At 35.9% G+C, this 144,179-nt stretch overlaps 1 protein-coding gene and 1 long non-coding RNA gene across 4 annotated transcripts; one reads left to right on the top strand and one right to left on the bottom strand.

The window, feature by feature from the left end:
- Positions 1-15,189: 15,189 nt before the first annotated feature.
- LOC131401019 (uncharacterized) lies at positions 15,190-17,075 on the bottom strand. Its single transcript, XR_009217602.1, has 3 exons — positions 16,449-17,075; positions 15,969-16,098; positions 15,190-15,406 (listed from the first exon to the last, which is right to left on the bottom strand). It is a non-coding gene; the product is annotated as an uncharacterized LOC131401019 (long non-coding RNA).
- Positions 17,076-46,125: 29,050 nt separating this feature from the next.
- FAM174A (family with sequence similarity 174 member A) lies at positions 46,126-112,226 on the top strand. 3 transcript variants are annotated; one of them, XR_009217464.1, is made up of 6 exons: positions 46,128-46,747; positions 66,492-66,626; positions 81,098-82,458; positions 88,976-89,153; positions 110,209-110,436; positions 111,678-112,226. XR_009217464.1 is itself a non-coding variant. In XM_058535623.1 (2 exons), the coding sequence occupies exons 1-2, from the start codon at positions 46,308-46,310 to the stop codon at positions 66,628-66,630; spliced, it is 579 nt and encodes a 192-aa protein (XP_058391606.1). In that variant the 5' UTR covers positions 46,126-46,307. The 3 variants fall into 3 exon arrangements, 1 of the variants encoding a protein (XP_058391606.1); XR_009217458.1 differs by lacking the exon at positions 88,976-89,153; XM_058535623.1 differs by lacking the exons at positions 81,098-82,458; positions 88,976-89,153; positions 110,209-110,436; positions 111,678-112,226 and having other exon boundaries at positions 46,126-46,747; positions 66,492-66,630.
- The last annotated feature ends 31,953 nt before the right edge of the window (positions 112,227-144,179 follow it).

A 144,179-nucleotide genomic window follows, 5' to 3' on the forward strand; every position in this document is an offset into this window, starting at 1 on the left:
TTCCTATGCTTCCTATCAATTATGTTTCCAATGTATTTCCAATCAATTATGTTTCCTATAATTTGAGCATTTCCTGATTTCCCAAATGGTAGAGTGGCCTCCCTAATCTTTTTTTTCCCAGGCTTTCTAATGGTTTTTTTAATCCCCTTTATTAAACCACTTGTTGTTTGAAATATCTGGAGTTATTTCTGGTTTCCTGACTGAACCCCAGCTGATACAGAGCCTCCGGAAGAAAAGGGATCCAGAATTCATCTCCTTCTTTTTAAAGCCCTTTGGTGGTCCTGACTGAGGAAAGGAACCAAGGACCCCAAATAGTAACTCACCAAGAGGAAAAGGAGCGAATGGTCTGGTGATCTGTCATCAACGCCACAGTTGTCCATATGAGGAAAGTTTATTGGACAATGTATAACTAAGGATGAAATTCCATCTGTCCTAGGCAACCAGGCACAATGACCATCCTTCAGAATTAGTAGCTGGGCATGCAAATGACAACAAATTTGTAACTTTGAAAGCATGTAAAGCACCACCTCTGCTTATGCAGATATTAGGCTCAGCAAAAGCCATTGAAGCATTAAAGACAGATGCATCGTTTCTCATCTCCATGCCCCACAGTGACAGTCGTCATCAGCCAAGATCCTCCCAAACTTCCAACAGATCTACAAATAGAACTGCATCTGCAGTGTTTCCTTCTTTTTTTGTTTTAATAAAGGGACTCTGTATGAACCAGTTCAAGACTAGTACCTCCTTCTGCTTCCTCAGTGATATCCAGCTTTTAGTTATCTTGACTCTTCCTCTATCTTTAGCCTCTTTGCTCCAACGATGATGTTAAGAAGCATGCAAATGTGCTCCAGGAACTCACAACTACAAAAGGATTTCTTTTAACCAATGTTAACGTCTACTTTATGTAGTCTATTATTGGCCAAACTTTTCAAAAAAGATATTTATTTATACTGCCTCTGTTTTTTTACCTCCAAACACCTATCAACTCATTCCAGTTTAACTTCTTTAAATCTTCATTATTCCTCAAAAACCTGCTCTAGCTATAGTCATTCATTCATTCATGCATTTTTTTCATTTAACATATATTTATGTAGCACTATGTTAGGAGCTGGAAATATATATATGTATAAATATAAATAAGTAAAAGAGAAATTGGCGCTGCCTTGAGTAGTGATGTTTATAGAACAAATGCAATTGGCATCTTTTTTCTAATCAATTTATATTTTGTAAAACAAGAAAAACAGTAATACTATTACAAGTTAAAAATATGAGGATAGATACATAAAAGAAAATGTAATAATCTCTCCCCAACTAATTAGTTGATGTCAACAGTTTGGTGTAGATTCTTCCACACATTTCACTAAACTCACATAATTTAGGTTGTAACACATGTAATTGCTGATATTCTACTGTTTTTTACTTACAAAACAACAGTATCAAAAGATTCAACCTAATACATATGTACATGTATAGAAATTTTTATTTTTAAATAGTTTTTGAGGTATGTTCAAATAATATTTTAAAAATATGAATGGTTTAATGAATGAATGATACCTGTGTTCACCTTTGTTGGGGAAATATAATTAAAAACAAAATCTTCTGCCAATCGAGAAAAACCTCTCCACAAAAGTAGAAGAGAGAGAAAACAGTTTTATTATTGAATAAGCATTAAACCAGAACATGATAAGCATTATAGGCAATCCACTAAGAGATTGCACAGGCAGAGAGAAATCTCACCCATTTATATAGCCAAGCAGACACAACCTATTCCATATATGTTGTCAAAGTAAACAATAACCACAGATGAAGGAAGAAGACTTGACAGCACCATTTGTCACACATAGTTCATTCTAGATTCACTGATAACTGAGATGACCCATTGTGTTAGTTAATTGGATTTACTCATTGGTAAATTAAATTCTTACCTTTATGACAGGATGTAGTTTTGCAACTTGGCCAAGGTTGGGTTCCCACCTGCCCACAGAAACTGGGAGACAGGGGAGCTATCTTCCTTGATGATTACATTTCAAAGAGATGGTTCCCAAGTCCTAGATAAACAAGAGACTTATTTAGCCTTTAAAAAGATTTACATACATTTCAGAGACAGAGAAAGAATTTAAAATTACACATTTTCTAAAGTAAATATCTAAGAAAAGGGAGGGTAGGACATCTCCTTCCTTATTTTTCACTGGGGGGAATTAAGCCTCTTATCTTAAATTTGTATTTGCCTTACATCTTAAATACCGAGGATCAAAACATTTACCTAAAACTACTTTTCTCTTTGTCACAAAATGTTATCTCCCAATATTTGAATAGTTGGGTTCTCCAAGAAAGTAACTGCATAGAAGGCAAAAAAAAGACTATGGAAATGTTGGATAAACATATAAATTTATAGAATGAGAGGATTAGTCAGGAAAGCAAGTCCCATAATCAACAATCCATGTAGACATTATTTTTAGACAATTGAGCAAGTAAAATTATCTATACACAAGTAAATTTCTGCCAGTTTTTACTTGGGGTAGATAAACAATGATCAAACTGAATAAATTCTACACATTATTTTTCTTAATAGTTTAACTGTAAGGACATGATTATTGCAGTGAAAAATACATATTCTAGATCTTGATGATAATTAAAGTGTTCCCCCTTTCCTATTGCAGAAATTCAATTATACATTGGAAAACTACAACAGTAAACATGAAGGCAAAAATGAAATAAATCACACAGTTATGCAGACAAGGAAATAACACACACTTATCTCATCATTTCTTGTCTGAATAACTATACAATATGTTTCACTTTTGCATTCAGGTTATCGCAGGTACAGGCTCAATTAGTATGCTTATCTCACTAAACTATACTTAATTTTGTATTCCTGATGCTTGCATATTTCCTGGCACAATGACGAGACTCAATAACTGTTTTTGTTGTTGTTGTTGTTTTGTTTTTTGTGAGGAAGATCAGCCCTGAGCTAACATCCATGCTAATCCTCCTCTTTTTGCTGAGGAAGACCAGCTCTGAGCTAACATCTTGCCAATCCTCCTCCTTTTTTTTCCCCCCCAAAGCCCCAGTAGATAGTTGTATGTCATAGATGCACATCCTTCTAGTTGCTGTATGTGGGACACGGCCTCAGTATGGCCGGAGAAGCGGTGTGTCGGTGCGCGCCCGGGATCTGAACCTGGGCTGCCAGTAGCGGAGCACACGCACTTAACCACTAAGCCACGGGGCTGGCCCCTCAATAACTGTTTATTGGATTAAATTTTAGAATGACTTTAGTTTAAAATTATCCAAGGATGAATCTTGTCTACGTTTTTTCTTTAGAGGAACACTAAACTTTCAAATTAAACCCCCAAAATGGTTACTTTAATTTGCTGAATATTTTTTTACAGTATTGTTGATGCAAATAATCCATAATCAATCTATAAATCAAAATTGGGATGAGCTTATTTTATGAGCCAGTTTTGAGGACTATAGTCCGGGAGCGAACTTCCCAAGGAAGGAAGCGCTCCAAAGAAGCGGGGTGTACAGAATGGTTACATACCATCTTGGAACAAGGAACATACATCACATATGACAGTAATATCTCTTTTACTACAGTCACGAGATGCATTGCTAGCACAGCTGGTCAGTGGTCATAAGGTGAGCACAGCAAGTAGGGGTGGCCATCAGGTCAGTGGTCATGAAGTGAGTACAGTGGGTCAGTAACTAATCCTTAGTTTCTGGGAAGAAATGCTTATCCTTAAAGAAATGCTGATATGGGGAGAGGCAACATCCCTATCTTTAAGGGCATCATTCTTGGCTTTGGAACATTGTAAATGTTAAAAGCAGATGTACGATGCATGCTCAACAGGCCACGTCAGGCCCTTCTGGAAAAACAAGGTCAGACCGAGTTAGTTTTAAACCAAATGGCTTCCTCATGTACTCTAATACATTTTATTGCTTTTCATTTAATTATCAATATGAAAAGTAGCGCAGAATCTTATTTACACTTTCACTTGTCATTTACTCATGTTCAATGTCATCTCAGTCATAACTAATGGTTACCATTTTATGAGTGCTCACTATGCACCTAGCAAACATTTTATGAATGTTATCACTCTTAAGTTTCACAACTCTATAAGGTGTGTTTGCCAGTCTTACCCTTACAATTGGTGAAACTGAAGGAGATTAGAGAAAGCATAAGTAACTTGAGCAAGGTAAGACAGCTAGAAAACAGTAGATCTAAGTTTAAACCTTTGTCAGTCTGAGTATACAGTTCCTGCTCCAAGGTCTCTGCTTTTTTGCCAACACATAATTTCCTCTCTAACCAGGCCATGTGTGCCCAGGCTATATGACAAGCAGTCTACACAGTACCTACCAAAAGAAGTGGCAAATTCTGGCTTATTCAAACCATTATTAATATTCAAAGATGGCTTAATCCCTTGGGTTAGGAAATGAATCAGATGATCCTGGTGATTAATATTCTCAGTCAAACAGGCGATAATGCCATGGTTTTGGATGACCACTTATGGACAGAGTAAAAGAAATGGCTGTTACAGATATGACCCATAAGGGAAACTTGATGAGCAGTTGACATATTAGAAACAGATTTCAGAACTTGTGGAAGGCTTTCAGCAGGTATGCAAAGAGTTATTTCTCCCAAACAACTGTATTGTCTAGTGTCTAGAACTGCATAGCCATGTCTGAGAGTAGTCATAATGGAGAGCTATGGAAGGTAGGATATTCAGGTGGGATGGGTGATGGTGGTAGAGTGGGATGAGAAGGAGAGAACAGCCTTTCAGGCTTCATATCTTTGCGGGTTTTATGGTTTGGCTAAGGAGGCCTGGTTCTGTTTACCATATTCAAGCTGCAGAGAAAGGGAAGGCATGTCTGCAGGTCCTATGTCACAGGGGTTTTAAACAACTCTTCTCCTAATGATTTATGATGTTTGCTTTTCTTATTGCCCTAGACCTCCAGTTCCACAGGAAATTATTTGTGATACCACTGCACTGTCTTTTCATATCTTTTTTTATTATTGCTTTCCTCAGTTGCTTAAAGCTTCTATTGTCATTTAACTATTTATTTGTTCGTATCATTTCTTCCTCAAGTCAACGGTAAACCCCTCGAGGGCAGGAATGTGTCCTAGAGAGCAACTATCTTAGTATAAGGCACAGCACTTGCCAATTTGATCTGGCAGGGAATTTAGAGATATTGATCTTCTTTGTTCCAACAAGAGCCCACAAGAGACATACAGCTTTGTAGCCAAGAGGGTCTTCCTTATTCAAGGAATATTTTCACAGCAAGGGAAAGAAATCCACCTTAATTGAGGAGAATTATTTTGTTTCATGGACATGAATCACAAGAAAAACTAGGATGAAACTTGCCTTGCACATTTCAAAGAAATAAATATTATCACAACTCTTCCTGTGTGAAAGCAGAGCTGCAGAAACCTTTAATTGTCACATTTCTAAAACTGTGCAACCAGAGGGAAAAGATTGCCTATCTCTCATTGATATTTTAGAAATCCCAGGGAAATATTCGCAAGCCCACTAAGGACTGTGAATAAAGAGGCAAGCTCCCAACAGTTCTTATCAGACCACATGGTTAGAATGCAAGGAGAAGGTACAGCTCCTCAAAAGAATGGGAAGGCCAATGGGTGACTATTTGTGAGCTGGAAAGCCATTCTATTTTGTATCTAATGTAGAATGTGATAAAAGGAGAGGAAAAGTGTATTTCAATAGATGTTGACCTCCTACTATATGTCCTATAAACTTTATATACACTATAAACTCATCCAAATATCCATAAAGAATAATAAATATGATGATAAATGAGATGATACTGGGCAGTATCTTTGCCCTGTAAATTCTAAACAGAGTGAAACACTTATTATTAAGATAAAGAAATAATGATATACTTTTAAACCATTAACACTAAGGTTTAATTTCTGTATTGATTTTATGATGACTTCTTTGCCCCAAAAAACTAGATAATTTAAAAATTCAGTCTGCAAGAGAGCTAGTATTTACAGAGTACCACATGCAAGCATTTTACATGCACTATATCACTTAATCCTCATAAAAATACCAGAACGTAGGTATTTATATTTGTTAGGATTTAGGCTGGGCTACTTTAGCAAAGAGGCCCATATATACATTTACTTAAAAAAAAAAAAAATACACGTTTCTTTCTTTCTTAAAGAACACTTAGATATATAGGGTGATCCAGAGTGGATTATCCCAAGAGGGCTCTGCTAGACTCAAGGTAGAGCTTCCATCTCTGAGTCCAAGACGGTACCATTTCCCAAGTCCAGCTATTACTATTTCCCAGCCCGTGGAAAAAGAAAAAAGGAAGTGGAGGATAAGCAGGGATTTTTAAGGATATAATCTGAAAGCTGCATATATCATTTGTGTTCTCCTGTTAGCCAGAACTGGGTCAGATGGTGACACTTAATAATAAGGCAGGCTGAGAAATGTAGTCTCTAGCTGGGAGAGCAGTAGCCCTACTAAAATACATGTGGATGTGGTGGAGTTTGTTGAGGTAGCTTTATTGGGATTTACTGTGAAGTTAAGGTGGTACAATCCCTCCCTCCACAGGCTCCTTCCAAGGCCCTGGGGGAGGGAGAGCTAGCAAATAATTCATTTATTTATTTCATATCCTTTTTTCTTAACAATTCCAAAAGATAGATCTGCTCCTGACAAGTAGGGCCTATCTATAAAAGAAATACAGGGAGAATGAATTTTGGAGGAAAATTCACTGTCTCTGCCCTAAAATAATTTCCTTTATTTTACCAATGAAGCCCAGAGAGGTAAGTATCTTGCAAAAAGTCACATAGAGTTGGGGCCAGCCCGGTGGTGTAGCCGTTGGGTTCGAGGGTTCCGCTTCAGGTGGCCTGGGGTTTGCTGGTTCGTATCCTGGGCACGGACATACTCACTGCTCATCGAGCCATGAGGCGGCGTCCCACACAGAAGAGCTACAACTCTACAACTATGATATACAACTATGTACTGGGGTTTTGGGGAGAAAAAAAGAAAAAGAGAAAGATTGGCAACAGATGTTAGTGCAGGGCCAACCTTCCTAAAAAAAAAAAATTTCTCACTTTATTAAAAAAAACATGTCACATGGAGTTGAAACTGAAATTAGAACCTTGGTCTCTATAGCTCAAAGACTTTTGACTATTATATTTCTAGTTCATCAAATACCCATATCTTTTAGAATTTTATTTCTTCCTGGCACTATCTCAGGGGAAAAGTTGGACAATCTAGAAATTACAAGGTAATTGGCCACATCTCTTTGTCCCTATCTGTTCAGATGATCTTGGGAGACAAAGTGAAAGCGAAAGAGAATATACAAAGCCCAACTACCAAGCTGATATGACAGCCAGTTAGTTGGGGCGATGCCACTCTCAGATCAACCCAAAGGTTAATAACACAGATGCAGTCAAAGATCTGATGGATAGAGGCTGTGAACTCGGTATCAATAACTTACAGCAAATGCCTGAAGGTGGCAGTTGAAGAGGCCCGCCATCAATTAAGCATGGCATCCCATGTTTATAAAATTGTCAGACTGGATTATTAAATTTCATATCTTAGTTTGCTTGGGGCAAAAATCAAATAACACTAAAGGTTGCATTTTAAAAACCTTTAGTGTAAACTCTTGCTTTTAGCCTCATGTCAAATTGCCAAAGAGGTGCTGTACATTTTGATCCACACTTTTCGTTTTTCCATTTCTGAACCAAGGTATTTCTTCATACTTATTATTAATCTCACAAGTTAAAAAAAAAACATTGGATTAATAATTTTTAGTTTAAGAATTTAATGCCTTGGGGAGATATTCACTTATCAAGAAAACAACCTCAAAGTCTGAATACTAGTGCAAGTGGAATACTTATTCAGCATATCAACTTGGAGTGCACAGTCTTCAAAGTAAAATACCATAACAGAACATTAGGTGCAAGCTTTGCTTTTTACAAATTTTCTTATTTATAGTAAATTTAGAAAAATGTGCTGCACTAAGTCATAGTAGACTTAAAGTGTTCTGTCTCTAGATATGCTTTTTTTATTTCAAGACTTGATTTAGAGGGTTCTATCTAATTTGAGTTGAATTTACTGTGGATCAGCTTGATTATCTAACCTTCCACAGCAAATCTTAAACTTCGTGTATTTGTAAAACCTCTGTGAAGGTAGCACACTGGAAAAATTTAAAAGACCCGTACGACACTTTTTAAAAGGCAATTATAATTATAATGCAATCACTACTGAAGTATAACAGGTTCTCATGGTATCTAGAAAACCATTCAGTTACTCCACCATGGACATTGTCAAACTTAGCATTGTGATGCTGTTTCAGTAATTGTTTACTATCTTAATATGACTGACCTAATACCCTCTTGAAGAAATTATTTTTCTTTAGCATTGGATTAATATTATCCTATGCTTCTTACTTTTTATTTGTAGCAAGTTGTACCCCATTCTGTACCCCACAGTCCACTGAACTTAATGATCTATTTGAGGGACACCACTAAAACAGCTTGTAAACTTGATTGTAACAATATGAAATGTTGCCCAATGGTCAACTTGAGGTGATACACTGAAAAGACTCACAATACACAATACAGAAAGCTGTGGGAAATTCTTGAGAATCACTATACTATATATTGATACAGATACAGAAAAAGATTATAGAATTCTAGAATTATAAGGCATAGGAGTGTTTATTTAGGTCAACACTCTAATCAAACAGGTCATGAACCAAAAAGTAGATTTGACAAAAATCTTAAAATGAATTGGCAGCTAAACTGAGATTTGGACCTAGTGTTGTGTACACCATAGCCTACTGTATTGCTTATCATACATTCCCCCAAATGACATGGATACAATGATAAGAGCAGTTCCTGAAAGTATTTATTTGAATCAAGCAAATTATGGATCAGTGTTTTACCTCAGCTCCAGCTGAGAAGTAAAACTTCTCAGCTATCAAGTGATTCTTTGTGTCCTCTCTCCCTCAATATATCAGCCTAGAAGGAGGATAGAATCGTGTGGTTGTGGTGCTGAGAAAGTCTGCACTATCTTTTAGTTTCCAAAATGCTCCACCTTGTAACAAGTAAATGCAAATTAATTGGTTGACTGACTGACTGCCTTATTGACTGACTTACAGACAAACTGGCTGATCAATTGACAGACTAGGGCACTCCAGGGAGGGTCAAGGTTACCATTCTCTACAGGCTCCTCAAGTAAACTTCCAATGTCAGACATTACCGACAAATCTTATATTTAGACTACCAAGTTATTGAATAGCTTTTAGTGAAACAAACTTCTAAATGTAACTGAAATCTCTTTAAATCTTCTTTAATCCCCCTACAATTTTGTTTCTGTTTTACATAAACATACTAATTAAAAAAAAATTAAATGATGTTCAATATCTAAGAATGAAATTATGTAGTGAGTAATTCAATGTTGACACCAGATATTACGTGATAGCTCTAATAGACATAATATTGTGATATTACAATACTCACAAAAATAATATAGCACTTATATTTCAAGATTTGGACATAATGTGATGCCTTTCAAAAGGCAATTTTTTAATATAAACTTTAAAATTAATATTATCAACTTTTTCCATCTAAAACTTACTGTAGTAAGTTAATGCGCTTGTTCTGGCATTCATGTTTGAGAAAAATGTTTTTTGCAAACTTCATAGGAAAACCTTTGGACAAATTAAAAAATGATTGCAGCAATACACATAGATCTCATATTTCTTTGATTTTCCCCTTCTTCTCTAATTTCTACATCTTTTAATTTATGAAGAGACATCACCAGAGAAAAGACAATCAATTACTACAAAAGACAGCATTGGTTCTTCGAGAGAAAGGATAGTGAGAATCATCTCTTTTATGTGACCAAAGAATCTTTTTTTCACTGTCCTTATTAATGTGAACTGAAGCTAAAACTGTGAACATGTAGGTTTATAGATTGCTTGATTCCATTTTCACCTGCATTAGGTAAACTGTGTCTTATAAGTTCCTTTCTTAAGGAATAATTCTTGTATGTTCATTTCTTTTGCTCAGTTTCCCACTAAACTTCCAATTATTTTAGAGTAAACATTATAGTAAGGCATTATGTAAACATGAAAATTTTAAGAAAAAATGCTTGGTCCTTCATATTATCTTTAGAATTTCAAGATTTATGTACAAGCATGAATGCTAAGACTGAAATGCCTAGGCTTTGTTCTGTTGTTATATGACAGAGTACTTATAGTATCAGATTCTAACTTAACCAAAACTGAACTAAAATGGAAAACATCATTATAATCAGCCATATGGCTGCTTTATTCTAAACTGGTTATTTTTAATGAGCCAGCCTCTAACATTCCTCCCTACAGGAAGAATAAAAATAGCATTACTGCTGTGCACATCAAAGCTTCATTGCTTAGCCAGTCATTTAGCTGGCACTGAATTCCTGAACTGCAGAGTACTACAACATACGTCATCTGGATGACTATGAATGGATAGTCTTCATGCGATCGGATTAATCTGGTAGACATGGCCTTTGTAGAGATAGCTACAAAACACAACATTAATTCTGAAGGAGCAGGGATGAGGAGAGTCATCTTTTTCATGTGACCAATGAATCTTCTTTTAATGTTACCACTGCTGCACACAGACCCTAAAAATATGAGAGATATTCCATTTCACTGTATTGAGAATCGTTCTCTTGGAAAACCACTTCTAGTCTAAAAGTACCCTCAGAAAGTGTTCTGCTTCTGGAAGATAACTGTGGTTCAATTACAGATGATATTTGGTAGCCTTTTTTTAATCTTTTGGAGAATTTTTTAGTGCTCTGTAGAGAGTTGAAGAGTGTGTGTGTGTGTGGGGGGTGAGAGTAAGCTGATAAAATGCTATTATTGAAGAACTTGAGGCAACCATGAAATTTAAGCTTTGTATTAAGTTCTACGACAAATGGCACCAGCTTCTCTTACAGGGTATGTGCATCATAGATTTGGTAGCAGTAAAAGACAGATGTGGGTCTCCATTTGGCCTCATGGGTTGCAGATTCTCCTCATAGGTTCCAATTTTTCTCTGTTCTACTATACATCTAGCTTTCTTTCCAGACTGCTGGCCTAGCTGAACTTTTGAGACTTGAGGCTTAGCACAAGATGCACAGGCAAAAGCCTTGCATAGATTTCTGCAACAGTTCCCACAACTGTGTGAGGCGAAAGGTCTCTAAAATAAATCTCTAATCTATATCACTCATAGTGATTCTACTTCTCAAGCCAAATCCTGATGGATAAAGTAGTAATAGAGAGACATGAAGAAATTAATTAAAGGGATTAATGCCCAAACACTCTCAAAGAGAGTTAGTAGAAGAACCTAAAAGCATGGCTTTACCTTCTTGAGTTGATTCCATATCCCTGAATGCATACATCTATAGTCCTTATTTTATTTTAGAGATTATTTTACACAATAATACTGAGTTTCTCCAAAAGAAGAAAGAACATAGCTCCTAGTAGCTACTCCTTCAAACATTCACTCTCAAGTCCACTAGTCTTCAGTCTGAAGTGTCTTAGTTCCACTTTTCCCTGCCTACTTCTGACTACTTGGAGAGTTTGTCCACCAGACTATGTTACCTGCCCTTAAAAAAACTACCATAGGTTTTTCTCTTTGTGTATTAAGAGTCAATTCTTTACAGTTTCGTAATTCACTGCAAACTTTTGAAGGAAGTGATGCTCACATTATCTTTTCCTTCTGTAAAGATCAGCAGAGCTCTGATACTTCCAGCAGAAGCTGAGTACAGCAATGACCACATCTTCTAGTCCACACTAAATTACCCATAATGTGAATGGGAGCAGTGCATACAGACAGCCATTTCCTTTTATTCCAGCAAGCTTGGTTTTTGGCAAGCTGGGCCCTTCATTTTTCTTCCTTGATAGCTGTATCTGAGTCATGGGTCCACCGTGCAGGGCCTTTCTTTTCCCTTACAGTGTTATCAATTATTCCACAGGTGTTTACTGAGTAGTTCCATGCACCAGGCACAGATCCAAGCCTAGGTCTAGGCTGAGATGAGATATGTGATGAAAGAAGCCTCTTCAGTTTGTCTGAGGACATAATATATTCTTGGGCGTACAGGCTACACAAAGAAGGCAGTTGTAGTAGCTTCTGTTGAGGTTAAAAATATATATATAAAGGTGCTTTTTAAATTTTACCTAACCTGCCACTGCTAGAGTTTTATGTAATGTGAATAGAATTCTCATTCTTTTCCCTAGGATAACCCTCAACGTTTCCATCACAACACAATTAATAGGTGGCTGGGAATAAACGGTTTACAGCAGATCTCTAGGATTTGCTTATTAAACATGCTATCCCCAAGGCATGGGCTTTTGACTTATCCACTAAACATACATTCAAATGATCATTCTATAGATGGCGTTGTAGATTGGGAGTCCTACTTAGGATATGAAAAGAAAAATCAATTCTCTTTTTTACTCTTTTTCCATTCTTCAGTACATCCTACACAACAATAAGATAGCAGTCAGCAACCCATTTGTACCAACAGCAAGAAAGAAGCAGTATCTATTGTTAACTTTTTACAAATGCAAGTTTAAAACTAAAAGAAATCAAAATAGGGAGTATATAAATGATTGCAATTTTACTAAAAGACAAAGCTTAGTTATACACTCAAACACATAACGCAAAATACACTGATGTGCACTAAAATACATCCCAAGGAAGAATCTCATAATTATGTTTATAAGTAGAAGACAGGGTAGTCACATTCTGAGTAGTATATTCAGTTTTGTTCAATTTTCTGAATAAATGACTGCAAAATAGTACATCTACCTAAAGCAGTGATGCCTAAAATATGTTTTTAAACCTAAGGGGGAAAAGGAGCTTCTCTGCTTCACTATTAAAATACTTTGGATTCATTTTTCAGTGTTGGCTCCTTTTCTCTTACTACTTTATTAAGGATACATTAGTAGCTTTTAAACTTTAGTAATGAATATTTACAACAACAACTATAAAAATATGTTATTAAAGAAACCATTTCTGAAAGCACTTTAAAACTGTGGACCATGTGGAAAAAATGTATAAAACACACAAACAAAAAGATTTAAAGGCTGCCTCAGTCACTATTATTATTTATGTATTCATTTATATTTGTACACTCAGTGCTTTTGGAAACGATTTAGGGCAACTTATAAAAATACATAGTGCAACAAAATGCATATCAACAAGAAGTAAAGAATTTGTGGGAAAGGTAAATGAGGGTGGAAACAATAGAATAAATTAAAAAGTTATACAAAATGCACGCCCTGGATTATAATAGCTAATACAGAGCCTCTAATTTGGCAGTGCACTGTCTATAACAGTAAACCCAGAGGAAACACAGTTACTTGAACCATAGCTTCCAATATATGACGATAGGCCAGTTTCTCAAAGAAGCACATTTACTGCTCATACAGACACCAGAGACAAATACCTTCACTAATCAAGGTGATATGTTTTGTTTCTATTTTCTTGTTTTCAACATATATATATATATATATATATATATATATATAAAATTTTAACATACTCCGGCACAATTAAATATATATGCAGTTCTGGAGTATCAAAATCCAGGTACACAGCACACAGCGTTCTGGTCTTTTGCGTTAATCCAACTATAGATTTGAAAATATCAGGTGAGACGATTCTTAATCATTTCTTAGTTACAGACCACTTTGAATACCTGATGAAAATAATAGATTGCCTGTTAAAATTCATATGCATAAAATTTATATGTCCTTTTAAGGTGCTCTTAGATCCTCCCTTAACCAAGGTAAGGTAAGAATCTCTGAGCAAGAAAAATAGATGGACTACTTAATGTTCAGGAAATCCTTTGTAAATATTATTTATTTCCACAAAGATTTCGAGACACTGAACAGCACTGATTTGAGGTAGTTCTCCCTGACGAGACCCTAGTGCACGTACTCTGTGCTGTTGCTTAGACGAAAGCCAGACAGGAGTTAATAGGTTAAGTGGTGGTCGGGGGGGGGGCGGTCAGGAATCAGCCCTTAATGAGAGACAGAGAATAAAAATGATACACAGGAAAAATGCCTAATGTAATAGAAGGTCTTTCTTCCTCTGTAGGACATAGAAGAATTCCTGAAAGGAGGCCCTAGAATCTCCACAGGGCTATCGGGAAATCATACCATCAAATGAATGCATAGATAGTGAAAGCTTTAAAGGTCTATAGAAAAATGATGGCAATAAGAATATTAGTCTAGAAAATACGCGCAGCCCATTTTAGTTGCGGGGGGAGGGCAAAATTCCACCCCCACCTGCCTCTCTTGGTTCTTATAGCTGGTCAAATAATTAAAATGGTATGACTTTTTAGTTCTTTTATAGCTTTACTTTCTCAATACTTTATGATTAAATTATTATAATGGTAAAGTGTTATTTACAATAAGAAAAATCTATTTTTTAAAGAAAGGATATATATTAAGTCAAAATCTGTATTGGAGGTGTATTCTGGACTCCTTGCTTATGTGGCAGAGTCTGCATTCAAACCTAGTTTGCTAATCTTTCTTCTCTATTACTCTCTTGGGTTAATCGACACTGTAGGCCTTTAATCAACCAATGTTTCCTTTCCTTCTAAAAGGCAGAAAGATGAGAGGGAAATAATATAGGAAGGGGCATGTATATAATAACTACAAAATTCCAGGCACTGTTTGAAGTATTTTACATATATTTACTCATTTTATCTCTCCAACAACCCAGCACTATTATTATCTTCAGCTTATACATCTAGACTAGTGCAAGAAGCCAGAATTACTTGGAGAAAGAAAGACAATAAATACACATAATTGTAGAATATAAACCTTTACAGTTTTTATAGAGATTGTCTGTAACCTTAGTGCCTGCCATGTCTCTTAGACACCATGAGCTAAATAAAATTACTAAAATCCTGAAAACCAGAATAGAAACTTTTCTCTTTTAAATTTCCTGGATGCAAAGGATCATGGTTACTAAAAGGGCATGGTTCCACTCTACCAGTGACAATCAGAAAGTGAAAGAATCTTTGACAGCACTTATCTTTAAAAAATCATTTCATAAATGAAAAAGTTGTGTACCAGTGTAGATGGAAATAGCCCGTATTATCTATTACCGCATAACAAATTACTGCAAAATTTAGTGACTTAAGACAAGAAACATTTTTTTACCTCACACAGTTTCTGAGGGTTAGGAATCCAGAATTAGCTTAGCCATGTGTTTCTGACTCAGGGTCTCTCATGAAGTTGCAGTCAAGCTGTTGGCTGGTCTGCATCTCTATGGCTTGAGTGAGGGTAGAAAATCTGTTTCCAAGCTCCTTCACAGGGCTATTAGTAAGAGGTTTCTGTTCCTCACTATTTGGGCCTCACCATGGGGCTTCCCCAAGATTGAGTGCTCAGAGAGAGAGAGAGAGAGAGAGAGAGAGAGAGAGTACAACCAAGTTGGAAGCTATAATCTCTTAACTTAAGCTCAGAAGATATATACTATCCCATATTTGATTCGTCAAATAGACCAACTCTAGTGCAATTCACAAGGGTGTAGACACCAGGAAGCATTAGGGACCATCTTTGAGGCTGGCTACCACAGAACCCTTGTTTTGTAATCCAAAGATTTGAGTTAATAAAGACCTTTGGGTAGTAGGGGAAGATGAAACTCCACTCTTTCCTTACTCTCCCCCAAAGTTTCATGATCAGAAAAGATGACCCTTGCCCTTTGATTTTAGAGGAACTGGATATCATCCTGATTTTTTCTCATCCTTGGGAGACATAAAGCAATAGTCCATTTGAGCAGCGAAGTGATGTACTGAATGCCCCCGCTAAAATCCTGAATTCCCCTGCTTTTGTGCATTTTCCAGGTAAAGCAATGGATTTACTAGAAAAGCCTATTGTTAATCAAAAGCTGAGGCAGTTTTCTTAACAGGAGGAGCTGAACAGAGTAGCAGAGCAATTGTACCTACACTTTTGAGGTGCCATATTCTTCATTCTTGTCAAAGTTCCCATTTATCCTCCTGGGATCCATGAAATAGTTTAGCTCTTCAAGGACTTATGAACTCTTCTTTGATGTTTTCCTGAGAAGTTTTCTGTATGCTTCAAGACAGAACATTGAATTAAGTTAGCCCCAAGGCCAACCTACATACTAGGCTGAGAATTCATATGCTGTTCTTTATTCAATCTTAATTAGGATAGTAGGAGTGATGCAGTCTAGAATGACAATCAGGTGCGAAGCTTACTATTGCATAGAGAGGGTTTTGTGTAGTGTAAACCTTGCTTTAAATTTGCCTCTTTAAACATGATTTTTAAAGAAGACACACATTGTTCAATGTATTATTAGGTACAATCAATATATACAGTTTTAGAATAGGCTTGCAATCAGGGAGAATTAGAGCAAGCAAGAAGGATTTTTGTGCTAAGCTTTATTGCTCAGAGTGACTACTTACATGGAACAAATGTAGTTCAAGTATCAGCCAGTCTCTTCTTCATTTATTTTAAGAGATATGCTGTTTTTTTTTCCTTATTGATTTTTCTCTGCTCATTACGGATCACTTCATCTCCCTTTGATTTGTTTCTCTTACGGCCTTGGTACTTCTTGTAGGTGCTTCACTTTTCACTAATGGCGATGGCTGGCTATTGACCAAATATGACATGACTACTGAATTGAAACTTTGTACATCATTATAGCTTAATATTGGTAAATACAGATTTATATACTCCAAATTAGCTCTGTCAATAGCATTAAGAAATGTAGGATCTAGCAGGGGACAAAATCATAATAAAAATATCCAGTTTAGGTCTCTCCTAATACTATATGGTAAAATAATTATCCTTATCTAAAATTAAGTGAAGGAAAAGATTCCACAAACATCCGTGTACTTAATGAATATCTATGTTCTTTCACTGGGATTTTTATTTACTTGGTAATAGAACTGAAAAATAAAATTAATCCTATATGGTAACTATTTGGCCATTGAATAAACAAACCAAAAAAAAAAACCCACTGATTTTGTTAATTTTTTTTCTTTTTGGGTGCTGCATTTGACAAGCCTAACTTTCTCAAGAACAGTAATTGCTATTTAGCCCACTTTGTCAGTATGGAGTTGCAGAAAACAGATGATAATTGTGCATTATATCCACTGTTTTCTAACCTGTTTCTGTGACCCACAGGAGTTACTGACTCTTCATTTTTTCCCAAAGGTTGCATTTGTAATATAACATATTCTACAGAATATGTGCCTATAGCAGAAAGTGGAAATATATTCCTTTGTGAAATGTGCATGTTTTGGTAACATGGATAATCAGATACAGGATGTATGAGGCACAAGAAATGATAAGAGAGAAGAAGCTAAAACAAAATCTAAAAATCAAAGAGAATCCTATGTTTTTTGTCATACGTGTAAGCGCCCCAGAAATGATGTATGCATCTTATAACAGGACACACTCGTAGGAACTGGAGGAACTATAAGATGCAGAGCTGGGTGTTGATATTTTATTCAAATTTTTATTTGGATGTGGACCTTTTTCTTTTTCAGCTTGAGCATATAACTACGTGATCATCTATACGAATGAGGTAAGTCAACACCTCGTACTGACTTCCTTTCCCGTTCTCCTCAGTGGTTTCACTGTACCTTCACTACTCTCCTGGAGTCCCTAGCCAGCCTCTTGAATGATACCCTCACCTTGGCGTTCAAACACGTTCACTCCTTTCCACTCAGAAAACAAACAAAATGATCAACGTATTTCAGCTTCCACTTCTTTCTCCTCTTCTGACACAGGCTCTCAAAAGTAATCTACACCCACTTTTTTCACTCTTATGCCTCCCAGTGAATCTTGAATCCACTGCACTGTATATTTCCCTCAACGATCCCACTGAAACTACCTGAAATTGACCTCTGGATTGTCAAATAGACTTTTCATTTTTCACCTTCCTTCATTTCTTTGTGATATCTGCCTTCGAGAACATTCCTTTCTCTTTCAGCTTAAATGGCAGTACTATGTTGATTTTCCTTCTTGTCATTCACTATTAGTTATCTGGCTGGTTTAGCGTTAGTTTTTCATCTGCTCTCTTGTCCACAGATGAACGACATCTTTGTTCCTATTATGGTCTTTATACAGTCCCTTCCATGATATCAACCATACAAAATTATTTTTGCATTATTGAACTTTCTCCTGAGTGCAAGGCTCATTTTAATTCACCTATGAAACTCTGAACATCTATATAGTTCTCTAATAGAAATCTCAAGTATATTATGTACAAAAATAGTAATAACAATATATGATAGAAATATTAATACATTTCATATACATTATCTGTTTTAATCTCCATAATAACCCCTTGAAAGGAGTTACTCTATGTGTTTTACCATGAACGAAACTAAGAATCAGAATGATTAACGTGCACGATGTCAAAAAACTAGTAAGGGCAAGTACAGTGATTTGAATTCAAGTCTATCTGATTGCTAAATTTTACTGCTTCCCCCCAAAATTTTATATGCAATAAAATCTTCTTTTTCACCTTGTCTAAAGCTCAGTTAATGACTCTAGCATGCACCAATCACTCATACTTGAAATATAAGAGACAACTCTGACCACTGCAAATCCAATAATACCCACATCCAATTGGTTTATTAGTTTTGATGTATGAGTATCAAAAATGTCTTTAAATAAATCTCCTGCTTCCCTTTTTTCTTCCAGTACCCTCGCTCACAGACTTTCTAATCCCAGCTCTCTCTAAATCATCTTCCACTCACTGTGTGAGTTATCATTCTTAAACTTAAGCCTTTTCATATCATTCCCCTGAACAAAATCTTTTAACTATTCTAATTGCATGCAGGATAAAGTTCATACTCCCAGTCCTCTCATGCACACATCCCTTATTATTTCTAGGTGTATCCCTTGCCCCTCAGTCCCAGCCCTTTGGCTTTAGATTCACTCCACCATTGTTTGGTGTGCGAACATGCCAGTCACTTTCACATCTTCCCTTATTCTTTTGCTCATGCTCTTCCTTCTGCCCTTATTTTCCTCCCTGACTAGAAATCCAGTTCATTTCTATTCATCACTGATATATCCGCATTCAGATAGGTCGGTTATGTGTCTATCTCCCAAAATAAACTGACAGGTTTTCAGGGCAAGAGTCAGGTATTCATTTGCACAACTCTCCTCTTTTTCTCCTAGAGACCGCTTCATCTAACACTTCTTGCATATAAAAGCTCAGACTGAAATCGCTCTTTCACAACGAAAGTGGGATAATAAGAGAAAGTTTCAACACTCATATATGAAGTTTTGAGATCCTTGGAAAATTATAAAAGTGAGAATAAGCCTAAAAACTAATTTTTTTAGAAATTACAATGTGACAATGGCATATGCAAAAATCTCACCATAGTATTACATAGTAACATTTCAGAATACTTGTAACATAGAATTGATCTTAAAAAAATTTTCAAAATAGAAAAACAAATTATACACAAAGGACGAGAGACCAGAAAAGCATCACACTTTTCAAAATCTATAGCTATAAATATATTTTCTAAATATTAAGGACACCACTAGGAAAATGCAAATTTGACACAAAAACATTCAAATCATGAAAGAGAAAAATGGAATGAATAAAAGTCTTATTTTAGCAAAATTCATAAAAGACAAGAAAAGAACCCATAAGAAAACCTAATAAACATGGAATGTAAATTCAACTAGGATAAATAAGACAAATAAAAGATTATTACAATAAGTGTAAATTAAGATTAAAAAACTTTAATGTATTTTTAAAAGAAAAAAGGGAAGTAAATCCAGGTATATGTAGCTTATACTAGAAAAACTAAAAATGAGCAAATAAGTAAATACATAGGCAAAAATATAATAGATAAAAGCAAACAAAAATATTGTAGGATGACAATTTTATATTAGATGACACAAAACTCAAGAAAAAAGTCTTATTTTGCATTAATGAGATAAATGTGAATCTTTCATAATGGAAAAAGCTATAATATTATGAATAGTTACAAACACATGTTTCTTTAAGGTAGCAGTAAAATACACAAAGTAAGAGTATTAGAAACAAAGATTGTCACCCTCCTTCCATCCCAAAAAAGTTCATGTTAGGAGACAGTAACTTATTTATCTCCGAATTCAATGGGCTGAGGCAACAAAGGATGGATACAAGAGATTTGAATATCATCCTCAATATTCCTAGAATTTTATGCCATAATCTGAATATACATTATTTTTAAATTTACAAATATTATTTATAAAATCAGTTATGACTTTTGCCACAAAGCATTTCAATAAAATTTCCAAATAGTAACTACCATGTCAACATTCTCTAAATTCAATGCAATAAAACATATTTAAAAGTTAATATAAAACATGAAATTTAAAAAAAATCAATCTTCTAAATATTTTTTTCCTAAAAAAAGAAACCAAATTTAAAAAAATATAGTCTGTTTTAAATTAATGCTAATGAAAACATTACAAGGAATACCTATAGGGTTCAGTCAAAGCTGTATGCAGTAAAAAATGTGCCTCTTAATTAGAAAGAGAAAGTATAGAAAATAAATGAATTATGCACTTAAGAAGGTAGATAAAAAGCAATAAAATATATCAAATGAATTTAGGTGGATGACATTAAAGTGGATTTTAAAATAAAACCCCTCAAGAAAGTTAGCATGTAGTCTTTCTTGTTCATTTTCATTTTTGTTGCCCATCCTTTTGATGTCATATCCATGAAATCTTTATCAAGACAAATGTCATGAAGGTTTTCCTCTATGTTTTCTTCTAGTAGTTCTAGTTTCAGGTTTTATGAGTAAGCATTTAATCTATTTTAAGTTAATTTTTGTGTATTGTGTAAAATAAGGGTCCAATTTCATTCTTTTACATGTGGATATCTAGTTTTCCCAATACCATTTGTTGAAGAGACTACCCTTCCCTCCTTGGGTATTTTTGGCACCCTTGTCAAAGATCAAGTGACCATATATGTGTGGATTTATTTCTAGATTCTCTATTCTGTTCCATTGTTCTATATGTCTGTCTTTATGCCAGTACCATACGGTTTCGATTACTGTAGCTTGATTATATGTGTGTGTGTGTGTGTGTGTGTGTGTGTGTATGTGTGGGTATATATATATATATATATATATTTTTTTTTTTTTTTTGGTGAGGAAAATTGGCCCTGAGCTAACATCTCTGCCAATCTTCCTCCATTTTGTATATGGAACACTGACACAGCAGGGCTTGATGAGTGGTGTGTAGGTCTGTGCCTGGGATCTGAACCCATGAACCCTGGGCTGCTGAAGGGGAGTGCATGAACTTAACTACTATGCCACCGGGCCGGCTCATGGTAATATATTTGGAAATCAGGCAATATGATGCCTCCAGCTTTGTTCTTTCTCAGGATCAATTGGGCTATTCGTGGTCTTTTGTGGTTCCATATGAATTGTAGAATTGTTTTTTTCTAAGTCTACAAAAAACGAGTTTGGGGCTTTGATTACATCAAACAAAAACTTCTGCACAGCAAAGGAAACAATCAACAGAGTGAAAAGGTACCTACTGATTGAGAAAAAATTTTTTCAAATCATATATCTGATAAGGATATAATTTCCAAAATATATAAGAAACTCCTACAACTCAATAACCAAAAACCTAATAACTCAATTAAAAAATGGGCTAAAGACTTGAACAGATATTTCTCCAAAGAATATATACAAATGGCTGAAAGGTATATGAAAAAATGCTCTTTGTCACTAATCATCAGGGAAATGCGGACCAATAAGAAATCACCTTACACCTGTCAGGATGGCTATCATTAAAAAAACGAAAGGCAAGTATTGGTGAGGGTGTGGATAACTGGAACCCTTATACACTGTTGGGAATGCAAAATGGTGCAGCCACTATGGAAAACAGTAGGTTTCTTAAAAATTTAAAAAGTATGATCTAGCAACCCCACTTCTGGGTATATATCCAAAAGAATTAAAATCAGGATCTCAAAGAGATATTAGCATTCCATGTTCATTGCAGCACTATTCATAATAGCTAAGATGTGGCAACAATTTAAATGTCCATGGATAGACGAATAGATTAAGAAAATGGGTATGTACACACAAGGGAATACTATTCAGCCTTTAAAAAAAGAAGAAAATTCTGCAATATGTGATGGTGTGGATGAATCTTAAGGATCTTATGCTAAGTGAAATAAGCCAGACACAGAAGGATAAATACTGCATGATTCTATTTATATGAAGTACCTAAAACAGTCCAATGCATGAAATCAAAGACTGAAATGGGGGTTACCAGGAGCTGGGGGGAGTAGGAAATGAAGAGTAATTAATCAATAGGTATCAAGTTTCAGTTAAGTAAGATAAATAAGCTCTGGAGACTTGCTGTCCAACACTGTACCTAGAGCCAACAATAATGTATTGTACACTTAAAATTTGTTAAGATGATAAATCTCATGTTAAGTATTCTTACCACATTTTTTTAAAGTTAGCGTGGTTAATAAGACTAAGAGCTGGAATTTTGAAATGACCAACAAAATAGACAAACTTCTACTGAGCCTGATAAAGAAAAAAAATCAAAGAGAGAAATAAAAAGTAAACATTATCAATTATAATAGGAATATAATCACAGATAAGAATAAGATTAAAAATTATAAAGGAATAAATTTATATCAAGTTAAATTTAGAAATATTTATATAGGAAATATATGGTAGCATAAACTACCAGAGCTAATTGAAAAATGTATGAAACTTAAATAAACAAAATTATATGAAATAAATGGAAAAGCTAGTCAATGATCTACCTTGTTTCTTATTCCATGTTATTTAAAATATTTAAGAGTATAGATTTAAAAAATGTTTTCCAATTTATTTTAGAAATCTAACTGAACCCTGACACCTAACGCTGACAAACATAGCACAAAAATAGAAAATCATAGACTCATTTCATTTATAAAGGTGCAGTGGATTTGCATATTACAAGAGGATTAGATCTGGAACTGAGTCTCCAAGTTGAAAATCTGTTTAATATTGGAAATTATCCCTGAAAATCCTTTAAAATGCTCATAACAACATAATATGTTGTTTTGTGCTTGTAAACCTGGTCAATATTATATTACTTTGTATGTACACCAGATTACAACAGATTATATATTTGCTTTGCATTTAGGGGCCCCATTGGTTAAAAAATACAAACATTTAAACAGCAGAATAAAAAGTTATCTTAGAGAAGTCTTCCACAATGAGAAGCAAACAGGAACTGACTTTATCTGAATAGAGAGATCCTTCTCTTCCTGCATCATGCTCTTTTCAGAGGATGTATGCATTGATTAGAATGGCAGAAAGAATTGTCCATACTAGTTAAGAGTAATTTTGCACTTGAAGGAAACTTACTTATCGTGATAAAGCCATACCCAGAAAACAAATGCAAACTCTGTGCACTTATAAGTAAAACAGTAGAAACAATACCATTTAAGTAAAAAAAAAACAAAAAAAAAAAAAGGAAGAGAAACAAGGATATCCACTAACACCACTAGAATTCCAAGATTTGGCGTTGTATTAGAGGTCATGATTGAAATAATATATCAATTGAAATAAATAAGAATTAAAATGTTTAAAATAACGAGGCAAATTTTCATTATTTCCAAGAACATAATACTTAATTGGAAAAATAAAATTGTACTAAGAAGAAAACACTATTAGATGTTCCAGGAGAGTGAGGAAATTGTCAGATACAATATCAATATTGTGAAATTAACAATCGAAATTAATGTCTTTTTCATATACTAAATCTTTTTGAAAATGATAAAATAATCCAAATTGACAATAGCAGGAATACTTATAAAACACATAGGAATAGGGGGACAGCCTGGTGGTGCAGCGGTTAAGTATGTGCGCTCAGCTTCAGTGGCCCGGGGTTCGCAGGTTCGGATCCCGAGTGCCACACCGCTTGTCAAGCCATGCTGTGGCGGCATCCCACATAAAGTAGAGGAAGATGGGCTAGATGGACATGGATGTTAGCCCAGGGCCAAGCTTCCTCAGCAAAAAAGGGGAGGATTGGCATCAGATGTTAGTTCAGGGCTGATCTTCCTCAAAAAAAAAAAAAAAAAAACATATAGGAATAAACCAAACAAGAAATGTGTAAGATGTATAAAATAAAGTGCAAATCTTTGCTGAAGTATATACAAGTTATGAGAAATATTTACTATATTTTTAGATAAGAAGATTCCATATCACAAAAACATAAAATGACACAATAGTAAATGCCAAGCTCAATCAAATTCTCAGAGCGGTTTGTTTTTTTGGGGGGTGAGGTGGTGGGGGGACAACAAATTTATTCCACAGCTTACCCGGATGAGTAAATGTTCAAGAATATCCAGAAAAGTTTTGAAAAGAAAGAAGATTAAAATAAAGCTGAAGTATTTTTAAAATGTATTATTGATGCAATGACGGCAAAATAGATCAAAAGAAGCAAGTGAAGACTCAAGAAAAAGATATATGTGTATAGGAATTAGTATATGGAAAAGGGAAAATTTCACTTCAACAGGGAATGAATAATATGGGGATCGTTCCAGCCTTATATCATAACGAAAAATAAACTATAAGTGATTTAACAATTTAAATTTTTATGTAAAACACATAGTATTAGAAAAGTACATTAAATTCCGGAGATAAGAGAAGACTTTTGTAATCATTATATGAACAAGATGCTATAGAAGAAAGGATTGATAGATTTGACAACTCTAAAATTTTAAAGGTCTGTATATTACCAGGCCTTATAAACAAAATTAAAAGAAGTGATACAAGAAGAAAAATATTTGCAACATATATAACATAAAACAGTTAATATCTATTATATTTAAAGAGCTCCTACAAGTCATAGTGAAACAGGCTGTTTTAGAAATTTAGAACCAATTCTCACGTGAAGTGCAAAGATGAAAGTACAAGAACGTTTACTGCTGCATTGATTCTAATGGCAGAATATTAGAAACAACTCAAATGTTCCTCAGTCAGAGCATTTTTGTATGTTTCATAGTGAGAGTGTTTCATAGGCTAAGCAATGTGAAAGATCCAGTGGTTTTATATCCTTTCCAATAGTTTGTAATGTCTGTCAGTCTCTTTAATTTTAGCCATTTTGGTGGCTGCATAGGGTTATCTAATTATTGTTTTAACTTACGTATCTTTTATGACTATTGGTTTGAGCTTCTTTTCATACACTTATTGGTCATTTTGGATACTCTCTTTTGTCAAGAGCGTGTTCAAGTTTATTGTTCATTTTTCCAGTTTGATTGTATTTTTCTTATAGATTTATAGGAGCTCTCTCTATATTTGGATATGAGTTCCTTGATGAAAATATGTATTGAAATATTTTCTCTCAGAGTGTAACTTGCCTTTTCACTCTCTCAGTAGTGTCTTTTCATAACAGAAATTCTTAGATTTAATGAACACCAACATCAACAGAACTAATATTAATATCAACAGAAATGAGTGCATATCCACAGAATGACAGGTACAAAAATGGTCATATTAGCTTTATTTGTAATAGTCAAATTTAGAAACCATCCAAATGTCCATCAGCAAGAAAATGGATTAAATAAATTAAATTCCATACAATAGAATGCCACGTCAATGAAAAAGAAATTACAGCTACATGCAACAACACAGATCAATCTCACAACCATGGTTAAAACAACACCTACTCTAACAGCACAAGTAGATCTACACTCAAGGACAGTGACGAGTTGAGTAGACAAAGACAGAACCAAATGCATACCATCTAATTCCATTTGTGTGAAATGCAACAACAGGCAAAATTAATCTATGGTGAGAGAAGCCAGAATAGCGGTTCTCAACTGGGGTGACTTTGTCCCCCAGGTACATTTGGCAACTTCTAGAGATATTTTTGGTTGTCATTACAGGGGGAAGGGGTACTACTGTCATCTAGGATTAAAGGGCAGGGATGCTGTCTATTTAGATACTGTCTTTTATTTTCTTATTTTTTTCTGCGTTACATTGGACGGATATATAAGAAGCAAGGGTGAAGAACTAATTAAATCCATTAAGGTCTACAAAGCAAGCATTAAAAATTGAGAATGGAATAAAAGGAAGGAAAGAAGGAAGGAGGGAGGGAGGAAGGAAGGAAGAAAGCAAGGATGGAAGGACGGAAGGAAGAAAATTTCTAAGACAAGGCAGAACTAAAACTCTGATTCATAATAACATTCCAGGAGAATATAGGCGGTGATAGGGAAGGAGAATAGAATGAGGTAAGAGTTCTTTGTTTTTTAAACTTAATATTTCTGCTTTATTCTTCTTTATAATGTCCTGTTCCTCCTTCATGCTACCAATATTCTCTGTTTCCTGAGGATATTTGTTATGCTTATTTTAAAATATTGAACTAACTTCTAAATTAATTCTGGTTTGTCTAGCCTGCAGTGTATCTTTCTTTTATAGCTATATTTTTCAGATTTCTGGTTATTTTTTTCCTGTAAATTGTGGGGGTTGGAGAAAAATCTAGGGATGCATTGACTTTCACCATTCTAGATGGTTTGAAGGCTGTGAAATGCCCAAGGCAGAGGGTACCTGTGACATCTCTGCTTTCAAGCACCTTCATTTGCTATCTCCTCAAAAGGTGGCCCTAATATTTAGGAAATGTCTTTATAGCCATCACAGGGCACTACTCTTCTAAGAGCTCATTCCATAAATTCAGTGATTCACAAATTTGGCTGTACATGATAATAACCTGGGGTTCTCCACAAAATTTGTCTGAGTCTCAGCCCCCAGAGAATCTCACTTACTTAATATGAGCTGTGGCCCTGGCATCAGAACTTTTTGGAGTTCTCCAGATGATTCTAATGTGTAGCCAAGATTGAAGCTGGTTTTACAATCAGAAGATTCAATTTACAGAGAACAACTTGTCTTATCAATCTGTTTTAATCTTTTCCTAGTAGCAATACTCTACTGTAGTGGTTCTTACACTATAGTGTGCTTCCAGATCACACAATGGGCTTGTAACATCATAGATTGCTGGGCCCAGCACAAAGTTTCTTTTTCAATAGCTTAGACCGGCACCTGAGAATTTTCATTTCTAACAAGTCCTCAGGTGATGCTGAGGCTATGGGCCCCACTTTCTAAGAGAACGACTGCCCTACTGTTGATATTTACAATATGCCTAATTTATAAAAAGTATATTAAGATGTTGCTGATAATTGTTTTATCACTTTTTAAACAAAATTATTTGACAGTAAGTACAGCATGTACATTTAGTAAAATTTATTTTAATTTAAATGAATTAAACTTGATTTTTTAAAGAAAATGTCTTGGAACTTTGGGGCACTAATTGAACTAACTAGAAAAAGACTAGAATGCTGAAAAACTCACATTGGAAATTACTGTTCTGACCTGAAATTTTGGAAATTATAAATAAAATTATTAACCTTTGTAGTGATCTTAAAGTTTTTCTATAAATATTATCTTAATTTTCTTAGTACTTGAAAAATACGAACATGAACACTTTATGTCCTAATAAATCCCAATGAAAGATAATGTTAAACATGCTGTAATAATCACAGAAGAGCTGAAGCTACTGTATTTTGATTTGATTGCATTAAATAAACCATACAAAGTAATTACGTCGGAGAATTTTTTATGGGGACTACACCTGGAACAACATATACTGAGAGTTTATTAAACCATCTTGGACATGTAGGATAATCATTTTTTATCCTATTAGATCATAACTCTAAAAATGCTAAGCCATAAATTGATTTGTGTAATTGATAAGTTCAGATCAGATAATATAGATTTGTGTGATGTACTTTAACATTGCATATTCTTTTTCATAGCTAAAAGCTAAAAAAACGCCAATGACAATTAAATATTTTAGATGTGACTACTGTCCCATCACCTAATGATTTAGTTTTCATGTTTTTTTAAGCTATGTGAGGCAGAAGTTTCAAAGCTACCAACCTATAAAACTTCCATTTTCCAAAGAGGAATTCTGCATGTAAGTCATCCTTACGTGGAAGCCTAGCTTGTAAGTACAGGACACTTCACTGCTGAGAATCCTGTCTTTCACAGGAGGCTGTCCAAAAATGGTAATGAAAACTTCTGAGCTACTGCAATTATTTTATTAAATTTAAACTTAGTGGGCTAGAAACGTGAAATAGTTCTATTTTTACCATCCTTTATCAAGTCTCTCTTTCTCCACCTTTCTCCTTAAGGACATCTTTAAGTTCATAGTAGGACAGAAGGGATAGTGTCCTCCAGACCAACCCCAGAGACTGTCTGGGCTTTTTTCCCAGCTCTCCATAGACTACAGGGTACTTAGGCCTCTTTGTCCCCAGTTTTGGTTCCTAGTTACCAGTTCTCAGGTACAGGAGAGATCTATTCACCATCTTGTTACAGTTACACTGGTTTTGGAAAAGCAACCATGTTAACTTCAAAGCACGAAATTCTAATGCAATTATACCTGATTTTTTACTGAAAATCTATCCTTTAGATTCAATCATATGAAATATTTTTCTGAAATACATCTATTTAAAGTTCAAAGGCAACTGCTCTTAAATATATGAATTGACTTTTTTGCACAGTTTAAAATATTATTTAGAAATATATTAGATTGGAGGTGTTACAGAACTATATAATCTGGGTATTTGAGTTTTCCCCACCTCCCCCATCACCACTACAAAGAATTATCAAGATTCTCTATCACAAAAAACAAAAAGAAAACAAATGGAAAGAAAAGGAAGGAAGAAAGGAAGGAGGAAGGAGGAAGGAGGGAGGGAGGGAGGGAGGGAGGGAGGGAGAGAGAGAGAGGGAGAGGGGGGAAAGAGAGAGAGAGACAGAAAGAGAGAGAGAAAGAAAGGAAGGAAGGAAGGGAAGCAAGGGAAGGAAGGAAGGAAGGAAGGAAGGAAGGAAGGAAGGAAGGAAGGAAGAAAATTTTATTTATACTAACTGGGTGTTTTCACCAAATCTATGCTTCTCTGTAGAGCCATCTCAATGCTAGAAACTTAAAGAGTACATTTGACTTTAAACATCACCTAATGAATTTCCAGAAGAGGTGTGGACATTACATAGGATGCAGATAGTGTATGCCCACATTTACAAATTTTGCAGAGTTAAATTGATAAAAGCTGAACAAGAGACATAAGTTGACTAAAGACTAATTAGGAAAGATATGCTAAAGGAAGAATGTTTTAAATTGGATTCTAAGGGAGGAAGAGGCCCAGGGAAAAAAATTAAAGATGGTATGCTTTCTTTGGAAAGTAGGGACAGGGAAAACTACGTCAAGATTGACACAACGAATACCGAGGAGAGAAGGGGGTCTAGACGTAAAACCTCTGATTCTCTCAAATCGATCACTAACAATTCAACTCCCTAGTGTCCCCTCCCAGCTTTCAGTGATGTTACTTCTAAAACTGAATTCTTTCTTTTCCTAAACATATTGGGGGATGGAGACGGGGAGAATGGGAGTTTGCCAAGTATGACAGACTCACAGATGTAAAGGGAAAATGGAGGTGGCTTAGGGCTCACTGGTTGTTCCCAAGCTTTTAAGCACCCAAGAGGACTAATGTCCCAATGTCTGCTCCAGATTTTCTCTTCACGTTAGTATGGAAAACGATTCTTTTAGCTCATCAGAGAAATAGGAAACCTGCACACACTACGTAGAGTTCCAAAATTAATATATCTGCTTGTCCTTTAATAACTCAGTTTTTAAAACAAACATTTAGAAATTGAAATCAGTTAATAATATATTTTTTCACCATTTCTTGTATCCTTTTCTGATGAACAAGTCTCTTCATAGGCATTTTGATTTCACCACAGAGCGATCTAAAATCTAATTCTAAAATTCTCCTAATATCCACTAGACATATACCTTTGCTTTTAACAAAAGACCACTCTCTAGTGACCTCAGATGAACGTCTAATACCTGCTTTAACTTGAATAGGCCAAGAATCTGCAGTTCGCAGACACGTAAGATCTGTTACTCCAAAATATAAATCTGCAAGATTCCTTTTCCAGAATGAGATTAAATTTCCCTGACCAAAATATTCCTCCTTCACTACCACTCTTCAATAATATAGTATTCCTGGGAATGACTTTTCATCACTGTTATACGAGGATCTTTCAACCCATTCTGTTTTACAAAAAAAAAATTTGGTATTTTTCTCAGATACACATATTTTGAAATCCTAGCTTAACTTGAAGTTGCATTTAATCTTATAGGCATTCTTGTATAACTTATTTTTCAGTTTAAAACACTTAAGAGCAGAGAATTTTAGAAACATTAAAATCTCACTCATGTAACACTCCCATTTTGCTAGAAGTACTCTGTGAGGGCAATAATTTTGTGTAAAATGATATAAGAATATCCTGATTTGTCAATACCTAATACAGAAGTGTTCTACACAATTAGGCATTCTTGTTTTACCTGTTTGGGGGAATTGTTTAACGAGAAATCTATACTAGACATATGGAATTGAGATTTAACCAAATAAAATTAAGGTCATGTATGCTGGCAGTAACTTATTTTATTATTTTTATTTTTATTATTGCATTGGTGATTTTCTACCCTTATCACATGTAAGCCCATTCATTGCTATTATTTACTGTGTTTCTTTACAAAGCCTGGCAGAGAAGTTAGATATGCCAGTTTGGGTCCCATAAAATCCAGTAAAGCAGTTGAAATTAGCTAGTGCAGATTACATTATGTGGAATAGTTTAACGTGTTATTTAGTCATATAGATGAAGAGATTAAAAATTGCATTTTATTATTGAAAGGTAATTATTTAACTTAGTATTTGTAAAATTTTAACCCAATGTTGCACAACAGCATAGCTCCCATCTATATTCTGCTCTTTTCTAGAAATTCATTATAATTTTAATTTTACTGAATCTGTTATTACTTTAGCTCCTTCCTCTGACTGTGAGTGCCTAAAAGTTGGGACTAAATCTCACTTAAAATATCAATGTCTAACACAGTAGCTCATCCCCAGAGCTAATATTAATTGGGATTGTTTTAGATGCAAGGACAGCAAATCAATGCAAGAAAACAACCAAAGGGAAAATGTATTATAAGTGCACAATATCAGAAAACATAATGGTATGAAAGTAGCCAGGCCCTGGAAAATTCCAGAATTGGAAACTAAAATGCTGTTTGTTGTTAAAAACAACAAAACAAAATGAACAGAAGCAAACAAACTTATAGTCACTATCCACTCCTCATCTTTGTCTGTTTCTATCATGTCACTTTTTTCAATATTCATATCAGCTTTGGCTACACCCTAGCCCACAGGGCAGAAAACTTGGCTGAGTTTTGACATTTTAATTATTCAATAAAACTTTCCAGGTATTCGTCAAATCTTACTGCCAATTCTAAATTCATTATAATGGATTCTGAATGGCCCACCTTGGGTCAGGTGCCCACCTAGCGTCTGCCAGATGTGGTCGAAATGTGGGGTCAGACTGCTCAACGACCGTGGGAGTGTGCATGAGAAGCAGCTCCCAAAGAGGGGGTACTGGAGATGTCCATGTAGTGCTCACATAGCTTTGATAAACTGAAAGAATGAATGAATGAACCACACTAAAGCATAAAATCCGTTTAACAGTTCTCATCAATAATCTTTGATTCACACATTCTTGGAATGGAAAGTATTTTTCCCCTGGTGAGAAGCAAAATAATAATTAAAGCAATATCTTGTGATTAACATCATTCTTTGATATTTGTTTTCCTTCCTTTTCCCTCTCCTGTATTTGTCTTGACTTCAGATTAGTCAAGAAGTTTTTAAAGTACAGAATTGGCTTTTCATCTTTTTTTCTTCTGTTCTGAAAAAATATGTAGTTTTCACATAACAGGATGTTCAGTGTATGTTTTTAAAACCGCTATTTTTATTAGTATCCTCCAGTGATTCATGTTGAACAAAGATGTTTGTTAATGAAACATAGGAACTGTACAGAATACTGGAGCTCCCAGTTTCTACTTCCCTTAACTCCCTTTACCTAATTTAGTGATGTTTTCTCACACAGACTCAATAAGATATATAAACAATTTAATTAATAGTTCTATAAACATTCTATAATTTTTCAAAGCCGTTTCTTGAGGTTGCGGTGCACTGGGCCAGGATGCAGCATAGGTTAAGTAGGTTAAGTGTCTTCAAAAGCAACATAAGCAAAACAAAACCAATAAGCATGCCAAGAAGTGAGTGAATAAGCAGGAAGTACAGGGCATAAGCAGGAGAGTGATGCTGGGTAAATATCAGAATTGCATCACGAACCTGCAGCTCGTGATTATTTATTTGATGTGCCAAGGCGAATGTACGGACTACCTGGTCCATTTCAAGTTTTAGGCTAATTTCCTCCCCGCTCCACCTTTAGGGCTTATCCAGCAGATTTATACACAATCCAGGGCACTCCTGAGGTTACAGGCAGGTTTCCATCATAGTTTTATTTTACTATACCCTTTCCACAAAATCAAAATTAGGAGCTTGCAACAGTGTTCATGGGAGGGAAATACATCTTTGATGATCTACTCAGATTCCTTCTCGGTAATTCAGTGCTGGTTGCTGGGGGTGATCACAAGCGTGGAAGCCTAAATCTTATCAGGATTGCAGGAAAACATTTATATAGCAAACACAAGTGATGTTGAATTTTTAAAGGAAAATTCTTAATTTTTTAAACAGTAAATTTACATATTTGCCCTGTCATCCTTTTCTTCCTTTGACATCCTTTGTCATCATTTGAGATCAACATTATAGATATGCTACATCATTTTCAACTTTAAAAATGGGTTTACTTCATAAAACAGGAAGAATCATTCACTGCTGTTAATTTACCATGCCAAAAGTGGTCTTCAAACCACAGTTAGAAATTTCCTTATGGATTAAATGATTTTTAATGGTATCATACTCATAAAATCAAACTTTGTTGAATATATTGAATAGTTGTATTAACTCCATTTAAAATAAGAAAAAACAGTTAATTTTTAAACGTTTTAAAACTAACACGAGCTTCAATTTTAAAAAAAAATCTAAACCCTTCATGGATGTCAGGGAGTGAACACTTACCATCCAATTGTTTTCTGAGGTGTAGTACTAGTTACAGATTAGAAAACACTGTGTAGTGCAAAAGGGACTAATTTTAAAAAATCAGGAGATTTGAGTTTATTCTTGCCTTTCAGTAACTTTTGTCCTCTAGAAAAATTATACAATCTCTCTAGACATTTCTTTTCTCTTCCACAAAATTTAGGTGATTACATTTATTTCTGTGGTCCATTATATGTAATTCCTAGATTCTACAAATATATCAAAATTTAGTGTTAATTTTTTTCTTTCAAATAATGGAATCTGATTAACCTGAAGAATTTGCGTTATACCTTTCCATCTTTTTTATTCCTCAGAGAGTTGTGATACTTGAATAAAAGAAACATTATGAACATTATTCAAAATTAAAAATCTTACTTTCTTATTGTCTGTAAATTAATGCATATTTATTGAACATCAACCACGTGCAAGCACTCCTGTTAAATACCAAGCCAGTTACAAATTCCTGCCCTCGAAGAACTTACACAGAAGTTTTATACTGCCTACTAATGAGCTCTACTGTTTACAGGTATATTTGATTTAGTCTTCAGTGCTGACTGCATGGTGTTTGTTATTTTTATATTTTTATTTATTTTATTTTCTAATTGTAAACTGATTTTACATAAATATATGCATTTCTGGTTTATTTAAAAAAATCAACTTATGCCTTTTATTTTTGTGTGATGAAAACTGACTGAAAGTAAGTAACAACTTCTACTTTTATCATTCGCTAATTGATTATATATGCATTTACCTAGCCCTCCTGGCTTCATTTAGTTTCAACCTTTGGTCTACAAACATAAAAGTAGTTGGGAAGATATCTCACTGAGAAGCCATACTGAGTTCAGTCTGCCATAGAGTTTCATGTTAATGCTAAGATAGCCAACATATATACCTAAGAGACGATTTGGCCAACCCTGGCACGCTCCACTTCAATGGCCCGGGTTAAATTCCCCAGTGCGGACCTACACCACTCATCTGTCAGTGGCCATGCTGTGGTGGTGGCTCACATATATAACGAGGAAGTTTGGAAAAGAGATAATTTTGACAGGAGATAAGCATAAAGAATAGGATAAAGAGAAAGACATAATACAGTTGATAAGCTTGTGAGAATCCAGGACACAAGACAATTTGATAATTTGGTTTATAAGACATTTCACATCGTGTGGATTAATTTTTATGGTAGGCTATTTATCTCTGTATTGAGCCCAAGGAAATTCTATGCAGGCACTTTTCAAATATTAACAATATTGGGGTAAATACAGGCCATTTCCTCCTCTTTGAATTCTACCAAAGTGTTTAAATAAACCTTCAGGACAAGCTTAAAGAATTGATAGGACAGAAGGAAGAAGTGTAACGAGAATAGTAAATATTTATCTGAGTGAAAGGAGGAGAAGAGAAAGAGAAGGGAATGGTGTATGGAGAGAGAGAAAGAAAATAAAAATCATGACAGAGAGATAGTAAGGACTACTTTACATGCCCAGCTAGCACTTGATAGCTATCTGGTTTACCACCAGCTAAAAAAATGCAGGAAAATAAAATAAAACAATAATTTTAGTTTAGAAGGTGGTACCATTCTAAATGAGTATGTAAATATTAATTATGTTTGGTTGCATCTTTTTGTTTAATTTATGGTTTAGAAACTCCATTTACTATTAAACAAAAATCAAGAAGTTTGGAAACAACCTAAATGTTTATCAATGGGGAGTTGATTAAAATAAACTAATGCCCTTATTATGGAAAACTTAGTAGTAATAAGACCAAAGCTGACTTCTCTCTTAATTAGTCACAATAGGCAAAGTGCCTAAGGTTCACAATATTTTTAGGGACCCATGAAAATATTTTAATTTTAATTTCTTTTAAAATTAGAAGAGATAAATATAATAATAATAAATAATAATAGATCCAGCCTGGATTATATTCATCTTTATACCAACATAGTCATAAAATATAACTTTAATTTCTTTTTTTATGCAGAAAGGGGCCAAAGAAGGCAAAAGTGCCTAGGGCCCACAAAAATCATAATTTGGCCCTGAATAAAACAATATGACAAATCTCTTGATGTACTGATATGGAATGATCTCCAAGGTATAACAAAAACAACAAAAAAACAAAGTATCATTTCATTTGTGTTAAAAAGAAAATGTTTACATAACTTGTATGTGTACGAATATCTGTGGAAGATGCACGAAAAGCTGAAAACATTCTTAGGCTTTGAGAGAGGAACTGTATATCTGGTGAATAGGGATGGAAGAGAGTTTTTCAGTAAATACCCTTTTATACATTTTGAATTTTGTACAATATAAATTTAATATCTGTCCAAATAAAAATATTTAAAAAATAAACTAAAGCAGGTTTTCATAATATTGAGGCAACTGATCATTAGGAAGCATTTGTCGCTCTTGTATGGCATCAAGTATATCCTTCCAAATTAATGATCCATTTTATTTATTTATTTATTTTTGCTAGGAAAGATTCGCCCTAAGCTAACATCTGTTGCCAACCTTCCTCTCTGTTTTTTTCTTTTTTTCCTTCCCAAAGGCCTAGTACATATTTGGATATTTTAGTTGTAGGTCCTTCTAATTCTTCTATGTGAGTCACCACCACTGCATGGCTACTGACTGATGAGTGGTGTGGTTCTGCGCCTAGGAACCTAACCCTGGCTGCCAAAGCAGAGCGCATTGAACTTTAACCATTAGGCCATCAGGGCTGGCTCCCATTTTAAAATATAGTGATTACTATGCAGATATCACATGCTCTTTCTGGAATTAAAAACACAAGTACGGTGTCTCCAACAAATTCCGAATTTGGCCTCAGTTCAATTAAAGAATGGCAAGATTTGTTCACAAAGACTTACATATTCAATTGGCTTCGTGAATTTGGTTTTCTTTTCTGAGGTGCCTGTCCTGTTTCTTGGTTTTAAAATACAAATTTCACTTCTAGCCCTGCCTCCTACTAATATCAACTACCAAACCCCACACTGTATTGAAGAGGCCCATAGAAGTCAGCTGCAGACATATCTGTTACAGATTATAAACCCTATGGCCTTTAATCCAATTGCTCTTCAGTTCCTCAGTAAATTCCCATTGCCCAATAAGCGCTGTTTTATACCCACTTTAAACACTCATGCTAAGGAAGATTGTGCAGTGCACACACAGAGCCAGTCATAACTGCCTTGTCTCACAAAATATTAACTTTTTCCATTTTCCCTTCAAACTTGATACTGACTTCTTTAATTCACTGCCAATACACTATCCCTTGTCTTAGGAACACTAAATTACTCCATAGGATGAAATGTTCATTTATATAATCCTCCTGTATGAGGCCTAACCTTCTCCTGAGTGATGATGGCAGGGAGTGAGAGGCAAAGGTGATATTCCTCTACTCCATATCTGGCTCTGCTCTCAAACACTGCCCTCCTGTGCTCCTGACTGTACTTCGACCACAGTCTGGGGGTTACTTCCCACAGCTATTATTTGCTAGGTTGGATGCTCAGCTACAGCCAATGAGAGCCATTCACCATTTAGTACTTGCCTCAGTAACATCCACTTCTGCTTTTCAACGGACACAACAAAGTTTCTTTTTAATCTTTAAGACAGAGAAACTCCATATGCATAATGCCCTAAAATGAGGTTATCAGCACACATTCCTTTAAGAAATAAATCATTGGCAGAGATTCAGGAAATATTTAAATAAAATGATACCATAGGAGTATTTTTATTACTAGTATTCCAGCTAAAGGGGAATTGTCCAATATAGTAAATATATACCATAAATTATTAAAATTCATGTTCACAAAGAGATTTTAGACAAATAAAATAAATTTATGATATAAAAATAGAATATAAATTATATACTCTATTGGTCTAAATATATAAGCAAAAATTATATATATACATAAACAGGCCCATATACAATATTGGAACATTGAGAGGAAATTCTTAGGGTGGAAGAATTATTGCCTCTTTACACTGAAAATTTCCAAACTTCGATAATATCAATATATCACTTTTATTATTAGAAAAATGCCATTTTCATGATCCACTAAGAAATACCTGACAAGGATATATTTTTATTCATAGTTATTTATATCATCTTTTCTTAGATATACCTCTTTTCTAATTGTTGGCTGGTTGCTGTAAGTCTAACAATATTCCTCATTATTTTTTTAATGATGTCTATTTAGCATCAATATTGTGCCACTTCAATTTTCACTCCTCATCTTTGGAGCTTCCTACTTCACCAATCCCACTTCACACCTGACATTTCCCACCTCACACTTCACAAATGTAGTAGCCTTACAATAGGTGATTCTATTTATAAACATCTCACTTCACACCTGACATTTCAAACTTCACATTTCATGTGTCATGTTTCACAAATGGGAAAGAGTATATTTCCATTTACTGCATCTCTCTGGTCCCTTACCTTTATGATCTGCTGCCATATTTTTATTTGTACATGCTTCATAAAGGTGGCCTTATAATATTATTTTGCAAAGCATTAAATTCTTTTTAAGAAAATTAGAAGAGGGTAAAACAATAGGTGTTTGTATTTACATATTGATTTTTCATTTCTGCTTGCTATTCTCTCCTTCCTGTAAATCAAAATTTCCATCTTGTATCATTTTAATTCAGCCTAAAAAACATCCTTTAGTATTTCTTGTAGTGAATCTGCTTGAAATGAGGTTCCTCAGCCTTCATTTGTCTGAAAATATCTTTATTTGGCCATGTTTTTTGGAAGATAATTTTACTAGGTATAGAATTCAAGACTGATAGCTATTTTTTACCTCTTTTAGCACCTTAAAGATGCTATTGCATTGTCTTCTGATCTCCATTGTTTCTGATGAGAAGTATGCCTTCATTTGTATTATTGTTCTCTGCAGTGCATCTTTTTCCTATGGCTCTTTTCAAGGTTTTCTATTTTTGACTCTGATATTTGTGACTCTGTGTGACTCTGATATGCTTAAACGTGGTTTGCTTTGTATTTGTCCTGCTTACTGCTCTCTGATCTTCTTAGAACTCTAAGTCAAAGTTTTTCAGCTATCATTTTTCCAAAATATTTTATTGACTCATTAAACTCTGATTTTTCTTTTGCAGCTCCATTGCATACATATTAAACTGTGTAATATTGTTCCATAAGTTCATGGGGTTCTGTTTATTTTTGTTGAATCTTTTTATATCTCTATTCTTTAGACTGTATAATTTCTGTTTATCTGTTTCCCACATCTCTCTAAATTGGAAAAAGTCAATCTCCAAATTCTATCTCCTCTAAGAATCTTGTTAGGGCTTGGTTTTAAGCTTCCTTACAGTGGTCTAGAGTGGGCCTTTCTCTGGGTGTGGTCTTTACCATAAAGCAGTGATTCATTTTGATTCTCACATTGTTAGGAGGTGTCACGGAGGTATGTCTGGGCCATAATTCCAAAGTCCCCAGCACTGCTTAATGTCTAATATCTCTGTCTGCACTCACCTCTGTAGCAGCCACTCTCTTGTAAGCCTTGAGTGGCCATGCCTGTGGTGGTACTGCCCAGCTATCAGTCAAGGACTTGTGGGGAAGCCCCACATGAACTTCATGACCTCCACAGACTCCTTCTCTTAATACCCTGCCCCACAGATCCCAATTACTTCAAAAACCCAGAACTCTGATCTCTGCCTCTTTAGATAAGAGAGATTTCCATATTCTGATTGACCTCCAGGTCACTGCACTGACGCTGGGAAATTTCCCCCAGGTAGAGATCCAGAGCAACTATGGGGCTTACCTTGTTTCTTCCCTCTTAGGAACCCTAGCCCACGTGTATGGTTATTTTCTTATAGATACGTAATCCTAACATTTATTCATGTTCCTACTTGGTTATATGGTGCTATCCCAACAGCACTGTTTCCTTCTTATTTTTGAACTGTTGCTCTTTAGTCATCTCTCTGACATTCCAATTCTGCCTTCACATTCTAGCTTTTAGTACATTCTCTTGGCCTCCTGGTTTTGTGATCAGTTCATATTCTCTTTTCTGGACTGTTGAACTCTGTTTCCTTTTGGACTTCAGGGAACACAGACAGCTCCCTGACGCGGAAGTTTCCTGCCACTGAAAGTATAAGAGATTCCTTCTGTCAGATATGACTGTGAATGACCATTACAGTTGAGCCAGCCTCCTACCTTCGCTCATCTTTAATGGATAAGCAAGCGAATTCTGACACCAGGGAACACTGATTGAGCCTTGTTCTTTGTTAGAATGAACTGAAAATGAAATGCCTATCAATACAAACTTTCCTTTTTTTCCTTGCTAAACATGATTTCACTAGAAACTAGAATATGTCTATCTAAATATTAAAATTCCCAGATTTCCGGAAGCTAGAAGTGGCCATGTAATATACCTTCTCTCCAATGAGATGCATGTCAAAGGCATCAGGTGGGACTTTGGGGTAACCAATTGTTTAAAAAAATGACATGGCCCCTCATTTTTCCTTATGCCTATTCTGCATCCCCCTACCACTTACCCACTCTGCCTCAGAAGTTCTGATCTTAGACTTGAGAAGAACATGGCACAGACAGCTGTCTGATCCCAGAAGAATGAGAGGTGCCTGGAGTAAAACTGAATTAAACCTGTGGCCTGGAATCAAGTCTACAGAAGATCAGCTTAAATCAGTCAATCCCAGCTTGACCAAAGACATGTGAGAAATAAATGCTTATTTGCTGTAAGCCACTGAGATCTTTTTGGTTATTATTTTATGCAGCATTATTGTAGCAATAGCTGATTGAGACAATAAGCTAGATTCAAATCATGGAAACCTTTAATTAGGAGAAAATAAAATGTAGCAGAGAATAGCTCACCTCTGCTGCTAGACTGCCTGGGTTCACTGCCCAGATCTATTGTTTTTACTCATGTGGAGTTTTTGCCAAATTGATTACCCTGTGTCTCAGTTTCCTTCATTGTAAAATAGGAAAGATAATGGGTTTTTTTTTTGGTTAGGATTAAACAAAGATAATTGTTTAATATTTGATATCTGGTACATAATAGATTCTCAATTAATATTCAAAACTATTATTCAATACCCGACAGAGGGGTTTAGATTTGACTCAGTAGGCCAGTGTTTTTTAATTATATATATAGATTTTTTTTTTTTTTTTTGGTGAGGAAGACTGGCCCTGAGCTAACATGTGTGCCTATCTTCCTCTATTTTGTATGTGGGATGGCGCCACAGCATGGCTTGACGGGCAGTGCATCAGTCCGTGCCAGGGGTTTGAACCTACGAACCCTGTGCCACTGAAGTGGAGTACACGAACTTAACTACTACACCACCGGGCTGGCCCTAATTATATTTCCATGGAAGACTGTTGTTCTGTCAGCTGAGGTGCTCCCTGATAAATTAGAATAATGGTGGTCTTTTCATAGTATGCAGATAAATTTAAGTAAATTGATATAGGGGACTAAGTCAAGATGGCAGCGTAGGCAGACTCTGAACTCACCTCCTCCCGCGGACACAGCCAATTTACAACTACTCGTGGAAAAATTACCCCTGAGACAGAACTGAAAACTGCATAAGAGGAACTTCTGCAACAAAGGACAACCCTAATTGAGGTGGAAGAGGCAGAAACTACCTTCTGGAGAGGAAAAATGCCGCCTTCACAAGCCACAACGCCTCACGGCCGCCCAGGAGCAGCCCACAGGTACGCAGCCCTCCCTGGAGGCAGGCGGCCCTGAGCCGGGGAGTGCCCCCGCTGTGGGCATTTTGTGGACCCAGCAAAACCAAGACAAGTGGCATAATATCTGACTTTGCCTGCTACTAAAACATTGGGGAATACCCCCAGAAAAGCTGGTTCACAAAGAAATAGAGAATTTGAATAGACCAATCACTAGTAAGGAGATCGAAACAGTAATCAAAAACCTCCCCAAAAATAAAAGTCCAGGACCAGACGGCTTCCCTGGGGAATTCTACCAAACATTCAAAGAAGACTTAATACCTATCCTTCTCAAACTCTTCCAAAAAATTGAGGAGGGGGGAAGCTCCCTAACTCATTCTACGAAGCTGACATTACCCTGATACCAAAAGCAGACAAGGACAACACAAAAAAAGAAAATTACAGGCCAATATCACTGATGAACATTGATGCAAAAATCCTCAACAAAATACTAGCAAATCGCATACAACAATCCGGTAAAAAGATTATACACCATGATCAAGTGGGATTTATTCCAGGTATGTAGGGATGGTTCAACATTCACAAATCAATCAACGTAATACACCACATTAATAAAATGAAGAATAAAAATCACATGATCATCTCAATAGATGCAGAGAAAGCATTTGACAAGATACAGCATCCCTTTATGATAAAAACTCTGAATAAAATAGGTATAGAAGGAAAGTACCTGAACATAAGAAAGGCCACATATGAGAAACCCACAGCTAATATCATCCTCAAAGGTGAAAAACTGAAACTTATCCCTCTAAGAACAAGAACCAGACAAGGATGCCCACTGTCACAACTCCTATTTAACATAGTACTGGAAGTCCTAGCCAGAGCAATCAGGCAAGAGAAAGAAATAAAAGGGATCCAAATTGGAAAGGAAGAAGTGAAACTGTCACTATTTGCAGATGACATGATCTTATACATAGAAAACCCTAAAGAATCCACCAGAAAACTTTTAGAAGTAATAAACGAATATGGTAAAGTTGCAGGATACAAAATCAACATACAAAAATCAGTTGCATTTCTATACACTAACAATGAAGTAGCAGAGGAGAAATTAAGAATACCATCCCATTTACAATTGCAACAAAAAGAATAAAATACCTAGGAATAAACTTAACCAAAGAGGTGAAAGAGCTGTACACGGAAAACTATAAAATATTGCTGAAAGAAATTCAAGAAGACATAAAGAAATGGAAAGATATTCCGTGCTCTTGGATTGGAAGAATTAACATAGTTAAGATGTCCATACTTCCTAAAGCAATCTATAGATTCAATGCAATCCCTATTAAAGTTCCAACAACATTTTTCAAAGAAATAGAACAAAGAATCCTAAAATTTATATGGAACAACAAAAGACCCCGAATAGCTAAAGGAATCATGAGAAAAAAGAACAAAGCTGGAGGTATCACATTCCCTGATTTCAAAATATACTACAAAGCTATAGTAACCAAAACAGCATGGTACTGGCACAAAAATAGACACACAGATCAATGGTATAGAATCAAAAGCCCAGAAATAAACCCACACATCTATGGACAGCTAATCTTTAACAAAGGAGCCAAGAACATACAATGGAGAAAAGAAAGTCTCTTCAACAAATGGTGTTGGGAAAACCGGATAGCCACATGCAAAAAAATGAAAGTAGACCCTTACCTTACACCATACACAAAAATTAACTCAAAATGGATTAAAGACTTGAACATAAGACCTGAAACTATGAAACTTCTAGAAGAAAACATAGGCAGTATGCTCTGCGACATCGGTCTTAGCAACATATTTTCAAGCACCATGTCTGAACAGGCAAGAGAAACAATAGAAAAAATAAACAAATGGGACTACATCAAACTAAAAAGCTTCTGCACAGTAAAGGAAACCATCAACAAAACGAAAAGACAACCTAACAATTGGGAGAAGATATTTGCAAACCATACATCTGATAAGGGCTTAATCTCCAAAATATGTAAAGAACTCATGCATCTCAACAACAAAAAAACTACCAACTCAATTAAAAAATGGGCAAAAGACCTGAACAGACATTTCTCTAAGAAGACATACAGATGGCCAACAGGCACATGAAAAGATGTTCAAAATCACTAACTATCAGGGAAAAGCAAATCAAAACTACAATGAGATATCACCTTACGCCCGTCAGAATGGCTATAATAAACAAGACAGGAAACAACATGTGTTGGAGAGGATGTGGAGAGAAAGGAACTCTCATACACTGTTGGTGGGAGTGCAAACTGGTGCAGCCACTACGGAAAACAGTATGGAGATTCCTCAAAAAATCAAGGATAGAACTACCATATGATCCAGCTATTCCACTGCTGGGTATTTATCCAAAGAACTTGAAAACACCAATGCGTAAAGATACATGCACCCCTGTGTGCATTGCAGCGTTATTCACAATAGCCAAGACTTGGAAGCAACCTAAGTGCCCATCAAGGGACAAATGGATAAAGAAGATGTGGTATATATACATAATGGAATACTACTCAGCCATAAGAAACGATGAAATCCAGCCATTTGTGACAACATGGATGGACATTGAGGGTATTATGCAAAGTGAAATAAGTCAGAGGGAGAATACCATATGATTTCCTTCGTTAAGTAGTAGATAATAACAACAATAAACAAACACATAGAGACAGAGATTGCATTGGTGGTTACCAGAGGGGAAGGCGGGAGGGAGGAGGGTGAAAGGGATAATTCGGCATATGTGTGTGGTGATGGGTTGTAATTAGTATTTGCGTGGTGAACATGATGTAATCTATGCAGAAATAGAAGTATAATGATGTACACCTGAAATTTATACAATGTTATAAACCAATGTTACTGCAATAAACAAAAAATAAAAAAATAAATAAAAATAAAAAAATAAGTAAATTGATATAAATTTCCTGTTCTAAGAATTTTTCTCCCCTCTTTTTAAATCTCTAGCACTTGGCACAACTTGTTTGCAAGCCAACTGAAAACAAGTAAAAGAACAAGTAGTAGTATTATTAATCAAAAAATTCACAAACATCAATTATACTTAGTTTGACAACTTGTCTTTTAAATAGACACATGTGCCCCAAATTATCATTTTATATTACACAAGCAAAATACAATATTTTCTTCCAGGAAACTTGCTTCTACTTCCTGTGATGGAGTTGAAAATATTGTTTTATGACACTTTATGAATAATATGGTATTCTGCAAAGAATACAATAATTTGCAGGTGCTTTGCCTGCTTCAGATCAGTGTTGTTGAGGACTGAAAATCTCTGGAAAAAAATCTATTTGTTTGTTGTTTGTTATTTTAAGAGAGATCTGAGCTTGAAAGTTTACCCTGGCAGTAACATATAGAGTTTAATTGAAGGTAGAAAGAGCTGGGGGCCATGCAGCCTAGTGTACAGCCCTAGCAACATAAAAATGATTCCTTGTCAGAAGCAAGGAACAGAAAAGAGTTGATTTATGAAAAAGACATTAGGGAAGTGGAGAAGATTTGACAACATATGGATACAGGTGGTGAGGGAAAGAGATTTTTAACCTTTAGTGTAAATGAAAATCACTCTGAGAGCTTAATAAAAATGCATACATAGTCCACATCACCACTCCCAAAAATTCCGGCTAAGAACCTAGAACCTGCATTTTTAAAAAATCCTATTTCTGATTCTAATTCAGGTGGCTGGGAGTGACATCTGGAGAAACATTAGAACATGATATGCTCCAATCTTTTGGAATGATAGTTTGACTCTGCTACTCAGAATTACTGAGCACTTGGCATGTCCCAGTTACTGGCAAGGACTTCTGCACACAGGAAGCCAAGTGTAAAGGATGCCTCCAAGATTTTATGCCTGAGCATGTGGAAGAATAATGAATTAATACCGATAATCAAGATGAGGAACACAAAGGGTAAAATGAGATATTGTAAAGAAAGACCATGCACTTTTTTGTTTTTCAACGTGTTGAATATTGGACTTTTTTGAGGGGTGATGGGGAGTGGCATTAAATACCCGGCCTCTTCCACGTATAGCTCTGAACAAGGTTGTGAATAAGGGAGATATGAAACCCAAAGAGCCAATTTATTACTGATAAATGCCAGGTTGGAAGCTAAAATTAGGGTGTGTCACCAATGGTCTTCCTCACACTGGAAGTCAGCATTCAGATGCCTAGTCCCTGCAATTCTACCAGGCAGGAGCAACTGCATTACTCTGTTACCCCCAAGCAGCTAAAAGGCACTATCCCATCCACCCTACCTACAATAGTCCTTTACATAATTTTTGCTGTAGATCCTGTACTTGTCATTTGTAACACACTTCAGAATTCAGAACGAGTACAATTGTTTATTTATCATCTCCATTTGAACCTAAGTGGTATGAGAACAAGGATCACATCTTATTTGTCTACTATTCAATACTCATAATTTAGCACTGGGCTAAGCAAGGAGTAGAAACTCTAGACAATTTGTTGAATAAGTTTTTTTAAAAGAACAAATATTAACTTCGGTTTCTGATCAGGTGGGTTTTTTGTCTGTTTGTTTGTTAGTATCTGCTCAAACCAAAGTTCCATGCTACTGATGTCAAAGTTAAACAGGCAAGGAACACTTTAATATTTAAGAATATCACAATAGAGGAGAGAGGCCAGAACCGTGTCGGAACTCAACTCCCCAGAAAGAAACAAAGAGCCGGAGAAATTTTAAGAGCTAGGGTAGGGAGCATCATAGGCCACCTATGTTTACTAACTGAACTTACCCAAAGGAAAACTTAACTTTTTCTCGTAGCTTCGTGACAAGAGGTAGTTTTACAGTTTGGAACACGGCGCCTGCCTAAGTTAGGCTCCTACACTTCCACAGAGAATGAGATAGGGGTGCTATCTTCTTTGTGGATTATATTTCAAAAGGATGGCTCCAGGTCCTTAAGAAAGACGGTCCTGGGTTGTAAAACTGGCAAGAGCTTTTAAAAAGATTTATATCTCAAAAGGGCAGAGAATGAACTTACAATTACAAGGTTTCTAAAGTAAATGCTCTGAGGAAAGGGAGGTCAGGGACCTACATAGAGGCAGGAAGAGACCTGTCTAAAATTTGTACCCTAGCTGAGGGAAATGCCAAGCCTGTCTTCATCAATGATTAGCTGTGTTTCTGCAGTTTTGTACCAAGGAACTGAAATTATGAGCTTCCAACCCCTCACGGTTCCCTCAGGCAAAGAGTTGCTGCACACTTTACACAATCCCTTATTTACATTCTTACTCGTGACCCATCCGCAAACCTCTCCGCACTCCTTCCGGCAGGGCGCGTGCGCAGACGGTCGTGCGCGCCTGACGTCACTGAACGCGCCTGCCTCTACATGTTAGCAACCCAGGGCGTCCGTAGTAGCAGTGGCTGCTGAGATGTACGAACTTCCGGTTCTCGCAGCAGCTTTCGCCGCTGCCGCCTCTGCCACCTGCCGCGGCCGAGCCTCACCGCACGATTTGGTCATCTCTTCCTCGTTCTCCACTGCGCCCATGATCCCTCCTGGAGCCAGGGCGGCGGGCCCGGCGGCTCCCGTGTGGTGAGAGGGCGGTCGGGGACGATGGAGGCCCCGCACTGCAGCTGCTGCCTCAGCCGCCTCCTGGCCTCCGCCCTCCTGCTGCTGCTACTACTGCCAGGGTTCAGAGGGCCCTTGGCGGTGCTGCTGCAGGCGGCCGAGGCAGCGCCGAACACCAGGCCTCCGGACCGTGGGTCGCGGACCCTGCAGCCTCTGCCGCCCGGCCCCACCGCCGCCCACTCGCCGGGCCGCGCTCCGGCCGAAGCCGCGGGGCCGAAAGGCGCTGAGGGCGGCAATGGCAGCAGCCCCGGGGCGGGGCTTGCGGCGAACGATCAAGGAGGGAAGGCGGGGGAAGAAGGCTCAGTGGGTGGCGGCCTCGCTGTGAGCCCCAACCCCGGCGATAAGCCCATGACCCAGCGGGCCCTGACCGTTTTGATGGTGGTGAGCGGCGCGGTGCTGGTGTACTTCGTCGTCAGGACGGTCAGGTGAGGCGAAGCCTCGATCAGCCTCCCCCGCAGGCCTGAGATGGGCTGCCTGGTGACTTAGCAAGGCAGATTTTTTGACCCGGCATAGTTGCCCCATCCCTGCCTCCAGTATCAGAGGTGTCTGCCTGAGTGAGACTGCAAAGATGACCGTCTTAAAAGTCTGTGGTACCTCTGGGAGAGATTTGGGAAAGTTTTTTCTTACTAGCAGTTTCTTAGTATTGGCCTTGATTCTGCCACCTAAGTAATTAGGTTGTGCCATAAGAAGTTTCCTACATTCCACCGTTTTTGACCTCGAAAAGTGACAGTTTTGTATAGTTCAATCTATGACAGACTCCCCGTTAATCAGAAACATTTAGCATTCATTTTGCATGGCACAAAGTGTTTCAATGCAAAGTGGTATCAGTTGCATGATAAAATGGAAAACTGATACCTATGCAGCAAAGGAAAAAAAGTCATAAATATGATCCAGTTTTAATATTGGAGCAAATGTTTAATAGCCTAACAAAACTATATCTAACTTTAAATTTACAAAAATTTGAAGTAATACATGGATAAATTTGATATTTCACATACAAAAAAACTTTCTAAAATGAGTTCATCTGTAAATAATAATTCTAACATTCAGAAGTTTAAATTTACAGAATAGGTTTTTGAGTCTGTTCTTACTACAGAATACTAGATCATGGAGTTATTTAAATTTCAGATTTGGAACAGTTATGATGACTTAAATGACACTTTTCACTTTACATCTAAGGAAATTGACTCAGAAAGGTAAAGTGATTTATCTGGTGTCCCATGGGGTCTAATGATAATGTATGATTGTACAATCCACTGTTTACTTTGAATTTTTTTTCCCGGTTAACAAGATATCTGTGTCCTGATCTCTGATCAACCTTTTGATGAAGTAAACTGGGTCATTATGTTGTAAGTACCAGGTTATGAATAAAGCAGATGGTTGCCACTTATTTTTCCATTCCCCTTAATGTCTTATCAAGTAGAAAAGGAATTACATAATCCACTTAGTGATATTTGTTGTGGTTATCAGTAATCTCCATTTGATACATTCCTTTGTTACTGAAGTAAACTTTTTTTATGACATCAATCATGATATTAAAATATTCCAACCATGTAATCAGATTGATTTGGAAAAATCTATAATAAAGCCTCTTTAAGCTAGTTAATTGGGGACCACTTCTCTGAAGAGCTGACATACAGAGCCAAGATGTCGCTTTTAGAAGGAGCTAGCCAAAAGAAGAGCTGAGGGACCGCTGTCTAGGTAGTTTCCTCCTCTGTAAAATAGAGTAGAGGGTAGATTTGCATGAATGCACTGGTTTGTTGTTTTCCAAACTATTTCACATTTTTTTCCCATAACTACCTACCCTCTATTGTTTCATATATTTCTTTAAATGTATTATTTAAGCTAAAAAATTCCTTTTAAACAAATCTGTTTATTATTTTGTGAATGGAAAATAACATCCCTTGCTTACATAGCTGATTGAAAAAGTACAGCGTAAGCCACTGGTTCTAGACATGTGGTCCAGGGAACCCTGGGAGTGTGGAAGGTTCTCTGAGACCTCTTCAAGAGATCTGCAAGATCAAAACTGTTTTCAGAATAATACATTCTCTTACAAGCTTATTGGGTACAAGAAGTTCATTGATAAAGTTTTGAATTCTATATTGCAACTAACTTTTAAGAGACTACCTCTTGTTGAGTTTTGGTGTCGTATCAAAAAGGAATAAACACTAGTATCTGAAAGGGCTATTAAAATGCTCCTTATTTTTCCAGGTTCATGTCTGTATGAACCTGGATTGTCTTCATATCCTTCAACCAAACAACACATTGCAAATGGTTGAATGCAGAACCAAATATGGAAATCTTGCTTCTGTTTCTTTCTATTTTCCATCTAGTTCTATCTGTTTAAGCCAGACATTAAAAGGATTTGAAAAAAATCTAACTCAATGCCATTTTTCACCTTTTTTTTTCCTTTTGACAATGTATTTTCCATACAAAAGTTCTGTTAACATATAATGGATTTATTAATATTTTAAATCAAGTGATAAATATTTTAAAATTTTCTTAGGTTTAATTAACACATTAAGTATTAATATATACAATCCACATAAATATAAACTTTTTGGGGTCCTGAATAATTTTTAAGAATGTAAAGGAATCCCAAGACCAAAATATTTGAGAACCACTGGTGTAAACAATATTATTTGAGCTAGATACTATTGGTTCACAAAAGCTAGCAAATCTAGGCCCACTTTCTGTTAAAGGGAAAGTTAGAAAATGTTTGTGAGCTGTTAAAGACATTACCATCAAACTGAGACTTGCTTCCTGATAGAAAGATTAGAAGAAAGTTGAAGCAGAAAGTATTTTTCTCACTATATGATTGGTATTTAATGCTGTCTGTGTATTCCTATAAAGATCTAGAGTACCCTGAGTATTATGTTTTTTTATACGTTTAAATTATAGGTCTGACGAAAACTTTTTTGGAAAGATCCTTTTTGATTTTGCTTCCACCTTATTTATAATGTTACATATAAATGTTTATGCCATTGATTTTATCTTCATTTCTATAAAGCTTGGAAGGGTACAGTCCTTTCAGTCTGTTTCTAGTGGATGACTCACTAATGTGTTGTGTGTTAACAGCCAAATTCTGAGCTACGGCTAACAAAAACTGCATCTTTAACCTGTGTCTGGTACATCCATTTAGTCGAAGTCCTAGGTTTAGTTGGCTACCTGAGGTCAAAGGTTGATTGATGCTAACAATGCTGGGCAATGTTCAGAACTCATACTTTTTGCTTCCAGATTGTGGGATGAAAACCATTCATTTTGGTGAATGCCCGTTTTGGCCCCCCACTTCCAAAGTATGTGTGACAGCACACCAACATTAGTTATTTGTGCCAAGGGGGAAGAATGGGCTAAAATCATCATTTTATTGACTGATATGAGGTAACACTGAGAATATTTTACCTGTAAAATACTTGACCTCCATGAAACTTCCAAATTGTTTTGTTTCGATCTAATTCAGCTATAATGAATATGTGACTAGAAATAACTTCCACTTTGAGCCTGGAAATATTCCAAAGAACAATTCGATTCTCTGTAGAAATTGAAAAATGTATACAAGGAACACAGTAGGAACAGAATAGGCTTCCTAAAAATACCTTATCTCTGTGAGAAGAGGCTCATTGTCTGTCTTATTCTCCCCTATATCCCCAGTGCTAAACTTTATGTACAGCGTATGGTAGGCACTGAATAAGTAGCTGCCTAATGAATGAGTGTTCTTAGTTAATTCTTTATATTGCTGTGTAGGTAGGTGGTGAAGATTTGGAAATTTAGGGCTAATTGCTACTTACTGATAGAACAAAGTGTGAAGATCTCAATTAAGACTTAGATTTCCTTCCTCTCTCTAGGGCATTCTTCTCACAGTAAAATCTATACAGCAAGAAAAAAAAATTACTCTATAAAATCATTGTTATTTTTTAGCATGTATGTTGATTATACAAAAGCAATTTCTGGTATAACTATGTGAATAATGGTCCTTGCCTTAAAAGTGGAGAATTATTTCTTTTTTCATACTGTAGCATTGCTGCTTTTTCATTTTGTATTCAGTATGATGTGTTGGAAGGAGACCAAGGTTTAGATTCCAACACTGACACTTTTTTCCTCTGTGATGTTTAGCAAGTCATTTAACCTTTCCAGTTTAAGACTCCTGTAAGGGGAGATAGAAAGCTATTTTATATGGTGGAGATGAGCATGGAATTTAGTATGCTAGCCTCTATTCAGGTAGTGAGTATTTATCCAGCTGCTCAGAACTGGGCACTGGGGAATAGTTGTGAAAGAAATAGATATTTCTGCTTCCATGGCACTTACAGACTGGAGGATCAGAGAGACATTAATCAAACAATCTCATAGATAATAAAGAATGTACAAAATGCTCTGAGAAGGTATTAAAAAGCAGATCCTACTAATACTTAGTGTGTAGTAAATACCTGATATTAATTTAATTTTAATGATTACCACGCCTATAAGCTAAGACACAAAATTAGGTTTCATTAAAAGAAGGAAACTTACTATGTAACTTAAACATTATTTTTGAGGTTTTACCATTATATCTATCATGTATTAATTGCTCATTTGTCAGATACAATGCCGCATACTTTACATGCATTTTCCAATTTAATTCTTGCAAAAACCTTCAGAGTAGGTGATGCTATTCTTGTACAGGTGAAGAAATTGAGGCTGAGTATAGTTAAATAACTTGTCCAAGGGCACACGTATATAGGACTTGGCAGAACTGCACTGAAACCCAGCCCTGTCTGAACTTTCTCAACATACCTAACCACGATGCTGCTTCCTGTGATTACTTAAAGTAACCAATTTAAAGTGATATTGCACTTAAGGATGGCTATGGAGAAAAATCAAATGGATATTATGTGCACAGAGCTTTTCTGTTTAAAACGTAATGGTTTTTGTGAATATTAAATGCCCCAAATTTCACTTTTAAAAAGTGAGTCAACCTTAGCATTTATTGATCATTAAGTCTGTGCCAAGCTGAAATAATTTAGTATTCTACCTCATCCTCCTACCTCCCTTTCCTCATCCAAAAATTTTCGTGATGTCTTAGATGTAGTCAGTGGTGATATTTTAAAGCAACTTCTGTTAATCTGATCATACGTATTTCTACCTCAGCTCCTCCTGGAGCAAGTCATTATTGGATTATGAATGTGCGAAGTTAATGATAGCTTTCCCATCTGGTTGCTTAAGAAGAAACTCAGTTAAGAAATTTATTTTCTTTTTCTCCCAGAAGACATTTTCAGCACTACTTGTAAAATCATAAGACATCAATAGAATCATTCAGTTTAGGCAAAAACAGGGAATACTTTGACTATGTAACATTTATGTATTTACTGCCATTTATTCAGTAAACACTATCAAGCACCTACTGTGTGCCAGTGATTGGCCCTGTGATGAGATTAGCAGTGCTCAAGATGGGAAAAGTCCTCCCTGCGGACAAGTTATCATATGAGCCAGCTTTAAATTCAGTCAAATCAATTCGTGATCAATTTTAGTAACACTTCTGTCATTCAGACTGTTCTGGGTATTGAGACTTCAAAGATAACTAAGATGTCATATTTTTCCTCAAGATGCTAGTGGAGGAATGCCATTGCTTTTTGTAGTAATAGATTGAACTTTGAGGAATATGGTGGCAAGAGATCAAGTTAGTCAGAGGAGGCTGCTTGGGAATCTCATTCCCATAGACAAGGCTATTTGGAAAGTCACTTAATGTGGCAAAAACTGTTATATTTGCATAGAAGACTGAAATCTTTATCTCTAATCAACATGAGTGATCTAAGAACTTTCCCTGTAACTGAATCCACTTTTCGTTTGGCCTTTTCTCTGTAGTTATTTTTTGGTCAGTCTTTTTTTTCACTGTTAATATATTTTTTATTGAGGTAAAATTGGTATATAACATACAGTTTTCAGCTGTACAGCATTATAATTTGACGTCTGTATACACTACAAAGTGATCAGTCTTAATCTTAGATGTGCAGTCAGGGAGAAATATTGGTTGGGAGAAAGAGGAATGTCCATTTAAGAACAGAATATCCAAGGATATTCAAATGTCAGTAGTAGGGAAAGAGCCAGTAGAAAAAGAAATACTGAATTAAAGGAAAGAAAGGTCCTTGAGAAGATGTGGAGAGAATCTAAATAAAGCCCATGTGGTAGGAATAGCATGGGCAGGAGAGGAGAGATATCCTCCACTGAAATGTCCCTATTACACATGTTTCATTCCCTCCTCTGCTTGTCAGTCTAGTTTCTACTTCCACCACTCTAAAATTGCCCTTGCAGGGGATAATTGATAACCACATCATCTCAATTTTATGGACATTTACCTCTCTTTCCTGTAGCAATCAATGCGTTATTTCTTACTTTGGATTCTGATTTTTTTCTTAACTCTTATGATTTTCTTCTTACCTCATCTTCTCCACGAACTTCTTTCTTTCTCCCTAGACTCTTCCTACTATTGGCATTCTTCTACAACTCTAACCCTAAAGACCCTGCCCAGTTCCTGAAAGATAGAAGGCATTTATTAAATGTTTGTGAAAGAGAATGACTTTCACCTCCTAAATTTCAATTTTCTATGGGCATTTTCCTTAACTTTTTGTGCTTTGACTGTACATGTTCTCTGAGTGAGGCATCCAAAGTACAAACTTCTTTAATTACCACCTCTAAGCTGTTAATTGCCTTCTGAGTTTCCATCTTGTATAGCCAGCGAACTTCTTACCGGATAGCTGATTCAAAGTCATAAAGTTTAAGCTTTAAACCATCATTTTTATCCCCAAACAAACTCTCCCTGCATTGCTCTCTAAAGGTAAATAGCATCACCATATGTACAGTTTCTCAAACTAGAAACCTGAGCTACCTCAAGTCTCTCCCTTTTGCTTACCGTCTACATCCAATCATCCATTTTCACTTTCTAAATATTTTTGGTTACATTACCACTTTGTGTGCTCCGATGATTTCACATTAGTTTAGGCTTACATCATTTGGCTACTGTTGGTCTCATTTTAACTTGTTTCTCTGCTCCAGATATGTCTTTCTTTCAATCTGCCTTCCATACTGAACAACTAGTGTTGCTTTAGAAATATCTATCTGGTCATGCTGTGTGTGTGCTTATAATCCTTTATGGTTGTCCAATATGGTGGCTACTACCTACATGTGGCTTTTTAAAAATTTAAGTAAATTTAAATTAAATAAAATTAAAATCCAGTTTGTTAGATGTACTAGTCACATTTCAAGAGCTCGATAATCACAGTCTGGTGGCTACTGTATTGGACAGCGCAATATAGAATATTTCTACCATTTCAGAAAGTTTTATTGGGCTGTGTTATTCTATGGCATCTGATGAGATAAGGTTTATACTCCTTAGCTTAGCATTTAAGGTCCTCCTCAATCCGACTCTTTTTCATCGTTTCTGTATATATCTTGTGTTCTAGCCTCAAGCATGCCATATTTTTATGGAGTGCATTTTTTCAAGCAGAGGGATTGCATGCATTCTTCTTTCTTTTATCTAACTCCTAGTTGTCTTTGAAGATAAAAATAAAACATCAACTGTACCAGAAAACCTCTGTGATCCCAGACCTCCTGTGAATACCTGTTGTCTTAGTCTGTTTAGGCTGCTATAACAAAAGTACCATAGACTGGGTGGCTTATAAACAATAGAAATTTATTTCTCACATTTCTGGAGGCTGGGAGTCCAAGATCATGGTACCGGCAGATGGCAAATTTGGTGTCTGGTGAGAGCTCTCTTTCTGGTTCATAGACAGTGCCTTCTAGCTGTACCCTCACATGGTGGGAGGACAAGGGAGCTTTCTCGAGCCTCTTTTATAAGGGCCCTAATCCTATTTATGAGAGCTCTGCCCTCTTGACCTACTCACCTCCCAGAGGCCCTACCTTCTGATACCATCACCTTGAGGGTTAGGTTTCAATGTGAATTTTGGAGGGACACAAACATTCAGACCATAGCACTTGTATTATGACATTATTTCTAGTGAACTGTAATAGTTTCCTTGTCTGTCTCCTTTTCTACATTATTTGTTCCTTAGGGCTTTTTGGAAAATAGTAGATATTCAAATGTTTCCTGAATAAATAACAGGAAGAAAAAGGAAGGATGTATGGAAACTAAAGCAAAGCATGGAAATGAAGATTAGAAATGTGAGGTAGCTGTGAGAGAGGTATTAACATTAATTCTATAGTAATCTAGTAACTTTAACTCATTTCAAATACTCTCCATACTTGAAAAGCTGTGGAACTCATGATCTGTGGCTGTGCAGAAAAGTCAACTGGAGTTATTTAAAATGCATAAATTATTTGCATGTATTTACCCAAGATAATATGCAAATTATTTGTTAGTGTATATCTAAGATAACTGCAATAATCAGGATAAATTGTAATAGAGGGCAACCAGGAGATGCATTCGCTGGTAATTTGAGGGAGGTTGGATTTGGAACAAAAAGGAGAAAGTGGGTTGAGATGCATCTGGTTAGTTATTATAGAGTTTTTCTGAAAATAAAATAGTCAACAAATGTGAATTAGGAAGATTCAGTACTAATATCAGGATGGTATATACCAGTACACTCCACCAGTATACCTGGACCGGTTGTTACAGCTAGTGTGTATTTTGATTAGTTGATCCTTATGTCTTGCAGTTGTTAAATAGCTAAATATCTTGAATATCACCTCTGCTCCTACTCTTCAAAGTTCTTGAGTTCTTTTGTCATGAGCTCCATTGCCCATATTGGTATTTCTCTTCTATATTACAACATTTGTCTTTAATTTTATTTTTGGTAAAGATACTGTTAAATCTATATTTTTAAAATTACTTATACTCTGTCTTTTCTCAAATATGAGAAATACAGTAAAAGGTTGAAATTGGGTTGAAAGATATATTGGTAAGTTGCATTGTTCAGTATAATATAGAACATAGCATGAAAAATACTTCAGTCATAAATTGGGAATCTTATAGTAATTAAAATCTTATGAAATCATTTAGGTTTTCCTCAGTTACTTTTGAGAGATATTTATTGCTGTTTTCTTTAATACTCTTTTTTTCTATTAAAAAAAAGCATAGATTTAATGATTCTTAGAATAACATGAAGATATTGAGTCTTCTTATGAGATTTTGATTGGCATGTAATATTATTTTTTCTATGTAGCCAAATTGTGTTTTCTAAAGTAAAAGTGTTCAAATGTACTGTGGTTTGACTTTAGTTTATATTGTAATTTTATTATTCACCAGTCTTCTCAATAATATGACAAAAGATTAAAAAAAGTTTACCTTTCTGTACTGTTAATTTACATATATATGTGTACATGTGTAATATTCTATATAAGCCCCTACTCTCCCAGTTAATATGATAGTTTTAGTTTTAACTTTCTTTTATTACTGAAGTCTGTAGAACATTAATTCAAGTTAGGAACATGTTATATTTTGAGTAATTATAACCTTATGTTATCATTTATACATTATTTTCCCTTTCATTAGGCATATTAGACACACCTTGAATTTACATAGACTTATACAGAGTTTTTATAAAGTTTTTTGATAAACATTATCTTACGTTTTCCTCACCTCTGAGGTAAATAGATGATTTTACAGATATCAGAACTGATATGAGAAGAAAAGTATTTTAACTAGAGCAATATAGATTATGCTGAGGTAGCAAACAATCTCAATCTCAATGGTTTAAAGCAATAAAAGTTTATTTCTCTCTTATGAAAATTCAGTGGCAGGCTTGGACTGTCCTCCAGGACAGCTGTCCTCCATGTGGCAACTCAGCAATTTGGCTGGCCTTAATCTTATGGTTTTGCCATTTCAACATAAGCCCTCCACAGTTGTGAGTACTTGGTAAGAGAGACTAAGGGGCTCAGGGTTTTTGACTGCCTCAGCCTAGAAACGAGCCTAGCTGTGTGAAGAGCTGGAAAGTGAGTCTCTGTGTGTGGATGTGTTCCAGATTTGGCGAACACTAGGAATGTCTGCCATGTGAAGTGATACACCAAAGGTCATACAGCTGGATAGTGTCCAAGCTCCTGCAGAACTCAGAGTCTGAATTCTGCTTTTGGCATTCCTTCTGTATTGCTCAGTGAGTTCTTGAAGTGATTGATTGTATTTTTACTCTTTCATTGGGATGAATTTGCGTTTTACAGAATAGTAGAACAAATTCTTATTGATACTGAAAATAATAAGCGAGTAAATAAAGTTCTTGCAGTTAGTTTGGTCTGCATGATTTCCTGATGCTTTCTTATATATTATACACATTATAATGGATGCACATCTATACCGATTGCAAAACTATCCCGGCTCTTGAAAAAGTAATGCTGCTATATAAATTAACAAAATGTATTTACTATTTAATTGCCTGTCCTTTTTTCTTCTTGATCTTAACTGGCTTACTTATTCACAATGTATATATTTTCCTACTTCAGAGCTTCTGGCTTCTCCTACGTTTTACTTTCTTGTAATTTAGGTCTGCTATGACCCATCATTTCCTTTGCTATGCCTTGGAGTATCTTCATGAATCCTTTTCTTCCATCACCCCTTCAAACTGCCTCATGTTTGTGTTTGCATATATGTGCCTTTGTTTTCTCCATCAACTTCCTAAAGCAGACATTCTGATTGGTTTATCTTATCTTTGTAGACCAGGCCACATCATAGGTCACAATCCAATCTAGAGATTGACAGCCCTGGCTTAGTGGTAGGGCCCCAGTATGTAAACTAGCTAAAAGCAGCACTGCATTGATTGGCCACACTTCTACTGAAACCTGGGACTCTGAGGAGACCAGTTTAAAAGGTCATGTTCATGAATTTGGGTTGCTGAATCTCTGAGGAGAGAAAAAAGTGAAAAGGATGTGATGATCTAGATGGAGATGGGACTGCTGAGCTAAGCTGGAAAAACCAGTGCAGAATGAAACTGGGAAAAGTTAGTGGGCTTTTTTGTGGCACTGTGATTTTTTTATTGAAAACTACTAAGAAAAAAATGTGATTAAAAAGTTATTCAGAGTGAAGTGTTGCTAGTAGAACATGCCTGAAAGATTCTTAAGAAGAGAATCAGAAGGAAATATACATCTGAATGATGGAAGATTGGCAACCTAACTCAGAAGTTAAAATGTTAAGAGCCTTTATCAATTAGGAGGTTTTTACCTATAAGTAATAGAATATTCAATTAAAAGTGACTAACATAAGGAAATTGTTGTTGTTGTTTACTTATCGTGAATATGAGCAGGCTCAGGCTTGGTTCAGTGTCTTGGTGAGACTATCAAGAATTCTGGCTTTTCTATCCTTGTCTTCATAGGGTGACTGCCTCACCTTTAAGGATTGTGTTCTCACACAATAGTGTCTCAAACAGGAAAGAGGGAAGGAGGCCTGAAAAGAGGCCTTCTTTTCCTATGTTCTTTTTTTATCAGGGAGAAAAATCTTTATCAGAAACCCCATTACCAGAGTCATCCCCTTCTATCTCATTTGCCTGAACTGCTTCATCTGCTCAGCCCTAGTCAGTGACTGGCAAAAGGAAAATTATGTTTTCGTGATTGGTTTACACCGATTTTTTTGATCATTATGTATCTCTTAGAGCTGGGCCCAGTTGCTCTCTAAACAAAATCATGGTTCTGTTAAAGCAGAAGAAGAGGGTTTCCTTTTAGATAAACAAAAAGCAGATTCTGCTACTGTGATCAACACTAAGAGATGGCCTAACTAGAGGAACATGAAAGTACTTGTTAATGCACGTAGCTACCAAGTTATTAATTTTTACCACAAAAGGATGAACGAGAAAATACAGTTCACTCAAACAATATATCCAATCTGTTATAATGTAAGATCATTGTATTGGGGATCAGAAGACTGGGTAACTAATTTTGTGACCTTAGTTAAAATTACTTTGATTCGTTAGGGAGACAATATAGCCTAATGTTTAAGAACCCAGGCTTGGGGGTCGAGTTGCTTGTATTTGAATCCTAGCTCTACCATTTACTGTCTCAAATTTAATTTTTTCCAAGCTCTGCCTCTCTATGTATAAAATGAGGGTACTCACAGGATTGTCGTGAGGATTATATCAGGTAATGCTTGTAAGCTGCTTCCTGAAATATATGCACACTCGGTAAATACTAACTATTATTAGTAATTTTCTATATCTAGAGATGCTTTTGTAATATATTTTGGGGGTTTTACTATAATATATTTTCTAATACCTCCCCCACACCATACTCTGTGTGATATCTGACCTCAGAAACTATAATCAATAAGAGGGTAGGTCTGACAAAGCTAGAGATGGGGTGGGAGCTGGGGAGATTGTAAGAGAAATCTGCTGGAGGGGTTGGTCATAGAGCCAGTCAGAGGCGAGGTGAGAATGAGTCTTGGGGTGCTGGGTTGTAAATAGGACTTTAAAGTTGGTAAAGAGAAATAAACCCATGCTGAAGTCTGAGAAGTGGAGGTCAGAAGAATTATTGAGCCTCACGTCTCAAGCTTTAGGGTATAAAAGAGAACACAGAGATCCATGTAAAGACAGAGAGGAGAGATGACAAGGAAGCTATGTGCTATACACTTTCATATAGGATACTTCATAGCTAAGCTATATGACATTTACTTAGGATTTACTTCACCTGGGCCTCTCCACCAACATACCATCAAATAGGAGACAAATCCAAGAACTGATTGTGCTGAATTGCAGGGAGCTGGATGAGAAACAGGGTCTGTCAGAGAAAGCAACATTACAATTATCCTAAACATAGATGAACATGCATTTGATCTCTTCTTTTTTAACTTTTGTGTGTAGCAGTGAACATTTTACTGGAGATGAGCAGTGACAGGATACCTTTTTGGAGGAATCTTCTCTTTAGTGCTGCACTTGGTCAAGGTTGTGATGGTGACAGAGCTTGGTAACTGATAGGCCAATAGAGAGGACCCGAGAATAATTATGAAAAGAAGCCGAAAGAATTCAAAAGCACAGTAGTCCGAGAACTTCAATATAGGATCAGTAGCTCCTGAGAGCACCATTGCTTTACATCAAAGTTGAATAATCATGATGATCCTGAGAGATCAAAAGGTAGAATTAACTCATTTTATCCTGTATGATAAGGCAGGGATATCTCTAGCATTGGGTATGGTTCCATTAGAATGCTGAGAATTCGAAAGAAGAAAAACAGAAAGTCAGTTTGGCTTTTGAAAGGATAAACTTCAATTATTTAGAGAGTAAATGAAGGATAACTGCATGTTATAATATGGTAAATTTACATACCCAAAAGATAAAAATGAAACTCCTCAGCACAGGATGCAAGCTGAACATTGGTGGTTCTGATTTGGGTAGCATATGAGAATTACCTAAGCTTTACCCGGAACATCCTAAATGAGTATCTTAGAGGTCCTGGAGTGAGTGTGTGTTTAATATGTTTAATTGTTCTAGTACTTTTTTTTTCCTGAGCCAGAAAGCTGTTATCCATATTATGATTTAAAAATTGGCTAGCTCCCCTAGGTTTTGCTACGGTATGTTTCTGGAGATGATGTTCTTTCAGGCTTCTCTTATCCTAGAGGTGATGATTCATATATAAAATTATAGGTATCTTTGTTATACAGAGAAAATGTGAGATATATTGTGAATCCATACATTTCAGTTAATTAATTTATTTAACAGATATTAGGCATCTGCTTTATACCAGTCCCTGTGTGCTATAGATATAGTGGTGCGCGAGAACAAGTGTTTTTCCTGCTCCCATGAAACCAGTAGCCTATTAGGGAAGACGAATAGTTACACAAATTACTATACAAGTACATCGTTGATAAATACTTTAAAGAAGATTTACATGGGTGCTATGGGAGCCAATAATACCTGTTTGGAACCTAGCTAGGTAGATTACAGAAGGCTTTCCTAAGGAAGTGATACTTGAGCTGGAGCTGAAAGATGAATAGGCACTAACACAGCAATATTGTGGTGGGTGGGAAAGAGTGTGAGACTAGTGACAGAGAAACCATGGCCATTATAAAGGAATGAGAGAAGGCTTTGTGTCTGGAGTGCAGAAAAATGAAGTAGAATGTTGGGTGAAGAGCAAGGTGAGGCTAAAGAGATAGGTATGAGCTATCTTGTGTTGAACTTTGGAGGCCATATTGCAGAATCATTACTTAATGCTGAGCAGCAGAAAACCATTGGAGGTTTTAGAGGATGGAGGAGGGGTTAGTGGGTGACCAGAGTAGATAGTGGTAGACAGTTACGAAGCTATTTTAATAGTCAAGGCAATTGATGATAGCAGTGGTGAGCACTATAAGTGAACTTTAGTGATTCTCAGGAAGTAGAATCAATAGGACTTTGTGATTGTGGCAGACATGGAGGTACACTGATCAGACCTCCTTTTAAGAGACCCCGCTGTGGGAAACATAGTTGACTAACAGCGTCCAGCTGCCACAGCTTTGGATCCATCACAGCATCTATGTGAGGGCCATGATTCCTAGGCATGTTCCCAGCCAATTACTGAGTATAGCCAAACTCAGCCATCCTGACTGACAGAGGACTCCCTCCTCTAATGGGCAACGTTTGCTTGAGGGCATCCCATTGGCTTGGTCAAAACTTTCTTAGAATTGCGTTGCATTCTACTGCTCTTCCTACCCAATCATCCTTCCTTTCTACTCTCTTTCACACATGTCAGACCTGCATCACCCTCTGTAGGATCTCCTTATCTTCTCCTGCTCCCTCCCTCTTTATCTTTCAGAGGCCTTTCCCCTAATACGTCTCCTGCACTCTGTATTAGTTTGCCAGGGTTGCTATAACAAAGCACCGCAACTGGGTGACTTAAACAACAAAAATTTGTTGCCTTACAGTTTTAGAAGCTTGACATTCAAAATTAAGGTATTGGCAGGGTTGGTTCCTTCTGAGGGCTATGAGGGAATGTTCTGGACTAAGTATTTATGTCCTCCCCAAATTCATATGTGACTGTATTTGAAGATAGGGCCCATGAGAAGATGATAAAGGTTAAATGAGGTCATAAGGGTAGGGTCCTCATCCAATAATTCTGGAGCCCTTACAAAGAAGGGAAGCAACACTATAGCTCTCTCTCACTGCGCACACAAAGAAAAAGTCATGTTAATACACAGTGAAATGGCAGCTGCCTACAAGCCAGGAGAAGAAAGCTCAGGATGAAATCTACCTTGCTGGCCTCCAGAACGGTGATAAATAAATTTCTGTTGTTTAAGCCACCAAATCCATGGTATTTTGTTATAGCAGCCCAAGCAGACTAATATAAGGAAGGTTGTGTTCCAGGTTTCTCTCCTTGGCTTGTAGATGGTCATCTTCATGTTCACCTGGTATTCTCTTTATAGGTGTGTCTGTCTCCAAATCTGATCTTTTTGTGAGAACACCAGTCGTATTGGAATAGGGCCCACTCTAATGACTTCTTTTTAACTTGATTGACTCTGTGAAGACCTTATCTTCAAATAAGGTCACCTTCTGAGGAACTAGGGGTTAGAATTTCTACATAGGAATTTGGGGAGCAGACACAATCCAACCCATAACATACTGTTAGCTCTTATTGGTGTCTGATTCTTGAAGAACTTGAAATGACAACTGATGGATTGGTTTTTGGGAATGGGGGATAAAGATGAGAGAGATGTCAGATAAAAGAATTTTCACAATAAATTATATATCCAATTGGGTTGGATTTCTTAATGAAAATCATAGAGAGCTAAAATTGTGGCTCATTAATTTTTATTTATTATATTACAATGGCAAAATAATTAGTTTCAAAATCATTCTTGGTCCCTAATTCACTTTTTTACCCAAAATAGTCAAGATAAAAAATTTTGTATCAGTAGTTGTGCATTTATTTATTAAGCTTTACTTTGCTTTCTCATTATGTCTAATCATATAGGGGAGTGTATGTATCTAAAGTATACAGTAAATAATATATTCCTCAGTTCAGTTTTAAATGTGCTATAGAAGAAATTAAGGAATAATATTACTCATATTATTTCATACTTAATAATACTCTACAGGCATTCAGTTAAAAGAAAACAAAAAGAATAAAATCAGATGGGTACAGCAAGTTACATTGATCGGTTTTCTCCCTTTCATAGAGTAGTGAAAGGAAATGCAGTTTTATTCTGTTGTTTATTTTATGTGGCATCATACATTTTTATATAAAATTTTATCAAGCTTACTTTAGTAGTTTAGTTTTATTTTTCTACTGTAGTTTTTACGTGTTATTTAAACATATTCTTACCAACCTGAGTATAATGGATCATTGAGGAATCTGCATCTATATTAGACAGCTATTTGAATAATAACTTGAATACCTAGAAAGGATGTGATCAAGATCATTTACCTGTGCGTGCCATGTGATGAGTGAATGTAATTCAATGTAGTAAACCATATAGCTGATTTCTTTTGCCCTCTTAGGCTTCCGTATTTCCCTCTCTACCCATTTATAGATAAAGTGCTTATTTTTTTTTTTGTTAACTAAGAGCCAATAAAATTTGTTTTAAGATTGCAATATGCATTTACTATGTCTAGTAGAAAAGTGTGTGTATCTGTAATTATTTTTGTAATTATCAACACAGACAAGTGTGGGTGTCATAAGCTTAATAAAAACATTCATTTGTAGGAAAAGAACCATAGCAGTTAAAATCACATGAATTTTAAAGCCTCCTTTACTCTTTTGTTTAAAAATAATGTACACTGCATATTAAAAGATAAAAGTAGTCTTTTTACTTAAAATTTCAGTATATTTTTATATGTATTATATTTTGCACCTAGTATTTGTTAGTGTTTTAGGTAGATGGTTCATTGAATCAGCCCAATAATTTTAAAGCTTTACAAGTGTTTTTGGTGTTTCCTGAGAAAAATCACTGCATATGGATATATGTGTATGTTTTATTATATTTGATGTTTTTATGGCTATATAGCTGTCACAGACATGTAGCCATCACTGGCTATATATCTTTGGACTTAGGGAAGACGTTTTTGGGGAAATTGCATTTCAAATTTAAATTCAATTTAACAGTATACAGTTTTTTATTTGACTTATTCTTATGTAAATTTGTAACATTTACTAAAACACTAAATTCATTTAAATTAAACTGCATTCCCCAATTTATTTGGTGCCTAGCAATACACTTTCTCTGTATGTGAAATAGGTTCTCGTTTTTAAAGAGTTTGGATTCATGTTTGGAAGATAGTATTTATATACATGATTAAAGGACAATATAAGCTAGGATAAACAACAAAGTGCTCACACCAATGCAGTCAAATGTTTACACCATATGCAGATAAAGAAAATAGCATTATTAGCCAGATTAGTTTAACTACTCATTGAAAGATTGGGAATTCATTCAAGACATAATGAAAACCTTGGGAGTAGAGGAGTATCAGCTGAGATAAACTTCAAATGCCCTTAATTTCTATGTTCATATCATTCTGTTTTTAAAGACTGGCCAAGGTATCCTGTGACTGGCAATGACCAGGTTATTAGCATATTGACTATTTGGTATATAGTATATGACCTGGAAGAATCTGGTCTATTTCCGAAAATAATTTCACGTAGCATTAATTTCTTCTTTGTTAACTGAAAATGCCAGAATGTTTGGAAAGCCATATGGTTTAGAAAACTGAGCAACAGACTGGCAAAAGGGAAGAGGAGAAATTGTAACTCTGAATATCCTTAACTTATGCTACCAAGTGGTTTCACTCACTCTTGTGTATTCACTTTTTTAAATCAGAGGATTGCATGCAAATGTGGTTCAAAAGGATCAGTAGTGAACTATGACTACCCTGTACTTTCTATTCCTACTTCCAGAATCAATACTTGTGTCATTTCTGTTCCTGGTTTTTCTGTGAATTCTTTCCTAAGTTTAAATTAGAGATTGGCAAAATGTGGCCCATAGGCCAGATCCCATCCACTGACCTGTTTTTTTAAGGCCTGTGAGCCAAGAATGTTTTTTTTTACATTTGTAAATGGTTGTAAAAAATCAAAACAACAAAAATATTAAGATGAATATGGGACAGAGACCATATGTGATCTACAGAGTCTAAAATATTTATCTGTTCCTTTCCAGAAAAAGTTTAGACCTCTGGTCGACATGCGGTGTGTGTGAGTACGTTTGTGTGTGTGTGTGAATGCACACACATACATAAAAACATGCACGCATATATGTTAATTTAGCAACCTAAACATATTTAGTTTCTCACTATATAAAAAAGACCAGCTTATATTTCATACTGCCACCAATCTACCTCATTTTTGCTAGTTCTGATATTAGTATTAACTTTTACATTAGTTACGTCTGTAGTTTTAAATACTGTACTTAAACCTCTGTTTGCTGTTCCAGCACCTTTGGGTGGGCATATAGATAGATCTATAGGCAGTGATTAGTAGAAATTATCTTGATTTTTTTCCTGGCTTAGTAATATTTTCTACATTTTGATCACTGAAACTGGGTACTTTACACCCAGAAACTAGCACAATGCCTGACGCTTAGTGAGACTCAAATATTTCTTGAGTGTGTGTATTGTATGTATGTATGTATGTATGTGTGGGACAGTGTGTCTCCCAGGGGTCCCCACTGTCATGTTTGCAGAGGCTTGTATTGCTCTTTATAGTTGGTGCTGTAGTCATAGTATTTCTTACCACATTATGTGTATTTCTTATTATGTCAAACAGAGTGAATCAGAATTTAAGTAAACTTATTTGTTATTATTTACTGACATATGTTCTGTTTTTTTTTGTGAGGAAGATCAGCCCTGAGCTAACATCTGCCAGTCCTCCTCTTTTTGCTGAGGAAGACTGGCCCTGAGCTAACATCCATGCCGATCTTCCTCCACTTTATGTGGGACGCCGCCACAGCATGACCTGACAAGCCGTGCGTCAGTGCGCGCCCAGAATCCGAACCTGGGCCGCCAGCAGCGGAGCACGTGCACTTAACCGCTATCCCATGGGGCCGGCCCCTGTTCTTTTTTGTTTTTAAGCTCCTGTAGAGCTTAAAAATATGTGTAAAACATATTTTCCTATGGGTGGAGTTGAGGTTGTTGCATTGGAGGTGACTTAGGCATTGATTGCAGGGTGAGATTTGGATCACTGAGCCAGAATATGGTATCACTCAGACCCTCAACAAATATTTAAGGAGCGTCTTAATCAGTCGGACACTGCTACAAAGTATTACTACAGTGGTGAACAAGACAGGCATGGTTGCAGCCCTCATGGAACTTAGTGGGAGAGAGAGGCAAATAAGCACTCAAATAACCATATACATAAGCAAATAAAAATGCAAGTTGAGGTAAATAATTTGAAGGAAAAGGAAAAGTTATTTGAGAAGCAGAGAATAGGGTTCTAAATCATGAGACCCTTTCATATATATACAGATAGTAATTAATGTTTAGCACCCTAAAATATTTTCATTCTTCTAGAGCAGTGGTTCTCAAACTTTAGCATGCATCAAACTCACAAGGAATGTTTGTTGAAATGTGGGTTTCTGGGCTTCATGTTCAAAGTTTCTTATTCAGTAGGTCTGGGTGGGCATGAGGATTTAGATTTCTAATGAATTCCTAGATGATTGTGATTCTGCTGATCCAGGGAACCACATTTCAAGAACCAGTGATCTAGGATAGTGGTTTTCAGCACGTTGGAATCAGTTGTAGAACTTTAACAAAATATTGATGCTTAGGTCCTATCCCTGGAAATTCTGATTTAATTGTGTGGATATTTGTCCTGAGTGTGGAGCTTTTAAAAATATCCTAGGTGATTCTGATGGGCAGCCAGGATTGTAAGCTACCCGGTTAGAATTTGAGTACGTATATACATAGAGTTTCTTAGTGGGGAAGAAAATACCTCATCATGCACAGTGGTAAGAAGGCATGGAGGAGGTGGGGAAAAGGCTGGAATAGAAGGCTTCAGTAAAAATGTAGTACCTGAACTAAGGCTTAAAGGATTATCTGTCAACACCATAAGCTGAAAGAGAGAAGAGAGTGTGTCAGACAAAAGAAATAGTGATGGCTCACAAACATGTAGGAGTAGGTTTTGTTTCATAAACAATCACAGGTGGTAAATCAGTTGCTTTTCTGAAATATAGCCATTCTGATATTGAGTGCCTCCTGTGTCAGAAATGGGGATAACTTATTTTTAGTTTACAAATAAATATAAAATAAGGATTATCTATACCATATTCAAATAATTTTTTTATTCATTAATTGTTCTATTTAATAGGATGAGAAGAAGAAACCGAAAGACTAGGAGATACGGAGTTTTGGACACTAACATAGAAAACATGGAATTGACACCTTTAGAACAAGATGATGAGGAGGATGATAACACATTGTTTGATGCGAATCATCCTCGAAGGTAAGTGTTGAGCAGTTTAATTCCATGAATCAGGAGGCAAGTCCATGATAAGTAAATTGAAAAAATATAGTAGAATTTCATTTAAATAGTTTTTATCCTAACAGATTTTATTCAATTCTGTTTAATAAAGTTCTTTGCGCTACCCAACCAATAGCTCACATTCACATTGCTTTGCTAAAATAGACATAAATAATAGAATACCATCCCAAAAAGAAATCTTTATTATAGATCTCTTTGCAGAGCCTTGTCCTGTTAACTGCTGCATACTGGTGAGATGCATTACCTGTGTGTGTGTGTGTGTGTGTGTGTGAGAGAGAGAGAGAAATATTAGTAAACTTGATTTTCTTTTTGCATTCTGAAGATATTTTGATTTTAGTCTGGGTTGTTCTATTTGTAAACAGTGCTCTCTGTCAAAATTGTGGGACTAATGGTCTGTGTTCTAATAGTGTAGTTATAATGTCTACTCTCAAATCTGTTCTCACTTTTAAGTTAAGGCCTTTCTCACTTTTATAATTATTATATAAATATCATTTATAATATTAAAATATTAATAAATAGTAAACATATAAATAAAAATATAGTAAATAATAAGTCTCACTTTTTATATAATTCTTATTTTCTGAAAAGCTTTTATAGTATTTAATAAGTATAGTATTTGTAGTATTTTAAAAAGCTAAATGCGTATGAGGCACCTCTTCTGTAAGTACGCAGAAAGAGAAGACAAAAAAAGAAGTTGTTAGCTTAGGAAGTCAGGGTTGTTTCCAAAGAAGAGCTGAATTTGAACCCCAGTTAATCTATTTCAAATGTGCTTGACTAAAGACACAGGCGTTATAGGCAGAAGCAACTACTCAAAGTTTAGTAGTTGTGAACGATGATGTTGTTTAGGGAACGCAAGCAGCAAAAAATGTCTAGAACGCAGCCTGGAACGTTGTGTGTGCATGTGTATTTACACGTGCAAGGTTGAGAGGATACAGGGATGTGCGAGTTTTTTGAGGGAGATACAGAGTTTTGTAATGTGTTAAGAAGTTTATTACCCTTCTGTTGTTGGAGACCTATTGATGCCATTTGTCTAGAGTGTATGGGATTAGATAATCAGATTTGTGTTGTAGAGTGATACTTCTTGTGGTAGTGGGGAAGGTGGCCCAGGAGAGATGAAGAGGGACAGAACTAGGGAAGGTAGGAGGGGCATAAAGAAGGGGACAGTTTCCATGACATATAATTACCTGTAGCTATCTTTTATTCTATATCCTGCCTCATCACAGACTTTTCTTCAATATGCATCCCTCTCTTATGCCCCACTTTTCATGAATTTTGCGTTCCATTAGGGAACGAGACATTAATCAGCGTTATATAAACAGAGAAAGAATAAGTATAGGGTGATGTGAGAACTTATAGCGGGGACATAAAACACTTAACCAAAAACTAATGGTCCAGAAAACCTTCTCAGAAGTGATATGTAAATTGAGACCTGAAAAATGAGTAGAAATTAGCAAAGTGAAAGGTCGATATAGGGGCAAGTTGGAGAGAGAACGGCAGGCACAAAGTACCAGAGGCAAAAGAGAGTGTAGAATATTCAAGGAACTAAAAAAAGTTAAATAGATGCTATATTAATATACATGAGAATAAATGAATGAGTGAATGAATGATTTTTGAGCTTTGAATGCAAAGGTAAGAGTGATGGGTAAGGTAGAACAAAGAAATCAGAAAGCAGATCCTGATCCATATTAATCAGTTTGGAATTATTCTACATGTTATGAAAAGCCACTTGGAAAAATTTAAGACAGAGAGAACATAATCCAAGTTGTTTTTTGAAGATTACTCTGCATGGATTGGAGAAGAGTAAGATAAGAAGTAAGATGATCAGGAAGAAGACCAGCTAGATGGTGCAAGTACATGGGGTGGCCTGTACTAGAGTGATGATAAGAAAAGTAGAGAGGAGTAAATTATTCTAGAGGCTTTGAAAGGTATTATGTGAACAAGATTTAAGCATTGTGTTTGGAGAATAATGAAGGGAGAAATCGTAATAATAATGGAGATGCAAATTTCAGGGGTAGTGATGATGATAATTATCCATGATAATTGATAATGAAATCTTGAGTTTTTAGTAGTATGACACCATTTACTTAAAAAATACTTTAATATAGATATGTCTAGATAATATAAGGAGAACAGCAAATTGTTAACTGTGCTTACCTATTCATTCATTCATTCATCCAATAAATGAATGATGTAGCAGCTATTTATATAGCAACTCTTTAGTGCTAGGCACTGGTCTAGGTGCTTGGGACACCTTAGAGCAACAAAACAGAAAAGGAAAAAAAAAAAAAGTCCTGACTTTGTGAAGCTTAGCTTCTAGTGGGGAAAAGGTAAGATTGGGAGATTGACAGTTCATTTTCATTTTCACTTTTCCTTCTATATCCTTCTATGTTGTTTGATTTTTTTCTTCCATCAAAGAGCATATGTTCATGCATTACTTTAAAAAAAAAAACTTTTTGGTGGGGAATAATTTCAAATCTTCAGAGAAGTTACAAGAACGAAAATAGTAAAGGGCCGGCCCCGTGGCTTAGCGGTTAAGTGCGCGCGCTCCACTACTGGCGGCCCGGGTTCGGATCCCGGGTGCGCACTGACGCACTGCTTCTCCGGCCATGCTGAGGCCGTGTCCCACATACAGCAACTAGAAGGATGTGCAACTATGACATACAACTATCTACTGGGGCTTGCGGGAAAAAAGGAGGAGGATTGGCAATAGATGTTAGCTCAGAGCTGGTCTTCCTCAGCAAAAAGAGGAGGATTAGCATGGATGTTAGCTCAGGGCTGATCTTCCTCACAAAATAAATAAATAAATAAATAAATAAAACTGTTAAAAAAAAAAAAAGAAAATAGTACAAAGAATATCCTGTAATTTTTTTATCTAGATTCATCTATTCTTAACATTTTACTTCATTTGTTCTCCTGTGTGCTCTCTTTCTCATAATAAACAGAAGAATGTATCTCTTTTGTTTTATATTTATCTGATGTTTTGATGTTTCCTTATGATTAGATTCAGGTTATGCATTCTTAGCTGAAATATACATAGGTCATTCTGTATCCTTCTCAGGATATCATATCTGGAGACACACGATGTCCATCTATCCTTCATTAGCAGTAGTAATTTTGATGCACCTGTTCAAGGTTTTGCCAATTTCTCCAGTAGGTTACTGTTAATTTCCCCCTAGGTCTAGCGCTCATTCTTAATGATTCTTGCCTGATCTAATCTTCACTATGGTAGTTGCAAAATAATGATGTTCCAACTTCAACATTTTCTCATATTTACCAATCAGCATTGATGTTGTACTCTAAGCAAGAGCCTTTCCTCATTCGTTCTGAATTTATCTCTTTATTTATTGACACTGTGGAATCAGGATTTTCTCTTTTTTCAAAGGTTTATAATTCATTGCTGTGCTTGCCAGCGGGAGCCTCTTCAAGCTGGCATCTGCGCCCTTGTGACTTAGTCCCATTTTTTCTCAGGACTCCCCTTACTTTCTGGAACATAAGATGTTCCACGCTCATTTTATGTCTACACTGCCCCAGCCGTGGAATCAGCCATTTATCCAAGGAACCTTTGTTCCTTTGAGTGGGCACTAAGTGAGCTCTTTGCTAATGGGTTGTCCTTGCTTCTTGGCCGTTTCAGCAGACAAGTCTCTGAAATGTATGCATGCACACACACACATCCGTATACGTGAATACTCACATGTATATGCATACTTTAGGTGTTATTACTTCGTATTTCCAATTCTGCCATTCCAGTGTATCCCCACTGGGTTCTTTCTTGCCTTCTTCCTTTTCCATAATTGTGTTCTCCTTATTTTGTCATGAGAATGACTCCCAACAGCATTCTGGCTCCCAATAACATTAACACATTTACTTCATTTGCTCAATCCTATAATAAAACTAATACAGTTTCAGCATTGCTGTGCCTATAACACTGAAATAAACAAACATACTAAGAAGAGTTTAGGATTTTGTTTGCAGTTTTCTCCTCACAACCCCATCCTGCCCAAGACTAAGAGTATACAGTCAGATACTGTAAGTGATTTGGCTTAGTTCTTGTTTTCCTCCCCTCTTCAATGTTGTTATAGTAGTCATTTGAAATATAATTTAAGTCATTTGAGTTTGCTTTCTGTTTTAGATTTCCCTTCCCCTTCTCATTTTTATTGTTTTTTTAATATGAAAAACATTAATATGCTTCTAAAAGTAAAAACTACAAAAGATGTTTTTAGATATATAGACACATACACTCAGAAAAGTATCACTCCCACTTGTATCCCTTCCACTGCATTCTCCCCACCTCACCCCTTGTTAATAATCAGTTTCATTATTTTCTGGTTTATCTTTCCTGTGGTTCTTTTGATAAAAGTTGGCAGAAATATGTATTTCTTATGTTTATCTTCTTTCTTACATAAGAGGTAAGCATACAGTGTATGCTCTTTTTTACTTTTTTTGTTGCACTTAGTAATATCTCTTATAAGTCATGCTATATAAGTTCATAGAGATATTTTTCATTTGTTACAGCTGCATAGTACTCCATGGTGTGCAGATACTATGGTTTATTCAATTAATTGCGTAACCTTTGACATTTAGGTAGTTTTCAATTATTTTGCAATTACATATTATACTACAATGAATAACCTTGTATATATGTATTTTTGTATTGTTGGAGTATTTTGTGTTGTTATGTATTTTCAGGGTAAATTTCTACCAGTGGGATTATGGGTCAAAGGCTGTGAAGTCAGTTTTGACCATGAGAATGGGAGATGCCGCTGAGATATCTCAGTGGACATAGCAAATTGGATGGATTCATTTTCTCGTTAAAAAAAATGATCAACTGCCTGCCATGTGTCCCCAGGCACTCTACTAAGCTCTGGGGATACAATAATGAACAAAATTGGACAAAATGCCCAGCCTCATGTAGTTAACAATTTAGTAGATATTCGTAGGCCAGAAGTAGAGAACCAAGCAGTATTAGCTGGACTTGGGATTCCCCATTATTGTTTTTGACCTTGCCAAAATCAGGGTAACATTCTTCTCTAGGCTAGAACGACTTTTGCCTCTTTTAAAATGAACAAGATGGATATTTCAGTACATCAAGAATCAAGACCAAACAGTTTTTCTATTCTCTTTTTATATTCTTCTTCAAACAAAATTACACATCATTTAAATAACACCTACACTGTGTCTAGACCTCTGCTGTGATTTTCTTCAAAATCTATGCAGGTATGGACCCCTTTTTCTGTCTCTCATTTTGGGGAAGGTGGACACATTTCTCTTCTACTAATGGACAGCAGTTTCAAAGAAGTGTGGGTAGAGGCGTGTTTATGTTCCTATTACCTTCTGTAGCTTAGAGATTATTTCCTGTGATGAGATATAAAATCCAAACTCTCTTACTTCATTTGAAGCTGATTCAATGGGCAGGACTCTTTCTGATCTTGTTGATGTTAGAGATTAAGCATGCATTATACCATCAATTTATTCAACATTTCAAATTTATCCTATGGGAAAGATGCATATAAATCTTGTTGTGAGTCATTTTAACAACAGGTGATAATCACATATAATGCCATTTGTTTCTCCCAATAAAGGGGAAAATCAATACTTATACAGAGAGTATATTATGAGTCTTTTTAGGCCCTGAAAGAGGACTTTCATCAAGAGCTTCCCAGAACAGCCGTGTAAATGGTAGAAGAAACCAAGGGAATTGAGGTTAGTGGTAAAGAGAATATCTTCAGAGAGATAAGTTCAGGGGTCCTATTACTGAGCCCAGGGGCGGAGCCTGGATGGAGTGGAGTAACAGAACTGCAATAGGAGTGATTGTAATAGTCACTTGTTAGTAAATACCTACTCTTAGTGCAGGATGTACCAGACACTGTGCTAGTTCCTTGTACTGTGAAATCAAGACAGTCTTGCAAAGTAGTTCCTATTGCTCTTATTTTTTTTTTATAAGGGGGTTTTGTTTTGTTTTGCAGAGAAAGATTTGCCCTGAGCTAACATCTGTTGCCAATCTTCTCTTTTCTTTTTTCCCTCCCGAAAGCCCCGTCCATGGTTGTATATCCTAGTTATGAGTCCTTCTAGTTCTTCTTTGTGAGCCACTGCCACAGGCTGGCAACTGACAGACAGGTGGTGTGGTTCTTTGACCACCGGGAACCGAACCTGGGCCTCTGAAGCAGTGAGAGTGCTGAACTTTAACAACTAGGCCACCAGGGCTGACTCCCTATTGCTCTTATTTTAACGATAGGAAAACTGAGGCTCAGAGAGTTGAAGTAGTTTAGGCTTCTCTACCTACTGCAATCTCATTCCATTTTTTAAAATATTTATTTGACTTGCACCTATAAAGAGAATAATTCTAAATTCTGTTCATTCTGTCTTCTATAACCATCACTTACTATTACTCTTTATTTTCAAATGAGGACTCTAAAAATGAGGAATATAAAGATTATGATTTGCCTATGTTGCCAACTGCAATGTAGAATCATATTAGTCTACGGTATGACGGTTGGTAATTCTTGTTGGATCATCTCTTACTGATGATGCCTTCATTGTTTAAATGCTTTCTAAAATTAGTTCCTCTTCATTTTCCAAATTCTATCCACAAAATAACAGGAAGTAAGTCATTTCCAGAGAGGTAAACGAATTTCCTTGCTTACAATTCTATCACAGTATAAAACTACCCTTTGGTAGTCAGCTCTTTCTGAGAGGGGTATTTTTATCATGGCTTTTAATACATCAAAATTTTGATAATTGTTGTTGGTAGTTGGGATTTGGGGTAATTATTTTCACTGTTTCTTTGTATTAGATTGAACCATATGAAACTGTCAATATATGGTTTAATCTTGATTTCCTAAAGGAAATTTATTGTTTCATATAACAGATGTCGCAGCTAGGGCCGACTCCAGGCACAAGACATCAGGGCCCTGGCTCCTCTTCTCCATGATCCCGTTGGTTAGTCCCATCTTCATGTGTTGGCTTCATTTTTAGGCTGATAATAGAATGGTGACAGCAGTTCGTATAATCACACCCAAAATGGTAACTCAGTGGAAGTTAGGGACTAGCTCTCTTGTGTGTCTTTCTTAGGATTTAGAAAAGTTTCCTCAGGAACTCTTAACAGAGTTTTTTGTTTTTATTTTTCATATCATTGGTAATCAATTCTAAACTAAACCCTGGGGAGAAAAATGGAAGTACCATGATTAGCTCAGAATTATACCCCATTTGGGGTTGAATGGATATTAAAGAGTTAACCACTCTTACCACTATATCTAGTAATTGAAGCATTGAGGTTAGTACAGTCAAATTGGGAAAATTTGTAGGTATGTGGAAAAAAATAACTTGAGCAGCTTGGTTAGTATAACTTCTCTTGAATTTGCTATTGATATCCTAATTTTGTATATTAGAGGTGATTTTTTGTTTAATTAATGAAACCTTTTGCACAAAGGAATTATAAAAACTGAAAAACAATTATTAATTCTTTAACCTTTGTGTAGGATGTTTCAGTCCTTTTGGATAGAAAAACTGATGGGGAATCAGAGATAGCATATACTGACTAAAAATTACCTTCATTTTTCTCAAAGAAAAATATTAGAAACAAATACTCATAACTAGTCTCAAAAATGCAGTTTAAAACAGTCCTTTACAACACAGAACAAGTGGGAGCAATACTTTCTTGCAGTTTGATATCTACTGAACAGTAAAATTATTATTTTATAATGATGTACACTAAAGGACATTTTGACAATCTTGGTAGCAGCTTTTAAAAGCTAGTACTTCTGTCACTTCAAGGCTATTCTAGTAGTTTTTTGCCAAGTATGTAATTTAAAAAACCTTAAATTTGCTTTTTAGTTACTTCTGTTCTGCTTCATTAAATTTCATTACATTTGTACTGAATGTTACTTGGCCACAAAATATTTTCTGGTTATTAACGTCAGGATATCAGAATCAGAAAGCAGATTTGATACAAGTGTTTAACTAAAAACCCTCATTAAGAAGATCTTATTCAAACAGTTATCAATTTGAAAATAGTTCTAATTTCTAAAACAGTACTTTCAATGTAGAGCATAATATATTATCAGAATAAGTAAGTTTATTCAAAGTAAATAGAATATAGGAATGTGTCAAAGCACTGATGTTTATCTTAGATAGAAATTGGTATTTTAGGATGTCCAGTGGTGTGTTACTAATAAGATGGTCTGTATATCCACTTAAAGGGAACTATAGTGTCTTTCTCATTACTTAAACAGGTAATAAAAGAGAACCTTCATCAAGGGTTTTTTTATTTTTGTATGCTTTACTTTTCTGAGGACATTGAGCCTTAGAAGAAAATTTGCCTTGCTCCATTAATAAGTAGACATCATAATGTGCTTATTAAGAATGTGAATCATTCGTATATTATTTTACCAAATGTTATGTAACATCAAATTCTGTTTGGTAATGCTATTTTCTCATGTCAGTGCATGATCTAGAGTTGTCCTGTCTAATTTGATAGCCACTAGCCACAGGTGGCTCTTGAACATTTGAAATGTGACTCATGTGACTGAGGAAATGAATTTTTAATTTTATTTAATTTTAACCAATTGAAAGTTTAAATTTTCAGATGTGGCTAGTGACTATTGTGTTAGACAGCACAGACTGAGAGCAAAAGTGTTTGATTGATCTCGTTAAACTAATTCTATTAAATGAAAACTCTTTTAGAACAGTTGAATTACAAGTTTCTGTTCAAATAGTATTTGATCCATTTAATAAATTGCTTACTGCTTTGGTTCAGGATTTATATTCCACTGTGATTGTTTGGATTGCTGACTCTCTAAGGTATATAGTGGGATAGATGGACGTGGGAGGTGAAGCATAACCACCCATAAGGTTGATTTATGTGAATGGGGTTGAGGACAATACAGGGACAAAGACCTCAAGTTTTTGGACAGGAAAAATCCTAAACACAATTATTAAGGCATTAACCTTTCCCAGCACTCTCAGATGGTGTTCATTCTCTAAAATCCACAGACATTGTGTCTTCTTTAAAAGGACCTGGGAAAAAAATTTTCAGGAATCTAATATTGGCAAATTTATTTAAATGAACAAAGAGTAACAATACTTTTGACTGCACTAGGATGGTTTTTCCTTTCAAACTTGATTTGGATTTATAGCCATTTTGATAGTTTAAGGTTTTCTGGGTTAGCTTTTAAGTTGTCCTTGAAAATAATGTCTATATTTTTATTATTATATCATTGTATAATGTGTAGAGACAGAGTATTCTTATGGCTTGAGAAATACTCTAACTGAGGTTTCCATAAAATGTATTAATACTACATACTTGCTTTATCTCATAGAAAAGCATGATAATTTTTTTTCTTGTAGTAATTTTATTTAATGTGAGACCTGCCCTCTTAAATTTTTAGGTGCACTATACAGTGTTGTTAACCATAGGCACAAAGTTGTACAACAGATCTTGAGAACTTACTCATCTTTCATAACTGACACTTTATACCCGTTGAGTAGCAATTCCCCATTTTCCTCTCGCCTCAGCCCCTGGCAACCACCATTCTACTGTCTGCTTCTGCAAGTTTGACTGTTTTTTACTACAAGTAATAGAGAACCTAGAATTACAGAGACTGAGAAGTTTTTCTCACATCATAAGAAGTCTACAGTAGTTGGCTCCTGGTATTGATTCAATGGTTCATGACAGGGTCTACATTTATGCAATTTTCTTGAACCTTTCCTCTTGCTTTTCTTATCCTGGTTATATGGCTGCTATAGTTTCAGCCATTACATCTGTGTTCCAGGCAACAAGAGGGTGGAGACAAGAACATACCACACCTGTCTCTTTATCAGGAAATCAAAATTTCTCAGAACTGTCTACTTCCTCCCAACGGATTTACCCTCTTCACTCACACGCACAAAAAAATCAAAATTTTTATTAGCAAACAAAAAGGAGAGAATAAATGTTGAGTAGACAGCTTATAATATGTCACCATGACTATTCAAAATATTTTCTGAAGGTTAAATTTGGCTACTGGGAAGAGAAAAATGTCTGGGTTTTGGGGAGAGTCACTGAATGAAGGCATGAATTCTGAGGAATTATTGTTCATGAGTAGCAGTTTTGCAGAGTAGTGAGAGGTATCCAGGACAATAGGATTATAGGGTAGAGCATAGAGCTTGCCAAAAGTATGCTGCTGCTGCTGCTATTTGTTTGTAGGAGTAGGAATCTATTGTCATAATCAGAATAGTTTTTTCTTAGTGCAGTGGGAAGTCTGTAAATGGTAGAACAATAGAGCATTTGACATCTGATTTAATCTTTAGATTCCAATGACTAAACTTTCATGTATGAGAAGTATTGTGGTAAAAGAAATAGCACCAGAATATGATTATGTAGACTCAAGTGCTTCTTGAGCTTCTGTCACTGATAACTGAATGACCTTACTTCACTCCATTGTATCTTGACTCTTCCGCCTTACCAGGTCACTCGACAAATAATGTGGTTGCACTGCATCTCCAAACTCCCAGCTTTTGGGCTCTGTAGGTTGTGGTTTCATCTTGAAGACTTCATAAAAAGACATCCTTAATCTTCTCTTGGAAACTGTTTTATCCCCTTATTAAGAAAAAGGACTTTAGATCATCTGGTAAATAACTGACCGAGATGATACTAGAATTCAGGCTTCCTTCTAGGCCAAGTTTTTTTGTCCTCTGAATGATTTCTATGCTTTATTTGTGGTTCTGTAATAAGAGAGCAGGGGATTATGTTTATTATTTTTCATCTTTTTTGGTTTTTGTCATAACCATTATTCCCAGTATCAAACAATTTTCCTGGCAGATAATAAGATCTCAATATATATTTGGTGATGAAATGAATGAATGTCATTTTAAAAAATATAGTTAGCTATTAAAGTTAGTAGCACACACAGCCCAATATGTCGCATACCCTGTTTTAAATACTTTGGAATCCACCAAGGCATTAAATGTTGTGGGTACCTATGTCTGTTTTCATGTGAGACTATACATTTAAAATAGATTTGTCTGTAGTGGTTCTACATGTCACTACCATAGAATGTGGTTGAACAAGGATGTAACATTCTTAACTTTTTTGAGATCTTAAATTCTAATGGTGAAGAACTTGAACTTGTCAATTTCAGTAGTTATTTCCAGTTTAAACATTGTGAATTCAAGATTTAAACATCATTAAGTAAGGATTCTCCACACTCCTTTCCCCATTTATACCATTATTCGTTTAATCCAAGACACTATTAATTTTAAGAAATAAAAAAAAACACTGTAAATATAATTATGAAATAATATATTTTTATATAACAAAAGAATCATGCACACCAACCTGTCAGTACTTTACATTTTTCAACCGTTCTAAAGAAGAATTTGGCAATTTCTTCTGCCTTCAAATGCATTGCTTGGTGTGTAATAGTTTCTCAGAACAGAAATTAGTGAAGTTTCATCTGCCTGGGACATCTTCCCATTTTAAAAGACATGATTGTTTCTTTGCAAAAATATGGAACAACACCATTGTTCCAGTGATAAACATTTGTTTCACTGATACCAAATTATAACCTACTATACTCTTTCATCTCTTTCTACATATACAATAACTTTTGCTTCAGTGATGATGCATGATATTATCTTTTTGAAGGCATTTTAAACATCATTAAACTCATTCTTTATAATACCAACCATGCATATAATTCGGTTGAAGTGACAAAGAGCTTTGACCAACTTTGTGCACATATAGACAATGGCAACTATGTAAGAACTACCACTTGTCTGACAGCAATTCTAAGATGCCTGCCATCAATTGGAAGATGCAGCCCAAGTTTGGAGATGTTAAAATAGGAAAAATGTGTGTTTCAGAAACTATGAAATATAGTCCTGTCCATAGGGGTACACTTGCAGTCTTGCTTGGGTTTGGAGCCTTAACCTCTATCTCTGCCACTTCTGCCAAAAGATCCTCTTGTTAAAAAGGTGCACATAATAGATTATACTGTGTGCTCCTGGTTCTGTCTCTAAGCTTCTTTGAGTCTGCCAGTCTACCTTCTACAACTTCTCTATCACCTCTCCAGGTAGTAGGAACTCTTAATTATTTTCCCCATGCCATACTATTACTCCACATGTTTCAAACTGCTGTGGGATCTCTGAGAAACTGAGTTAGGGATAAAAACATAGGAGATTTCAATGAGGAGGTGATGCTTGAGTTGTAGTGTTTTAAAAAATATGTAAGATATTCAAATAAGAGCCTTATGAAAGGGGAGAAAGTTGCATTTCAGGCAGAGTTGAAAGCATGAGCCAAGGGATGGCCCTCTGTGAGAGTGTGTACATGTTGTGAACCTCTGTAGGACGTAGGATATGTACTAGGGTCATGAAACATCAGTCAGATGTGATACCAAACCTAAAAGGGCATGTTAAAAGAACAACATATTAAGGATTTGGATTTTACTATTTGTGAAAATAATCATAAATCATCAACTGCAATGGAGTGAGGGAGTGATACCATGACATTTATGTTCTAGGAAAATGATTCTGGTGACCTTGTAAAAGATGCATTACAGTCGGGAAGAAACTAAGTTCCAATATTTTGACGGTGTTTCAGTTGTTCAGTTGAAAGGTGTCAAAGCAGAAGCAAAGGCTAGTTTAGGAGGGGAAGGAAATGAAAAACGTTGACAAGGTAATAGTGCTCAGCAGAATGCAGGGCATGCGAAGTAATCGGAGAGGACCTGAGTGCTTCCACAGGAATGATGACTAGGTAGATGGCATTATTATTGTTGGAGTTAAAAGGATACAGAGGAAGACCAGGTTTAAGGCTGAAAGATGATGGGTTTGATTCTTGATAGATTAAAAATACTTCCTATGGGGCATGTAGGGAAAGAACATCTTCAGGTTTTTTTGGTCTGTAGTTTAGTCATGCCAGGGAGAGATTAGAGAATGGTGGTTCCACACAACACAGCACATAGTAAATGTTAGACAGGGTGACAACATCTGGGTGGAATTCTGAGGAAATCCCAACTCAAGAGATGCAATACTTTAAGTAGGAAAGCAACTTGTACAGTCTGGAAAAATATAAATAGATAAAGAAAATGTTGGATATATGTAATGTAATATAATAGACAGGTATGCTTATTCACATATGTTTTGAGGTTGATTATGAATCTCAAAATGCATTTCTGAAACTGTACATTAAGAGATTCTTCATGAACTAGGTACTTCTTGATCACAAAACATCTTATAGTACCATTGCTAAATGTTCCTTAAATTCTCATAAGTGGTCAAAGTTCAAAAGGCTATTTAATGATAGAGTTGGGATTAGGGACCTGTCATTTTGTGTTCTTACTCTACTAAATGAAAATGCAATTTTGATTTTACTGATTGATTTTTTCATAATCCACAAATTCATTTATCAAAATGATCAAGAGTTTCAAGTATGCAAAGGACAAGGGTTGTGTAAGAAGAAGACTGTTACATTGATTTTTAGTAACCTTCAATATCTTTTTTAAAAAGCTTCAATTTACCCTTAAATTAAAATATATTAGAATCTCATTAGCTTATAATTATCTAATAATCATTTAGAGATCTATTATAGATTGCTTACTAAAGATTAGGATAAAACTATAAGTTGGAAGAGAGTATTATTCATTCTCATATATATCTCCAATGAAGTTCTAAATGTTAATCATGATTATAAAGGGAGATTTATTAAGTTAGTAAAATCGGCACACCTTTGGCTATTCTTTTGGTTTGAACAAATGCTTTTGGTTTAATGGCTCTTATTAGCAGAGGTTTTTTGGTAGCTGTGGTTTGGATTAAGTAACAGTAAAGCCTGATGTATGATTAGAATTAAGGTCTATAAAAATGTGTGTGATGAAAATATAACCTCATATTACCATAAACTAGTCAATAAGGTAAGAAAATGGGCAAACTTGCCTCAATATATATGTTTATGGAAAACCTTATCCATAAACATATTTTATGTGTGGGTAAATTTTGTAACTATGTTATAAATATTAAAAGCATTTTTTTGTTTCATAGAGTATACTTCCAGGCCTGCAAATTCAATTAATCCTCATTTTGGAAAGTGTAGAAATATCAGTTAAGAACTCTATTTACAGAAACTGTAGAAACAGATAACTTTATTGTATACTTAAGTAAATTAAAATCATTTGTGAATATTATATGAGGCTATAATTTTAGTGTGACTATTACATAGACTTTAATTGCCCACATTAGTTATATATAAAATCCCTTTGAACAAATTAGAATTACGATTCAAAAGATAGTATCTGATATAATTAATATAGACAAAGTAATCATGTGTTTTAGCAGTGCCAGTCATTACAATGCCCTTAGATTAAATACTTTCATTATCTTCCTGCCACTCCAAATCTTTGGGAATATTTTAAAATGTGTTTAAATTTGTTCCAGGATAAGATTTATAGTATTTTTTTTTCTTACAGATAAGAATGTGCCTTTTGATGAGAGGACTTCATCTTTCTACAATGAAGAGCAGAATTTCTATGTTTAAGGAATAAGAAGCCACTTTATCAATGGGGGGGGTATTTAAGTTACATATATTATGACAACCTTTAATTTGTTGTTGCAATAAATACTGTATCATTTTGTTATGTCTTTGTATGTGTAGAAGTGCTCTTAATGGGCTCAGAGTTGTTGGGAGTAAACTGTACTATAATAGAAATCTGTTTGAAAATTACTTTAACACCAGGTCTTTTCTGATCAGTTTTTGCCTCTTACTTACCATATTATTGTGAACTGTTTTATCCACTAATCAGTTAATGTTTTTTTTTTTTTGCTGGTTAATTATTTTTTGCTGGAACTGTAAATCCCAACAACCACTGGTGTGTAAAAATAATTTAAAAATTTCTTTAAAAAAGATATGTTTCCCATTTTTGTGGGGAAAAGAAGCCAAATTTATTATTTTGTGTTTAGGTTTTTAAAATATTAATAAATGTCTGAGTTGTGTGCAAAACAATAAATATGATTTAAAATTCTTTTAAAGTGGTAAAGATAGAATATGTTTACAAAATAAACCCAAAGACTGTAGAATTATATATTAACATATGTATTTTATATGGTTTCTAGAAAAATCTATCAAAAAAGGGTTATTGTATTTTAGCAACTTCCTTGCTAAATTAAGATATCTGCTTTGATTAGATATTTCAGAAACAGTGAATTTCAAAGCCATTTTATTCATTTACAGGATTGTGAGAGATAGAAATAATGACAAAAATGTACCGGTCATATCATGATATAGGAGAGTAAGGAATTGAAGTAAGTGCACAGACTTTAGAGTCAGACAGACCTGGATACAGAGACTGACTGAGTTCATTATCTCTGAAAAAATTATTTAACCCCCTTGAGCTTCAGTTTTTCATATTCTAAAAATTAGAGAAGAACCTATAGGAAAAGCATGGGTCACAAATTCAGTGGCTTACTGGGGTCAGGTAGGTAATTTAAATGTGTATGTGTCAGTCAGAATAGGCTAGGTAATACAGTAGTAACAGATGGTCCCCAAATCACAGTGGGTTACAACAAAAATTTCTCACGCATGCTATCCATTTGTTATGGACTGTGATTCTGCTCTTCGTTGTCTTTTCTCCAGGGCCAAGGCGTGGAGAAATCTCTGCTTGGAATATTGCCTCATAGCTAAATGTCCAGACATGGTGAACTGCATGCTAGTTCATAAGCTTTGCACTAAAGTGATATATTTCACTTCCATCTACATTTTATTGGGCAAAACAAATCTTAAGGCCACTCCAGAGTTCAACAAGGCAAGGATAGGTAATCCTCTAGCAGTGAGGTAAGTTGGAGTATTTGGCCACCCAAAATGCCAACTTAGTTTTACCTGTATATTAACTGGCTTACCACGGTGAGTCAAGTCCCCCTGATGTCAGTGTATTTGTGTATATTGTACAAGCAGGGACTAAAGTGAAAATACATTTCTTCTTCTGAAGGGATCAGCCTCTGTTCAGCTCCCGCTGATAGTTATTGTGAGGAAATACTTGCCCATCGTTGCTAAGTCTTTTAGTTTTAATTTCCAAGAGAAGCCAAGACTCCAGATTTCCTATAAGAATTTTCCTCATTTTAACATGTTATTAAAACAGAACACATTTTTGGATTAAATTTAGCCTCATACCTACCATTTTGTGATATTTGAAAATCATATACTTTAGTATCTTAGAAATAGTGATAATTCATTTAATAACTCCTGCTATTTATCAGGTGACTTTTGCATTAAAACTCAATGGAAGTAAGGATCAAATCTGCCAGAGAATAAGAATTCTAATTATGAAGATAACTCAAAGTAATGATAATTTTTTTAAATTATCTCCAAATTGGTTTTAAAGGGGATGTTACCAAAATGTTTTAAGCAGTGGCAGCAACTTCATTAGAAATACACAATTTCTCTAGGTGACTACTTTAAAAAGAATACCTTTCAACTGAATATGAAAATTCTGGCATGTTTGTTAAAAATGCTCATATTTTATTACTTTCACATAGTCATTCCTGAGCTGCGAATCTACTGTTATAATCATCATAATAAGCCAAACTTTGATTGAAGTGCCAGATAGTACACCATAATTTAGCTTCATAGATAATGTAACAAGCACGCTGATGAAATGGTTAGGCTTTTCACCTACAAAGCTATATGTACATTATAAAATAGCTGGCGATATCTTAGATGTAGTGAAAACATGTTACTCTTCTCCTTTCCCATTTTATCCTTCATTTTGGCTGTTTTAATGGTAAGAGCCTCACCTAAGAATTAGAGATCCATGGAGACTAGTGAAGTGTGTTTATAGCTCAGGAGAAGAGTAAATGGAGAGAAAGGATGGGTTTGGAGAATTTATAGATGTTCCACACTGAACTGGAAGCTTCTGACCAGCCACTGTATGGGGCTAGAAAATCAACGCACTTCTTTCTGCCTAATTTCTTGTAATTATTAGGTCGGTAACCACTACTGTGAAAACAAACTCTTGGGCTGGAGACGAAACCTGCACCTTGTCAGCTTATAGCTGGTTTTGGGTTTAGTTGCCTTACCAAGGATATAATCTATTACCTTTGATCACCTATCCTCTCTCTCTCTTTTTTTTGTTTTGCTACTTCAGTTTAAATTTTATTCATTTTCACTTATTCAGTATAGTTTTGCCTAATTTACTTTTCTAAGTGAAGCAATAAAGGAAAGATAGTTTGTTGCTCTCATGTTGGGAGGAAAAAAGAACTTATTAGAGAAATGATGGAAGGGATGACTGTAGTGAAATAATGCATTCCGTAAACGTGGGTGATGGTAATGCTTATTTCCCTGACTACTCCTCTGGCTACCCCACCACTTGCAAGGATGGCTTTCACAAACAGCTTTGCCTTCAGGGACTTACAATAATCAAGCAAATTATTCTCAATACAGATGCTATGCTTGATTTACTAAGATAGATGTTCAATATTTCCTTTCATTTCACACTGTCAGTCCCTGCATCAGAGGTTGAACTTTTTAAATCCACAGTCTCCAATATATTTTGCCTGCTCATGACAATGGCGTGATACAAGGCAAGAGGAAAAGGTAGAAGGGAAGAAATTGGGGGAGGGACCCTCCCCAAAACTTTCATGGCTGGTTGAGAAACCATGGATGTTGTATGTTCTATTAAAAGATTCTATTATAGAGCCATAGTATGGGATCTACAGCCAGGTTTCTGGTTCTGTTGTGGCATCTGACTCTAAATATATGTATTGTTATTTGGATTTCTCTCCATTCCTCTAATATGAGTTCCTTTAGTACCCATGCCATATCACCAGGGATAACGCAAAATTACTCAGGTAGTTTTTCTCAAATAGGCGTTTGAAGCAAGGTAAGCTAAACATCTCTGATAGTTATTTTTCTTAATCTGCCAGGGTCCTTTTTGGGGGCAACCTGGGCCCACACCTGTTGTTATCCCTGAAAAGGATTAGGAGTTCATTTCATCCTTTGACTCTGCTCCCCTCCTTGCCTGAAGAAAGTTTTTGACATAGAGTGCAGCTTAGGCTGTTTTTTTTTTTTTTTTTCCAATCCTTTATCTCCTAACAGGAGGGATGGCAGTCTTTAAGCTTCTGACTTTAGTTCTTATCCTATTATTTTATTTATTTTTCCCACTGAATCTGTTATTACTACTCATCTGTGCAAGGTCTAATCTCCTTCCCTAAAATTCCAACTATATTTTGCCCAGTAAGCTTCTCATAGACCAATAGCTTCTAATAGATAAATCAGCTAAATTTTAGGTAAACTAGTACCGATGTTGGAGGTCCAAGAAGACTGCAGATTTACTTGTTTCCAAGCGACAGACATATGACTTTTGATTAGTTGCCCTTGGCTTGTCGGATTTACAGTACATCATACCCAGAGCTAAGATCTAAGGTAAAATCAATAGGTGCAATCTTTCAGAAAAGACAAACTTTGGATCGTTTCTGTTGATAATTATTTCTTTCTTGGAATGTGGCAAGCTAGACCCCAAAAGTAATACCTTCTTTGGCTTGTCTTTTCTAATAATTTCAGTATTCTGTTTTCAAGATATGGATCAGTAAATTTTATTTCACAATAGTTCATAGTTTTTTGTTTTGTTTTGTTTTGGTTTCTTCCCACTCTTTATGGTAAAACAGACTTTGACAGATAGGGGTAGATTAATCAAGCTTATTTCTTGCATCCACAGGTGTCTGCCACTTATTGCTCCTGAATTAGTTGCCTAGCAAGGTACTTAACATTATTCCTAGCAAAAGCATCTACTCTGGATATCTGCTCACGGTTTTATTTACTTTTAACTCCTTTATGATGTACATTGTATAAAAAACAATTATATCTAGGGACCTGAAAACCAAAACTGTTAGCAGGACCCAAGGCACTCTTCATAGAAATGTTGAGGAGCAACAAGATTTTTTTTCTGCAGGAAGTATAACAGTTCCTAGCCTATGGAAATTTTTAAAAAATATACAAGTGCTGTACATTCTCACTCTCAAGAATTCGTGTTATATTGGCATAGGGAGTGGCCTAAACATCTGTACAGTTAGAAAGCTCCGTGAGTAATTCTGTTGTAACCTCAGATTGAGATCCTCTGCCAGTCTGAAGATTAACCACATCATGATTAAGAGCAGAACTTCAGAAACTAACAGACGTTGTATGTTAGTTATGTTGTCTGGCTCCATCATTTTCCTCAACTTAGTTATCTTCAGTATTTCTTTTTCCACAATCTCCTATTCTCCACGTATAAGTAATAGTTCAGACTAATTGAACACTAGTGTGCTAGATGCTTTAGATTTGTTAATTCATTCAATCCTCACACTAACTCTTTGAGGGCAAGATTATTATCCTCTTTTTGCAGATAAGGATATGGAGGCTCAGAGAGATTGAAGAATTTGCTCCAAATTAAACAGCTAGAAAGTAGCAGAATGGCCTACTGAAAATGAGCTCAGGAAATTTATTTTTATGAATGTAAATCTCAGCTTGTTTCCAAAGAAAGGATAAGATTGTTTATAAAATGTGCATAGAATAAAAAGATAAAGTAAATTTGAGGAGGTGAGAAAATTGAGGCACAGGGAAACAAAAGGTAGGAAAACAAGGTCATATTATGATTTTATTGTCTTACATCTATGCCATGAAATTCCATACACTTGCTATAAATGTGTCATACATGTCACTCAAGAGAGAGGCAAAGCTATTCAGTTATTTCTAGTACAGAGACCAGAGGGAAATTTCTTTTCCCAGGGTTCTCAAGGAGTAATGTAATGGAGGTCCTTTGGTAAACAGTAGTGAACACTTTCCTTAACATCTTTACAATAAACCCTCAGAGTATATTAGGCACATCTTTCTTATAATTGGCATCACACTACAATATAATTCAGTAAAATTAATTTCATAGGAAAGCAAAATAATCCTGTTTATATGCAGCCATCTACTGATTTATATTAACTGAAGGGTAAATTTTAATGGCATCTAAGGCAGCCTTTCCCGAAATAGTCTATAAAATAACCTATTGAAAAAACCTCTCTCTCCTTCACCTCTCTGATATCCTCCTTGTTTTATTGTGTGTTTGTTTCTTTGCTTTTCCTCTTCTCTTTCTTTTTTTGTTTGTAGTTCTCTCACCTCTTAGCTTTCTCTTAGATCCTTTCCTCTTCACACTCTGATCTCTCCCTAGGCATAATTACTCATGACTTCAGTTATCAGATATAGACAGTGTCAAATTAAAATTGCACCAAGCGAAGTAAAAAATTTCCTGCTGGCAAGGCAGACTTTATTCATGGCTATTACAGTAGTGGAGAGAGGCCAGAACTAAATCTAAACTCAACTCCACTGAAACAGAGCAGAAGGGTTTTGAAGCTCTGGGGTAAGCTGGTCAAAAAGTACCAGAAGGTGTTAGGAGAAGTCATAGGCCATCAGTGTTTGCTAATTGGCTTTATCCAAAGAAAAGATAAACTTCTTGCATCTTTGTGATAGGAGATAGTTTTGCAACTTGGCCCCATCAAAGTTAGGCTCCTACGCTCCCACAAAAACTGGGAGATAGGGCTACTATCTCCCTTGATGTTTCTTTATGCTTCCAATAGATGCTCCCAGGTCTCTAAGAAAAACATGCCTGGGTTGTAAAACTGTCAAGGGGTTTTTAGAAAGACTTACATCCCAAAGGGGCAGAGAGAGAATTTACAGTTAGAAGTTTTCTAAAGTAAATGCTCAAAAAAAAAAAAAAACGAAGGTGAGGCATCTTGAGTTAGGAAGAAACCTGTCAGTTCAGTCACGCTGAGGGGAATGGAATGTTAAGGCCATTTGGTCTGTAGATTACTCACAAATATGTATGTCCTTAAATTTTCTCTGACTTTTAGGACCTATATATTCAAACCCCCGTGTATACTTCCTACCCCGACGTGGATAGCCTGCAGATCCCTGAAATTAATGATCATCTTCACACAAACTAGGCCTTGTTCTGTGTTCCCAATTTCAGTGAAGGGCGTCAACAGTCATTCAAGTATGCAAACCGGAAGTCATGTAATCTTCCTTAGCATCTCCTCACCTCCTATATCCAAATCAATACTGTGCTCATGTGTACGTACAATCATAAAGCGTATTTGGCAGTTGTTTTCCAAGTTAAAATTACTGGGCATATATTCTATGGGCTAGAGCATTAATATCTCAGTTTGCCATTTTTATTGTGAAATGAACAGAAACGGTCTATGAGAAAATCCTTACTCTGTTACTGGCTGCTATCTCAGCCAGTCTCAAGATGAAATTAGAGTCTTCCATCCAGGCACATATACTAATTAGGCTCTTCAGTTTCCGTAAGAGAGTGCTAACTGTGTCTCCATATCAGCATCTGAGTCTATCTGTAATTATAGGCAATAGTGACACTGCTGAGTTTTATCAGGTTGATTTATCGAAAGCATACCAGCCAGAAGTTTCTATAGAGATTGGTAGTAGAAATCACTGGCCACGAATTCCTCTATATTCTGAATTTTATTCTTGCATTAATTCAAACTGCCAACCGCTGTAAAACTTTGACTTCATTGTTTTTTATTTTGAATTGCTTTGGACTGTCTGGCATTATGCCTTTGCTGAAGAGAGATGTTAAAATATATAGCTGTAAAAGAAAAGATTATATTTAACTTGTTAACAATGAGTAAGTTGTATACTACATCATACCATATCTTTTTTTTTTTTACAAGAATCTATGAAAAATATTTCCTTGAACCCAGTATCAGAAATGTTTGGGTTCCCGCTGAGCAGCTAGCTTGATTTTTACTTTATACACTCTGGCAATTTTTTAACTGTATGACTGATGCTTTTTCTTAGCCCACAAAACCTGAAGCTGAACCAGCAGCTGCTGTTTAGCAAAGTACACGTGTTGCACTTGTGTGTGAACACTTGTGTGTTCACCTCATCCCTGGATGAGGTTTGTTTACATGGCTGAGTATCAGTTTGTTTACATGGCTGTGTGTGACCAAAAACCCAAATAGGAGATTGTTTTTTCTAATATCTTGAAGTCAGGAAATTTTTGGTTTCTAGTGCTTCTTTTATATCTCAAGGGATTTAGGGTCAAGGTCTCTAAAAATGTCTTGGTATTTCCTTCATGGTCTCAGGATGATTGTTGCAGCTGTAGGCATTATGCTTTTGTTTACAAAAGGAAGGGGGAAAGGACCAGAAGAAAAATGGTTGGTCCTGATAACAGGTGTTCCTGCCATCTATTATTTCATATCAAACCTCCTCAAAACTTAGTAGTTTAAAACAATTTATTATCATCACATATGGTTCTGTGTATTGACTGGGCTCAACTGGCTGTTCTTACTTGGAATCTCTCATGTGATTGCAGTCAGACTGGTCTGGGGCTGGAGGCATCTGAAGGCTTAATTGAGCTGGAAGTCCGAGGTGACTCACTTGTGTGGCTGAGTTGAAGCTGGCTGTTGGCAAGGAGCTCAACTGAAATGCCAACATGTGGCTTTGGCTTCTCATAGCGTGGCAGCTGGGTCCTGAGAGGGAGCTTCCCAAGAGTGAGTGTTAAAAAGGAAAGCGGCAAGGCTTTTTATGGCATGGTCTCAGATGTTTGAGAATATAGCTGTTGTCACATTCTGTTGGTCAAGAAAATAACTAAGATGTACTCAGATTCAAAGGAAGGAAATTAGAGCCTACTTTGTCATGTGAGAAGCAGCATGTGTGGTCATGGAGATGAGGAATCAATGGTGGCCATTTTTGAGACTGTCTACCACAGTCTGCCCTCTGGCTACCAGTATTCATGTCCCTTGCACGTGCAAAATAAACTAATCCCTCTTCAATATCCCCCAATTTGTATTCCATTATGGCATTGGTTTAAAGTCTAGGATTCAACGTTTAAATCAGGTTCAAGGGAAGATGAGGACTAAAATAAAATATGCAGTTTATACCAGTTTCTCAGGTGTAGTTTCTCAAGCATGATTTCTCACTAATGGAAGATCTTTGAACTAAAGACACAAGTTATCTGCTCAATAAACTCAGTAAGTTATCTGCTCCAACACATTTAATGTTACAGTGATCATACAAGGGTATGACATTTGCAAAAAAAGAAACAGCTCCAATTTTAAAAAGGGATGGGGTCTGACAGGAGGCACATAGCAGTCACTCATCCACAGGAAGTCTGAAGTCTAGCTGAGCACGTGTCACTAGTTCCTTAACTGGGGCTGAGTCCTGCTCCCTGAGAATGAGTCTCTGTGCCACTTAGGTCTTCCCTCTAGGTTTCTTACTCTGCACTGTAACGCTTACCTTCTTTTCATTTAGAACTGGCCTATGTTTGCTGCTGAGTAGCTCTCTCAGCCTACTTTCTGCCTTTAGAAGGTTGGAGACCCCAAGGGCTCCTTTTTATTTTGCACTGCCTCTATCACTTTTAGTCCAGTCTTATTGGGGTTCACTTCATTAGACAAAAGCCACCCCACAATTTTTTTTTTTTCCCTGAGAGACTCCTCTCTACTTTGGACTGAGAGTCTTAATGGTGTGGGGTCATATCCTTAAGATTCTTAGGAGCCCTATTTTCTAGTTAAGAAAGTCTGTAAGACATTCCATGATATTCATAGAAGCCTTTTTGTTTGGTTTAGGCCCTGCCATAAATGTTTCTGAGGTGTTAGTAAAGCGTGCTCCAAATGCACCATTGAACTGAACTTTACCCTCCTGTTATGTGTTACTGAAAATATTCTGGGTTTGAGTTTTGCCCTGAGGCCATTTCTTATTTTGAGAAACCTTTTGCTGCCTGCAAAGACTGGAGATGATAAACAGTTCTATTTTTGATCCCAATAAGTCCTAATTCTTTTCTTTTTCCTCTAACTTCTTCTATAAAACATTGAATGTTGTCTTTTTTAGCTCATTCCTTCTCTGTCTGTATCTTATCCTTTGCATCTAACAGAAACCAATTGGCTCTTTCAACATTCTGCCTGGAAATTTCCTTAGGTTGATATATCAATTCATTAGGACCATTTTCTACTTTCTACATTACTGTAGCATGTTGTCACTAAACTCTTTCCCACTAAAAGGTTTCACATGACCTAGTTTCAAAAGTTCCTGAATATCACTTCTGCTATATCCTATCAGTCAAATCAGTCACTAAGGCCATCCCAGATTCATGAAAAGAGGAATTAGACATCACTTCTTGATATGTGAAGGAACATGCATATAAAGAAAGGAATTTATGGTGGACATCTTTGGAGATTATCTACCACATCAAGAAAGTAAAATTTCCCAGAAATCCTTCGCACACTTCAACTTTTCTCATTGACCAGAATTGTTTCATACTTTGGTAAGGGAACAGCATAGAGACTAGCAAATATGAGGGGTTTTTTTCTGGGTTCATTGCTAACCCACAAAAAATAGAAGTTCCCATAATGAGGAAGAAGGGAATGGGTATTTGGTAGGTTACTAACAACATTTGCTATATTCCATACCTTGGCTAGTTAACATTCTCTACATACCCTTCTTCCAAACAGTGGAATATAATCACCTCTTTTCCACTGGAGACTTCCCAAATTCTCTTCCAGTTGCTGCATCCAGCTCAAAGTTCAAGATGTGTAATCTCGATGATGGGTAATCTCACCAATAGGACCACTTGTGGTTCCTGGTTGTCTGGCAATTTATTAACTAAAAGACAAATTATCTGTCTCCAGAACATGCACAATGTTAAAGAAGACATAGATTAACTGTTATGAAAACTTCCATTTGGGAAAAGAGAAGATTAAGAGAATACAGAGAAGTAACATCCATACCAGTTTTTAGATCCTGCTGATCAGGAATAGCAAGGACTCCCTAGATTAGTGGGCAAGTGAGCTCTGGGTCAGCCAGTTTTTCACTCTCATTCCATTTTTGTGGCCCCTAGCTCTGCCCTGTGAGGTGCTTCACAGATCTGATACCTGACGCTCTTGTACAGTTTTCAAAAACAGTTGCCTGTGATTGTGTATTGAGGGAGCCTGGGAATTGTTTCATACTTTTTTTAGTGGAGCAATGATAGTCACAAGATTTTGCAATCCAGACTGGGTGTTTGGTGACCATACAGTTCTGTCAGAACATTAGTAGGTTACTTGTGTCCAGTCAGGTGTAACTATAGCTAAAGATCTTATCTAATCAGGGTTTTTAACCTTGAATATTCTCTTTATTGACTGGCCTTTACATTCTGCCCTCTCTCCCTCTCTTAACTTAATGGCCATTGCCTTGGGGTGGTTTAAAATAATGTATTTGGGGGGAGGCTAATCCCTTAATCTCACTTTTGCCTTCATACTGGCTGCATTTGCCTGGCTGCCTACCAGTTTTATCTCTTGCTAAGGTTGCTGCTTTGCTGCCCTTGTAATGGCTTCTATTTATAGTATGAGACATGTTTTTATTTTTTAGCCTTCTAAGCCTCCAAACTGTAAGATTCTCTGGCAATATAGATATCAGACTGTAGGGAGAGAGTGCTTCTCTTACCAAAGTGGCATTTCCACCCATCTGTGCTTCCCTGCTATCTACCTCTCACCTGGGTTCATCTAGCTCTTGTAGAATTTTCCTAAAGGTGGTAACACTAGCCAACGTTCAGATCACTCCTCACTCTTTTCAACAGTACAGGCTTGGTCAGTGTATAGTTTGCTTTACAACATTCATCAGGTGACAATTTGACCAAATATTTCCCATTGTTTATAAAATGTGACCAGTTTTCCAGTGTCAGGTATCTAAGACCTGAATTTTCATCTCTCCCCTTTCTCCATTAAGTCAATTCTACATTATAGTTCCTGTTACTTATAGCAACCTATTTCTAGTAACAATTAGTGAATCAATTGCAGTACTTATGTGCAAGAACAATGCATTTGAAATAATTTAATTAGCAACAGTTAGTTCCTAAAATCCCCAGAAGGCCCAGAGAAAAAGCTGTTCAAAAGGAAACATCACTGCTGCCATGCTTATGACCTAACACTTATGACACTAGGAACTAGATAGCAGAAACTGCTATAGCTGCCCCAGAAAAACATACCTCTGCGATTATACTTGCCAGAAGATCGGATCTCCCTGCCCAAGGGCTGACTCATTTTGCTTCTTTCTATCACTAGATCTCTGCTTGGTATTGAAAAGCAGTCTGGGTATTGCAGTTTTTAGCTTTACAGCCTCTATTTTACAGAAAAGCAAGCTAAAAAGGGTACAGAAATGAGTGTTGAGTACATGGATACATAGAATCTGCCACGCCTGGTTTTTAGTGTATTTTCCTTCCTTGTTGAGAAGTAACATAGCATAGTGTCAAGTAAAGCATAGTAGGTTAAGTACTCAGACTTTAGTGGCATCTGTACTCTACTAGCTGTCTGGCCTTGGGTATTACTAATTTTTATAAACCTCAGAATCCCTATTTTGAAAAACTGGGATAATAATACTGTATCATAAGCTTAGTGTGACAACTATATAGGATAGTGCAGACAGCTATTAGCATAGTGTCTGTATAAAGCCAATTCTTACTAAGTAATGGTTATTGCTATTATGTATTATTTTCACTTTGAAGCAATCTCCTAACTTAGTTTTTCTCATTTTGAGATTTTTACTGTATTTATTTTGAAAAGGTACTTCAGGGTTTGGAAGTTTGTTTTTGGAATGAAATATGGCTTCTGAGTATTAAAATATTGAAAAGTTGCATGAAAATTTAAGACAGAAATTCAGGATTTTTCAGGGAGAGCTTTAAGAGCCTCTGTAAAAAGTTTATCACCTCACATTTCTCTTTGGATTGTGGATAATGTTATTGAGTCTCAATATTTAGTCACTAATTTCACAAAGTTTTCTTAAGCACCTACTATGTGCTAGTCACTCTTCCTAAAGGTGAAAAGACTGACAAGATCTCCACCCGCATAGAGTTTCTATTCCAATAAGTGATCCAGACAATAAACCAGTACACAAACATAGGTTAAATGATTACTGATTATGATAAGTACTATGAAAGAAATACCTAGTTGCTATGTTAGAAAAGTATTGGTAGGGGCAGGGTAAGCTACTTAACATAGAATTCAAAAAATGCTTCCCAAAGTGGGTGCATTTAAAATGAGACCTGGAGGAATGAAAGGAGACAGATGTGTGAAAAAACAGTGGGAAAGCATTCCAGGGAATACAATCTCAGAGTTCCCTAAATGGAAACTAATTTGAACTATTATAGAAACTGAAAGAACACCAGGGTGCCTGGGGTTTAGTGAGCTAGTGGGAGAGACTAGTGCAAAGTTAGAAAGCCAACATGGGCCAGATTATGCAGGGCTATAAAGGCCTGGCAAGAAGTTTGAGTTTTATTATAGCTGAAATACAAAAGGGAAGCTATGAAAAGCTTTAAAGTAGGGAAGTGGTCTAATCTAATTTGTGTTTTAAAAGATCCCTCTGGCTGTTGTATAGAGACCAGACTGGAGTGAGTTAAGAGAAAATTGGAGAAACTAGTTAGGAGGCTTTTGAAATAGGTGATGTATGGGACTAAGGTGGTGAGAGATGAAATGGATCTAAGTGGATGATACCAGATACACTTTAGACACACAACAAATCAACTAGACTTTTGATGGATTGGATGGGGGAGATAAAGAAAAGGGAGAAGTCAAAATGACTCCCAGTTTTCTAGCTTCAGTAGTTGGGTCAGTTGTAGTATTCTACAACTGAGATAGGAAAGATTAACAAAAGATTAGTTTCAAGGTATTTTCTGGGGATGACCCAGTAAATCAAGATTTTCATTTTGCTAATGTTGAATTTAAGATTTCAATGAGATGAGCAAGTAAGGACATCAAATAGACACTTGAGTATGGGTCAGGAATGCAGAAGTAGTGAGATAGGCATTTAAATATTGTCAAAATACAATAGTTTCTAAATCCATGGCTTTTGAATGAAGATTAAAATATTGTGCATTATTAACATAAAGACAGTATCCTGGGGTAAAAACTGAAATCACCTATGGAGATTGTACAGATTTAGAGAAGTCATAAGATCACCGTCTGAGGAACTTCAGTGTACATACTTAGGAGGAAGTCTCAATTATGTGTATTCCAGATTACAGGAAAAAAGTATATGTATGTGTCTGTGTGGGAAATATTTGATTTTGGAAAAAATAGTCATGAGCATGGATGGGGTCACCAGTCATCTAGGGAGAGTGTATAGATTTAGAAGAGTGGAGGGCCTCAGACTGAGGTCTGAGAAACTTTAATTTTTAAAGGCTTAGTAGATAAGGATATGGAAAAGAATTAAAAAAAAAAAAAACTACCACAGAAATAGGAGAAAAACCATGAGTAGTGACACCATGGCTGAGAGAGGAAAATGGAAAATGATTTAGGAAAGATGGAGTGATCAACTGTATCAGATACTGAGGAAAGTTTTAATAACGTGACATAAAAGTATATATTGAGTTTAGAAACAAAAATTTTTGGTGGCCTTGCTAGATTAGTATCAATTAAATGATGGATGTTTAAGCCAGAAAAAGTAAATTTAGGACTGAATTTGAGATCAAGTACAAACAGTATAGAAAACACTTAATTTTTTTTTTCTATAAATACAAGTAAAGAAATGGGACTCAGAGAAGGAAGCAAAGTCCTTTAGAAAGCAAGGGTGATGGGGATCTAGCATTCAAGGGGAGGGCTTGGTATTTTATAAGAGTACAAAGTTTTCTTCAGATGTAACAAGAGAGAAGGAGAAGTTGGATGCAGTCACGGATAGGATTGAAAAATTAGTACAGTCATGCACTGCATAATGACATTTCGGTCAATGATGTACCGCATATACGATGGTACCATAAGATTAGTACCATATAGCCTACGTGTATAGTGGATTACACCATCTAGGTTTGTGTAAGTACACTCTCATGTTTGCACAACCCATAAGTCACCTAACGATGCATCTCTCAGAACATATCCTTGTCATTAAGTGATGCATGAGTGTAATGAAAAAATGAGAGATTTCACATTTGATTTTTTTTATTTATTTATATTTTTTATTGATGTTTTAATAGTTTATAACATTGTGAAATTTTGGGTTGTACATTTTTGTTTGTCCATTACCGTATATATGTCTCCCTTCACCCCTTGTGCCCACCCCCTACCCCCATTGCCCCTGGTAACCACAATACAGTTTCCTCTGTCCATGTGTTGGTTTATATTCCACATATGAGTGAGATCATACAGTGTTTGTCTTTCTCTTTCTGGCTTATTTCGCTTAACATAATACCCTCCAGGCCCATCCATGTTGTTGTAAATGGGACGATTTTGTCTTTTTTTATGGCTGAGTAGTATTCCATTGTATATATATACCACATCTTCTTGATCCAGTCATCAGTCGAGGGACATTTAGGTTGCTTCCACTTCTTGGCTATAGTGAATAACGCTGCAGTGAACATAGGGATGCATAAGCCTCTTTGGATTGTTGATTTCAGGTTCATTGGATAGATTCCCAGTAATGGGATAGCTGGATCATAGGGTATATCTATTTTTAATTCTTTGAGGAATCTCCATACCGTTTTCTATAGAGGCTGCACCAGTTTGCATTCCCACCAGCTGTGTATGAGGGTTCTTGTTTCTCCACATCCTCTCTAACATTTGTTGTTTTTGTCTTGGTGATTATAGCCATTCTAACGGGTATGAGGTGATATCTTAGTGTTGTTTTGATTTGCATTTCTCTGATGATTTGTGATGTTGAACATCTTTTCACGTGCCTATTGGCCATCTCTATATCTTCTTTGGAGAAGTGTCTGTTCATTTCTTCTGTGCATTTTTTTGTTGTTCAGTTGTGTGAGTTCTTTATATATTATGGAGATTAACCCCTTGTCAGATATATGTTTTGCAACTGTTTTCTACCAGCTGGTAGGTTGTCTGTTCATCTTGATTCTGGTTTCGTTTGTCTTGTAGAAGCTCTTTAATCTGATAAAGTCCCACTTGCTTATTTTTTCTTTAGTTTCCCTAGTCTGAGTAGGCATGTCATCCGATAAGATTCCTTTATGACCAATGTCAAATACTGTGTTGCCTATATTTTCTTCTATGAGTTTTATAGTTTCAGGTCTCACCTTCAGGTCTTTGATCCATTTTGAGTTAATTTTTGTGAATGGCGATAGCAGGTGGTCCACTTTCGTTCTTTTGCATGTGGCTGTCCAGTTTTCCCAACACCATTTATTGAAGAGACTTTCCTTTCTCCATTGTATGTTCTTAGCTCCTTTGTCAAAAATTAGCTGTCCGTAAATGTATGGTTTTATTTCTGGGCTTTCAATTCTGTTCCATTGATCTGTGTGTCTGTTTTTGTATCAGTACCATGCTGTTTTGATGACTGTTGCTTTGTAGTATGTTTTGAAGTCAGGGATTGTGATGCCTCCAGCTTTGTTCTTTTTTCTTAGGATTGCTTTAGCTATTTGGGGTCTTTTGTTGCCCAATATGAATTTTAGTATTCTTTTTTCTATTACCATGAAGAATGTCACTGGGATTCTGATTGGTATTGTGTTGAATCTGTAGATTGCTTTAGGTAATATAGACATTTTAACTATGTTTATTCTTCCAATCCATGTGCATGGGATGTCTTTCCATTTCTTTATGTCATCATCAATTTCTTTCAATAATGTCTTGTAGTTTTCATTGTATAGGTCTTTCGCCTCCTTGGTAAGATTTATTCCTAGTTATTTTATTCTTTTTGATGAAATTGTAAATGGTGTTATCTTTTTGAACTCTCTTCCTGTTAGTTAGTTATTAGCATACAGAAATGCAACTGATTTTTGTAGATTGATTTTGTACCCTGTCACTTTGCTGTAGTTGTTGATTATTTCTAATAGTTTTCCAGTGGATTCTTTAGAGTTTTCTATATATAAAATCATGTCATCTGCAAACAATGAGAGTTTCACTTCTTGGTTGCCTATTTGGATTCCTTTTGTTCCTTTTTCTTGCCTAATGCTCTGGCCAAAACCTCCAGTACTATGTTGAATAGGAGTGGTGAGAGTGGACAGCCCTGCCTTGTTCCTGTTCTCAGAAGAATGGCTTTCAGTCTTTCCACATTGAGTATGATGTTGGCTGTGGGTTTGTCATAAATAGCCTTTATTATGTTGAGGTACTTTCCTTCTATACCCATTTTGTTGAGAGTTTTTATCATAAATGGATGTTGTATTTTGTCAAATGCCTTCTTTGCATCTTTTGAGATGACCATGTGGTTTTTATTCTTTGTTTTGTTGATGTGGTGTATCACGTTGATTGATTTGCGGATGTTGAACCATCCCTGCGTCCCTGGTATAAATCCCACTTGATCATGGTGTATGATCTTTTTAGTATATTGCTGTTTTCGGTTTGCCAATATTTTGTTGAGGATTTTTGCATCTATGTTCATCAGCGATATTAGCCTGTAATTTTCCTTCTTTGTATTGTCTTTGTCTGGCTTTGGTGTCAGGGTGATGTTGGCCTCATAGAATGATTTAGGAAGTGTTCCATCTTCCTCTATTTTTTGGAATAGTTTGAGAAGGATGGGTATTAAATCTTCTTTGAATGTTTGGTAAAATTCACCAGAGAAGCCATCTGGTCCTGGACTTTTATTTTTTGGGAGGTTTTTGATTACTATTTCAGTCTCTTTTCTTGTGATTGGTCTATTCAGATTCTCCGTTTCTTCTTGGTTCAGTTTTGGGAGGTTGTATGAGTCTAAGAATTTATCCATTTCTTCTAGATTGTCCAATTTGTTGGCATATAATTTCTCATAGTATTCTCTTATAATCCTTTGTATTTCCATGGTATCCGTTGTAATTTCTCCTCTTTCATTTCTAATTTTATGTACTTGAGTCTTTTCTCTTTTTTTCTTAGTAAGTCTGGCTGAGGGTTTGTCAATTTTGTTTATCTTCTCAAAGAACCAACTCTTTGTTTCATTAATCCTTTCTACTGTTTTTTGGGTCTCAATTTCATTTATTTCTGCTCGGATTTTTATTATTTGTCTCCTTCTGCTGACTTTGGACTTTGTTTATTCTTCTTTTTCTAGTTCTGTTAGGTGTAATTTAAGGTTGCTTATTTGGGCTTTTTCTTGTTTGTTAAGGTGGGCTTGTTTCGCTATGAGTTTCCCTCTCAGGACCACTTTTGCTGCATCCCATATGATTTGGTATGGCATATTTTCATTTTCGTTTGTTTCCAGATAGTTTTGGATTTCTCCTTTAATTTCATCAATGATCCATTGGTTGTTCAGTAGCGTGTTGTTTAATCTCCACATTTTTGTCACTTTCCCAGCTTTTTTTCATGGTTCATTTCCAGTTTCATAACATTATGGTCTGTAAAGATGCTTGTTATGATTTCAATCTTCTTAAATTTATTGAGGCTTCCTTTGTTTCCCAACATATGGTCTATCCTTGAGAATGTTCCATGTGCACTTGAGAAGAATGTGTAGTCAGATGTTTTTGGATGGAGTGCTCTGTATATGTCTACTAGGTCCATCTCTTCCAGTTTTTCATTTAAGTCCACTATTTATTGACTTTTTGTCTGGATGATCTATCCATTGATGTAAGTGGGGTATTAAGATCCCCTACTATTATTGTGTTGTTGTTAATGTCTCCTTTTAGGTTTGTTAATAGTTGCTTTATGTACTTTGTTGCTCCTATGTTGGGTCCATATATATTTATAAGTGATAAGTCTTCTTGGTGGAGTGTCCCTTTTATCATTATATATTTCCCTTCTTTGTCTCTCTTAACCTGTTTTATCTTGAAGTCTACTTTGTCTGATATGAGTATGGCAACACCTGCTTTCTTTTGTTTGCCATTAGCTTGGAGTGTTGTCTTCCATCCTTTCACTCTGAGCCTGTGCTTGTCTTTAGAGCTGAGATGTGTTTCCTGGAGGCAACATATTGTTGGGTCTTGCTTTTTAATCCATCCTGCCACTCTGTATCTTTTGATTGGAGAGTTCAGTCTATTTACATTTACGGTAATTATTGATAGATGAGGGCTTAATGTTGCTGTTTTGTCACTTATTTTCTGGTTCTTTTGCATTTCCTTTGTTTCTTGTCCCATTTGTTTCAGACTGCCAATTCAGTTTGGTTGTTCTGTCTTATGACTCTTCTAGTTTTCTCTCTGTTTATCATATGTGATTTTGTTTTGATTACTTGTTTAGTGGTTACCTTCAGGTTTGTATAAAAAATCTTGTGTATGAGATAGTCTATTATCTGATGGCCTCTTATTTCCTTATACTAAGTCAATTCAATCACTTTCCTCTTCCCCTTCTAAGTCGTTCTTGTTATACTTTATTCTGTCTTGTGTTGTGGGTGTGTGTTTACAGTGATGAGGTTATATTTATTTTTGGTGAATTCCTTCCGTTGATCTTTGATTTTGGTATTTAAGTGGTTGCTAACCTATTTCGGTAAAGATCTACTATTTTTCTGATTTTGTCTACCTATTTTTCTCCTTGCTCCAAGCTTTGTATTCCCTTTCTTTTCTTTTTTCCAGGCCTGAGGGCCTTCTTTAGTATTTTTTGTAGTGGGGGGTCTCGTGGCCATGAACTCCCTTAGCTTTTGTTTATCTGGGAAAGTTACTATTTCTCCATCATATTTGAAGGAAATTTTTGCTGGATAGAGTATTCTTGGCTGAAAGTTTTGGTCTTTCAGTATTTTGAATATATCATTCCAGTCTCTCCTAGCCTGTAAAGTTTCTGTTGAGAAATCCGCTGAGAGCCTGATGGGAATTCCTTTGTACGTTATTTTTTGTTTTTGTCTAGCTGTCCTTGATATTGTTTCTTTGTCATTGACTTTGGCCAGCCTTACCACTACATGTCATGGAGTGGTTGTATCTTATCAGGGGAAGAGTTTACAGGAAAGCTCACTCTGCTATGATGCTGGTGTCACTTCACATTTGATTTTGACAAGACTATCAGTGAGAATGGAGCTAAGAGGGCTGGCCCAGTAGTATAGCAGTTAAGTTCGTGCACTTCGCTTCAGTAGCCTGGGGTTTGCAGGTTCGGATCCCGGGCATGGACCTACACACCACTTATCAAGCCATGCTGTGGCAGCGTCCCATATAAAGTAGAGGAAGATGGGCACGGATGTTAGCCCAGAGCCAATCTTCCTCAGCAAAGAAGAGGAGGATTGGCAACAGATGTTAGTTCAGGGCTAATCTTCCTCAAAACAAACAAACAAACAAAAAGAATGGAGCTAAGAAAATGATGAAGAAATCTTAAAAAAAAACAAAAGGGGAGATGGTATAAAATAGCAATTTGAGCCAATAGAAAAGCAAATTACTAGGGAGGATATGGAATTACTCAGTGCTCAGTGGTATATAGTGTCTATTCAAAGTTACTGATCATAATTTGCAAGGGAAACCAGGTATGTGATTAGTTGCTAGTTTAGTATCTCAGGTTTCTCAGAATACTTTTGGACACAAGTAAGACAAGATCCCAAATAAACCTAACAAGTAAGGTAGATTTATTTTCTCAAGTGAAAAAAAATCCCAACATTGTATTGTTCCAGGGTTGGTTAAGCCAATGGTTCACAGTAACCAAAGTTCATGCTGCTTCCCCTGGCTATTCTCAAAGTATTGACCTTTTCTATGACTAGCTTCCCTCATGGTTGCAAAATGGCTGCCACAGTTTTAGGAGCCATATGCAGATATCTAGGCAAAGAAGATGGACCATAGCACCAGTATGTCTTTTTTTTTTTTTTTTTTTTTTTTTTGTGAGGAGATCAGCCCTGAGCTAACATCCGCCAATCCTCCTCTTTTTTTGCTGAGGAAGACGGCCCTGGGCTAACATCTGTGCCTATCTTCCTCCACTCTATATGGGACGCCGCCACAGCATGGCTTACCAAGCAGTGCGTCGGTGCGCGCCCGGGATCCGAACCAGCGAACCCCGGGCCGCCGCAGCAGAGCGCGCGCACTTAACCGCTTGCGCCACCGGGCCGGCCCCACCAGTATGTCTTTGTAAGGGTAAAGTAACTGTTTCTGGAAGCCACTTAGAAAACTTTCTTTCATTGGCCAAAATTTTCATGCTTCAACCACTCCACAATGAGTGGAATGGGAAAACATGGTTGTCTTAGTCTAATCAGAGCCTACATCTGCACTTGAGTCAGCCTTACCTAAATTAACTGGTCATGAAAGATAGTATGGCTAGAAGAAAAAAATTATGTACTTTTGTCTGAAAGGGAATGGGGAATGACAGTTGTGTAGGCATTAAGCTCTTTATGTTATAGTTGAGTAGAACTAGGTTTAGGTTTTGCCAAGTGAGTGCAAAAGAAAGAGTGGAAGACAACGCATTTGGGAGTATTTGCAAGTGAAGATTAAAATGATTAACAATGAGAGAAATGAAAACATGACAGTCTTGATGGACCGAAGAGATCAATGGGTTGGTGATCTTGAAATCAAAGTATTGCAGAAATAATAGGAATATTATTAAAGATAAGTTTTCCAGATGGAAAATGGTTTGGGGTTGTAAGATATTTGAAATTATGATTGTGAGGATGGTAGACTTTCTGGTATTAATTCTGGTTGACCTTTTAATGTTTATCCTATTATGATAGGAAGTGGTTTTAAAAAATGAGTCATAGGGCTCAAGACTTTTTTTATTCTATACATTACAAAAATTGGGCTTAAAGATAAGTTTCAGAGTTACTGAAACTTAAATTAAAGAGTTGAGATCGCTACTGAAATGCAGTGCATTAAGGTTTTGGAAGTATCTCAGTTAATAATGGTAGGGAATAAATAGATATTTCATGGGAGAATCTAAAAATAAAAGGATATAAAGTATATAATATATAGAATGTATGAAAAATATTTATCTTTTGTGGACATAAAAAATAGAGTATATAAAGAAATCACCTTGGCCTTGTTGACCTATTCTGTAGTTTGTCACCAATACCTTGCCTTTAAAAGATGAATGCCATTATCCAAAATTTTTGGTTAATTAAAGAGATTTAGAAATAGTGAGGGATGATATTCGATGTGACAGATCAGAAAGGGACCTTTAATAAGTTGTGCTCCTTAGTGGAGATCTAGATTCTGTTTTCTGGTTATTTCTTTCTCTTGTCTTTGTACTCTGGCAGCATGCTTTTGGTCCTTAGCATGCTCTTTCGCAGAGTGAATACCTATGTATATTAGCCGAAACAACGTGAAAACCTGCCAAGGGTGGTGTTAGAGTCAGACTCTATGTTACAGCTGTGTCTCACCATCAAAGTTGGCTGACTAACACAATTTAGGTGTATGTTTCCATGGTTAGCAGGCCTTGTTTTATGCAAAAATATCTATTGGCTGAGCATCAGAGTTCATAAACATAGCTGCCCCATAGTTGTAGGCTTGTTTTTCTTTTCATTTTTCTCTTCGTCTAAAAAGCTTAAAGCTGTAATTGCCTTCAAAGCTTAGGGAAAAGTCAGCCTCATTGGGTAGGCCAGCTCTTGTGTGCATCAGTTAAATTCTATGCCAAGATGCATTAATTATTTATGAACTTGGGTTTTAAAATGCTTCACTTGAAATATCTATTTCTACTCCCACAGTTCTTAGATTTAAAAAGGGAAACAGTAAGTAAATGGCACAGGAAAAATTAAAACAAGGATAAATCTTTTAAAACCCCCAAATTTTTAACGGGTAGTTGCCATATAGAAATGTTAAATAGAGAACAAAATATTTATATCAAAAGATAGGTTTTTTGAATTCAACCTTGTCATTTTTCACATTTATATAATATCTTTTACCACTTTTTACTTTGGAAACTTCAATCAATTCTATTCAATTCATCAGTGATTTAATGATCACTTATTACATGGAAAGCACTAAACTGATATATTCAGAAATAAAAATAATAGTTATTTGCCCAGCCCTCAAGGAACTTAAATTATAAATAGTGCTTTAAAAGCCATCGAGTCCAGTATTTTTCCAATTGCATAAGCCCTCTAGATTTTGTTTCAAATATGTGTTTTTAAGACCTAGTTCATAACAGAAATTTCTATATTAATATTTTTCTGAATTTACACACAATCAAAAAGGCATCTTCAGGGGAGCCAGCCCCATGGCTTAGCGGTTGAGTGCACGCCCTCCGCTACTGGCGGCCTGGGTTCGGATCCCAGGCGCGCACCAATGCACTGCTTGTCCAGCCATGCTGAGGCAGCATCCCACATACAGCAACTAGCAGGATGTGCAACTATGACATACAACTATCTACTGGGGCTTTGGGGACAAAAAAGGAGGAGGATTGGCAATGGATGTTAGCTCAGGGTCCGTCTTCCTCAGCAAAAAAAAAGAGGATTGGCATGGATGTTAGCTCAGGGCTGAGCTTCCTCACACACACACACAAAAAGCCATCTTCAAAGATTCAAACACTTCTTTCTTGATATTTCTCTCGGTTGCTCTCATTTACCTCATTATTTCCCTTAGAGTTTTGTAAGGAATGTATGTCGGCAAATTTCCCTCTACTGATTCTTTGATCAATTTGTTTCTTCCCTTTGTATTCACTGAATCTTTCATACCACCATCAACTTAGTACACTTTTCACATTTCATTGATGTGCTGATCTATCTGGTCATTAATGGAACCACGAGGAAGTTAACAAATAATTTACTGCTTTGTTTGAAAGAGCCCAAGTTTTCTGGCCCTTGGGGCATAATGGAAGATCCATTTGTTTGTCAAACATATGCCAGATGAAGCAGCAAGTTCTAGATCTCAGATTTCAGTCCTAAAATGTTGTAAATAAGTATAGGTATTGTTTTTGTGCCAGAAACAATAGAATGAACAGATCACAAGCTAAATATCTTAATTATATGTTTTTAAGTACAGTGCCAGTTAACACCAACTCTATTTTTGCTGTGAAAATCTAATATTACCTATAGAAGTTCAACTTTTTATCCTGTCTTCTAAAATAAAACAAAGTTCATCATAAAAATTTTAGAAAATGCAAATACAGAGCCTACAAATTTAAAATAACCTGATGTCCTATCACTGTAACATGTTATAAATGTATGCACACACACTCAAAACATGCAAATACTGGACTGGTCCAGTGTTGTAGTAGTTAAGTTCGTGTGCTTCGCTTCAGCAGCCTGGGATTCGTTCACTGGTTCACCACCGGTTCAGATCCTAGGCACAGACCTATGCACCGCTATCAAGCCATGCTGTGGCGGCAGCCCACATAGAACAACTAGAAGGATGTACAACTATGACATACTATGTACAATGTACAACTATGACATACTATGTACAACATACAACTATGTACAACTATTTACTGGGGCTTTGGGGAGAAAAAAAGGAAAAAAGGAGGAAGATTGGCAACAGATGTTAGCTCAGGCCCAATCTCCCTCAAAAAAAATGCAAACGCGTAAATATACATATATGAACTATAGTATAAGCAGCTATTTTTAATTTTTTTTAATTAATATATGTTCAGTTTTGGCATAGTCTTTAATATAATTATTTTTACTGACTGCACATATTCTGTTCTGTGGAATAGTGTAATTTATTTAATCAAACCTTGTCAATCATTTATTTCATTTCTGATTTTTTATAAAAAAGCTAAAATAAATATTCTTATATATATATCTCTGCATACATCTCATTGTTTAGGATAAATTATAGAAGTCATGATGTTAGATTAAGTACACAAGAATACCTCTTCTCACTTCTACAAATATATAGAAATAGTTCATGAAACAGTAAAACAATATCATAGTGCTAAAAAAATACGTGAACAAGAAATATTTTGGAAGTCCCAACAGGAAATGAAGCCCTGTGATCCAAGAGATGCTGGGTCAGGAACAGGAGTCTAGAATTTCAACCTTTGCATAATGACAGAGACAGCATAGCTCATGCTTGGGTCACAAAGCCAGGCTAGCTACACAAATGTGGTCGGTAAAGTTTTGCCCACTTACAGGAGAAACAAACTGCTTGTATGTGGTGGCAGGACTTAAAAGAGCAGCAGTACAACTTGGATCCTGGCCAAGCCATATGCTGGTCTAAAGACAGGAATACTGTCGTCTAGTGTTCTGAATACTTTTAGATGACCTATTTCTGAGCTGTGGATCCCTTGGGCTGGGCTCAGATGACCTATAAATATTGCACAGAGAGGGGTGATCTGGTGGAAAAGAAAATCATTCCAATGCAAGATGAGTTTTCAAGCTAAAGATTTGCTGACCTAAAGGACAAGAAGTTTGTTTCTTTCTCACATAATAGTACAGAGTGGGAATTTTAGTTTGGTGTTGGCTTTGACGCATACAGTTGTTCAGTGATCTGGATCTGTAGGTGGTTCTTCCGTCTTTAGTACTTGGCTTCACACTTGCTCTTATCACCATCTTGAAGGACCTAGGAAAGTGGAAAGGGCAAGGGAAAGCGTGGGTGGGGGGTTTATGAGCCACATGTAGAAGTGATACATGTTGCTTTTGCTCAAAATCTGCTAGTGAGCATCTAGGAGTCTCACACTCGAATTATGGAATGAAAGCTTGCAGTTATTAGTGAATTACAGGCTAATATAAAAATTAACCAATTAAAATATTGGAATTAAAATACAGTAGTTGATATAGTAAATTTTAATAGAAAAGCTCTACAGTAAACTGGGCACTTCCAAATATATAATTAGTATACTGAAATGTAAAACTGAGAAAAATCATTCAGAATTTTAGAACAGAGAGAGAGACGAAAACTCAACAAGTGTGTAATTGAATTTCTAGGGGCAGCACAGAAGATAAGTGGGGAGAGATACAATTGAAAGTTATAATGGCTAAAACTTGAGAATTGAAGAAAGCCGAGAGTACTAAATTGACAAATAATAAAGCAAGCAGACTAAAAAATAAAATATACACTTCATACATTCTAATAAAGCTACTTAATAAGAAAGACAAATAGAAAACCCCAAAACTACCAAAGAAAAAAGAATTATTACTAACAACAACAACAAAAATAATTATAGCAGACTTCATGTGTAATAGAAGAAGTCAGAGGAAAATAGAATTATATTTTGAAACTGCTTTGGGGAAATTGTTATAAACCTCGAATTCTATATCCATCTAATCTTTTACTCAAAAATGAAAATAGGGGCCGGCCCGGTGGCGCAAGCAGTTAAGTGCGCGCGCTCCGCTGCGGCGGCCCGGGGTTCGCTGGTTCGGATCCCGGGCGCGCACCGAAGTACTGCTTGGTAAGCCATGCTGTGGCGGCGTCCCATATAAAGTGGAGGAAGATAGGCACCGATGTTAGCCCAGGGCCGTCTTCCTCAGCAAAAAAAGAGGAGGATTGGCGGATGTTAGCTCAGGGCTGATCTCCTCACAAAAAAAAAAAAAAAAAAAAAAAAAAAAAAAAAATGAAAATAAAATATGTGTATAAGCAAAACATAATTGAGTTTAATAGCTGTGGGACGTCTACGGGGAAAACTATTAAAAGATACACTTCAACAAGAAATAAAATGAAGCCAGAAGAAAAGAGTGGAAAGAAAGAAGAAATGGTGAAAAAATTAATTGGTGAACCAAGTTGTTAAATAGAAATAAGTATAAGTTTAGAGGGAGAAGAAGATGGAAAAAGGAGGAATATGGGGAGGAAGTGAAATATGTTTATGTGCTGGCTTTGAACTTTGTAAGAAAACATATAAAGGTAATAAGTTTGTTCAATATTTAAGGCTGATCAATGAAGTTAGTATATGTAACTTAATGAGTAATGGAGGAAAAGGAAGAACTTATGAATTCAAAAAAGGTAAAAGGAAAACAAAGCAAAAGCAGCGTAGTGTATGTACAAGATTACAAAGGTACGACCAAATACACATTAGTATTAAAGTCAATAATAAAGATAGATGAAATGAACTTAATGTTTATGAGACACAAAGATTAGAATTATATAAATATAACTATCTGCTCATTAAAAGAGGCACACCTATAGTAAAACAAAATAAAGAGGTTGAAAATAAAAGGGTGGCAAAGGATTCACCAGGCAAAGACTAACAAGAGAAAAGTAGCATTATAAATAGAATTTAAGGCAAACTAATTAAATAGGATATAAATAAAGGAGGTGTAGGAGAGGAAGAATATTCCTGTACCCTCTTAGTTCCTCTGGCTGGTCTAAGAATTAAATTGACATGAGACAGAATAACATCAGAAAATCAACAAATTTAATAACATGTATACATGGGAGAAACCCAGGAAAATGAGTAACTCACCAAAATAGCCAAAGCTACCACCTTAAATACCATCTTCAGCTAAAGACAAAGGAGGATGTTGGGGGTAGTGGTTTGGGACTTAAAAGGAGAGGAAAGTAATTCACATGGTGATGGAAAAGCAAATCTTTGGTAAACAAATGTTTGCCATGCCATGCAAAGACAGGGGGACATGGGGAAGGGCTAGGTTCCTCCCTGGCTACCACACCTAGTTTATTATATCATAGTTATCTAAGGTATTAGTTCCTTTCTGGAACAGGCCTTCTATCTTAAATTTTTTTAGGCAGTTAGGGGGAAGGTCAAAGTTTCTTTCTGAGTCTTTTGTTCTTAAAAATAATCAAGCCAAAGAGACTCATTTTGGGGTGGCAAATTTTGATCCCCCACAGAGGTTCCTTAACGTTAAAAGGAAGATAATAATCATAAACTTGTATGTATCTAAAGCATAGCCTAAAAAAATACAAGGTAAAACCTGAGAGAATTGCAGGAGGAGAAAACAAATTAACAACCGTATTTTCTATATCCATTTGTAAAAACAAAAAGTAAAAAATGCCAATTTTTCTTCCTTGGCCAGTGTTATAGTAGATTGGTGGCATAAAAGACCCTCTAACTTCAAAACAAGGAGATTGTAGATATGATACATTCTTTGAGGCATTGCTGGTCTCATAGGAGGTAGTAGTGGTCTCCAAGGATAACCCTCCCAAACAAGTGAGCAAACAGAAGACAAGAACTGGTGCTGGTGATATAGGCAGCAAGTAGAGGCACAATGGATATCAGCTGCACAAAAGCTGTCTGAATACTGAGCTTTGGGCCAGAATCATGGTGGAGGAACTGAAGCTGGGACTTCTTAGTGAAACTGTTCACCTGAAAATGGTTAGAGCACCACCCATGTGGGTGGTGCTTCCCAGCTACCTGAAGAAGCAGAAGCAAATCTTATCTTAAGGAAAGCTTTCCCAGTTTAGGTCCACAGGAATCCCATAGATTAACATAAAGCAATGAGCTCACAACCAAAGATAATAAAATATGAGAGTTGTCAAGGCAACATATATAACAGTCAGTAGAAATAAAGTATCATATTTAGACTACTAAGGGATGAACAAAAAGTAGTTTAGGGGACTTAGGAGGCTTTGTATAAAATAGAAAAAAGAAACAGAAGACAACCATAAAGATGAGCAAGAAATACATGATTAATAGAAATGTATAGGCAAATTAGAAAAGTGAAACTGATAGAAATAAAAATATATAATTTTCTATTTATCTAATTCTATTTATCTAATTTTATTTATCTAGTTCTAAAATTAGAAAATCATAAATATATTAAACAGCAGAATACACATAGCAAAAACTGGAAAACATATGAAGAAATTACCTGGTTATGAAGTACTGGACATTTTTTGAAAGTGTAGCTAACAGGATTTGCCCATGAATTGGAGACAGTTTATAAAAGAAAGAGAGGAGTAAAGATTAACTCCAAATTGTTTTGCTTTAGCAAATGGAAGGATGGAATTACATTTGCCTAAGGCAAACTCCTTGGTTTGAACAAGGACTACTAGTATCTCATTTCAAGATGTGTAAGTTTGATATGGCTATCAGACGTTGTTGTTATCGAGTAGGCAATTAGGAATATAAGTCTGAAGATCAGAAACAGGTCCAGACTGCAGAGATACACTTAGGAGTCATCAGCCTCTAGGTGGTGTTTAAAGCATGAGATGAACATGATTGCAAAGGTCATATGTGTAGCATAGGGGGAGAAGAGAGAAGTTTCAAAGATCAAGTCTTGGAGAACTCCGACACTAAGAGGTGAAGAGAGCAAAGAGAGGAAGAGGAATCTGACACTTTTGAACAGGATTAATTATATGGATAGAAATGTTCTGTGCTGAGAAGAGTAACCTTCGAGTGCGAAAATCTGTGTTAGAGTTTAGGCTTTATTCTAACAGGGTGGTTGACCTTGGGCAAGTTACTTATTCATTCTAAGGAACTCCTCACTGGTTCTTCACATAGCTAGTCAGGTCCAGCTATGATTTAGATCTAGTTTAAATGTCATTTCCCCAAAGAGGTCTCCCCTGTGCATTTTTATCCATCATTGAGCACAATTACTCCCTATTACCATGTCTTGTTTATTTCATTTGCTTATTCCCAGTCTAAAATTAGCTTATGTGCTTATTTATATTGACGTCTCCTTCCCTTTCACCACCAACACAGATATGTATACTAAATGTAAGTTTTTTTGCCTCGTTCATTACTTTGTCCTCAACTCTTAGCATCGTACCTGGCATGTAGAGCAGGATCAATAAATAACCGTGAAGTAAATGAATGAATTTCCCAAGAATGAGAAACACTGAACTTAAAACTTGTCTCTGTCCTAAAGGACGCTTCACTAGCTAAGCAAATTAATTTAGATTCTTAGGGAAAATTAAATATTTAGTACATTGCTTAAAAATGCTCCTCAATTTTCTGAAAGAAAACAATTTTATATTTTTAGAAGCGCATTTTTTTGACTTATTCATGTATCCTTTATCTTTTCTAGCCACATCTACTTGTGTCTATTAGGTCCAGACATTTTAAAACATTGGACAAAAACTTGCATACCATCTACATAGGAGAAACAACAGTCCCAGAGAGGTGATTGGAGGAATTCTCTGTCCCACAATACACAAGCACATGTGCGTGCACGTGCACACACTTCATGCTCTCCCTTTTGCATTCTGAAACATGCCAGAGATGGATATATTTGGATGACTTTTCTACTCCTGAGGTATTTCCACATGCCTTTACAATTGAAATGTTATTACATGCACCACCACGTCTAAATTCCTAAGAGAAATTCTTTGAATTATCCTTATCCTCTGTCCCCTTTTGCCACATATATTCAGAATTACTGAGAATTTGCTTTCATTTGGCATATAACCGTAAGAAGGAATGTCTTTCTGGCATCTCTTCTGTTTTTGCTAATCAATCTGTGTAAATACACAGGAAAGGAACAGTAACAACTTTTGAATAATGGGATTTCATGAAATTACAGATGTAAATACATATGTGCACTATATTTTCATAAGAACTCAGAGAAGCAGGAAATTTATCAAGTTATAATCAGAAAACACTAAGTTATAAAAGAAAGAGACAATTCTCACAGGAAATCAAACATTCTCACAGAGAAACTGCAGTTTCTTAAAAGATTGTAAATGGCATATTTGCAGCTTCCTAAGCGACCACCCAGTCACATAAGTTATTTGAAGACCACCGTCTTCACTTTTACAGCTAAATAAACTCTGTGAACACTTTCACTCTCTTTCATGTCAGTGCCATGGATTTATGATCTCTTCATCCCAGAATACAAGAGCTTTTTAGTTTGCCCATGAATTTCAGGATCTCTGGTTGTATTGTTTACTAGAAATAAACAAATTCAGCAAATAGGAAGACTCTTTGAGAGTTCCCTTCTGGAATCTCCTTTGAATAGATGTATGGTACATTCATTTTTTGAAACGTACCCTGGCATGATACAAATATTGATTTTTTTCTTATTTTTACATTAAATTGTTTATTAAAGTGGTTATAATTATTATAAAAGTGACTTTATTATTAAGATATTATCATTTCATTAAGGAGTTTATAATTTTCATTGAAAATATTTCACCAAGTCATATACATTTAATTCATCTTCCTTTATAGTAATTTTTTTTTGTGAACCAGTGTTGGTAGCAATAGGAAATATATAAAAAACTTTGAAGTTCTCCTATAAGTACCTGTTAAACATTGTATAATTTAGGGAGCAAAGTTTATAAACTTTCATTTTTGGCAAAGTAAAAATTATGACAAGTAAAACCCCTTCATATTTATCGGAAAACTGATTTGTATATTTTAGAAATCACTTCTTTACTGAATATAGTCAACACAGTGATTTCACATTTATTCAACATTGATATAATAATATAACTATTTTTGTGATATATTCTGTTATACAAATGTAAACTTTTCTTATCTTTCCTCTTTTTTTAGTGTCACAACGGATTCACGGATTTTTATGTATTCAATATTTTACCTTCAGTGCAGTGACTTGTGATGCTTTAATCGGCCAGTGGGAGCCCCTTCAAGCTGACTTGGGGTCCTTTTGACAACCTTCCCATTAGGCTTCCTTGTTTTCTTGCACAACAAAGGTCCCAGGCTCGTGTTGTGTTTTCTCTATTCTAATCCTGGAATGTGTCCAAGAGCCCTGGTTTATTTTAGCAGGGTGTATGCAAACCAAGATCTGAGTTTCTGGGTTTTAGGGGTGCTCATTACCACTAAAGTGAGGTGAACTTTCAGTAACTTAAAAGTCATGAGTTAATATTGACATGTCTAACTTAAATATATTTAACATGGCAGAATTTTTCTTAACTCCTTTGATTTTATAATTTTGCCTCTTTTATGTAAAAAAATCTTAGTCACCAGTATCAATAACACATTTACTTATTTGGTTTCGCCTGCAATTTGAATACAATCTTTATAAAATTACAATACTAGTATATATGTTTTTTACTAACAATAAAGCTACTGGGAGAAGTTTAAGATTTCTTTGCAATTCTTTTTTTTTAAAGAATATTTCACTAATGATGTACTGTCTGAGTTGTGCTCAAAAGCTGCACAATTTTTTTCCCCTGTGGTTATAATACTAATTTGATATACAGTTAAGTTTCACTCAAGTCATTCCACCTCCACTCTTCCTACTTGCCACATTAGTGTTCCTCCTCCAGGCTCACCTTGCCAATATCTAGCTTGGGTAATCTTGATTATTTGTTTTCTCTTCTCCTGGTATAAGACTGCTGAGTGTTATTGAGGGGATAATGTAACCATTATTGTTAAGTTCAGTATATATTGATTTTTTTTTACCTGAACTGACCTTTTATTCATGTTTCATAATTATTTTTATTAATTGGTGGTTGACTTTCTATCATGATTCCTAATATTCCCTCCTAAGTTTTCACCTCTTTATGGCTCCAATGAACTTCTTATGTACAACAATCACTTTGTTTCGTTTTCTCAAGACAAAGCCAGGGAAGTCTTAGGGAATCATTAGCATACACACTTGTCGTGATGTTGCAGAGGTTGCAGAGTTCTCTTCTGCATGGTATCTAGGCAAAGGGAGGCTACTATACTCTAGAAAGGGCATGACCATCGAGAGTTGAATGTAACAGAAGGTTCAAGGTTAGAATCTACTTCTATATTCTTCCTTCTCACTGTGTTTCGCTAATTCCATATTAGGGTCCTGCCTGTAGCCTGGGAGACTTGCTGAGGCTGTGGACTAAGGCTTCTTTGTAATTCTGTTGCTTTAACATTTGGTCTCGGGTTTTATTTTCTGCCCAATCTACCCTCCCGCTGCAGATTATGAGTCTCTTTATAGGCCTTTTGGCTTTCAGTCCATAGTCTAAATTGACTATTGGCTGGGTTGAGTCAGCTACTTTATTCCTTCAGTAACTATTCAATTCTGTAGTCTTTTAAATTACTATTACCATTGTTTCTCCCCAATACTGGAGATATTGCATAAACCAATGCTTCCCCTTTTAACTGTATCACATCCAATTCACCACAGTAATAATGATACCACAGCCTGACAATGGTATTATTACCCAACTTACAATCAGCTATGGAGTTCTTGTTGGAATAATTTCATTATTCCATCCTGAGGATCTGATTTTTAAGACAGTTTCTGGTACCAAGTATTTTAGAATGGGTTTCCCCAGAAGCAGACTCTAAGACAACGATTTGAGTATAATAGTTTATTTGGGAAGTTCAGAAACCACTGGTAGAGATTGAGGAAGTGATTCAAAGCGCTTAAGGTACATTTCAAGGTGAGGCTACTTGAGCTTAATCACACAGGGAAATTGTAGAAAAAAAAAATTAAACAAGATGAGTGGCTCCCTGGCCCTTCTACAAATAGAATTATAGCGTCCTCCTCAATTTCCCAGTCATACTCAGTTACAATCTGGATATAGGATAGGACCTCTGTTACAATATGAATTAGTATATTTACATGTTTTTATTTATAATTATCTAAAAAGATAAGTGGCATCCCACTGTAATTTCTTCACTGTATTAGTAAGCAAAGTTATCAAACATATTTTTTAATAGATATATAATACAAAACTTCTTGCCTTAAAATTGTTTGTTTGTTTTATGGCAAAATTCTTGCTAAATATACTTTTAGAATGTTTTACAATTGTGTTGACAAAGTACTTATAATCAATAACTTTTGTTATATCTGTTACATCAATTTGATTTAATCATTGATTTTCAGTCATTTACAGATACCTTATGTTTGCATACTCAACATTGTGTGGGTTTGTAGTCACCTAATATCTGTGTTGAAACAAAAGTCAGAAAATATGTATGTATATGGGTGTGTGTACTTTAAAATATAAGGTCGCTTACTTCATATCTTTTTTTTAAGTTAATTCTCTCGCTATTCATAAAACATGACAGGTCAACGAAATTGGATTATGTAGGATAAAAGGCTCAAAGGACAACATTGAACAGATTTGCAGCAGTTTCACCACATTTGGCAGCATGGTTTAATGAAAGAGCTTTTTAAGCCACTCAGATATTGTTTTAAATCCCAGCGACATTACTTAAACTCTGTGTCTCCATTTATTAAGCTGCAAAATTGAACAGCTTTTGTCTACACTTCTAGGTTGTTGTAAGATGAAATGAGATTATATATACTTTTACATTTAACTAAATCTGTACTTACCTTTACCTCCTTTCAATGTGTGCTCTTGAGACTATTCCTTTCCTTTCTTTATTGAGTGAGCAAATTCTGAATGAATGAATGAATAAACGAAGGAACTATATATAAAGCATTTAGCAGGAAAACTCCCAGAGATAATATCAAGAGACTACTTATAGACTAGGAAAAATATTGTGATACATGTGACACTACAAGGATTACTTTCCTTAGTATTCAAAATGCTTGTACAAATTGAAAACATACAAATAAACAAACCATTGGGAAAATGAGCACAGGATGTAAAAAGACAATTCACAGAAGAGAAATGCATATTATCAATAAACATATGGAAATATATTGAATATCTCTGAAGAGAAACTTCTAATCACTCACCAATTACTATTGATTATCCTTCCTACACATCTTTCAAATTGATCCTGTTAGTTCCACTCTCACTTCCAGTGACTTCATTCAGTCCACTCCATCTCTTTCCTGGGTTACTACAATAACCTCTTAATGGTGTTTCTTTTTCTAGACTTCTGATTTGCAACCTAGGTTATTTTCCTATAAAATCTGATCATCTCATCAACTTACTTTAAACTCATTTGGGGGTACTTAGTAAACTTAATGTAAAGTTATTTCTCTAGGATTATTTTTTACCACATACTTCTACCACTACTTCCTATCCTAATTTTTTTTTTAAGTTATTCAAACATACCTTGTCATCTCAGGCCTCCAGGCCTTCACCTGTTCTATACTCTACTCCAGGAATACTCTCCCCATCTTTGCCTAACTAACTCTTGGTTCTGACGTCACTTATTCTGGATATAAAGACAATGACCCTCATCCAACCCGGGTTATGTGTTTCTCTCATGTGCCTCCATGTCAGCTGTCAAAACAGTCATTCTGTTGTAGTTATTTGTCTGATTACTTGTCATTTGCTTCAGTAAAGTGTGAATTTTTCAAGAATAGGGACTGTGAAAGCAGTGCCTGAATCACCTTCAGTGCTCTTCTGTGTTATTTCCAGCACATTGAATGGCATAATAAATATTCAGTTGTGATCGTCAAATGGATAACAAATTAATGAATGTAATATACAAAATATCTGAAGGGTAATTAAATATCATTTTAACCAATAGATAGAAAATAACATTTTTAGTGCCCACGGGATAAATCAGTTATGTATCATGTCAAAGAGGGAACCTCAATAAATTCCAGTAAGAAAATATTATATGGGCTACATTTCATGACCAAATACCGTAAAACTATGAACAAAAATTACCTGAAATAATCTAACCATCTAAAATTTTTAAATACTATAAAAATTCTTTTGGGTTAAAGAGGAAATGACAACTGAAATTATAGCTTCTTTGAAAATTAATTAATTTTAAAATTTAAAAAATTATGGGCTCTAGCCAAAGCTGTACTCAAAACAAATTTATAGCCTTTTTTTTAAGGGGCATAACCCAAAAAGTACTTGATTCCAAAAGTCTTAAAAAAAATCCACAAAAAACAACTATAATAAATTTACAGAGGGAGTGAGAATTAGAAAAAATAATAACTTAATGGATTATAAAAATATTATGATTTATTAGTAACTCTAACATATGGCTATCTAAAAATAAAAATAGATAAAATTTTGAGAGTTTTAATCTATCCATATAAAAGAAATAAATAATTAATATTAAGCATGAAACGAGGGAAAATAATCACAGGTAGAGTAGAATTAGAATTAGGGGAATGTTATGTTCAGTTCCATGAATGCTATGTTCAATTCTACATTAATAATTTTGAGAGTTTTGATTAAAATATATTGTTTCATTGGAAACTTATTACTATCAAAACTAATGGAGATTTTGAAGGAGAGCTGCAAGATCCAAGATACTGGGAAGAAACTAGAATCAGATAAATACTATTTATGCTGACTCGCTGGTTTTACCTTTCCCTTTTATGTTGGATATGGCATAGGGAAAAACAAAAATGGTTCTAAATAATCAAATTAACACAAATTGTAGCTTGGAGGACACACTCAAACTGTCCCAATCAATACCCAAGAATTAGACCTCTCTATCTGTAGATTTGAAAAGGTTTGTTGTACATTGGACAATCTCATATTTTCAATATATGTGTTCCCATGGCTAGAACATTTAAATATATAGCCCAGCATTGCTAAAAGTAAACAAGAGTATACATCCTGTGCCATCAGAAGAGAAAAAACTTAAAGCACTAGATACTATAGGGTTTCCCATGAAGTATGGCAGTAAATGTAAAGAGAAGCTATAAGGCCCGGCTTCTATAAGGACAGATCTATATAAAATTTTCTCTTAATGGGAAAGTAGAACTAAACAAGTAAATAAAATTTGGAGTGTAGCCATGCTGCTAGTTATTTGTGTTGTATTTATGGTTATTGAATGTAGAGAGAAAACTGTGGTGAGGTGGGGACTCTGGAGAGCTCAAGGGCTGAATTTGTACTCATCTTTCCATGATTGCTTTTTCTCTTCTCTGAGAGACAGAACAGAAATAGCTTGCCAAGGTCAGTAAGTCTATGATTTAAAAAGGGATATGATGGATGGACTTGCCCTTCATTTTTTCAGGCCCCGGGGCAAGAGCACAAATGGAAGCTCCTTGCCTCCCCCCATTCTTTTCCCACTCCCCGGCTCCAACATTACCACTGGCCCCAGTGAAGTTTCTGTAAGTAGGCCCAGGGCTATTGAGACAGGGAATAGCTGGACTGAAGTATTCAAAACATAATCTAGAAAGGACACAGGGGTGAGGGCTCATTGGCTCCATAGATTTCTTATTCCAAGGGCAGGTGTGCAACTTTGGGCCAGAGGTAGTCTTTCTGAAATTATAAAAGAAAAATTCAGGGTACTGTGAGAGATAATAGGAAAATATACATTATTAAATATAAATTTTGGCCCATGTGTTAGAGAGGGCCCTGCAAAAGGAAGTGATTATAACTTGAAAACTGAAGGGATGTAGACATTAGGCATACGAAAGTGGATGAAAGAGAATTCTAGGAAGATTGGGTTACATGAGCAATACTCTAAGATATATGTTACACCTCAATAAAGTTGTTTTTAAAATAAATAAATAATATTTTATGATGGATTGGTATGAAAGATAAGGTACAGGAAGTTTTCAAAGAATAAAGCACTGATCACTACTAGAGGAACCTGAAGAAATTCAAATGCTATCATATAGGATGATAAAATGTGAAGAAGCACATTTTGTATGGAGAGAAATCATAAGTTTATATTTACAGATACTGTATTTCAGATCCCTGTGAGATATACATGTGGATAGAGCTCAGGGAAGAGGTCAAGTTTGAAGATATACACTCGAAAGTTACCAGAATATAGATGGAATCTGAAACCATGAGACTGGAGGAGAATGTCTAGGGAGAGATTAGACAATAACAGGAGCAACCAGAAAGAGACCTTAGGACTGAGCCCCGAGTTATTCTAACATTCAGAAGATGGAGAAGAAGCTAGCAAAGGAGACTGGTAAGAGAGTCAGGAATAATAGCACTAGAATTTGGGGTCCTGGATGTCAAAAGGAAAAAGAGAGTTAGAAGGGATGGGGAACCTTGAATGCTTTGGCACAAAATATAAGAATAGAAAAATGTTTATTAGATATGCCAACCTTGAGATGACCTGAGCAGGAACAGTTTTAGTATAGAGGTAAGGGAAGAAATTTCTAAAGTGAGTAACAGATGAGTAGACAAAAGCAGTACTGTTTGAGGACTTGGATTTGAGTATTGGGATAACCTAAACTGGCATCAAAATATTCAAGCTTTTCCCTACCAAATCCCATCAGACAGCCATGTGATTTGCTTTGTCCAATGAAATGTGAGTGGAAGTGAGGCATGCTATTTCCAAGCAGAACCATTAAGAGTCATTAGATGGTTCTACCATGGCTCCTTCGCCCTGCCACTAACTTGTCATGCCTAGATGGGCTGTTTCATCAGCCTGGGTCCTAGAGGGAAAGAAAGACAACCCAAGATGGATGTATAACATGAGACTTCAATATACTAGTAAAAGATAATTCAAAGGGAATACTGTTGATTTTGCTATCTTGATTTAAACTTGTTGATGTATAATCATAATGCAGCCACTTCCTGCATTATGGGAAAAAGTAAATATGTAACAGGAGATATAAATGCAATCTGTGAATATGTAAAGTGATATTTTTAATGTAAAATAGGCTTAAAAAGAGGTAATAATATGAATACATTAAAACAGGATTATAAAAGAGAGAGAGAGATACCCAACGTAATTTAAATTATTCTTAAATGATTCTGTGAAAATCATGCAATGAATAGATTCACCTGTTTTTCTAACCTACTCTGCCTATGTCTGATTATTCTGTTACCACTTGGTCTCCAGGAACTTACAATGAGGCTGTTAAAAGACTCAGCACATTACCGAATTTTGCTTATTACATAATTTGATTACATGTAAATTCAAGTATCTGTAAATTAGTCCAAATAGCAATTTATTTTTAAGATGAGCATAGATTTTTTCATTTATTTCCCATTCTCATGTGACATATTACGGCTTATCACTAAAGCCTTATCATTGAAGCCTAATTGTGTTTTACAGCAAGGAAATTAACTATGAAGATTTATACTTCTTCATAACTTGTTTCTTGTTTTAAAATATCAAATATTTTCCATTGGAAGCACTTTTAAGGAAAATACTACATTTTATTCAAAAGTACTATATAGTAACTTCCTAAAAAGCATTCCTACGTAACCTGCTTTTTTTTTATTTAAAATACAGTATTTCCAAAATTGTGACTCTATACAGCTGACACATCTTAGTGTTCCTGGTTTCTTCCCCATCAGTGACTTTCCTATCATACTCACTCAGTTCCCAAATTCTTTTTTTTTTTTAATAACGCAGTCAGTAGCGCAAGCTTAACCACTTATTAGAAAATCAAGCTATGTTCTTTCCACTTCATACATCATCACCAGCAATAAAAATCCTGAGATCAGGATGTTTCTGGCAGCATTTTGACACTGCATCAGGTAGAAAAAAATTCAACTTGCTTTCTAGAAGTTCACAGCTCAGCATTGATGATAATAGTGCAATTGTTTTTTCTTCTGTGAAATAAGCAGTTCTGATTTCTATGGCTTAACAGGCTGAATGTACGTGCAGTGAAAGAGTGCTATTTGAAGTCTGACGGGAAACTTTTCGCATCACAGTTCTACTTTTTAAGTAACGTATTTTATTCAAAATGATAGAACTTGCAATGCTGTTAGTGATCATGGAGAATTTGGGTTTATAAAAATTGATTAGTCCATACAGGCTATTATGTAAGAATTCTAAGTTTCAGTTCTTTCTTTTTATTTGATAAGTAGGACAAAGTTTTCTGTCTCCCTTACCCACTGTGTTTCTTTCTCTTCTTGCCTCTGATTGAAAAATCTTTGTTGTAGTTGTCGTTTAGAATAATCATATTAAAATATGTTTACATTAGCAAGAAAATATTTTGAGAGATTGCTACAAGACCGTCTTCATGGTTTCCACTTCCCACATGGCACCAAGGATAGCCTGAAGACATGAATTAAGGGAGAAAATTGAGGAGGGCAGAAGGATAGAGAGCTAGGAAAATACGGGAGGGGGAAACCAGGCAGAAACTAAGAGATACTTGGAGACTGACCTTGAATCTGTACAGACTGAAAGGTAACCCAAGCGGAAATTAATGTTTTGCCTAAATCTATGGAATTAATGTATGTTGATGATCAACAAATAATAGAACAGTTTGTTAAATAATTAGTTTGACTTAGGTAATACACAACATTTGTATGTAAATATATTGGAAGGGTTGCATATGCAAGAAAGTCAGATACCCAGAATGATAAATTAAGAACAAAATTATTTTATATATATATACATATATATATATCTCCAGTTCTGCTTCAGGCATTTACAATCTGGGACAGTCTCTCTGACACAGATACACAGATAGGCAGGAATAGGGTGAAATGGCAGTATATACTTATGCTTCAAAAACCAATTTAGAAATTAAACCCAAATATAGGTCACAATTATATATGTGGATCACTAGAGATTTCTGAATACCTCTAAATATCTTTGTGGAGAACAATTATGACCTTGAAGAAGAAAAGAGTATATACAATTTCTTTACTCAAGCTAGGAAAGCTTACCATCCTTGGAGGAATTTTTGAGAAATAATTGATATATATGTGTAATGCCTAGTGGAATACTTCATCAAAGAAAATGCTTTAAAAGGGGAGCTATTTTTATTATTTCTTTATAAAACAGGACCTCTAGAGTGTTGAGATTTTTAATATGCATGAATATGCTCTGATTATATGAATGGTGTGTGATGATCTACAAATATTTATAAGTGAATAGATTAGGATTAATATGATTGAATTGGGGAAATAGTGTTTTCTTGAGAATATTCTATGGAGTCCTTAGATAGCAGCCATATATTATTAGGCAGGTTGTGCATTGTACAAAGATACCCATCTGAAGAGAGTGAGAAAGGGCTGAAAGCTAGCATCTGTGCTGTGGCATGAGCTAAGTTTTCCCAAAAGGAGTGTATTTTAAAAATATACATCAAGTTGCCTTAAAGGCTGATAGTGGTAATCTTTATGAGAATTATTTTTTTAAATATAGTTATCTGGACTTTTCAAATTAGGGCAAAATCTTTTCCTAGCATGAATCAGAATCAGGAGAATCCTAGATTTGTGTCCAGATGGATAAAAATTTAAATATGAAAACTTTTAGGTGGTTATTTACACAATTCTTTTTTCCAGAATACTAATACTCATAATGAAATATGTTTTATTTTCCATCTTTATGAAGAGAGAGAAACAGAAAAAATGGGCAACTGGTTTTAATTTGTTACATGAGAACACTTGATAGCATTTTTGGAGTATTGTAGAATATGAAGGTCTTAATGGGTTGGTCAGCTAATATTTTTCTCACCTACTTTGTTTTTCAGAAACTATTTTTTTGTGTGTGTGTGTGGAAGATCAGCCCTGAGCTAACATCCAGTGCCAATCCTCCTCTCTTTTGCTAAGGAAGATTAGCCCTGAGCTAAGATCTGTGCCCATCTTCCTCTACTTTATATGGGACGCTGCCACAGCATGGCTTGACAAGCGGTGCATCGCTGTGCTCCCAGGATCCGAACCTGGGAACCCCGGGCTGTGGAAGTGGAGTGCACACACTTAACCACTGAGCCACCTGGCTGACCCCTCAGAAACTCTTAATGAATAATAATTGAGTTCAGAACACAATGCCAATGTCATTATAAATATAAGACAACGCAAATGGCTGATTGATACACATCTAGCTTGGGAAAGTCCTCCAGATTATGATCATCCTGTACTTGCATATGCAGGACTAATTTTTCACCCTTGCTTATATCTCCTCTTCCAAATAATAGTTCTGGTTCTATTGTGACTCTTAGTGGCTAAAGTAGCAGCTTTTCCTGCTTACTGGATACTGATGTGTCACATTTTCCTCCATTTTCCTTTACCGTATTTTACTTCTTGGGTCGAGTGAATTACATTTCAAATAATCTCACACATGTGTACATTTTAGTCTCCTTTTGTCCATTGTTATTCTCTCCTTGTTCTCAGCTTCTTTTTGCCGAACATGGAAAATCCTTTCTCTTCTCTGCTCCACAAAAGTCATTGATATGCCTTCAACTTCCTCTAATTAAAGAAGCTTTTCCCGACAAATATCCTTGAAATCTCATTAACAAATCTGTTATTGAGTAGTTGAATTCCTAATCTCAGAACAGTGTGATTTTCCATAATGAGCTAAGCAGGTTTCCATGAATTAGCCTTGTAACTCGTAAACATTTTTTCTTTTTGATTAGCATAGTCTGTGGATTTGACACTACATGTAGAGATGTTGGATTTGAAAAGTTTTGGCAAACCCTATAATAAAAAAAATATGAAATGAAACTCCTGAATGTGAAAAGGTATCTTTTACTTTATTTATGTGGAGAAATAGTGAAAAAAAATGCTCTGAGACTAAACCCGTCAATTATCCACATTCCTGTTCCTACTCTATTTGTAATTTAGATATGAAAAAGCCTAAAATAATAAAGTCCCAAGAGTAGAGACATACTTTAATAACAGAGTCGGATCCCAAATGGGTCAGGACTTCAGGGAGTCTCATTACAGTAAACCTTTGGCATTTTCGTGGTTCTACATCTGCATGTTTAATTTTTTATGTATCAACTTTACTGGCCCACGGGGTACCCAGATTAAACGTTATTTCTGGGTGTGTCTGTGAGGGTGTTTCCAGATGAAATTAGCATTTGAATCAGTGGACTCAGTAAAGTAGATTGCCCTCCCCAATGTGGATGGGCATCATCCAATCCATCGAGGGATAGATGAATAGAACAAAAAGCTGGAGGAAGGAGGAATTCAACCCTTTTGCTTCCCACCTGCCAGCTTGAGCAGTGCCATTAGTCTTCTGTTCTTGAGCTGGGATTTACATCATCAGCTCCCCTGGTTCTCAGGCCTACAGACTTGATCTGGATTATACTACTGACATTCCTATGTTTCCAGCTTGCAGATGGCAGATCATGAGAGTTCTCAGCCTCCATAATCATGTGAGCCAATTCCTCATAATCAATATCTCCATACATATAAATATATCCTATTGGTTCTGTCTTTTTTGAGAACCATAACTAATACAACACCCTAACTCCTTTCTCACTTTGGTCTCCTTTTAAGTTAAAGGGGACACCTATTTTCTCTCCCAACTACCTGGCAGGAAAATTGTTATGTTACCCAGGTCTAGCCCATTAGACAACTATTTTTGAACTTTGAATTTTGAGGGAATGATTCAAAAGGACAAACAGATTTCTGATTGCTTTGCAGAGGCTATGGTGGAGATGAGAGTATCCAGGTGTGGCTGCAGTTATCCAGTGCTGATGGCACCAGTGGCAGCATCCTGGGCAGAGCCTTACTGTGGCAGGATCTCGTTTGTTCTTGCTGTTCACTTCTGCCCGAGTCTCTGAGCTTCCCAATATTCTCCTTAAGCTTATGAAGCTACCCAAATTCTTTCCAATAAATAACCTTATAAGAAATTCCTTTGTTGCTAAGCTAGTCTTATTTCCGTTGTTACGATTAAAACCTTGACTGAACAGACATTTCTCATAATATTCTAAAGTGGATGGACAATGCTGAAGGACTCCGTTTTAATGATGGCAACTTTAGCCCCATTTTGTCATTGAAATTTTTGGTCTTGATCTGAGAATCTAATAATATCCACCCTCCCATTCCAGGGAGAAGAGATGTGATTGTGTAATTTTGAAATACTATCATTATCATAGCATCATAATGTAGTTTTGGTGAGATCTTAAAGAAAAGGACATTAATGGGTAATATTCAAATCAGTCTGCTTCAAACAACTTTTCATGAACACTAACTCAGGTTCAGCACCGAGCTTAACAATCATGAGTCAAGTGTTATACTTTTTCTCACAAAGTTGAGTCCAGAATAGAAACATATACTATAATACTCATATACAATGTAAAAAGAGGTGTAATTGAGGTATTGTATAGCTATTGTCAAGGGTGCAAAGTTCAAGGATAATGTAAAACAAACAACAGAAATATTTTCTTCTATTAAAATTAGAGGCAGTGAAGGACAGACGCTGAAAGAGGTGATGATAGCCTTAACACAGAGAGCCTACAGGCAGCAGTAGTAAGATCGTGGAGCAGAAAGAAAAGGATGAAATTTCAAGAGAGTCTGATCTGTATTTTTATAGTTTCTGTCTGTTATGATAAAACCGGCTTGTTCAGCATCTATCAGAAGCCACATAAAGCAGACCCAGTTGCCTGCAGTCACTGGATAGGATTGGGTATGCAGGCAGCAGGTATAAAGGAGACACGCAAAAAGGGGCCACCGGCACCACATTGAATAGTTTCTCAATAGTGTCTCAGCTTTAGTGATCATTTTTCTCTACTCACCATGAGCATCATTTCTCTGATGCTGTACTCTTGATGATGTGAGCATTGCTCTTAGCTAGCACACAGAGAAACAGCCGGGGTGTAGCTCGGGGTGACAGCCAGGCTTCCTGCTTTTCAGGAGAGCTGAAAAGAGCCTTTTCTATATAGTTGTTTGTTTGTTTATTTACTAGAGACACTGCTGACTGCCGAATACTTTTTAGAGATAAAAGTTAAAGCAGAAGGATGTCAGATTGTGAATCTACAAAAGTGACAGATTTCTTAAAGCTCTGATCATGCTCATAATCTCGATTGAGATCTTAGTCACCTCTTCTTTTATGTCCAATAATGTTTGCTTTTTAAATAGTTTCTTCACGTTTCAAAATCCTAGGCAACATGTGTAAAGTTCTTTGAAGCCACGGGAAAGAGTATTTACAAAAGTATTATTATTCTTTTTTTTGGAATGGTGTAATGAAACCGTCTTGCTTAGGACGTCACTAACAGAAATTTCAGTGGACTGACCTGAAGTTTATCTGGGTCAAGTTAACCTCATTTTAATAGGCAGCAAAACTCAATGAGTAAGACTAGAGAATGATTTGTGTGTGTGTGTGTGAGGAAGATTAGCCCTGAGCTAACATCCAACGCCATTCTTCCTCTTCTTGCTGAGGAAGATTGGCCCTGGGCTAACATTTGTGCCCATCTTCCTCTACTCTATATGGGACGCCACCACAGCATGGCTTGACAAGTGGTACGTCAGTCTGCGCCCAGGATCCGAACCTGCTAACCCCAGGCCACTGAAGCAGAGCACACGAACTTAACCACTACGCCACCGGGCCGGCCCCCAAGAATGAGTTCTTACAGGACATTATAAGTGAACTGCTAGAAACTTTCTAGAAACATCTAATTACATAAAGATAATACTAATAAATTTATTAAAAACCATGATATGATCTTTCATATCGTAGATTTATTAAAGTACTTGGCTTAAAGATTCCTAGAAGGTAATACTTGGTTAGCTTGGTTTGAATTATGGCATATGCTCTATATGAGCAAATTTGTACTTATTTTAAATTAGTATAGATTTCATTTCTTCCTAACAACTTTAGATAACCTCCTTCTAGATGGCATGAATTAATGCTATTTCACTGTAACTTCTATATTTATTAATTTTCATATTTGTTCCTTTAACATTTCCTAGAACATATTCTGACTATTTATGAACCTCAAATCATCTGATTGCTACTGTTGTCACAGTGAAATTAGACTATCTGTGGAAGAGGCAAGCAAAATCTTTTTAGCTGCATATGTCAACCAAACTACCTGAGCACATCTGATTTCTAAAATTTTTAGTGATTTTATCAGTTATACTAGATGTGAAACAGAAAGAACAGCTTGATTTTTAGAGTAAAGATTGAACTTCAACACTGTCAGAAGAAAAAAGAATCTTGTTTTGACTTGTACAGTGAGCACATTTGCTATGTAAGACACAGATGGAAAGAAAATAAAAAATAGCAGAATGTCATCTTGAGAAGTCCTTTTTTGACCAAGACCACATGGCAAACCCCTTTAAAGCATAACTGTGAAATTAAAAACAAAAAATTGTTGATTCTTGGCAGGAAAGAAAATTGAAATTTAATTACTTTCACATGTTTCCTTTCTTTGTGTTGCCAGTCACACTGGTGGACACAGATTGTAGCTCCAGCCTCCAACTAAATCCTGTATAAGCGAATCACTCCAATACTGGGAATACTCTGGATATTTCCTTATTTTCTAAAACATCCAAAGCACTTTAATTCATCCCTTAACTTTAGTTGTAAAGGTTTGAATTATAAAGATGCCTATATTAGATTCCTATTACTGCTGTAACAAATTACTACATATCAGTGGTATTCATACCACTTGAAACAACACTAACTTATTACCTTACTTATCTTGGAGGTCAGAAGTCCAAAATGGATTTTACAGTGCTAAAATCAAAGTGTTGGCAGAGTTTCATTTCTTCTACAAGCTCTAGAGGAGAATCTGTTTATCTGCCTTTTCCAGTTTCTAGAGGCTGCCTGCATTTCTTGGGTCCTGGCCCCTTTCTCCATCTTCAAAGCCAGCAATGTAGCATCTTCAAATCTCTGTCCCACTCTCTCTCTCTCTCTCTCTCTCTCTCTCTCTCTCTCGATGTGTGAATGCCTCTCCTTTAACTCTGACTCCTCTGTCTCCCGCTTGTAAGGGCCCTTGTGATTACATCGGGCCTACATAGATAATCCAGATAATCTCCCCATCTCAAAATCCTTAACTTAATCCTGCCTGCAAAGCCCCTTTTGCCAGGTAAGAAAGCATATTCACAGGTTCTGGAGATTGGAATGTGGTCATCTTTTGGGTGTGGAGACATCTTTCTCTCTACCACAGTGTCCTTCTAGTAGGTGTAAGGAATAAATGGATTTTCTTTTAAGGTGACAGAAAGTAAAAGTTAAATCAAACTCTGTCTCTTTTAGAATATATGAACCACCACATTGGAGTGTTTGCGTTCAAAGACATGAAGACAGAGGATATATTGAAGTGTGTGTGGCTTGGCTTGCATTTTTATACAATTTCCCAAAATTACTGTATTTAATAATTTTATTATGTCTTGATGTCAGATATTATTACCCAAGATAGGCTTTCTAAATGACCTCTCCTCTTCCAAGTTTTGTCATTCTACCGACAGTTTCCAATATGCTGCTATTGCAACTGAGGAAGTCTTATAATTGCCGTAAACAACACATACACCAGGTTATTTATGAAATAAAACAGTCTTATTCATTAGACTCTAGTCCAGAAGACAGGGGGCAATCTTTATTCTTCTACTGATCTCCCCATGTTCCTTAACCCATTTGCTCATCAGAATCTTGCTCACTTACCTCTAGTTGTGCAGCTGTATTTTGAAAATTTGAGGTTGTCAGAAATCCATACACTATATAAATCAATTCATTATTATACACTATGTATGTGTTTGAATTTATTTTCCTAATTATATGAGGCAAACCTTTGTATTTCAATATACAGTTTTACATATTGTAAAAAAAAAAGTGAAATAATTGGATAACCTATGTTTGTTGATCAAAATAGGTATTAATAAAGAGGTAAGAGAGGCATGTCTGTTTATTTAGATTAGCTATCCATTACCTGATTCTTTTTTTTTAATTTTGTGGTACAAATACTTAACATGAGATCTACCCACTTAATAAATTGTTATGTGTGTAGTTCAGTATTTTTTACCATAAGCACAATGTTGTACAGCAGATCTCTAGAAATAATTCACCTTGCATAACTGAAATTTTATACCTGTTGAACAGCAACTCATTTCCTCCTTCCCCAGCCCCTGGTTACCACCATTCTACTCTCTGCCTCTATGTATTTCATTTTGATATGAATTCCAAGATTCAAGCAACAAAATATTTTGATAAAATTGGCGTTTTTGATGGTTTTGAAAAATTTGATCTATGTTGATAAATTCTTTGAGATGTCTTTAATTGACTAGCCAGATTGTACTGATTCAAATGCCATTGCAATACAATCCTCTTAGGTGACACTTAGCTATCATAAAATTTCTGTTATAAGATTTACCACCATGATTATATATTACCATTCAATCGCTAAGCCATACTATAAAAATATTATCAATATGCTTATTATATTTTAATTGAGGGTATGGAAAGTATCCACATATATTCATCCATCTATCTATCTATCTATCTATCTATCTATCTATCTATCTATCTATCTATCTATCTCTTCATACTGGGCCTTGTTTTCCTGCTAACATTTCTGCTAAGACTATTTCTGATCGATACGGAAACCAACTCTGCTACAGCAACTTTGTCTGACCCAGGAGCTCTGAAGAAAGCCCTAGAGTTAAAGCAAATCCTTTTCCTGACTTGGGATACTGAGCAGGTTAAACTGTGCTTTTCAGCCGGCCTGTAACTTAGATTCCTAAGGTCTGTGCCTGTTGCGTTTTCAACATGGACTGTCTTTGAGCAGAATTGGCTTTGAAAGTGTTAGCACTGTTGTTCTAAAACCTCCACCTCCTTTCTGATCACCTGACTGCAGAACAATTACAAACAATCAAAAAGATATTAATTAAACATCTTTCTCTGTTAGGAAAGGATCTTCATTCAGGTCTATTAAAGTTTTGGGGAAGATCGTTAATACAGGGTCTCAGAAAATCAGGTTCATCAGAGCTTGCCCTGTGTCAAACACAGTGGCAAGGCCACTTGTGTGGAGGCTGGCAAACACTTTCTGTGCTCTTACCATCAGGAGGTCTGTTTTATATTTTAACTTTTAATATTCTGAGATTTTTGGAATAAGTTACCAAAGGAGTACAAGTAGCTTTTTTCATACATATGCATATTTTCATTTCCAACAATTATAGCTTTGGTTTATCTTTGTTTTTTAACCTAATTATTGATACTTGAAAAATTTGTCAATATTTGTTGAATTTTGCAAAACACTTTCCTTTGAAATGGCATAATGTACCATTAATAATGCACCATTCAGATAGGAAGAAATATGCAGCTCAATATTACAGATGAGTAATGCATGGCACAGAGAGGTTAATTGTTTGATTCAAGTCCACACAGTCAATCTTCATTCATAAAATAAAGCCATTATTCCAATTCCCCAATGTTGAGCCTTCTGTAGTCCCATAATAATTTCGCTTTAAGATTTAACATATTTTCTTTCTTTTTGAAAACTAGCAAATATTATATTTAGCTTTCTAAATAATTTTTGAGCCCCTATTAAATTTTGTCCTTTCCTAAGTATTCATCTGTCTACGTTTTTGTGCACTTGAGTGTTTTATATGCTAAGCATAAAAAATATTTTGAGATTGGACTATAGAGAAAATTGTTAAAAATATTTATACTCTATTATGGGATTTCAACATTGTGGTCAGAAATTTGATCTGAAAATTCCAAGCTTATAAAAATAAGCATATGCAAATAAGTAGATAAGAATAGATTTTTAAAATGTTTCATGTGATTCATGGGAGCTAAGCGAACCACGAAATGTGAAAATTAGAAACAATTGAAACTGAGGAGCAAATTCAAACGTGCCCAGGACAACAAATAAGGTTTTTATGTTTTTTGTTTGTTGTATTTGTTTGGATTTTGTTTCTAACTGTCTAAAGTATATCTTCAGTGATGGGTGATATGACAAAATAATCCTCACCATCTCAATAGTCTGAATCTTGAGTAAATTAGACATGCAGATACTTACGAAAACTTCATGTGATATGCTACTGCCCTGTGTCTCTTTGGCCATTTTCTCTACTCATTTTGTCTGACAATGTTCAAATCCCTCTTGCCCATTAGTTATGAAATTTTTGAGGGTGGATACTATGTCTTAATTCATCTTTTCATTTCTAGGTTCTAGCATAGGGTTTGCCTAAAAATAGTCAGCAAATTGTTGAATGATTAAGTGACTTGGAAAAAAAAAATCGCATGAAGACTTGAATATTAATAAACCTTTAAGATAAATTGCCTAACTTCAAATATTTTTCTACAAATCTTCTCCATCTACTCCGCAACTCCTGTCCTTATCTTAATGGAATGAAAGTTAAAATGGGAGAGGATATACATTTTGGCTTGGAAATTAAAGGAATCAAAAAATAAGAATATCTTTATGAAATAGAAGTGATATTTTGAAATGGAGCTTGAACGATGGATAGGATTTTGAAAGCAGAGATTGGAGTACTTAGATTGAAAGGGAAAACACAAGCAAAAACTAAATAGCACAAGATTGAACGTGTGAAGCAATAGCAGTAGATATATTTAGTTGGAGCCTAGGGTAAGTATATGGGAAGACCTGTGCAAATTTAGGCAACAGTCTTAAGTGCCAGGCAGAAGAGTTTCTCTTAATTTGTTAGAGACAAATCTAGTAAATTTTTAAAGGTCATCTTTTTATATATATCAGTTTCTTTCTATTTGATTTGATTGGATGGTCAGCCTGTATGTAAATATTATTCTGAATACAGGTGATTTTTTCCTCATTTACTATTGACCTAGTAGTACCTGATCTTAAGTTTCCAGTAGGGCATACTTTCCTGCCTTTAGAATATTCTTTTGTTTAAAAAACAATGTTTACGAATGTATTTTTAAAGAAGAAATCATTATGTGTACACTCATTGGCCTCTGATTCAACTATTCACATCCTCTCTCTGCAGGTAAATGAATGTGCCTTAGTTTTACTACCTGATGCCTTAAAAGTCAGAGCCATTTTTATATTTTAAACCCTCACACTTAACGAAATATAGATAATACCAAATTAAATGATTTTCTTCACATGTTGATGAATTTCACCCCGAAATATTAGTTTCATTTTGATCCAGTTATAGAGATTTATGGATTCGATATACTGAGGTATGGAGTGGTTTGAGTAATACTATGGACTGTTAGAATAATTTTTGGTACGTTATTTTTAATTTTGTAAGCTCAGGAAAGCCAAGATCCAACCCCTTAAGATTTGGGATAGTCCCTTGGGTCATATTTTAAACAAACTCCTTTCTTATACCTCTCCTCAAGACCAGTATATGAGGAATAAAACTATTGGGTCAATTCTAATCCACCCTAAAATGGAATTGAACTGAGACTTATTTCTCAAACAATGAAGAGCTAGAATAAGGTTATTCTTGAAACATAAGAGTAGGTACCATTACTCTCAGCATTATTTTACAGACCATTTTTTAAAAAACACTGATAAAGAGTTAAAATAAAAGAAATAAAGAAAGGTAGTTTTCCAGTCTCACGATAATATTACTCTCATTACTTGTGTCTTTGTACCAGAAACTGAAGTTCTTACAGAATGAACTATATGCAAACAATCTAAGAAAATGGTACAGTAACGGAAAGGCTATTTCAAATTTACCTTCTTGGAGTCTTAAGCATTTCACTTTTTTTTTTTCCCTCCTCTTTCTTGGCCTGGATATTCTCTGCACTTGGTTACTCGATACTGATCCTTGAGTGAAGTCAGCTGCTGACCCAACGGTGTAGGCCATTGTCCCCACACATAAGCCTCTTCCCTCTTCTGACACTTCGGCTTTCATCGGCCCTGCAGCCAGCATTTACCAGGCACGAAAAAGTGACTCTCTCCTCAGGCATGACGGGGAGAAAAGCTGCCCCTTACACTGAGTGCACTTTGGGTCCTTAGAGGAAAACAAGGAGAATTCAAGTGAGGGCAAATCCTTCTTGCGGCTTGGCTGTTAACTTAGACGACTGTTTATGCTTTGTCTTCACAGCTGTTGCTTTTTTCAAATAAATAAGTTTATGAAAAATAGTGTGAACTAGATCCCGAAGGTTAAAATATTTTTCCTCATCATTATGTTTTCTTTTTCCTTGTCTATTTAAAGTTTAAAACAAATTTACTCTGAAATAAAGGGGACCTCTGACAACACCCTGAAGTTTGAATTTTTTATTATTGTTCTATTTTCTTCTCCATTAGGGCTGGCTCTTGTGTAACGGTGCCTGCGGAGAAGGAGATACTGCTCAAGCAAGCATTGTTATTATTGGGCATTATAGTATATCCCTTTTATGGGTTATTTGGCATTTCTCTCTTGGAGATAATAGCAATATAATTTTGAAATACTCCTTAGTAGAAGCTTCAATTTATTATACATGCTGAAAGGAAGAATTCTACTTGCACTGGTCACTCTATTATACGTGTGGTTACCTTATTATTATTTTTTTTAATTTTAATTTTTATTTATTTTATTTTTTTCCCCCAAAGCCCCAGTAGATAGTTGTATGTCATAGCTGCACATCCTTCTAGTTGCTGTATGTCGGACACGGCCTCAGCATGGCTGGACAAGTGGTGCATTGGGGCGCGCCTGGATCTGAACCCCGGGCCGCCAGCAGCGGAGCGCACGCACTTAACTGCTAAGCCACAGGGCCGGCCCTTCTGTGGTTACATTTCCTCAGCAACTGTTTATTGGAAGGTTGGCTGAGTTTACTGATATTTTCCCTTAATGATTTAGATAAGAATAATGGTAAAGCACTAAGCATAGAAGGAAAGGTGGTTTGAGATTACCCAGAGGAATATGAAATTTTGTTGCATTTCTGTCTGACCTTTCCTTACGTGCTATAGCATAGGAGAAAACATAACAGACTGAAAGGTACAATAGGCCTAAGAATCTGGAGATGATTTTGACTCCCAGTTTTCCCACCTCAATGACCGTGAGCAAGACATTTTACTTCTTCACACTTGAGACTCTTCATCTATAACATAAATGAAGAGCTTGGCTATCTCCAAAGCCTTTCTCAGAAATGAATAATTTCTCCTAGCCATGTCAAACATTTAAATTGTGACAGATCTTTGCTTAGGAATACAAATGGATGATTAAAAGGTAGGGGTTAAATAGCTTGAGCTATGATTTTCCATATCTCTAAGAAACAGAATCCTGTGTGGAAAAATAAATAAGATGAATCTGACATAAATGTATGAATCATAGCTCCTGCCATCAGTACTATTTTTACATGAGATGGTTGAATTGAATTGCCACTACCCAAAGGAGTCAAGTCACCCGTCATATAATAAGTCCACTGGTGAGAGTGTGCTAGGTGAAAATAAAAGGCATGCTTTGGAAAATAAATATTTCAATGACAAACTATCCTCAGGGAGGATAGATAGTTTTACATGTCAGCTTGACTGGGCCATGGAATGCTCAGATATTTGGACAGATATTATTCTGGTCTTCCTGTGAGGTTGTTTTTGGATGAGGTCAACGTTTAAAGGGTTTCTTTTTGTTTGTTTGTTTGTTTTTTGTGAGGAAGATCAGCCCTGAGCTAACATCTATTGCCAATCCTCCTCGTTTTTTTCCTCTTTTTCTCCCCAAAGCCCCAGTGGATAGTTGTATGTCATAGTTGCACATCCTGCTAGTCGCTGTATGTGGGATGCCACCTCACCATGGCCCGACAAGCCGTGCGTCAGTGCGCGCCCAGGATCCGAACCCGGGCCGCCAGTAGAGGACCGCGTGCACTTAACCACTAAGCCATGGGGCCAGCCCGGAGGGTAACATTTAAATTGATAGACTGAGTAAAGTAGATTCCCCTCCATAATGGGGGTGGGCCACATCCAATCCATTATTTGAATAGAACTAAAAGGTTGGCCCTTCCCTGAGTAAGAGAGAATTCTTCCTGCCTGACTGCCTTCAGATTGAAATATCAGCTTTTTCATGCATTCAGACTCAAACTGAAACATTGCCTCTTTCAAGACCTTGAGCCTGCTATTCAGTCTGGAACTACACCTTCAGCTCTCCTGGTTCTCAAGCCTTTGGACTCAAGGTTGGAACTGCATCATCAGCTCTCCTGAGTCTCCACATTGCTGATTCATCCTGCAGATGCTGAGACTTGACAGTCTCCATAATCACATAATCATGTGAGTCAATTCTTTATAATAAATCTCTTCTATATATTCTAGTATATTCCATATATTAGAATATATTATGCATATTATATATGTATGTGTATATATATGTGTATTGTATATATATTTGTCTGTGTGTGTGTGTATACATCTTATTGGTTCTGTTTCCCTGGAGAACCCTGACCAATGTAATGGTTGAAGATAATTTACATAGATAAAAAGAAGATAGTCATATGTTTTTAAAATTCCTCTGGGGTTTACATGTTGATATTAAGCACAAAAAGAACAGATAGTTAGTACCACTGACTGTGGTTTTCCCTTGATTACTTATGAGAAACTTTTAGGCTTGCCTTATTTCTTCATCACCCAGGAAAGAATATCTAAGAAAGACAGCAAATTAGTCACTCATCCAGGCAATGTTGAGCCATTGTGTGGTCACTTTTCAACTTAGCTATTGTGTTATGACAAAAGGACAATGAACATTGATTATGGCATTATCCCTTATTGTGTGCCTTCAGGCTGGATGGCCAATTTTGGTATGACTGTTCAGCTTGTCTTTAGAGTTTAATATGGTTACATGGCCTTACTGGGAAACCCAACTGTACAATGAATGAAAGTGAGTCAGAGGATGTGAGTGGGAATATGTTTATCACTTCACTTTTAGAAATACTGGAAAGTATTCTAAGTATATTAACTGCTCTCTGCCTTTTTCTGAAAGATATGAATAAATCAAGGCAGGAAGATTAAGGGATAAGGAAGAAGCCAGAGGAAAAAAGAGAGATTTTGCAACATCTGCTACAAAAAATTATGGAGTACCTTTTCAAATATTGAATAAGAAGTAACATTAGACTATTCTCCTTTGCTCCTATGTAGGGTGCTAATAGGGCTCCAGGGTGAAAGGAAATATTTTTCAGTATACTAAATCCCTATATTGATAGCAAAGTTGATCTAAAATGGCTATCAGTGGACTCCCTCAAGCTTTTGAAGAAGAAAAAGCCATGTTTTTCTCATGTTAAATGGGTGGCTCCAGAGTATAGCCTGATCAGCAAATCAGACCAACCAGGGGTTGTACATTTCATGTCAAGAGTGAAATGCTGAATATCTGCAATATTTTGCTGTCACAACATTGACACAGAAGAGTAGGAAAGGAGCTCCTGGCGTAAAACACACAGTCCAGGAATAATTAGTCTGGAATACTGATCTTTTAGAAAGGATCCTGAAATACTGATGGATAGAAACAAGAATCAACCCTTGGTAAACAAAAAATGAAGAGACATATATTTCCTATAATTTCAGAAGCGTGATGTACCCAAGTGCTAAAAACAGCTATAGCTGCAGCAGCACAGGCAGCAGAATGAGAAAAGGACAGTGAAAAGTCATTGGTCCCCAGCACAAATAGTTGTCCCCTTGGTGTGAAGCAGTAATATCTAAGATAGTAGCTGTCACCAGGCAGAGAGAGTGATAAGTAAAGTCCTCTGGGAATCCAGGTCCAAAAGAGTCAAACTTCTTCTAATTAATGTAAGTCAATCATCAATCAAGCAATCTTTTCTTCGCTAGGGGGACTGTCAAGCCAGGCAAGTGGGATTTGATATATCATTCAGGAAAATGTGACCCCAGCTATCATGACAGTCTTTGGGCAGCTGGTACACTTTGGAAACATGCTGTGGCATTGTCACCAGGAATTAAGTTAAGTGTAGAAGTATTTCCTGGAAAATGTGGATGCACACAATTAAGTGGAAAGGAGCAGATTCAGCCAAAAAAGAAATGCACAAACCTGGAACTGATGACCATTTAGGTGAAAACATTGGATCTAATGGACAGTGTTAGATGGATCACATGGTAAGGCCCATCAGCCATGGGAGACCCTGTCACAGGAATCTGCACACTCAGTCAGTAAATCCCAAAGCTGCCAAGACAGGGGCCACCTGAACCCTGCCCATTTTATTAAAAGACACCATGTATGGTCCCACTTTGTAATTTGGATTCCTTAGAATCATATTTTTTCCTGTCTAGCTTCCTTAATGAGAAGTTAAACATTTGCTGAAGCTTCTAAGCACAAAACTCAGTGCAAATATATTCATGTGGTTTCAAGGTATCACCACCCAGATTGCTTATCAATCACAAAGGGGAAAACTCGGATAACACTCAGCGAGATAGCAAAATGATCCAATTTCACAGTCTCATGAACAATGAGACAAATCGACAAACTGACTTTATGCTTGCAATGATGTGGTGCAATGGAAAATTCTTATCACTGTCTGTGTAGTATTCTTACCAAAAGTTTTAAAATTGAATTTAAACATAAGAAAACAAATACAGATTGTTAAATATCCTACAATACAACTGTCCTAAGCAATCAGACAAATTTAGAATATCGATATTATTCAATGGAATTGGCCTAAACTCTTCAAAAATATCAATGTCATGAAAGAAAATAAAAGTGGGAGGACTCTTGTGGATTAAAGGAGAATAAAGAGACATGACAATCAGGTAAAATGCATGACTTTGTTTACCTGAGTGGAAGATCAAAAAAGCTATAAAGATATTTAGGGGGTGATTGGATACATTTGACTATGGAAATTAGAAAATATTTTTGAACAATATTAAATTTATGGGGTATGAAACCAGATAACATGAAAAAGACCCAGTTGCAGCACAATAAGAAGAAAGACTCCACAGGAATTGGTTATAGACTTCTTTCACTCAGAGAGCTCTCTGACCAGTCTCTGCTATTATTGGAATAGTTTCTCCTGCCACCAGGTGGGGGACAAATGGGGTGGGGTGTGGGTTGGAGCTCTCCTTCAAAGAGAGAAAGATCAGATCCGGGCATTTTGGAACCTGAAGGTTATACAATCTGAGAGCTCTCTTTAAGAACAAGGATACAAAATCATGAATACAAAATTAGGTAAAACATTTAATATTTACTTAGACCGAGAAACAAAATTTTAAAAATTATAAACTAAAATGAATGAAATATACCATTGTCTTAAATGAAATTACCTTGAAATGGATTGTGCAGGAAAAATTTGGGGAAGTGTACTAAGGAACAACACCTGTGAGGGAGGGAGGGCAGCAGGATTAGGAAGAGCCAGACTCTAATCTGTGGTGCAGCTGCAACAGAGGCCACAGCAGACTCCACCGGGAGCTCTGCAACTGGAACGGTCCTTCAGTGTTGTCCCCACGTCAGGCAAGGGGCAAGGCAGACGGGCCTTTGTACCCTACTAGAGATCTGGTTTTAGATATGGGCTACCCCCAGAAGGGGACATAATTTTAGGTAGGGCAGCTCCCTCAGGCAGGGCAATTCCTGGAAGGTGCTGCAGCTGCGAGCCCACAGCAACCACTACTCCCAGCAGCTGGACAAATGAGGGCTTCTGTTCTGAAAAGAGAGATCCGGGGATTGTACCTCCCTATATGCTATAGCCCGAAACAGCCCAGAATTCAGGGAGGAAACTAATATATTTTTTATTAATTAACTGTCTGACTTTTATAAAACAATGTTTTTCTTTATTTTTTGGTTGCACACTTTTTGATTCTCTTTATTTACCAATAATTTATAATATTATTTTCCTTAGCGATAAGAGCAGGATAATTTAGTCTTACTATTCAACCTTATAGCTTCACTACATATAAATGTTTTTTTTTAATTTGGAAAATTATTTTAAAATTTGGACAAATGTCTATCAAGTTTCTTTCATATATGAACTCTAAAATTTCAGGTATTTCAAGGTGTCTTGGGCAGTGACTCAGATTAAATGCTCTTTGTAATGATGACGCTCATTCATCAGTTAGTATTTCAATATTACTTGTAGTGAGGGTTATGAGTTTTATGTTGGGCCCTGCACCTTCATTTCAGGACATAAGGGAATTGGCACAGTGGTGGTAGGAATATTCTGGAAGCGATTTTGACACGAGCAATAACTTGACTATAAACGGAAATGACTGCAAAGCACAGATATATACATCTTACTAAACCCAAATTAAATTTATCACAGCTTAATTGCATCTCCATAATGCCTGTGATCACTCAGAGGCAGCCCACACATAGGGGCTAGTGCAAGTGAGGATTGTGAATCTGAAGCTTCAGTAGCTTCAAGGTAAATCTGCTTCCAACCCCAGGGTTCTTAACTTGCTGAGATTTCTGTTTCTTCCTTATCCCTCTACCCCGTGATGCTTACTGTTGCACTTCACACACAGTCAACCTACACAGTGAACCAACTTCTAAAGTGCAGCAGAATCTTGGGTGACAAACTCAGTAATACTAAGTGAAGCATGAGGATGTCAAGTTTCTCAGGTTGGCTTGACCCTAGCTCAAACATTACTCAGATTCAATCAGGTACTCCCAGCCCTTGGCCATTTGTCCGGCTCCTCCTATAAACCCAAGTTCCTGTGGTGTGTCCTTTTCATTTAGGTCACAATTATACTTGCCTTCCAGGACTGTTGCTGTTTCTTTGGATTTGGTTATTTTCAAGGGAAACGTGGCATTCTCTGCCTGTACCCTCTGTTCCTATGTAAGTTTCTCTGGGTTTCATAATGAAACTGTTTTCTCAAAGTCACCTGAACTCTCACTCCATAGCATCTCAGTACACTTCTCGCAGAATTCTCAGAACTGGTTGTTGTACCTTGTAGGAAACACCACAATTGCTGCTCAGCTCCCTTGAGTGTTATCTGCATGCACAAACAATCTTTCTCTTTAGTCAGTTCTAAAAGTACCAACCATTTTTAGAACTCAGATCTCTAACGCCCATTAAGTATAACATTAATAAAACCTAATCAATCACCAAGATTACAAGGGAGAATCTGAGTTGCTGCACACAAAGAGATCTAACTATGACACGCATCACTTTTAGAATTATGCTTAAAGTCAGACGGCTTTAAGAAATTTAATAAATTATGTCTCTGCAAGTTTTAACAGCAGAGAATAAAAAAATTTATGCTTTATTCAAGACCCGTCAAATCTGAATTCTGTATCAGATGCTCAGTATAATGACACTTTCGATGGTAACGTTTACCAGGAGGCAGGCGTCTGATGAATTTCTCTTGCTCATCATAGTAACATCTTATATGACGATGTTTTAACATTTCTTTCCTTTTGAGTCCATGAATGTAGTTAGCATAAGATTATTAATGGACAATATTATTAATTGACTCATTCCTTCTGCCTCTTGCATTCTTTTAGGTTGCTAATTTCTTACCCAAGTTCATTTCATAGCCTTCTCACATTCCTCAAATGTAAGCGTCAGGGAACTGGATATAGGTTGTTTTCAGTTGAAAGGCCTTTAGCTCTGAATTTCTTACTTGCTGCGAGATTGTAAAGTCCCATTTTGCCCACCTTTCTTAAGGGTGCGTGCATTGACCATACTTTTCATTTAGCCACTGGATACAGAAAACAGCAGAAAGAAAACAGGTTTTGTTTGTTTGTTTGTTTTTTCAGGGAAAGAATTTGCCCTGAGCTAACACCTGTTGCCAATCTTCTTCTTTTTTTTTTCCCTCCCCAAAGCCCCATTGCGTGGTTGTAAGTCCTTCTAGTTCTTCTTTGTGAGCCACCACCACAGCATGGCAACTGGCACATGGCTGGTGTGGTTCCACGACCGGGAAACAAATCTGGGCCGCCAAAGCAGTGAGAGCACTGAACTTTAACCATCAGCACTGGCACGGAAAACAGTTGTTAAAAACATATTTTACGCTGATTTAATAAAAACTATACTTTTATGTATTAATTTAATTTTAATTTTAATACTATTACCCTGAGGGAGTTTGTGGGAAAGATGAAAATTTGAAAATCAAAAAAAAGAAAAAAACAGGGGCTGGCCCAGAGGCATAGTATTTAAGTTCATGCACTCTGCTTCGGTGGCCCAGGGTTCATGAGTTCAGATCCTGGGCGTGGACCTACACACCACTCATCAAACCATGCTGTGGTGGCATCCCACATATAAAAAGTAGAGGAAGACTGGCACAGATGGTAGCTCAGTGACAATCTTCCTCAAGCTAAAGGAGGAAGACTGACAACAAATGTTAGCTCAAGGCCAATCCTCCTCACTAAAAAAAAAAAAAGGAAAAAAAAGAAGAAGAAGAAAAAAAGGAGTATTATCTGGTCTTTTTCTTATTTTGAATCCTTCCATCACATATAAATATCATTGACATAAGATGTTCCTTCAGCCCCTCTAGTTTAAAAAAAAAGTTCTCATTCATATATTTGGAGGGTAGGAGCTGTTTTAGCAAATCTAATACTATATTCATAAAATAAAAAATATTAGAGTTGTAGTTGCTGCGATGATAAGCCCTATGTCAAATTGAAAAGTCCTTCAAAAGTCAAATAACTTAATTATTAAGTTACTAACTTAATAATCTATTAATAATTAATTAAAGTCAATTAATTGCTGTCTCTTCTGTTCTCTCCTCACCTTACCCCAAATTCCTATATGGGGTAATTAAGTTGCCACTTAAAATCCTTAGGACAAACCTAAGGAGGCAGGAAAACTGGTGAGTTAGGCTGTGTTCACCTCCTTGGGGGGCAAGGGAAAGAAAGCAAGGAGCTGTCAGCTTTCTCTACTCTCCTCAGTGCCTCTCACTGGTTAAGATTTCTCAAGGGCAAGAACATTTAATGGACTTCAGTGTTTAATCTGTCTGTCTATCTCATTCTCAGAATTCAGTCTAGTAAGAGTCTTTCCATGACTTAGCTTCAGAGGTAAAGCAAGGAATACTTCCTTTTGAGAGCTTGGCAGTTAGAGAGTCAGTTTACCATCAGGCTCTTAGGTAGGAGATTTTAGTTTCAGGGACAGGAAAAACTGTGCTTCTCTCTTCATCAACATGTTTAACATTGGGTCACTTTTCCTTGCGACCAGAATTTACATGGGTTTGGCTAATGTTAGCCTGGTAAATCTGTAATAACTGGGCTTCCTCCAGCAGGATTCCTCTCTCTCAACCAAAAAAGCCCTAATTAGTAGTGTTTACTGATTTCCATAGTGTACCTACTCCCACCATGACTGATTTCACGCTGTAGTGTGATGCTACTGAGGCCGGAGTTGGAAAGAGGTGGGCACAATCAGCTCTCCTCTGCCGGTATAAGTTAACCCCATCACCACGGGGTTTGGCCCTTGAGGAGAAAGAGGAATGGAACACCTTTCAATCTTCCAATAGCCTGGACCAAAGGATTCTACCCTGCTGTCCTGTGACACCACCTAAGTCTCTTATTATGGATGTGTTATTAGATATCGACATCCATGCAACCCAAAGGAAACACATCTTCTAATAAATAGTTGAACCAGTCAAATCAGTTCATGAAACTTGTCTCCTTGGTTGTCTTTTTAACTTCTGCTTGTGGTTCTACAGGAAGAATGTGTTGCTTAGTTGAAAGGGAAGTTATGTTTGGTATAACTGTGGGAGAGATCTGCTGCCATGCAAGAAGATGCATTCTAAAAGAAGATATTTCTTTTTTTCCTTCTCAACTTCTTCAGATGTTTCACATTAAAAACCTTAGCTAATTATAGTAATCGTGCTTATAGCTTTATGTCACAGACCTTAGACCTGGAAGAGACCTTAGATGCTGAGGCACTGTTGAATAAAACTTCAAAAACTCTACAACTGTTGCAGTTGCATAACTATTTTGTTTTATTCTTGACCGTTGTCTTAATATACTGTTCAGCCCAATAACTTTACAGAGATGTTAAATGACTTTCCCCAAATCACACAATTATTATTAAAGGATAGGGCTAGAACACAGATCTTTGGACTTCCGTGCTAGCTTGCTTGCCCTACTCTTCAGTCCCTCTTTTAAGTACTGAAATAAAATTTTAGTATTCTGTGTATTTGAGTGAGTGCTCTATAAACGAAAGTTCTCTAATTTACCAGGGCTCTTAAGTCACTATTGGATTTTGAGCCTGCTTTTGTCACCTCACTATGCCACTGCCTATTTAGAAACTTTACATTACTTAAAATTTGGCATATAATATTCCTAGATGATTATAAGGCATGTCAAGAAGAATGCTAAACATAATTTTTTTAATTAAGAAGAAAAGTAAAATCATTAGGTTTTTTTTCTTATTAAAATGAATAGACATTATACTCATGCATATATGGTCAATTCCTTTCTTTCTAGATTTTTAATCAATATTGCTGTCATACTTGGCAATTCCTACTGATTATTAAGGTGGCCAAAGTCAACAGATTAGCTGTATTTGATTTACCTTTATTTTACATGTATAATGTCAGTGTTCATGACATTGCATATGGATGGGTGATTACAAACTTTAAAAATTACTCACTCTAGGGCCATTCTGGTGGCATAGTGGTTGAGTTCGTGTGCTCTGCTTTGGCGGCCTGGGGTTCACAGGTTCAGATCCCGGGTGTGGACCTACCCAACACTTAACAAGCCATGCTGTGGCAGGCGTCCCACATATAAAAAAATGGAGGAAGATGGGCACAGATGTTAGCTCAGGGCCAATCTTCCTCAGCAAAAAGAGGAGGATTGGTGACAGATGATAGTTCAGGGCTAATCTTCCTCACTAAAAAAAAAAGAAATTATTCAATAGCTTCTAATGATGTCTTAGAGCTATTATAATAAATTTTATCATACCCTCGGTGACTTTAATTTTAGGGTTTGCTATTTCACAACTTCTTAGATTATTTTTATGACAGAAAAAAGAAGTAAAAATTCTAGCAGATTTTTTTTTATAAAGGAATGTTGAAATTTTGCAAAATAAAAATTACTGAGTAGGTCATGATATTATAACTGCAATATTTGATCCCCCAAATTATATTTAGGTACTCTCTAATAATTTGTTTCTCTTTCTCCTGAAACAAATGTCAAAATTTGCAAGATGCTGAAATATTTCATGTAATTCTTTTTTACACTATTAAATAATAAATTTTTGAGTGATTATAAAGATTTGAGAGTGTGTTACAGATCCTCTTTCCTCTTCCATTTTCCCTTTCTTTTCTCAGAAGCTAAGACAGTCTTCTACAGACATTAGTTTTATAATAAATATGTCTAAAGCATCTCCCATTCTGAATTGCTACCATCAAAATATAGCTGAAGTGAAGCCTATTTTTGCTTGAGATTTTGCATCATGTTCCTCCTCTTCAGAAAAGTGCTATTTGATATTTAATACTTATGTCTAGCAGAAAAGACTTTCAGGTCTGTTAATAACATCACCTTATATTTTGTAGTGCATGTACATTTTCCAATAAATTTCATATCCTGTATTATATTAAGCCATCAAAGAAGCAATTTAAGGTACATAGAATAAACATTTTGTGACTATTTTATAAGGACACTGAGCAAGAGAAGTTAAAGTTGAAATATAGAAAACTGCAAGGAATCCAGAAAATATGTAAGTAAAAAGGTATCTAAGTTTTAACTAAATGTGTGAATACGTTTTATAGTAAATATGACATTTAAAACTTTTAAATCACTACTCTATTGATTTCCTTAGATACCATCCACATTTATAAGACTGATTTTAAATTGCATTGAGGGAGTTATGTCTATAAAAATAGTGGAGTAAGGAACTCCAAAAATTGTCTTTTCCATAAAAGTAATGAGGAAACTGGGAAAAGTTGTTAGAATAAACTTTTTCAGAATTTGAATATTAACTGAAGGCTTATTTTTGGACTCTATTCTGTTTCCTTGAACTTTCTATCCATTCCTGAGCTGGTAGCCTACCGTTTAATTCTTTCAGCTATAAAGTACATTTTGGCACCTGGCATGGCATATCTCACCTTATTATTCTTTTCCAAATGTTCTTGGATTTTTATTAGATTTATGTTAGATTACATTCAATTCAAAGATTATTCTGAGGAGTATTTATATCTTTGCAATCTTGAATTCTCCCACTCAGAAATAACATACGACTTCACATTTGTTTTGGTCTTCTTATACCCTTCTGCAGTGTTTTGTAACATTCTTCATGTAGGTTTGCATAGTTCTTGTTAAATTTATTCTGTTTATTTTATACATTATGTTATGGAAGAGGAGATTTATTATTTTTATTATATTTTATATTTGTTATTGCTAATATATGGAAAACTCTTATTTGGTTATTTACTTATGGACCTATCATATAGAGGTTTTATGTATCTCTTTTCTTGATTTTCTATTTATGCAAACAAATTATCTGATGATACTTATTTTGATTTTTTCCCACCTGAGTCATACTTCTCCTTTCTTTTTTTTGTGTTATCATCCTAGATAAAATCTCCAGATTGATATTTAATAACTGGTGATTGGAGAATTCTTGTTTTATGTATTGATATTATTTATTCACAGAATGATAAAGTGGTGTAGCTTTTTGCAGACTACAGAAAACATCTAATGCAGTCCTTTGCATATACCTATGTAAGAAAAGGGAACAGGGTAATAAAGTGACTTGCTTAAATTCACATAGTTTATTAATGGCTTAGCTTCTACTGGAATTCTCCCTTTGACTTGCATTCAAACTCTTTACTACTCCAGCCTGCTTTTCTTTACA

This window comes from Diceros bicornis, chromosome 1 (genome assembly GCF_020826845.1).
Source record: "Diceros bicornis minor isolate mBicDic1 chromosome 1, mDicBic1.mat.cur, whole genome shotgun sequence".
NCBI lineage: Eukaryota > Metazoa > Chordata > Mammalia > Perissodactyla > Rhinocerotidae > Diceros > Diceros bicornis.

Bases quoted from the DNA above. Each gene is read 5' to 3' on its own strand.
- FAM174A (XM_058535623.1), top strand. From the start codon at position 46,308: ATGGAGGCCCCGCACTGCAGCTGCTGCCTCAGCCGCCTCCTGGCCTCC. The intron at 46,748-66,491 runs GTGAGGCGAAGC...TCTATTTAATAG, and splicing joins TTCGTCGTCAGGACGGTCAG to GATGAGAAGAAGAAACCGAA.